This window comes from Mustela erminea, chromosome 8 (genome assembly GCF_009829155.1).
Source record: "Mustela erminea isolate mMusErm1 chromosome 8, mMusErm1.Pri, whole genome shotgun sequence".
In the NCBI taxonomy this organism is placed as follows: Eukaryota; Metazoa; Chordata; class Mammalia; order Carnivora; family Mustelidae; genus Mustela; species Mustela erminea.
The window spans coordinates 62,507,399-62,632,482 of NC_045621.1; the positions used below are offsets into that span (position 1 = coordinate 62,507,399).

At 35.4% G+C, this 125,084-nt stretch overlaps 2 protein-coding genes across 6 annotated transcripts; one reads left to right on the top strand and one right to left on the bottom strand.

Moving 5' to 3' along the window:
• Nucleotides 1–4,637: 4,637 nt before the first annotated feature.
• Nucleotides 4,638–98,396, bottom strand: SCN7A (sodium voltage-gated channel alpha subunit 7). Of its 5 annotated transcripts, none has more exons than XM_032355842.1 (26): nucleotides 97,954–98,395; nucleotides 78,632–78,867; nucleotides 75,095–75,207; nucleotides 74,653–74,742; nucleotides 73,006–73,134; nucleotides 71,293–71,387; nucleotides 63,437–63,643; nucleotides 60,217–60,286; nucleotides 58,663–58,804; nucleotides 53,652–53,858; nucleotides 46,652–46,754; nucleotides 45,711–45,949; nucleotides 44,395–44,568; nucleotides 42,562–42,918; nucleotides 36,644–37,081; nucleotides 33,528–33,633; nucleotides 31,639–31,793; nucleotides 28,255–28,428; nucleotides 25,886–25,993; nucleotides 23,273–23,551; nucleotides 22,493–22,546; nucleotides 21,548–21,685; nucleotides 19,679–19,783; nucleotides 19,129–19,399; nucleotides 16,331–16,440; nucleotides 4,638–4,656 (listed from the first exon to the last, which is right to left on the bottom strand). In XM_032355842.1, exons 2-26 carry the CDS (start codon nucleotides 78,851–78,853, stop codon nucleotides 4,654–4,656), a joined length of 4,089 nt encoding a protein of 1,362 aa, XP_032211733.1. In that variant the 5' UTR covers nucleotides 78,854–78,867; nucleotides 97,954–98,395; the 3' UTR covers nucleotides 4,638–4,653. The 5 variants fall into 5 exon arrangements, with proteins under 5 accessions (XP_032211733.1, XP_032211730.1, XP_032211732.1 ...); XM_032355839.1 differs by lacking the exon at nucleotides 4,638–4,656 and adding an exon at nucleotides 11,621–11,813 and having other exon boundaries at nucleotides 97,954–98,396; XM_032355841.1 differs by lacking the exon at nucleotides 4,638–4,656 and adding an exon at nucleotides 11,959–11,997.
• On the top strand, nucleotides 66,669–67,853 carry LOC116597721 (L-lactate dehydrogenase B chain-like). Its single transcript, XM_032355843.1, has one exon. The coding sequence runs from the start codon at nucleotides 66,725–66,727 to the stop codon at nucleotides 67,727–67,729; it is 1,005 nt and encodes a 334-aa protein (XP_032211734.1). The 5' UTR covers nucleotides 66,669–66,724; the 3' UTR covers nucleotides 67,730–67,853.
• Nucleotides 98,397–125,084: the final 26,688 nt, after the last annotated feature.

A 125,084-nucleotide genomic window follows, 5' to 3' on the forward strand; every position in this document is an offset into this window, starting at 1 on the left:
TAATATTCCACTGTATATCTTGTTGGTGGGAATGTAAATTAGTGCTGCCATGTTGGAAAACCGTATGGAGGTTCCTCAAATAATTAAAAATACAACTACCCTATGGTCCGGGAATTGTACTTCATAGTATTTTCCTGAAGAAAACAAATAGATTATGGGGGCACCTGGGTGCTCAGTGGGTTAAAGCTTCTGCTTTCGGTTCAGGTCATGCTCCCAGGGTCCTGGGATCGAGCCCCGCATGGGGCTCTTTGCTCAGTGGGGAGCCAGCTTCCTCCCCTCTCTCTGCCTGCCTCTCTGCCTGCTTGTGATCTGTCAAATAAATAAATAAAAATCTTTAAAAAAAAAGAAAACAAATAGATCAACAAAAAATGAATTTGGAAAGATACTTGCATCCTTATATTTACTGCATTATTTATAATAGCCAAAACATAGAGGCAACCTATGTGTCCATTGATAAATGTTTTATATTTTTAATGGTTATTCTATAATTTAGAATGTGTTTCTTTAACTTACCAGTCTAACATCAAATACTACACCACTTCACAAGCACTGCTCAGAACTTTATTTCATATACTTCCATTTATTCAATCTTTCCCTTTATGTTATAGTCTTATGAATTTTTCATATAATATATAAATGCATTAAAAACAATATACATTGCTATTATCATTGTGTTATATAGTCAGTTTTTAAGAAGATATTTAAATGAGAAAATGGGTATTTTATATTTATCCACATTTACAATCTCTAGTGTTCTTTATTCCATGGTTTAAATCCACATTTCAATTTGATGCCATTTACCTTTTACTCAAAGAACTTCCTTTGACATTTCTTTTTTCTTATTAAAAGATTTTATTTATTAATTTGACAGAGAGAGAGATCACAAGTAGGCAAAGAGGCAGGCAGAGAAAGAGGGGGAAGCAGTCTCCCTGCCGAGCAGAGAGCCTGATATGGGGCTCAATTCCACGACCCTGAGATCACGACCCTGAGATAATGACCCTGAGATCACGACCCTGAGATCATGACCTGAGCCCAAGGCAGAGGCTTTACCCACTAAGCCTCCCAGGCGCCCCTGACCATTCTTATATATTGTAGCACTACTGTGATACATTTTCTTCTTTTTTTGCTTTTTTTTTTGTTTTGTTTTAAGATTTTATTTATTCATTTGACAGATAGATCACAAGGAGGCAGAGAGGCAGGCAGGAAGAGAGAGGAGGAAGCAGGCTCTCCGCGGAGCAGAGAGCCCGATGTGGGGCTGAATCCCAGGACACTGGGATCATGACCTGAGCTGAAGGCAGAGGCTTTAACCCACTGAGCCACCCAGGTGCCCCAAGTCAAATAAATAAATAAAACCTTTAAAAAAAAAGTATCTTAATTTTGGAAAGATTACACATATATAAAATTGGTAGACATTGACCCACAGGTCACTGAGGCTCTAGTTTTTTTGGTGTGTGTTTTTTCTTTTTCTCTCTTTGATAAATTTGGATAGTTTTTATTCCTACATATTCAAGTTCACAGATCTGTTATGTGGTTTTGTTTTAATTTTTTTAAAGATATTATTTATTTGACAGAGAGAGAGATCACAAGTAGTCAGACAGGCAGAGAGAGAGAGGGGGAGAAGCAGGCTCCCCACTGAGCAGAGAGCCCGATGTGGGGCTCAATCCCAGGACTCTGAGATCATGACCTGGGCCAAAGGCAGAGGCTTAACCCATTGAGCCACCCAGGCACCCCTGTTCTGCAGTTTCTAATCTGCAGTTAAACTCATCCAGTTTTTCTTCATTTCCGATTTTATTTTAATCTCTAGCATTTGACCTCCATTTGAATTCCTTTTGTATTTTCAATTTTTTTCTTTATTAACTCATGTGTTCTTTTACATTTTTGCCCACAGTTATACTATTTAGAACAACTATTTAATATTATAATCTGCTTATTTCATAATTTATATCATAAATGAGTCTGTTTCTTATTTCTGCATAAGAGTCAAATTTTTCTGCCTCTTTCCTTGTCTGACAGTTTTGATTAGATGCTGAAAATTGTGAATTTTACATTAGCGAGTGCAGCATCTTATTCTATTCCTTAAAATATGGCACACGTCCAAATTACTTTCAAACTAGCTTAGAAATTTGAGGCTTGGTATTGAATTGTATTTAAATCAGGTCTGAAGCAGGCTTTAATATAGGGCAGGGATCCTGGAGCTTAATTGTCTCAGGACCCCTTCTGTCAGATTTCATCCTGCGCTGCCTATTGCTTGCTGTCTAAAAATATTTCTTTCACACATTTTGTCAAGTTTTCTTGTGGTTTACAGTGAGATGACAATTCCCACAGCAGTTAATCTTTCATAAATGGAAGCATAAGATCCTGACTTTAAATAACCTTAAGTAAATCCCTCTTCCCCAGTGTTAGCACCTCACACTAATAACAGCGTGAAATGTGATATTTTTTCTCTTCCACATTAACATATTTAATTTTCATGCATTAAACCAACAAAGATAAGCAGGAATAATTAAGATAGGGAGAACATAGCCATAAAAGAGGAATAATGTAAATAAAGCTTCCTATAGACGATCGGCATAGAATCTCCAGAGGACCTAAATAAATGACTCTGCTTTATAATCTCAGAAAGAAGTTACTCAGATCTAGTTAATATTTTAAAGGACTTATGGCTAACATCATAGCCAGTGAGCTAAAACGATATAAAATGAAACAAGTCATACAAAAATCGTTACAATGCTGTCTTACAAACATAAATGCTTATGATCATAATAATTCGTCATCCAGGTAGGAATGTGTACCACATTTCAATCTTCTTGTTAAAGAAGAGTTGTTTAAGTCAAGAGGCTTATATCTGTCATATATAACTTGGCTGTGGGGACCATCTACCCGCTCCCCGCCCATAACAGCAGCAATGAACTTCAGCCTATTGTGTTGATAGTTCTGATGGAGGAAACTATCAGTTTCCTCCAAACTAACAGTTTGGAGGATAGCCCCCCAACTGCTATCCTGTAAGTTTAACACCTAGTCTGTGATTGGGGGTGGGGAAAAGGCCACCACTTTTTTTTTCATCTAAAATAACTAAAAGGTGACATGATCATATTGGAGATTAATGGTGGCTGTTCCAGGAAGGTGCTTGGAGCCTGCTGACATTTCTTGTTGCTGGTGGTAAGAAAATGGAGAGTGGATTCATACTTTATAAGCTGTTCCTTTGGTAGCACATCAACACTTGACACTGCCTCACAAGCACTTAACCTAATTATAGGCGGCCTCCTGTTAAGCTGCTTTTGCCTCTTATCTACTCTGCAGTGGAAGAATGGCCTGGATTTTCATATTTGTGGCTTTAAAATATTTTATATTTCTCTTTAGCATTATGATTCTGGTTATTGTTGCAATTTACGTGGGTTTTCAGTAGAAAATAAATGCAAGCCAATGCAAGCTAATGCACATGCAATCGATGCCTTGCAAAGCTTTTAATCAGTTTCTTCCTGTACAGATCAATTGCTACTGAAGGTATCCAATTACTTTCCTCAGAGTGTGTTTGGAAATAGCATTAAGTGAAGACATCTTGATACGGTCACCTGTTTATAACTGCACATTATTCATGAGAACTTTCCTGTGGGTCTCAAATGCTGTAGCAGCAGAGATCCCCAGCAAACTATGGCTGGTTTGGCTTGGGTTATGGTGCAGTAGAGAATCTTGGTGTCCAACAGAAGAATGTGGTGTCTTCTGCAAAAAGCAATGTGAGGACATAGCAATATATTTAATAATTTAAGGTCCAGGAGAAAGCAGACATTTAGAGATAACTCTTAGTAACTGTCTGTGCTATGAAAGAAAATAAATCAACACGTCTATTTCATCAAACTGGTTACACTATTGCCAAGACTTGCTTGACCTAAATGCACCCAGGCTTCACCTTGATCTTAAGAAGTTTCAGTTGGTTGAGAGAACAGATACTTTCCTTCACCAGAACTAATAAGCATGATTGATGGAGCAATTAAACAAAAATATGTATTTAGCAAGCAAAGATAGCTCTTTCACAAGTTGAAAAAGCATGACATACCCAGTCATCAAAAAGGTGCTCCTACCTCACCATGCACTGTTTTATGAATTTATAATAGTTTCCTTCCAATTCAGCAGTTGTGTAAGATTTGGGAGAAATCTGTACTGAGCAAAAGTGAAAGTCAATGCAGAGTTGGAAACTACTACCCATAAGAGCCATACAGCTAACAGAGTCTATTATAATGGGATTTCGTATTAGATGGCTCCTCTCTTGACTGCACCGCTGTCTAACAATTTTCCTAGGCCTAAATGCAAGAGAATCTGATCTTGCTATAATGACATGAATTTTTTTTTTTTTTTTTTTTTTTTTTTTTTAAGATTTGGACCTTTGCCTAGAAATGCAAGGAAGAAGCTTGGGACATCACTTCAGTGTGATGCACAGGTTCTTTTTTGTTTGTTTGTTTTTTAGTTAAAGGAAACAAAATGTGATCTAATTGCTACTACTTTATGATTATCTGAACCAGGCGCTTCTATCTCGTTGTTTATCATTCATTGATTATTGGCCTTACTTGTTTCATTACTGTTGACCCATCTCTTCACCCAGGTTCCAGTCGGTGGAAAGAAATATAAAAGAAGAGAATTCAGTTACGTGGTCAGCCTTCACTGGAAAAAGAAGTTGTAAAATGTAGTATTTATTCCAGAAGGCTGTGCTTAGCTAATAATTAAGAATGCTATTACCATAGAAGAAAGGGAGAATAAATTTGGAGGGACTAATAGTTATTTTTTACATACTTAGAGTCCTCTTAACAGTGACTTAAGAAACCTTTATCTCGTCTAATGCTTATACTTAGAATAAATTTATTGAACAATTTTCATTGCCATGCCTTGAGCTGTCTGCTCAAGGAGAGCAGAGGAGGTCACTATCTCTGTTTCGGGGAGGTCACTATCTCTGTTTCTGCTGGATAGACTGGAAGCTTTGAGAACAATAAGACTCAGTATCCTTGGTGATGGATTTCCAAGTGCTCAGGCTGGGTTGTGGCAGCAAAAAGTTGATTTTCTGGGCAGGGGATTCAAATAATTGAGACCTGAAGCAAGAAAGGAAGAACTGGGCTGAAACTAGTGAAAGTGTTGTTTGTTTATATCATGGACAGATATTAGTGTGTGGTCAAAGGCTAGACCAAGTCCCATGATCACATCACATTAGCACCTGTTGTACCTTTACCTACTAATAATTTGGGTTGTAGCATATACTACTTTTAATTATTTTATGCCCTTTTTTCATGGTCTGTTGGGCTAGATTATAATTTTTAGAGGCCAGAGAGCCTGTATTTTATTTTGTTTTTGTATTTAAGCACAAAACCTTGTAACTTGGCTTTTGGCAATAGATAAGACAGGTTATGGTATTGTTACGGAACACAGACTGGATCCTAGCCAAAAAAACAAACAAACAAACAAAAAAACCAAAAACAAAAAACCAAGCAGCACTTGTAGGCCTTGGAGGATCGGAGATTTATTTCATGCTAGCAGGCCCAGAAGAGAGTAATCTCTCAAGGTCTGAGACCCGAACACAAAGGTGCTATTTTATGCATTTTCACTTCCGTACCTGTGCCACTCTTGTGGCTGTGGCCGGTAGGGCTAGGGAAAAGTCTGCAATGGCCCTGGGGCAGGGACTGGGATTTCCCCTGCTGGACTGGTCAGCCACCTCAGAACACAGATTTTTCTTATCAGTGTAAGAATTTTAACACAAAAAGATTTTGCATATTTTAAGATATTTGATATTAATTCAACTTTTTTTTACCCTTATTTTACCCTTTTCCTGAAACTAATAAAAAACTATATTAATTATACTTGAACATAAACAAATAATGATAAAACACAAGTATTGTAGCAAGTAATAACATTTCTTTCGTTCGTTCTTCTTTCTTTTTCTTTCTTTCTCCCTCCCTCCCTTCGTCTCTCCATTCTCACTCACTCTCTCTCTTCTCTCGTTTTGCTTTGGCTTCATGAAGAGAAATGAGATGCAAACTTTCTCTGGCTGAAATTATTATAGGAGATAGGATTTGAGTTCTTTTAAAGTCTCAAAATCCACAAAAGGCCAAAGTTTAGTTGGTATATGGATCAAGGATAAGCTCTTATTACGGAAGAAAGTCATAGTACAAGGAAATAATTTGTGGAGACTTCAGCAAATGGGCTTATAGAAGGTGTGGGTAAGGTGTAAGGAGAAATCAAGGAATTCTGCTTCTAGGTGTGAAGGGGATGGGGCAGGCAGCATAGTTACCAGAAATCTCTGAAGAATACATATTAACTGTCAGAAAGGGTCCTTCACAGAAGGTATGGTCACAGGCAAAGAACAGAAATGAAACACAGTAATCGAGGAAGGAGAAAGCACTTTTTTTCTGGTGCTTTTTATTGGCGAAACACAACCGGAAGTCAGAGGGTAAGAGAACTTATTGAAGCAGATGTTGTAAGTGAGTCTCTAAGAGCAGAGCAAGGAGAAGAAAGGAGAGTGGTTTTGGTGGAACACAGGGGAGATATCCAGGACAGCTGATACATCAATTTTTTAAAATATTTTTTAATTTATTTGAGTGGGAGAGGTGGGGGGGGCGGGGTGGGGGGGAGAGAATCTTAGGCAGGTTCCACACCTAGTATGAGCTCCATCTCATGAACTCAAGGTCATGACCTGAACAGAAATGAGGAGTCAGATGCTTAACGGACTGAGCCACACAGACACCTCCGAGGAACACATTTTGAGAACCACTGTTCTATGTTAGGATTTATCCATGCAAAAAAAATTGATCATAATTTTTGATGGCTTAATTAAATTTGTATTACCAATATTCTTTGTGTTAAATAGTAATGCTTGTTAATAATGATAATTCTAAGCACCTCGATAAGTGGCAATATAATTTCGCACTACTTCAAATATTTAGTATCTAGTACTAATTTCATAGTATTTTAGTCATTTTTAGTATTTACACTAATATTATATTTACATAATTGTCCAATTAAAGTGATGTCTCATTTATGTGATATATTGGAAAATGAAATATTCTACATTAACTTACTTTTCCTTTAACAGTTTCAACCAACCTTTAAAAAATATATTATGAGACTTTGGGTTGAGATGAGATGTCATAAACCATATTTTCTCTGCTCTTTTCTGCTAAAAACAACCGGGAATGGCACAAAACACAACCAAAAAGGATCCTAAAGGTGGTAAAAGGAAAGCAAGCTGGCTCAAACACACACAACTGGAGATACAGTGCAGTGAAAAGCATCTTGCATCCCAACATCCAACAGCAGAAGTCCACCCCCGACCTTGATCTAAAAATAGAAGGTAGTCTCAGGTAGGCCTATTCTTCCCCTGAAGCTTAAGAGAGTCTCTCTGGCAACATTAGACAAGCCTGTACTACTGACAAGAATTTCTTGAGGACCCTACGAAAAAGACGGTGACTGAGGAAGAACTTTCTTTTTCTGCTGGGCCTGAGATGCTCTTTTTCTGGTGGAGCAAGTGGATGGAACTGGCAAAGAGAGACCAAGCTGCAGCACATGGCCTAATCCAGAAAGGCTTTTTGATCCAGAAAGTCTCTCTCTGATCCAGAGATCTGCCCAAGACTCTCCTTTCTTGTCCAAAGACACTGTGATGGATGTGTAGACCCAGCAAGGTGGATGTAGCCATAAGCAGCCTGCTTCAGGGATCTTCTTTTTCTCATGAGCTGTAAATAGGAGGATCCACCTCTTTCCCCTACCCCCAACGAGAAAAACCAGGTTGTCTGACCTGTGGAAATTTCCTCCAGTCTCTTAGGCAGCACCAACAGAAACCAGTGGGAGTCCAAGCCACACCAGATAAACCAAGAAGATAAGAAGATCACATCTTTGTAATCAAAAGATCACAAAGCTTCTGAAAAATTAAGCCACCAGGGAATCACAGCTCACAAAAATAAATTAAGACCTAGGAGTTAAACCTAAATAGTGTGACTACCTGCTAAATGAAAGACTTACATAGGATCTAGTATTTCCCACCATAGTAGACAAATTCCCTGAGTATGATGAAAAAAACAAAAATCATTCAACATACTAACAACTAAGAAAATCACACCTTGAAGGAAAAAAGACAATTAGCTGACACAATACTGAGATGAATCAGATGTCAAACTTATCTGAAAAATACTTAAAGGTATCCATTTTAACAATGTTTCAACAATCAATTATAAAGTCTCCTGAAACAAAAAAACAGAAAATCTCTAAAGAAAAAATCAAATGGGTTACTGTATTGGAAAATACAATAATAGAAATAAAAAACTGAAGAGACGGCTCAATAGAATAGAATGAAGATGACAGGAGAAAACCAGTGAACTTGAGTATAGAACAACAGAATTCATCCAATCTGAACAATAGAGACGGAAAAAAAATCAATTGGGAAAACAATGAACAGAGCCTCCTGGACCCATGAGACAATAACAGAAGAGTCATTTATGTCAACACAAGCCCAGAAGGAAAGTAGAAAAGAGGGGGGCTGAAAACTTGTTTGAAGACGTATTGGCTGAAAATGTCCTAAATTTGGTAAAAGACACAAACCTGTAATTCCAAGAAGCTGAGTAAATACTGAGCAGGATAAACACAAAGAAATCCATGCCAAAGATACACCACAGTAAAAATTTTTGAAAAATAAACACAAAAAAATTCTTGAAAGCAACTAGAGGGAAATGAGTATTACCCACAAGGAAATACCAATTCAAATGATAATGGATCTCAAATCTGAAGTCATAGAAACCAGAAGAAAGTGGTACGATATTTTTCAAGTGCTGAAGTAAAAGAACTGTCAGCTACAAATTCTGTATTCTGTGAATCCTTACTTGAGGAATGAAAGAAATAAAAATATGTTCAGAAAAAAAAAGAGCTAAAAGAATTTATTACTAGCACACATATTCTTTTTTAAAGTTTAGTAATTACATTTTATTTAGCCCAATGTATCAAAAATGTTATCATTTCAACACGCAAGTATAAAAATATTAAAGAAAAATAGAATATCTTCTTAAAGATTGGCTAAACAGAATTCTTCAAACAGAAAGGAACTGATAAAAGAAAGAGTATTGGAGCATCAGGAAGGACGAAGGAATAATGCAAAGAGCAGAAACATGGGTGTGTTTGAAAAACCATTCACTTCCTCATGTTTTTTTAAAATTAATTAATTTATTTATTTATTTGACAGAGAGAGAGAGAGATCACAAGTAGGCAGAGAGGCAGGCAGAGAGAGAGGAGGAAGCAGGCTCCCCACTGAGCAGAGAGCCTGATGTGGGGCTCAATCCCAGGACCCTGGGACCATGACCTGAGCTGAAGGCAGAGGCTTTAACCCACTGAGCCACCCAGGCGCCCCACTTCCTCATGAGTTTTAAAACCATATTTGATGATTGGAACAAAAATTATATCACCACAGGTACCTAGGTGGCTCAGTCAGTTAAGCATTTGATTCTTGATTTCAGCTCAGATTGTGATCTAAGTGTCATGAAATCAAGCCCTGTGACAGGCTTCATGCTCAGCATGGAGTCTGCTTGAAATTCTCTCCTTCTCTCTCTGCCTGTCCCCCCAACTCATGCACGTACTCTCTCTCTCTAGATAAATAAATCTTTTAAAAAAAGTATAGCATCATCTGATTCCCATGACAGTGGTTCTTAAAAATGAGGAAGACAAAAAAATATAAATAATGTGGTTTCCACACTTCACTCAAAGTGGTAAAATGTTGATGCTAGTGAATGGTATAATTCATATATAGATTGAGATTAGTAAGACTCAGAATGACTATCAAAGATATACTTAAAAGTACTATACATAAATCAAGATGGAATCCTAAAGCATGCTCCAGTTTTGTGCGGGAAGGCCAGAAAAGAGAAACAGAGAAATCAGAAATAGAGAGATGAGACCAGAAGAAACAAATAGAAAACAAATAATAAATAGAAACCTTAAGAGCTAACATATTAATAATTATCTTGAATGTAAATGGTCAAAATACATCAATAAAAGTGGATTAAAAAGTGTGACCCAGCTATATACTACTTACAAGAAACTTGCTTCAAATCCAATGAAATCTGTCTGTTAAAAGTAAAAGGATGAAAAAAAAGAAGACTGCCCTCACCAATGTGGGCAAGCATCATCCAACTCATTGGGGGCTTGAATGGAACAAAAAGATGGAGGGAAGGGTAAGTTCTCTTTCTTTGTCCTTGAGCTAGGACATTCATCTTCTCTTGCACTGGACATTGGAGTTCCTTTTTCCTGGGTCTTAAGATTACTTCCAAGTCTTACACCAGTGCCTCTCCCCACATTCTTTGACCTCCATCTTGTAAGAGATACACCATGACTCCCCTTGTTCTCAGGCCTTAGGATCTGGATTGAATTATACCACTGACTTTCCTGATTCTCCAGCTTGCACACGGTATATTGTCGCATACCTCAGCCTCTGTAATCCTGGGAAATATTTCCTGTAATAGTAAATTTCCTCTTATAAATCTGGATACAGGTATCCCTTGCTTTTCTAAAGTTTGAGTTGCACCAGTTTGCTTTTACATGAGTATCTGTTCTTGCTAACCAAAAGAAATCCAAAGAGGATTTTCACTTTTATGAAAAGAAGAAAGGAAATAAAAAATTAAAGGAAAAGTGAAAATAGTGTTTGTTTTGCCATAAGCTGTTATCCAGGCAGCAAGAGTAGCTGCACCAAGCTTCTTCTCTAGAGCTATACTCAGCACCTCAACATCAAACTGCCATACCTTTGAATTGTATTTGTGAGCATCCACACTTTGTTTGAAGTATCTTGTGTATCCGTTAGATACGCAAAGATCTAAAAAAGCTCAAAGGTTATTTTTTGGGTTTTGGAATGATAGAGTTTTTTTTTTTTTCCATATAAATTAGTGGTAATTACTTCTCCACTTTACGTCATGTCAGTTTATAAAAGATTTATAGGAACACTCTACTTTTGGATAGTGGGGCAAACATGTGTGTTCTATTAGTTTTGCTTCTCTGTAAAACCCTCACTACTACCTTTTTAAGGATAAAGTTGACCTTATTTATCCCTAAACTGTTGTGTCTAATCCCTAGGTGTTCAGTAGAATCTTACAAAAACAAAAATGGGAAGGAGAAAAGAATGGGAAGAATGATGATGAGATTTTACATGATTGGGAACTCTGAATTTATGCATCATTTTAAGAAGTTACTCTCATGTGATGTAGTGTAACTGTCCCTCAGAACAATGTATTACTTAAAATATAACCCATGGAAATTTTACTAGTTACCAAGCACGTTTAGATATAGCCTCAAGAAAAACACACACTGGCAACAGGTCTCTAGGGGAGAGGACGATATACGGCCTTGAAGCAGAGCAGCTGGGGATGCCCGACTAGCTCAGGGCAGAATGCCGCCTGCTTCAGTTTTCTGTTATCCCCACCCCCCCACCCCCCCACCCCCACCAAGAGCACCTGTGGCTAATTAGATAAGTCCTCTGAATGTGCTTACGTGCTTGCTCGACTATAACTTTATACTGCTTGACCAGACATATTTTGCCCTCCTTCTTGTTTATCTACTAAGCATATGATTAATGTTTGGCCTTCTTTGGCTCTTTTGTTGATTACTGTCTATATCTAACAAAAGCGGGACTGATGAGTTGTTCAGGGGCAACAGTCTTTTTCTACTATTGCCCTCTACTCCCTTTCTCTTGCAGCCGACTTGTTTGTGCCTCATTCTTCTCCCGTGCACCGTCAGGAAGCAGCAATGTAGATTTAGAATCTACATTGGGGGTGTTGTACCATCAGGATGGTTCGTTCATAAACTAGCTGGGATTGAGAGAAAATACTTTGAGCTCATATGTGCTTTTGAAGTCAATGAAGATAAGAGATTCACTTACAGATAAGGAGAGGAGTTAAGTGTCTGACCCTGACAGTGTTAGGTTCTCTAACATAAAAGATGAAAGTCCCCCGGAGAGTGAAGACCCATTCACGGACTGGCGCTCTTCATTAACTATTAGAATTAGAATGTGGACCTAGAATCACTGCAAAGAACAGTTAAGGGAGATTAACCAACGGACTAAATAAAGCATGTCCGGGAAGGGATCAGGGTTCTCAAAGTATTCTGCTCTAATTTTCCATCCAATCTCTGGGGTAGATATTTTATCCCATCTTTAATTCTTCTTTCTCTTTATAGTCTAGTCTGAAGAACCAAAAGCTCGGAACCAAAAGCTCGAGTTCATCTCTGTATGAACTCCTTTTCTTAAAAATGTCTCTGTTGACTATGGGCACCTTCTTCTCTAATTGATAAAATCTTTCTTTATCTTCCAGGGTCCACTTTACTAACTTCACCTATAATTTTCAATGTAGAACCCATCTTCTTTCTGGAATACATACTGCAGTTTACACCAATAGTATACAAATGACCAGATATTATAATTAGCTGTTTTCTCTCAGTAGTCAGCAAGTTCTCTAGTCTCAGCTGTATGTATGTATGTTTTATGTATGTAAGTATGAATGAGTATGTATACCAGTTCTGGGTTTACATCAGTATCTAGCATACAATACCTATTGAATGAAAAACTTCTATTGTTTTATTCCTTGTGTCTTTCTTTTTTCCAAGGGTTGGCTCTACTTTTAAAATTCCCTCCACCAAAAGAGAGATTGAGAAAGAGAGAGGGGAACGGAAAGAGAGAGAGAGAACTTATCTCTCTTCAACAACTTAATTCATCTTAAACTTTTTCTGCCTTTAACTAGGTCATTTATTCCTAAACAGTATTGTGCATAGGAGTCAAATATTAAGGCTCTGAAATTAGACCTGGTTTGAGGTTCTGGTCTCATTGCTTACAAGTTCTGTGCCATATAGAAGCTCTTATAACCATTCTAAGTCTATTTTGCTCAGCTATAAAATGAAAATTATCATTTCTTCATGAGTTGTGAACGCTACGTTCATGCATGATAAATGCTTGGAGCAAGGAGGGGCATAATAGTCTGCTCAATAAATGGTAGCTATTTCCAATATCTTTAAAACCATTTCAAAGTATATTCATTATATTTATTAAAAGGTATAGAAAGAAATTTTTTAAAGAAACACAACAATCAATTTAAATTCAGCATTATCCTCCATATAACAAATTCTAATATATCTAAAAAACTAATGACTTTGATAGGAGGAGTACTTTGTAAATTTTGTCAGTGTGTAAAGGTCTCTGTTAAGCTTACTACAATTATTTTACAAAATTTTTTGAATCCCAAAAAAGCACAGTTTTGAATTTTGAGCCTAAATGAGTAAGCTTTAATGTGATTAGGCTCATTTGAAAAAGTTCCTATCATACAAAATAGACAAGCTGACTTATTAAAAAAACAAACAAACAAACAAAAAACCCAAAGCTTACTGTAGTTAACAGGTTGTATTTATTATTTTCTATAGTTTCTAAAAAGTAGAATATATTGTAAGACTTTGTTAAAAATAATTCATTACACAGTTTTTGGAAGGTTAGTGGCAAACATGGTTTACAAGTAAAAGATATAATTTTCAAACTAGAATCAGTTAATGGTCTTGAATTTACAGAAGCAAGTTAAGGTTAAGTTTAAATATCTGAAGCAGTTTCTACATTAAAGCATTTCTAAGAAATAGAAAACTAAAAAATTTAGATCAAGCACCAGCTGTCACCATGTCACCAAGTTAACACTAGTTCCTCACTGGTCCCCATCACATGATGAAGAACGGGAGGAGAAAGGGAAGGAACACTTATAGAGAGAAACAGAACCCTGAAATTACATTTACTTAAGGGTTCCCCCAAAGGCATCTTGGTCAGGTTAATACATTTCTGAGGGGCAGAAACAGGCTATAGAAGTTAAGGCTCAAGATCATGCATTCATAATAAAATACAATTACTTACATTTAGGTGACATTGAATGTCATACAACATATTTGAAGTTTGCCATTTAAGTCAACAGTATACACATTTTCTTTCCAAATCCTTTAGGATTTTGTAGGCACATTGAAATCAATCTTCATACAAAGGGAACAAATACCAGAATCTCAAACTACATGGATACAAGTAGCTACATTTTTGTGATTATATCAAAAACCAACTACTTGTGTCTACCTTTTAAATACAATTTCAATAGTGAAAATTAATATTTATGATTTTCAAGTTTTTCAAACGCAAAACCTTTAATAGGAGGTGTGTGTGATGGATTAAAAACAACAAAAACAAACTTAGAAAGATAAATGAGGAAGTGAAAACTACTTTGTATATACTCATATTACATAACACCACCAACCACAAACTTACACTTCAATCTCCTATTCAGGTTCCTCACAGTTTCAGTGGTCATTTTCTTTCTCTGAGTTATAGAGAACCACAAAGTACAGTGGAAAGTATTTCAAAGTGGACACAGTTTCCCAAGTAAGCATCAAGACTCTGTAAAAATCCCTAGACATAATGGCAACCCTTGACTCTTCTAAATCATATTATGACTTTCATTTACCAGATCATACTACTCAATGTTACATCACTGATAAATGGTAAATATGATAAGATAATACAGGAGTCTACTAACAGTTTCTATATATATATATCATTTTAGTAGATGTATACTTAGAAAAAGTATAAATGTGAAAAAAATGAGGAAAATGTAGGCAATAATTATAGTTACCTTTATGCTTCTTACTCTCCGAATTCATTCTTTGAAGAGCTAGAGCTTAGGTAGAACTAGCCAAAGAGATGAAAAACCAGGAATCCAGAAACAATCAAAGAATATGAATTTCCAGTACCAAAAATAAAAGAAAATAAAAACAAAAACCAAGGCACCGGTCAACCAAACATGGTTTGGATCAGCCCAAGAATATCTGTGGTTAATCTCAAAGGAACTTTCTAAGAATAGCCTTTTTCTCTTCCCCAGTTGGCATCTGTGTAGGCAAGTTTATGATTTAATGGCCTGTAACACTGTTATTTTTTAACACCATCCCACCTTAAGAAAGTACTTATTGTATTTGCTTATTTGTAACTAAGTCCTACTAATAGTGACTTAAATCCCATAAAGTAGACATAAAATATACAAGGAAGCCCCTTTTGCTACCAATCTCTACTATCACCTCCCAGTCCTCTAGAAGAAGCACACACCATAAAAGCCAGAGAGAGAAAATAAGCATTGGATTATCATAACTCACTGAAGTGATTTTTAAGGGGTTGTCTTGGTTACACTGGATATACAAAGGTAAAAAGCAAACTTGACATGGAGTCTTATGAACATAAGCTTAACTTCCATGGATTGTAAACAGTTGATAAGTAAACTCTACTTCTCTGATCTTGGTTATTATTTCTGATTCAAACTTCTGACATTTTTAGAACATGAAGAAGATTAAAATGTGGTAAGTGGGATTAGATTTGGCTTTGAATAGTTGACTTTTCCTCAGCTTTGTCAAAATAGGCTTTTTCTGTGGTAGCTTGAACTTCCTTGTCATCATCTATCATATGAATATCTGATGTATTTTTGTCATTTTGCCTCAAGCGGTAACTTTTATAAGCACGTTGAATTATGGTTGCTGAGACTGCCTCTTGTTTTCGTTTCAAAGTAGTAGTAATTGGCTCATATGTGATCTTAAAAGGGTTGGCTAACACAAACCCTGATTCCATCTCTGAAATCATTTTCTCCATCCTCACATCTTTACCCATAACTCGCTTTGTTAAAGCAAGTAAGATGTCAAGGCAATGAATTCTGTCCCCAGCAGCCATGGGAAGATCCATGGCAACGAGCTGCCCCTTGTTTGGTTTTGCCATAAAAAGAGGAGGGTCAAGGGCAGCTGCAAAGTCTGAAAGCCTGCTAGAGTCTATATACTGGGTCCTATCAGGATCAAACCGCTTCCATACCTGGAAGAATTTCCTAAAATCATCTTCACTTAATGTCTTGGCTTTTTTTTTAGAAACAATATTTAAAAATTCCATGACAACAACAATGTACATATTTACTATGATCAGCCATGATATGAGGATGTAACTGACAAAATAAATAATTCCAACAAAGGGGTTGCCACAATCTCCCCTAACCTGAGTCCCAGGGTTAATTTTATCAGGATCACAGTCAGACCATTTACTGTTGAAAATTGCATTAAGCATCCCATCCCAGCCAGCAAATATTGTAACTTGGAAAAGACAGAGCATACTGCTGCCAAAAGTTTCAAAGTTGGACACATCATTAATTCCAGCTTCCTTTTTAACATAGGCAAAATTGTACATTCCAAAGATGGCGTAGACAAACATGACCAGGAAGATGAGAAGACTGATGTTCAACAATGCTGGTAGAGACAGCATCAAAGGGAGTAGCAGATCATGGAATACCTTTGGTCCTTTCCCAGGACGCAGGATGTGGATAATCCGTGAGAGTCGTATCAGTTCCATAATGGAAGGAGACACGAGGTAGTATCCTACTGTTATAGGCAGAACTAGTTCTTGGTGTGGGAGAAGATAAAACAGGGAATAAAATTATTTAAATATGATTATATTTAGAGAAATATAAATTGTTTTATTTCATTTATTATTTCAGTTATTTATTTCAACTATTTATTATTTCAATGACTATTATATCATTTTTTTCTAGATGTTAAGATCATTTTATTAATCCTTCCCAAATAACAGAACATATTGAAAGTGGGGATTACCCAAACACTAACTGTGGCAATTTTCAGGGTATTTACCAAAATTTGGAAGAGAACTATTTGCACATCATCTTAAGAGTACTATAGGTCAAGTATTTCTGGAATCACAAATGGCATGATTCCATAATATAGAACATTAGTCATGTTTTTTTCTGGTGGTAGTTGTTAAAGAGTTCAATCCAGGCTTTACTGGATATCTAATAAAGGTGTCATGCAAATATGCAGAGATGAACGACTTGACTTTTGTCCTTAAAGATCTTATAATCTAGAGAATAGAAGTAGATATTTAAAGTTATTATCATGCAAGGTAGAAAGACTTAGGTGATCAATATAATTACAAAAATGTTTGGCATTCCATGATTCACAGATTACAGTTTAATTTATTTATTTCATAAATAGTATTTGGGTCCTTAGCAGTTTTAAATGGAATTAAGTAAATGAGTCCTGGCATAGAACTTTTTTTGTAGCAGTTGTGGTTAGATGAGGGAACTACAGAAGTGAGAGCTACCACTATAAAACAAGGTAAAGTTACAATTACCCTGGAAGTATAGGGCATATGTTCTCTGGAAGTACTGGAGACAATGAGGTTCATTTAGAGTTGAAAAGGTGGGGAGGAGAGAATCCCATGAAGCTTCTAATTGAGATGGTATGTTTGTTGAATCTGGAAGGACCATGTCTCATATTTCCCTTCAATTTGGTCACTGTCGATGACAACATTCTCTCTGACATTCTATCTTACCTATATCTTCATCTCCACTTTGTTAGAGTGAATCTTCTACTCTGACTCAAATTGTCACTTCTCCTCACAATCTTCCAAATTCTTCCATTATGCTAGACATATCCCCATTTAATTGTAGACAATTTTTTCTACATCCTCATCACTACATTTTCTTTACTTCCTTTCTTATCTAAAATCTGACTTTATCTTAAGGATACTATTTCCCTTGTAACATTGTCAACTGCAGACAGCTCTTTCTTCCCACGCCATATTTCTTGGGGTTGAAAAATGGAATTACCAAGCATCTTTCATTCTTTCCAATGTAATTTCTAGATACTTTAAGTCAATTTTATAAAGAAAAAAAATATTTCTCTCCTGACACATTGTGGATCATGCTACTGAACTATATACTATTGCCTACCATTTCTTGGCTCTATGATCTACTTATTCCTTCTCTTTCACACTCATTGGAGACTTATTAGTACTTGGTTCACTGTTGCCCTTTCCACCCCAACATCCACCATCAGCAACTCATCGAAAGGTCAGTTTCTTCTTCTTTGACTTTCTTAACTGCGATAATCTCCATCATTTTACTTTAGTCATATGCAGCTACGGCCACATTCTGGATGCAGGATTCTTCACCTTCTGAGATTTCAAAATCAAACAGCTTTTTCTTTGTGCTTTGCTCTCCTTCGAGATCTCTGATTCAGTAACTCTCACCTTAATCCCAAATGGCTTTTTAATTCCATATTCCCCTATTTTCTTCCTATCAGCCCCTTCCTACTTTTATGTACTTTGCTTTCAAGCTTTTTGTGCTTGTCTATCAATAGGCAGACTGCTTCTACCACCAAATGAATAGGTTGAATTTTCTGGACGCACAAGTGGGCAGATAGTTTGTCCCCATTTTCCCTATTGGTTATACAGAATATGTTTGACACAGTTAACATTTAAATATAGTCTCTTGTGGAGTTTACATTCTAGTATGTGTCTTATAGGGAGGCGGAAAATAAAATTTTCCCTGCCTAAAACATTTTTATCTTAGATTCTTTACTTGGCTACCCCTGTATCCAATAAGTTTCAGTTTAAATTTTGCTTCCTCCATGCAATTTCCTCTGACCTTTACTTACTTACTGTTAGGTTCCCCTCACTCTTTTGTGCCACTGTATCACCCTGTGCTTTTTCCGTTATCATCTTAATAGCACAACATTATATATGTACTATTTAATCATCTCTATCCCTTACTAGGCTGTCAACTATGTGCATACAGGGATTATGCCTACCTTGTTTACTACTGGATTCTTTGCATATAGCATAATGTGTATTCACAAAGGGGATAATCAAATATATTTGTTAAATAAAAGACTGAGGTCCCCAGGGTAAGAGAAAACTGGCGACAAATTCATTAAAGCCTAACACTAGTGCTGTGAAAGTTGTAAACAGTTTTAGAGATTAGAGAAAAAAGAATAGGGACTGTGAAAGGTTCTATCATGCTAAGACATAAATCTCCTTCTAGAGCCATCCTAGAAAATTCTGTATGTGATACACTGAAAAGGTGACCTCTGAAGTAAAGTGTATGTATTAATTCAACAAGTATTTTGAATATCTTATAACTGTCAAGTGTGTATACATGTATGAATGCAAAAATTCCTACTGGAATAAGGATCCCTTCTCTGTTTGCCTTTGTCTGTATCTGAGGACACATTTAGTATAAGAACTTGCCTGAAATAGTATTATTATAAAAGAAAATTGACTAAAAATCTTACCTATAACAGAGAAAATGACCACCATAAAATCAAAAATGTTCCATCCGATGGTGAAATAGTTACAGTGGAAAGCAATGAGCTTCAGTACACATTCTCCAGTGTATAGTATAATAAGAACTAAATTAATCCAGCAGAGAGCAATGTTCATATTTTTACTCTGTTCATCACTTTGTATCATAATAGTTATTGCTTGAAAACAGATAAGAGCCATAATGATGGCATTAAAAACTTCACTTGTTACCAAGTCAAAGACGAATCCTTGGAATTTATTCTATGGATGAAAAAAAGAAAGGCATAGTGGCCTTATTAATAGCTTATATATACACATATATTGTCTGTAGAATTATAATTTCTCTTCTAGCATAAACAGGAAAATAAGTGAGGGCCCAAGTTTTTACCAAACTGTAATTATAGTATATGCAGTCAAAACAAACAAAAGACCATCCAAACTTTGTTAAGGAACATATTTTAAAATTTTTCCAAGAGCATTTGTGAAGAATTTCAAAAACATGTTTTCATTTTTAAAAGAGAATATACAGAAGAAACTTACTCCTGGGTGCCGGATTGTTTTTTGAGACTCCTCACACAACAGCCTTCTCAGTGCATGGGATTGTTTCTTCTGTTTGACTGTTACAAAGATATTTGAGCCTCCCTGGTAAAGAAATGAAAGAAAAAGATATTAAAATCACACTGAATCTAAATTTTACCTTATCATTAATAGGCATTTTGGAAAGGTTGGTAATTACTGATTTGATCTTTTACAAAGGGCATAAGGCAATGATCTAAATCACATTTAACTACGTCTGATTTTTTGCACACAAATCCACACTAAACACAAGTAGAATATTGGGTAATGACACATATCAATTATGTTCTGGTGCTCTTTCTTGTAGGCAGTCAGCTCTTTTTCAACTTTTCATTCTCCTGAGTCCTACCTCATGTTAAACAGAGACGAAGGAGAAACAGAGGGGGAAAAATGGAAAGGTTTGCTAAGAAAAATTGAATTCCAAAGCTAAAGATAAAATTGGTTTGTACCTTCTAATAAGCAGGAAAAAACCAGAATTGGTCATTTATGTGTTTTTATAAGTCCATATATTACTTAATTTTCCAAATAATGCTTATCAGATGATGTTTTTATACTATTATGCCAACAGCACCTTGTGTTTACATCTTCATAGCGCCTTCTAGAGCTTATTTATTTTTGTGTTCCTAGTGCTAATTTTAGTATCTTATACAGAATGTATAGAGTGAATAAGAGGTAAATAGTTAATGTGTTCATCTAAAAATTAGGAATTATTACTGCCCTAAGTCAGGACTCAGTCACTTAAATTAGATGAGAGTCATGAATTTGAAGTCCATAAGCAAATCCTAGGATGTTATCCCATTGGGCTAAAGTCTCAAGAAGCTGAAGCATCCATTAGATGCGTAGTTGAACACTGTTCTCCTAATCCCATTTGATTAGCAGAGACTGAGTGGTTTGTTTACCAGAGTCTGCACGTGGCTGAACTTTGATGGCATGGCCGAAATAGAATTTCAAAACTAGACTATTCTTTTCTTCGACTTTTTGGAAGGTTTCCCTACACCTCTAGAGAGTAGATGTCTGTGGTTAAAATAAGCAGACTTAAAGGACTTTTGAGGCATTTGCATTTGTAGAAGCCCTGAAGGAAATCTTGTTGGAGATGGTGTCAGTTGGATGTTTGCTTCTGTCTCTGAATTGTTTCCTACTCTTTTCAAGCACTCCTATTTGGGTCATATATTTAGAATTCTCTCTATGTCTAACTGGAAAACCTACTGCACTGGCAAAGATGTCTATGTTGGTTATGACTCTGAAGTTGTGAACATATCAGAGAGTAAAAATGTGTAGCTTATTTTTCTTGAACTTCTTTACATTTTTGTGCAGACATACCACAATATTACTTGTTTGTCAGCATGTCATTTTTTACAAACATATATATAGAAACACTTGTAACTTTAAGCCTTTAAACTTGCCCATTTACATTTGAATATAGAAAACAATGTAGGGACGCCTGGGTGGCTCAGTTGGTTAAGCAGCTGCCTTCAGCTCAGGTCATGATCCCAGAGTCCTGGGATCGAGTCCCACATCGGGCTCCTTGCTTGGTAGGGAGCCTGCTTCTCCCTCTGCCTCTGCCTGCCATTCTGTCTGCCTGTGCTCGCTCTCTCCCCCTTTCTCTCTCTGACAAATGAATAAAATCTTTAAAAAAAAAAAAAAGAAAACAATGTAAAGATGAACACTTTAACAAAATTTGTCAATATGCAAAAATATCAACTTATTTTTTTTTAGCTAAGTACCAAATAAAAATGATATCTAGCTGAATCCCAAACTAATTATTTGAAGGACATTTTTATAAATGTGCGTGATTTTCTCAAGCACTAGTGAACAAAAAATGTTTGTACTTATCTTTATTTTATGCGTGTTGAAATTAGCAATAATAACACCAATCAGCATACTCAAAGGAAGAAATAATCCAATAATAATGAAGTTGATAAAGTAACAATACATGTAGATGTTCTCTTCAAAATTAGGTTGCCTATTTACCTAAAAGTTAAGTTAAAAAATAAGCAAAATAAGGTAGGGCATAGCAGATTTCTTAGGGCATAACAGATTTAGGGCATACAGAAAATATTCTCTATGATATTATAATGATAGTTATATGTCATTATACATTTGTTCAAACCCATATAATGTATAAGACCAAGTGAACCCTAAGGTAAACTATGGACTTTGGGTGATTATGACATGTCGATGTAGGTCCATCCTTGGTGAAAATGTGCCCCATTCTGGTGAGTGGCAATGATAATAGGCAATGCATGTGTGGGGACAGTGGGTGTATGGGAAATCTCTATACCTCCCTCCCAATTTTGTTGTAAACCTAAAACAGCTCTAAAAAGCAAAATCTTTAAAAATAAGAATAAATTAAAAAGTAGAAAACATAAGCAGAATATTGGTATACCAAGTTTTTAAAACATATAATTTATAAAGCAGTTTATAACAAGAAAAACCAACAGTTCTACATGAGGTAATGTTTCCACTTTGTTCTTTGGTGAAGTGGCATTATCGCTTTGTTTACTTGGATTTTAAAGTTTGCTGCATTGGTTTACTAATTGTAATGAAGTCAGATAACCCTTCAAATGGGCCTACTGGGCTTCAACCACTGTGCATAGTCCTGGGAGGATTTCATTTTCAGTGACAGAGTCAATCTGAAATGTATTTAATTTCTTTCTAGCATAAGCATTTGATTTTATCATGTTATTTATTCTGTTATTGTTGTTACCCTTTTCTTGAATTGAGAAAATAACTTTGCCTTGAACCTTCACAATGGCTCCAAGATGATATTATACTTACACCAATAGAATCAACTGCTGAATTCATAATAGTGATCCATCCATTAAACGTTGCCTGTAAAAACGGCATGTTTTTAATTCTTATGGCAAATAAAATGTAAAACTCAATTTGTTATTAATATAGTAAAACTTGATTAGTAAGGCTGACCACATTTCAATATACCATGTAATTGAGACCTTTATAATTTTCATTATTGCATTTATATTGTCTATTAACACGAATTTAAAACCACTTAGCTTCATTGTAGTAGCTTAATTGTAGTTGATAACAAACTACTGTAAGATAGTAGAAATAGAAAGAGGTATATAGATAAATTGTAAATAAATACATGCTGCCCAAGTGTCATTTTTACTATACTGCTACACATGTGCTTTTCTATGGGGGAGGTAAGACAAGTAAGAACAATTTATCTCCTCATTTCTGTTAGATGTTGGGTGACTGAGGAGCCATAGCACTAAGTAGAAATAAAACAACAGTACCCTGAGCTGGACCAAAAATTGTGACCCTATTACCTTATCAATGATGACAGAAGTAGAAATAGGTTTCCAGTACCTGCCATCTTCCCTGTCAATCCTACCTTCCTCTGTACTTCCTTCTCCCAGCAGAGCAGCGTCTGTGTTTCCAAACAAGGCTGGTATAGCATGTCCCATATCTACTAATAATTGCTAAAATATGTTATAACCAATTCTAGTACTCAACCACATTTTGTTCTTTATTTCCACCTATAATATGAATGAGCAAATAAAAACATCTATTTTAAAAAATCAGAAGTGAACTTACCACTTGAAGCAGTGAAAGGAAACTGTTTCCAACATTATCAAAGTTCAGTTTTGCATTCTCCCATGGCATGGATTCATTAAACACAAGGCTTTCGCACTGACTCTTATTCATGACTTCAGATATAGGAAATCTTTCTCCACTTGTTGGGTCAATGCATTCATAGAACTTGCCAGCAAATAAGTGTACTCCCATGATGCTAAAAGCCAGCCAGATCAAAAGGCAGACCAGAAACACATTCAAAGCCGGTAAAGTTGTTGTTATCAAAGCTCTCACAACCACCTGGCGTAAAATAAAAAACAAACAGGTAAAATTTAGGTAAGAAATGTGAAATCACTTTAATTGGAAATACTAAATGTAATGTCATATAGAAATAACCCAAAAAAGGCCATCATTAAAAATTCAATAGGCTACAAGCCAGTATTTGAATAACCTAAATAATAAATTTTAATTAAAAAATAGACATTAAAAATTCAGATGGTCTCAAAATTTTTGTACTAAAGGAATCACTAAAAGGCAATAGAATTGATTAGCGAAATAATTATTTCACTGATTCAACACATTTATCACTTTCTTGTATAGACAACCAAACCTGTGTGACGATCTGTGTATGTATTAGCTAGAAAGTGCATAAAACGAAAAAGAAACAGGCCTACATCTAAGTCTTGGTGATTCTAACTTTTGGAAGGATTAGCCTACAAAGCAGATACTGAAGTGTTGGAAGAAGTAAGAGGAAGACCAAGAGATCACTTATCAGTGAAGTCAAGGTAGGAGGCTACGTCAAGAAACACTGAATGGGCACCTGAAGCCTGCAAAATCAAAAACCACCTCACAGCACCACTCTATGTCCCTGGTGAGTCACTCCAGAGTGAGAAATATGGGAAATCAATCTACCCCCCCAACTCGAGTAACAGTAATAGTGTAGAATCACCGTTTCCATTTCTTTAACTCCCTTCTCTCTTGAATATTACAATCGGAATTTTATTCTTATCACTCCACTGTAGTGGTTATGGCAAATGTAAGCCAGTTCCTATAGCCAACAGAAATGTCCACTCTTTGCTATTTCTTCATCTTTTCCTTAGCATTACACTTTTGCCTCCTTTCCTCCCGATCTCATTTCTTTCTCTCTTTTTCATGAGGCACCATCAATTCTCTCTGCTACAGCTCTATCCTTCCTTCTCCCAGCTATTACTAAATCCATATCCTTTTTGCTGTGTTTTCTTGCTGATATTCCTTAGTCTTCTGGCTTTGAATAAATATTTTAACTTTTAACTGTGCTTTCAGTAACACTTTATTTTATTTCTAAAACGAAGCCACAGATCCTTTGTTGGCATTTTAGATATTTTGAGAGGCCCACTGATACCTGTAATGAAAAAAATGCTATGCTTATCAGAAAATACACTTATGTATGAATAAAAGCAGTAGATACAGTTGACACAAATATTTCAGTAATGAGAGGACCCAAGACTGGAGCTTATTAAATATAGCAGACATTAATTTTGTAATCATGTGACTTCAATGATATATTTTCAGAAATCTTTCAGAATCTTTCAGAACCTCCAGAGGTTAAGATGAAGCTTAAGATCTGAATCTGTAACAGAACAGAATGGAGAGCCCAGAAATAAACCCAGGCTTATATGGTCAATTAATCTATGACAAAAGAGGCAAGAATATACAATGTGAAAAGACAGTCTCCTCAATAATGGTGTTAGGAAAAAGGAGCAGTCACAAGCAGAAGAATGAAACTGGACGTTTTCTTATACCATTAAACACAGATAATTTTCTTATTGGATTTTATCTATATTGACAATGTGGCATTCTGTAATATTAAGCAAATAGGCATGTTAATGATAAGTAATCTTTGTAAATGAAAAATGCAAGAAAACACTGATGTATGATTATGAAATGAAAGGTGAAATTAGATTTTTGCTGCTATTTCCACACACAGTTGATCACTGTATATTACATAATTACACTATGTGTGGTGGTCATCAACTCTGTTTTCTTTGTTAGGTCAAGCCATAGCAGGTGGATTTCCATCATAGGCCCAAAAGATTGAACATTAGTTGTTTTTTGTGGCTCAACCTATGAGTTTTACTCACAGTGCTCAGAAGAGATTTTAACATGTTGGTGAGGGAGAGAACGCAAGAGGTCGTAGTTTGTTATGTGTGACTTAAAAAAAACTAATTTATTTTAAAATCACTTTTATTCAGAATAATTATTTAGTGTGTACAATATTCCTATAGCTTTAAACAGGTAGGTGATCAAAGTTTCACTTTCTGTCAGTTATATTTTCAATATTGAGATAATTTTATTAATACTCATAGACATCCGTGTAGGTTAGAATGGTATTACTTTTTGAAACTTAATATTCTCTCCCAACTATTAGGGTTTTTTTAATCTTATTTTTATGATTTTTCATATCTTATGAGCAATAAAGACCTAAAATCTTAATAAATTTCTACTATGCCTTCAATATATTAAAATAGTAGAATGTAAGGTTTTTGCATTAATATTGTTAATGAGGCAAATGAGAAGACTATGAAGATTTAATTTATAGAAGTTCAGTAATCGTAAATAAAAATCTACACATTAGCTTAGAAACTTTTTTCTTACCTTCATTCTTTCAAACTGAGATAGAACTCTGAGTGCCCGAAGGAATTTAATGGAAGTAAGTGGTTTGAATTCCTCCCGAGATTTGCCTATTAAGCTCAGACAAAACACCTATATATATTTAAGGAAAAACAGAGTGAATAGGGGGCTTAATTTTTACTTAATCGAAACAATCTGCAAAATAAGCTTTGCATTTATTATAAAAAAGATAAACAGTTCAAACCTTACCAAGAAGAATGCAAAAGATTTAAAGTATATTTCCATATATCTTAACAATGACTTATAGAAATGTATAAGAAAATAGCTTTGTGGTAAAATTATTTAAAAAAACATAAAACAAATATTTTCTGGTAGTAGGAATATATATTATTGAGATAAATAAAAATTTGTGTATTTGACATACATTATGATTAAGGGTGAATATTTATATAAATTTTGAGTTTGAAATTAGATTAAGAATCAGTTTCATGAATCTTTATCATCTAGTAATAGTATACTAGGCATTCATAAAAGCAAAATTTGGAATGCATTTACATAATAATTTATACATAATTATTTAAGATAATAGAATAAGATTTCAGAGAAGAGGCATCAAGGAAGATATGAATATTTTTAGGTCCAAATACAAATTACAAATATGTATAGAAAAGATACTAAGGTGATATTTTAAAGTAAGCATATGCATGAAAATCATCTGGGGTTGGGGCACCTGGGTGGCTTAGTGGGTAAATGTTTGACTCTTGGTTTCAGCTGATGTCATTATCTCAGGGACATGAGGTTGAACACCATGTCTTGGCCTCCATTCTTGGTGTACAGTCTGCTTGGGATTCTCTCTTTCCCTCTCCCTCTGCTCCTCCCTTTGCTCTCTCTCTCTCTTTCTCTCTCTCAAATAAGTAAGTAAGTTAATAAATAAATCTTTAAAAAAATCAATCAGGATTAATAAATATTAATAGAGATCAAGCAAGATGGTAGCGTTATGATTGACTTTTATAGTATCTTCATATTTTCTGTATTTTCAAGACAGCATAAATGAAAAATTTGTTCTTTCTTATGCTATACTAAGAGATGGTCTGAAAGTGAGCTCTGAAGTAAGCATATGATTTATGTAAGTGTGGAGGGATGTGGAACAATGACTAGGAAAGAGGAAAATGGGTTGAAAGTATATCGTGATTTTGTTGGAGCAGAAGGTGAATTTGGAATAATTTATTTAGAAGCCAGAGACCAGATATTGTAAGTCATCTTCTTTATACAGTGAGAAGCTTCAATCACTGCTTATAGGACAGGAACCATCTGTTCAGTCAACAAAAATTACTGAGTACCTATTATGATACATGAATTGTTCTAGGCATTGAGGATAAGAAGAGAACCATATTGGGAAAACAAATTTTCCCTAAAGGAGCTAACCTTTCAGTGGGGAAAGACAAACAATCATAATGAATAAACAATGACTATCAATTAATATATAACATTAACAGGTGCTGTGGAGATGAAGAAAGAGGGAAGGGACAAGGGAACATTGTAGTGGAAGCAGTTTTAAATACAGTAGTGCAGAAAGACTTAACTTCAGCATTTTTATTTGAGTAAGTGGAAGTGAGGTAAGCCAGCCAAAGTTCCAGGTGGAAGGAAAAATAAGTGAAAAGGTACTAAGATGGCAGTCATTCTGGCATACCTAAAGGCCTTTAGGAACATCAGTGCTGATGCAGCAGTCTATTGAATGGGATGGGGAAATGGAGAGTAGGAGGAGATAAGACTGGACCATGTAGAGACTTGTAGGCTTTGATTGCACAGAGTGTAGCTTTTTACTGGGAGTGAAATGAGGTGCTTATTGGAGGGTTTCAAGAAGAAAAGAGACTTGAGCTGGTTTTGATTCTACAACAGTAGAATGCATGTAGTTGCTGTGTGGAAAACGGAATGAAGGTGTGCGGTGGCGGAAGCCTGGATCTTGGGTTGAAAAGTGTTGCACTGATCCAAATGTGAGCTTTTGGTAGCTTGGATCAGTGTGGTGATGGTGAAGGTTGTGGTAAGTCATCGAATTTTGAATATATGACTTAAAAATTGAACCAATAAAATTTAAATATTTTAGGATACTGATGTGCACTGATGTGCAATAGGCCTATTGTGTTAGTAGTGGGTTCATAGGTGATTGTTAGAATAATCCAGGAATGAAATGTTGAACTTTTAAAATATTAGGATGAGAAGAAAAGGACAAATGTTAAGCACTACAAATGAAGATATAGGGGATTTTGGTAACTTAAAATATACAGAGAGAGAAAAAAAAAGGAAGATACAAGTAAATGCAAGAGTTAAGTGAGGATTCGAGTAAAGATGGAAATCAAATAATGAACGTTTAAATTTTTCTTTAAAATACGTACCAGAACAACCATGAAGTCTAGCTTGTACCAGCCATTAGTGAAATAGGCTTTAAAACCATATGCCATCCACTTTAGAAGCATTTCCAGAATGAAGATGTAAGTGAAGATCATGTCAGCGTATTCTAATAAGATTTTAATAGTCTTTCTCTGGTCAATATAGATATCCTCAAAAGCCTGTGGGTAAAAAAATTTAAGGATTAGTATACATGTAATTTCTTAAAAAATCTTTGGCATAGGGAGGAATGAAATGCCTTCCCTATTAAGCAGATGGTGAGTCAAGTCATAGGTTGTTGTTTTAAGGGCTGGTTCACTTTGTTTGGATTTATTCACATAATCTGTATCATTTTCTGATCCCATGCCCATAGCAGACGTCATTAATTGGTACCAGAACTTCTTCTTATACAGACTGAACTTGGCACCATAGTGATCCAAAAAACTTCTCTTCAGTCAGTTAATCATACTTAATATAAGAGGTGGAACCTTTACTCACATCGGACTGGTTCTTATCTCTAATTCCATGTTGTCAACTCACAGGTGCATGCTAGGTGCTAATAGAGAAGTAGAGATTTTTTTTTTTTAATTTGTCTTCAGATATCCACACTGCTGTTATAAGCAAAGTCATAAAACTTGCACTGCCACAGAAATAATCAGATAAACCAGTGGAAGCACATGAATAGGAAATAAAACAGTAATCATTTCTCCCAAGCTTCTTAGATTTAATAGGTCAACATTAATTTTACTGTGGAGGAATGAAAAGTCTGACAATGTCATTTAAAGCAATTTCATGTTTTTCTTTTAGCACTGAAAAAGGCAAAAAAGTACCAATAATGCCAGGCAGACTTATATCAAAGTGCATTCAAGGTCAAAAAGTAAATAAGGATAAGAATAATCATATACAAATAATGGTGTGATTCTTATAAGTCTAACATTAAATAAAAGTAAATAGGTCAGGGACGCCTGGGTGGCTCGGTTGGTTAAGCAGCTGCCTTTGGCTTGGGTCATGATCCCAGGGTCCGGGGATCAAGTCCTACATCGGGCTCCTTGCTCAGCACGGAGCCTGCTTCTCCCTCTGCCTCTGCCTGCCTCTCTGTCTGCCTCTGCTCGCTCACTCTCTCTCCCTCTGACTCTGACAAATAAATAAATAAAATCTTAAAAAAAAAAAAAAGTAAATAGATCATGATAGTAGAGTTACAGACTTTCCAGTTGAACCAATTATGGAGTGAAAGTGTCTATACAAGCAAATCATAAATATCTAAAATGATTATAAAGGATTTTATTATATGTATTTATTTATTAAATAGTATATAATGCAAAATAATATGAAAATATTAAAAAGTACCCATTAAAAAAACATTAAAAATGGGCAAAACTAAACTATTGGCAGTTGAAGTCCACATACAAGCTACCCGTGTGGAGTGTGGAAGTAATTGTTAGGGGTCAGAGTATGTGGTTCTGGAGTCCTGGTAATGTCTATTCCTCAAGCTAAGCGGCAGTTACACAGGTGCGTTCATTTTGTGAAAATTCTTCAGCCTATACACTTAGAATTTCAACACGGTCCTCAGTATCTGTGCTAAATGTCAATATAAAGTTTACTTAAGAAATGTATTCAGTGTAAAGTCTAGTTCCCAGCTGTGACTCTATCTTCTCTGCTCTGTGATTTCACAATTAACTATTGCTGTGTATCCTTCTCTGATCCTCTTTAATCAAATACAAGCAAATAATATACATTCTATTTTTCTTTATTCCTTATGTAAAACCTAGCATGCCTCATTCAGTATTAACTAAATAAAACAATTTCAAAATAAATGAATGACAGTGGGAAACATGAATGTTAATAAACTAACAGATACATTTTATTCTAAATCTTCCTTTTTTCACTTATTACTGTACCTTGCAATATCAGCATGCTTTTGTATTTTTTTAAAAAATCTGTTTATTTATTTTAGAGAGAGTAAGAGATCAGGGGATGGGGCAGAGGGAGAAAATCCTGAAGCAGGCTCCCTGTTGAGCAGGGAGCCTGACCTCAGGCTGGATCTCAGGGCCCTGAGATCATGACCTGAGCTAAAACTGATTTGGTGGCTTAACCGACTGAGTCACCCAGGCACCCCAGTTTTTATATTTTTAAAATAGCTGCATGGTATCCCACAGGGAGATTGTACTACAGCACATTTAAACAGTCACTTATTATGGACTGTTTTTGCTTTTCAATCTTTTTCTATTACAAAGAATTCTTCAGCGAATAGCCTTGTAAATGCATTTAATACATGCTCAGATATTTATAGGATAATTAAGGTTGTTGGCTCAATAGGTGAATACATTTTTGGTTCAAAGGTCGTTGAAAGTATAGATAGCAATTCTCTTTCCTGATTGAATTGGTACCGAAGTACTAGCACAGTACAACTGTATGTATGTGCATATTACTAAAGTTTATCTCAAAAATAAAGCTTTATGGTTTGTCTCCCTCCCAATCTCATCTTGTTTCATTTATTCTTCTCCTACCCCCTTAACCCCCATGTTGCATTTCCACTTCCTCATATCAGGGAGATCATATGATAGTTGTCTTTCTCCGCTTGACTTATTTCGCTAAGCATGATACCCTCTAGTTCCATCCACGTCATTGCAAATGGCAAGATTTCATTTCTTTTGATGGCTGCATAGTATTCCATTGTGTATATATACCACATCTTCTTTATCCATTTATCTGTTACTCTTAATCTCACAAAACAAACGGAGGGTTGCTGGGGAGAGGGGGGTTGAGAGAAGAGGGGTGGGGTTATGGACATTGGGGAGGGTATGTGCTATGGTGAGTGCTGTGAAAAGTGTAAACCTGGCGATTCACATACCTGTACCCCAGGGGTTAAAAATGTATTATATGTTTTTAAAAAATTAAAAATTAAAAACAAAACCCAAAAAACTTTATTAAAATAAGTATTAGGGGGGTTCCTGGGTGGCTCAGTGGGTTAAGCCGCTGCCTTCAGCTCAGGTCATGATCTCAGGGTCCTGGGATCGAGTCCCGCATCGGGCTCTCTGCTCAGCAGGGAGCCTGCTTCCCTCTTTCTCTCTCTCTGCCTGCCTCTCCTTCTACTTGTGATCTCTCTCTGTCAAATAAATAAAGAAAATCTTTAAAAAAAAATAAGTATTAGGTATCTAACATTCATTTTTGCCACTGTCATTCACATATTTCAAAACTGTTTTATTTATTTAATATTGAAAGAGGCATATACAGATTTTAAGAAACTGCAACATGTCTTCCAAAAGTAAAATCACAGAATATGAACATTGTTGTATAATAAGTGTTCTGTGGAAAACTAATCTGGCATGATGACTTCAAGTAGCAGACTTCAAATACATTTTTTCCCATAAAAGTCTCCCACACTCACTTACCAGAGCACCTGTGCTGAGCAGTGTGACAAGGCCAATGAAACACTTAAAACAACTGTTTTCCACGATCTTGCAGCAGGTTTTCCTTATGTTCTGCCAAATTCTTCCTCTTTTGGATGCTCTACTAAGTTGGCCAGGTGACGATCTTCTTCTATAACCTGTCAAAAATGGAAGTGCTAAGAGGAAAAATCTTGAAAAGTCATGAAAAAGCTCACCATATGCCTTAGCAATTAGGTATTTACAGAATCTAATACAGGTGCTCTCTGACTTAGAAACATTTGATTTTTACCCCTGTTTCTGTGACCACTGAAGTCACTGAGGAAAGAAAAGAAAAACTTGTGAGTAGTTTGTAAACAGTAGGAGGAAGGAAATTGTGAAAGGCAGAGGTGACTTAGAACATTCCCAAGTCTTGTGGGACAAAGTCTGAGAATAGAATTTGTCCCCCATCCTACAAAACAAAACACAACCAAACCATCCCCCAACACACACAACATCTACATATCACATTTTGGTATGATGACTGAAAGTTCACTCTCTGAAGATTTACATGGCATAATAAATACTCTCATTTAAGTACATAGATATTTCTGAAATGTTAATAAGTATAACATTAGTTAAAGTCAGTTAAATTGATGTCAGGTCTTAGGTGGCATGAGAATAGGGATTCTGATTGGATTACAGAGTACTTAGTGGGTAGAGTACATGTGCGTGGGCTGGACTCTGCCTTCTGGTTAAGAGAGTTAGCTAAAAGAAAATCTGAGACTTGAGAAGACAGTGCTTAACAGGTGAGAAAACAAAGAAAGAGAGGTGAGTGAAGTTTAAAGTCAATGCATTTCATTTTAGAATTTTACCTACTGTCAATTTATACATCTTTGGGGGAAAAAACTATCAGAAATGTTTCCTCCTCTGTCTTGAATGATACAAGTCCTAAAAGTTGAGCTACTGAGAGCAAGTTCTTGGTTTGAATACAGAAATTTGAGCACTTAGCAGTTACCATTCTGATGATTTCCAACGTCCAGAACCTGTAATTATCTGTTAATCTTGGTAGGAAACTAATTGGAATTATATGTATGTTACATATCTCATGAGTTAATCAATTGACTGAAGTCATACATTTCTTCATATTCATGTGGGATATAAAAATAGATCACCATTGGGGCGCCTGGGTGGCTCAATGGGTTAAGCCTCTGCCTTCAGCTCAGGCCATGATCTCGGGGTCCTGGGATCGAGCCCTGCATTGGGCTTTCTGCTCGGCAGGGAGCCTGCTTCCCCCTCTCCCTCTGCCTCTCTGCCTATTAGTGATCTCTGTCAAATAAATCAATAAAATCTTTAAAAAAAATCACCATTACATGATTTGTTTTCCTATGAAAGATACAAGATGTTTTCATATAGGTATTTTGAATATTGACAGTATTCCTTGAAGCATAAGTATACACACACATGCACCCATGAATGCACACACATACATGTATAATTATTTATTCTTTTTTACCATCCTGTAAGTTTTATTATTATCCTCAGTTTACATATTAGGAAATGAGCCTGAGAGAGGGCAAGTAAAAGCTTGTCAGTGGTGGTCTGGGATTTGAATTCAGGCTATCTGGTTCCAGAAAGCTCTTAACTACTCTATTAAACTTCCTAGGAACTAAGTTCTCTCCCTCTTTTCCAAATGTTCACTTTTCTATTGAAATTCCCTATAAATTTTATCAGGATTCATACAGGCATGTGTGCGTGTGATGCATACTTGTTTTTGTGTGTGTGTGTGTGTGTGTGTGTGTGTTCCTTAACCAAATTAATAAACTCTAAAATTAAAATATATCCCATAGTATTAGGCTAAGAAAAATTTAGTGTAATTTCAATATAACGATCAAAAGAACTTATTTTTTTCTTACCGTTTTTCAGATGCTTTGGCTTCTCGCGTTCATAAACCATTTCTTCTTCTTCAGAGATGGCAATGTCAACTGTACTGCATTCCGATGAGCTAGATTGCTTTACCTTCTGAAAAGTAAAGTCCCACCAAGAAAGCTGTGATTAAAGCTTCTCACTGGAGTTCAAGTTTATTTCATCTTCATAAATAAGAAAAATTGTGTATAGAAAGACTTTTATCAGCTTTAAAGACTTTTTAGGCTAATTTCAGGACAGACATTAAAATGCATGCATATCTCTGTGAGCTGAAGTTCTAAAAAATTAATTAAGAATTCATTTAAGCTAAAATAATTAACACTCAGTTCACAACACTGTTCTCCTTAAAGATGTCTAGGATTCTATATCTCCAGTATCCAAAAGGCTTTGAGTTTCAAAGCTCTCTTGAAGTTACTCACAAGGTTTGCCTATATGCCATTTCTGCTAGATGAGCAGTATCAGGATAAATTACCCCTTGATGCTGAATATGGGTAGACAAGAATGAACTTAGTTTTGTTTGGTAAAATCTAGTCCAGATATTCTTGTGTTTACCATCATAGGACAGGACTGATGTGAGGTTATGCTGAGGTGAAATTAGTAAATGGCCCAAAGAATAAGGGTCAGAAATAGACCTGGCAAATTTGTACTAGTGCTATGGAGAGAAGGTATTTGAGGGGATTGACATTCTTTTGCACTCTGTTCTTGACTGAAGCTCAACCCTGGATAAGAAAAGATAGCCATGACTTCGTGTATGTGGTAAATGCGTGGCTTTTACTTGAAATCATTTTCTCACAATGCTTTATATTACTTAATTTTAAAATAAATATACAACACCCCATCCTTTAAATGACCCAGATCTTAAATTTAGTAAGGAAGATTATTTTCTAACTAAAAAATAAGATAAATCTAGTAAAACATCTGGAAAAAACACTTATTTGTTAAAAATTAAAGAAAGATCTAAGTAAAGTATACCAAAAGGAAATTTGTAAATATTGTGTCTTACCTATTGGTCTTATCCTCAATAAATGTCAAGGAAATATAATTAGGAAGCTCTGTTTGCCTTAGACTGTACATAGCCAATTGTCAGTAAGACATTTGGTACTCAATTAAAAAAATATACCCATCAGGAAATTACTCCCAAACAAATTGCCTTTATTATATCAATTCTTTATATTTTCTTTATTTCTGATAAAATAAAGGGTATAGCCATGTACTGATTTGAAAGTAAACAATAAATGAACATTATATAATGCTTATGCATTCAATAATTGAAAATTATACACCTTATATTTACGTTATTTTAGAGTTTGTGCATAAACTATTTGATGTGATTTTTCTAAGCATTTTTAGTATGTATTATTCTAATTTAAAAATAAATCAACTGGGATTCAAAATTATAAATAATTTTATTAGAAGATTACTTAATAGCATGGGAGACTGACCATGCTATACCTCTACATTATGAAAAAAGTTATAAAACCCAATGTAAAGTTTTATGTTATTTTTATAACTATATAAATTTCGTTATGTTGCAACTAAAAAATGGCTGAGAGTTTAAATACCAAAGAAAGAGGCTGTATCTCAGAATTATCAGATCACATGTGATTTTATTTTCTTCAGTTTTTAGTAGATCAGAATCCTAAAGTACTCATGAGTTGCATAAGCTTTGAAGTGTCTAAATTAAATATGTAACTAAATGTACGATTAACTGAATAAGTCTATGAGTAGCTAATCAATCAACAGGACCAAATAATTATGCAGCATAAATTGCAACTCCTGAAACCTCACCATTTACAAATATTTTTAGTGTCATCTTTCCTGTATATGTTCATATCCCAGACTTTCTAATGAGATTGGCAAGAAATTTCCTGGAGCAACTCAATATGATGTGTGGAGATAAATAGCAATTTTACCCAGAAATAAATGGTAGTCAAAGTTGTAAGTGAAGACACATAAGTGTAGCTGGAGAAGAGTTTTCCCTGTTTTCTAGAAATGGCATTATTTAAAGGAAAATGAACCTAAAAATATTGGGCATGCTAAGGAGTGAAAGTGTTTCTCTAACACAAAGATAGATGCCTTCACTAGGAGCTGGAAGGATTTTGAATAATTATAACTCAACTCCTTTTAGGCCAATTTGAGAAGTTACTGCAGAACAGGTGCCAAGCTAGAAGAGATCCAGGAGACAAGATGGTGCCAGAGATTTTTGGGATGTGGAAAGAGACATTGTCTTCCCTCCCCAGTGCCTGTGAGTGATCTGAGATGGTACAATGCAAGTACCTCTCTACTGAGGTACAAGCTCAGAGAGAAGACAAGATCTCTGTAGATGTAGCTTTCCATTAAATTACACCTCCTACTAAGATATAGTGCTTGCACATGAAGACACTAAGATTGATTCCAGTAGGGTATACATTTTAGAAGCTAAGTTAACAGCAATATCTATGCTTTTTTGAATGTGTTGGGTTTTTTGTTGTCGTTGCTTTTCTGTTTTGTTTTGTTTGTCCCAGAATTGATAAAGCCACACACTGTTCACAATTCAAGCTGGTGAGTTTTCTTTATTCTTTTATTCTAGCTCAATTATATATGTTATAGTAAATGTTGAAGAAATAAAGTGATAAGAATCCTAGAATTTTAGCAAGTAGGAAAGTATTTTAGCCCTCCTGTAGTCGAGTCTCACATTTCAAAGATGATAATGCCCAGGAGAGTTTGATTTCTCTGATAATATGCATTGATTTTGAAAACTTAACTTTCTTCAATAGCTTTACATCATCCCATGCTGCCTGCTTATTAATTTACTGAATTTTGTAATGATATTATCTTGTTTTACCAAGTGTTCACTATAGACTGGGCATTGTTCTATGGACCGTTGAACTATTTTTCTTAGTCTTATCCTCCCTAAGAAATAGATCCAATTTTATCTGAATTTATAGACAAGGAAACTGAAGTTTAGACAAGTTAATTAACTTAATGAAGAGCATACAATCAGGAGCAAAGAGTGCTGTAGCTAGGATTGACTGGGTTCTTCAACTGTAACTTCAACACTAATCCACTCTCTTCCCAATAATGCCATAAACCAACAATAAGCAATCAGAATATTCAAACAACTTACCTCTTTGCTGTTCCCATCACCTGACTTGCTTTGAACCTCCTTATTATCCAGATTTTCTATATCAGATTCTCCTGAAGCAATTGGTACAGTTTCTGAGGCACTAGGACTGGGGATAAGTGATTGACTCTCGTTTTCAGTCATTGTGTTTTTCTCTGTGCTACTGCTTTTTTCCTTATCCTTGAGGAACTCTTGAGTGTTGCTTAATTCAGAAAGGGTATGGTCAGAAATATTCTCTTTAGCATATACGGCATTTACACGGTCCATTGTCTCCTTTGAAACATTTTGTTTTTTGCATAATATTTTAGAAATCACATAGTTTATTCTTTTCTGAATCTTCGCCACTGCACGCTGGAGATTTTTTGCTTCCTCGTTCTCTTCAGTAGTTGCAGGGTTGTAGGAACTAAATGAGCTCACCAATGCCAGAAACAGGTAAATTATCTAAATGAGGAAGTAAATAAGGTTAAGCTTATCTCACTTTTTGTTTCCTTCTAAACAACAAACATCTTTTTTTTTTCTTTAAGTTTACCCGAGATTTGCAAACCCAATACAAACTCTAATGCTATTTAGGCTATTCAGTTCTTACAGTGGGTCGATGTGCTAAGACTTTGTATGGCCAGAACTCATCTTAGGGTTACAACATTCTATGACATATCATTTGTTTCTCTTTTATAGATGAAAAAGGCAAGGCTTATAGGTGTCAAATATCTCAGGTCACATAGATTGGACTTGAGTCTGTCTCATTCCAAAGCTTGTTTTCCTTCATTGAGCCAGCCTACCTCTTCCAAGATGAAAAAACAGGCTGCCTCTTCAAGTGGCAGACTATTTCAGCTCAATCCCAGCAAGATGTACAATGACATCTCCATGGGTTCTGCAAACCCACAAGGAGTATCATGGGGAAAGAGCTATTCCTGGTTCTGAAGACTACATCTAAATTTTCTTGTGACATGCTAGCACAGGCACTGGGTAGGTTAATTAATTCTTTGTAGTAATAAATTTGATTAAATAAGAAAGAGATGAGTGATGGAAGAATCATACCTAATAGTTGTAAGTTATTTAAACTCAAGGAAGTGTATATTTTGACCTTTATTATCACTGAAAGATATGATCAAGCCACACTTAGTTTATAGAGAATCATATTTTTATCTTCTTTGTAATTGTAGGACATAGATAATATTTTTGGAGTTTAGAGTTGTAGATTTATATTGATAATTCTCTTAGACTTAAAATAATAATTTGAGTATCTTGTTTGTTATGGAAGTTTATCTGCCTCTTTTTAGATATTTGAGCTTTTTATGATTTAATTTCCTTTATGTTTTACATATTGCTTTTTTTACATATTGCTTTTAATGGGCAAGTTCAAATGACATGAATTATATTTAAGAATATATACAGGTATATGTGTATGTGTGTGTATACTAATATATATTTAACTTACAGATATGGGCAGGGGCTCTATGGCCCTTTTATAAATTACATTATTAGGATTCCTATCATTCTTCAGAGACAATGAGTTCAGGATGTTAAGAGGGCAACACTAAATATAATTTAAGGTTGTTGGTTGTTTCTTTTCCTTCCTTTGGTTATTAGGCATGGCGAGAAATAAGGAAAGGATGTTAGGTGAGAATTTCATGACTATAAACTTCATGTGAGCAGGAACCAAGTTTTCTCTTAAGTAGACAATTAGCACAGTGCTAGGCACAAAATAAGTGATAAATTTGTTGAAAAAATTAATCATAGAATAAATGAAAGAATAGATTTTGTGACAGGATTTGGACAAGGAAAAATTTTGCTACAATAGCTGTATTTTTAAAAGCTTACAATCTAAGATTTCTTGTATCTTAAAACACATACCACGCACATAATACCTACAGATTTACACTTACAGTGAAAATGTTAAAAGGCTAACAACAAAATTCAAAATACTCTGAACTATGGTATAAATAAAAATTTTGCAATACTACAAGATGCTACTATATTGTTCAAGTGTGCTCTGAATTAAAAATAAAAAACAGAATGTGTAAATTACCAAACTAGACCGGATTGACTGCTTCTTATTTGAGCATTAATAAAGAAGGAAGGGGGAGACACAAAGATTATATTACATAAGTATAGAGTAACTTTGTTCTAGTCACAGTGTTTCTATAAAGAGATTCAAAATTTTTTTGTTTTTGTTTTTGTACTGGAAAACAAAAGATGACATAATGTATATAAAACAAAACATTTAAATGTCTCTCCTGAAATTTGCCCTTCCTTTTACCTCAAGGATGTCTATCTGTTAGGTAAGAATTGAGCAACTCTTATCAAAATAAAGTAGTATGGAAGAGAAGGAAGATTCAAGATTTATTTATTATTTTTCAAGTACTTCTTAAGTATTTTGCAAGCATTTTTCAAGTATTTTTAAAGTACAAGTAATTATTTCATTAGCAATCAAGGAATTTAACATATATGGATGTTCTATTTTAGTATTGTTGCAATTGTATCTTAACATATATTTAATCTGGGAAGATGTAAACATGTAGAGCAACATACATATTTATCATCAATTTTTTATTTTTAAAAAACAACTGCATTTTATATTGTTTTCTATTTCTTTTCTTTTTATGTTTCTAGTCCTCAACCAGAGACCACAATTCACTTGGTGGCAACTACTTAACTTGCAAGTGAAAACACTTGGAAAGTTTGCATAACTAAAACTTCTAAATAATGTTTAATTAACAAAATTCTATAGATGGGGGAGTTATTATCTAGAGCTTAAAAAAGTAAATATTTATGAATATTTATAGAGTGCTAGCTAATATAATTTAAGTTACAATAACCATTTAAGGATTCTCCAATTAGAGATTGCAGGCTTAAGGAGCCTGAGTAATGTGCACAAAGCCATTTAATTAGTAAATGATACAACTGGAATTTGAACCCATGTTTTCTTGGATCTGAACTGTTTTTTTCTACAACTCAACACTACATGTAACTATTTATCTCTTTATTTATTTACTTTTTTTTTTAATTTGACAGACAGAGATTACAAGTAGGCAGAGAGGCAGGCAGAGAGAGAGAGAGAGAGAGAGGAGGAAGCAGGCTCCCTGCTGAGCAGAGAGCCCGATGTGGGACTCGATCCCAGGACCCTGAGATCATGACCCGAGCCGAAGGCAGCGGCCTAACCCACTGAGCCACCCAGGCACCCCTACATGTAACTATTTAAAAGTCACTTAAATACTGGCTTTTTATATGATAATGTTTTAAGGTTTCCACTTAAGGCTGAGTCACTGTTGGAATTTTGTTGGGCAAATAAGATAAAGTTAAATTTAAAAAATGAGAAACACTTCTTTTTACATGAATTTTGAAGTGAAATTACAATACTATAATGCAACAAGTTGGAAGTACAGGGGGAAAGTTCTGTGGCCTTACAGATTGTTTCCTTGTTTTTTTTTCTCCCTTGTATTTACTGTAGTGTTAATATTATCATGATGTTCCACACATGGATGACTGTTGAGGGGAATAAAGTTTAAAAGATTCAGCAAGCCAAGCAATATCATGACCAATCAATTGGAAGTGGAGGCTCTTATAACTACATTTTACCCTGAAATCCCTCTGCCTATTGACATCAAGTTTCTGATCAGTAGGAATGAGAAAAATAAGAAACATAGTGGAGTTCAAAAACAAAGAAACAGAAGTACAATTATATAATTGCCTCAGCATTTTTTTTTTTCTTTGTGAAGTGTGTGTGTTTGGGTGTGTGTATGTATGTATATGTGTTATTTAAGTCAATAGCCATCAACCATGGCCTTTCCTTTTGGGAACAGAAACTTACATTTCATTTGGGAAATCACCCTTATTATCAGTTGATTTGGCTCTGGAATGATGCCAACTCCAGCTCCAGGACAGGATTCTGAGTAGCTTAACATAATAATATGTTAATATATTCTACACTCTGCACAATAAATAATAAATGTATTCCATACCCTGAGCAATAGAGATGGGTTTACAAATAGACATGTGACTCAGAGCTAATAAGATAAGAGGAGAAATTTGCTGTGATTTCCAGGAATGAAACAGGAATTTCTCTTCTATTAAACTTGACACGATATGAACACATGAAGCTTCAGACTGCAGCAGCCATCTTGATAAAACAGAAGCTACTAGCCAGCAAGACAGATGTACAGAAGACAGATGTGCGATATACAAAGATCTGTCTCTAATGACCTTGTTTGCACATATGTGGTATACCACAACTGAAGTGAAATCTATCTCTGACATTTTTAATTAGGCATGCTGGTATGTACGCTGGTTGTGTGTGTGTGTGTGTGTGTGTGTTTTTTTCCTGCCAGTAAGAATAGGGTTATGTCAGTGGAAATTGAAAGTGTACCAATAGCTATAAAGGCAGAGGTCATTGAAATATTTTTACAGGTTGAGCCCTGTTCTAGGCTTTGATGATATAAGAGAATAGTCTCAATCCTTTCCTTTGTGGAGCTCAGTTTAATAAGGAAGGTTGAGACAAGTAAATCAACAATTAAACATAATGACAGCAGTGATAAGTGGACAGGAGTTATAACCAAGGGGAAATAGAAGCAATGAGGAAGGGCACCAATAGATACAATGGAGTATAACGTGATTTTTTTTTTTCAGTCTTGGAGAATCTATTTGATCTCTATGATTTTATAAATAAAAACCAAATGGTGAATCCTTATTTTTCCTTCCTGTAAGAGCAGTTTTCTTCTATAAACCATTCCGTTTTCTTGGAAGAAGTGAAAGCTACTTATTCAATCTACATAACAACAGTTCAATCACTGGGAATTTAAAAGTGATAGCTTTACTTTTTAGTTAAAGCACAATAGTTTAATAAACCAATGACTTTCAAACTTTGCTGCAATTTAATCAAATGAAACCTTTAAAAAAATCCTGATGACCAGCCTATGTCCACAAAACAATAAAATCAAAATCTCTGTGAATGGATCTAGGGCATTCTATCGTTTTATTAATTCCCCAGCTTATTCCAATGTACAGCCAAGTTTGACAACCAGTGTTACATTTAAGTGCTTCTTAAAATTTAATGTGCATATAAAAATCTGGGGTTATTGTTAAAATGTAGATTCTACTTCCACAGGTCTGGGATGAGGTCTAAAAGTCTGCATTGATAACTACCTCCCACATGATGTCAATGCTACTTGAGTAGCAAGGTTATACAGCAGTGTTATCCAACAGAAATATGATGCATGTCACCTATGCAACTTTCTAGTAGTCACGTTAAGAGCACAAATAAAAACAGGTGAAATTAATTTTACTAACATTTTATTTAACTAAATACATTAAAAATATCATGGAGGACAAGGGGGTGTTAGAGAGAAGGGAGTTGGGGTAAATTGGAAGGGGAGGTGAATCACGAGAGACTATGGACTCTGAAAAACAATCTGAGGGTTTTGAAGTGGCGGGGGGTGGGTGGGAGGTTGGGGTACCAGGTGGTGGGTATTACAGAGGGCACGGATTGCACGGAGCACTGGGTGTGGTGAAAAAATAATGAATGCTGTTTTTCTGAAAATAACTAAATTGAAAAAATTTTAAAAAAATTAGCACAAACACTGTCATGAACCTTAGCTTCAAGTTTAAAGTATGATTTAATTGTTAAAACTTTCATTGTACTAAATAAATCAGTAAATATGAAAAAAGTCATCATTTTAAAATTCATTCAATATAAAAATTACTAATAAAATAATTTACACTCTTTTTTGAGGTTAAGACTTCAAATCCAGTGCATATTTCCACTTGTAGCACATCTCAGATTGAACCACTGTATTTTAAGTGACCAACAATCACATGTGGCTAGAGGTCACCACATCAGACAACACAGTTAACAGACATCATGAAAATACCAGACTACATTACATCAGTTTTTCAAGAAAAATTTAAAAGCATGGATTACTTACCAATAAGTTTCCAATTAAAATGACCATCATGTAAAAAGAAATACAACTGAATTGGCCAGCTATCTTAAAGCAATCCCATAAAGTCTCTATCCACTCTCCACAGAGAATCCGGAACACATTCAGGTAGGAGTGGAAGAAGTCATGCATGTGCCAACGTGGGAGACGACAGTCTTTGTCTATGTTGCAGACGCATGCTTCATAACTCATACCAAACAGCTTCAGGCCAACCACAGCAGAAAAGAATGTGAATGTGAACAACAGCAGGACCAAGTCTTTCAAGGCCACCAAGGAGATATTAAGAATCTGCATCAGAATCTTAAACGTTGGCCAGTATTTTCCCAACTTGAAAATTCTCAACTAATACAGCAATGCCAGAAACAACAAAAATAAGAAACAACGAAAAACCTGGTCACTATTTATTATGATGTACATTTAAGATTTTTATCAGCATTATACACTACATATGTAGTCTTTAATGTAATACTCAGTTTTAAGATTGTTAATACTAACCACTGAAAATTCATTTTATACAATTCTTAATACATCATATATATTCTGTATTTTTTACACTAGATCCATACATATCTTCTTCTGTTGATCTGTCAATTTCCATTCGCTATTATGTGATTATAATTACTCTAGTTTTATGTTTTAATATCTCGTAGGGCAACTATCCATCCTTTGTTTCGCTTTTCACAACACAGGAAATTCTCCCACATTCTGACATATAGATGATATTGAAAAAAGTCTGTTAGGTCCCATTAAATTCCACTGAAGTTTCTATTATGTATTTTCCTTTAAAGTAACATATCAGAAACCAAACACAGCAGTCTGTTCAGTTTAGTCTGGATATTTCTCTTGTTTTCACTAGATTTCTATTGATACAGGATAGGATTACCTTAAAATTTTAGCCACCATATTACAGTGAACTTAGTCATCTAAAACTGAAACATCTCCTTTTATATATGTTATACCTTCCCCAACTTTTTTTAGTATATAGTTGTCTTTCTGGACTCAAAAGTTGGGTTTCACATTTATCCATGTAAAACTGAATCATTTATATTCAATCCACACCAGCCTTTCAGATACCTTGATATTATCTCTTATTATCTTTTTTTGGTATTTACCAGTCTTGTTTCATCCATAAATTTGACAGGTACATCTCACATATGTTTATCTTACTGATGAGAAAAATGTACAGATGAGGACATAAGGCAGTGTTCTGAAGTATTTAGATAAGATCAAATGTACTTAATTGTACTTGATTCCTGCTACATTCCTGCAACTTCTTACGAGAATATATTACTTATCAAGTATGTAACATTCCCATATATATTCTTCTAATAACATTATTTCCTTGGGTAGTTTTCTGATTCTTACTACTATCCTACATTACAGGCATATATACCAATTCTGACTTAAAGACTTTCGTAATAACATTCCCCTGGCCTTTCTAGTCTTTTATAACGTTTTCTAACTCTACATTTAGAAATACTCACCTCATTCAAATTCCTTAGTTATACACTGGCATTCTGCTTCTGGGACTCCACATTATCCTGCTCCTCACAACTGACCAGTAACTCTGGTCCTGCTTCCTAAAACTATACCTCAAATTTGCTACATATGTAGCTTATTTCGTTTGAGGTTTTGGTCAAATGACAGGAAAATGTTTATTCTTCCTGGGGCACCTTCTAAGCTCTTTACATAAAAATTAATTCATTTATTATTTCAAATACCCCAGTGGGATAAGTGTTACTATTCTTCCCGTGTTGTGTCTGAGGAGGCTGAGATAAATTTTCATAAAATAAAATGGAAATCTTGGATCCTACTTACCACCCTGAATGTTCGAAAAAGAGCCACTCCATGAATATTTGCTAGATAAAGTTCTGCTAAACCATGGAATACAATCAGGCTATCAAAAATGTTCCAACCTACTTGAAAATATCCATATGGATGCATTGCAATGATTTTCAAAATCATTTCTGCTGTGAAAATTCCAATAAAAATCTAAACAGAAACAAAACACACAGATGAGAATATGCTTCCAATTACAATATCAAAACCTCATACACAAAAAGTATAACTTTTCATTGCCACATTCTTCACAGTTCCTCTCTCAAGAGCTGATTAGTTTTGGAGTCTATATTATTATAAGGATAGACTCAAACATTTTTAATTTAACAGTCTAACGTCAAACAATGTATACAGAATCTTCAAATATTTAATAAAAACTGTCTTGAAAGACAACAAAAGAATATTTAAAGATGAAAATCTTTTCATTTTGAATGGTTCTTTTGGGGATAAGGAATACATGATAAGATATTTAATTTTTTTAACTGTGAAAGAATTTAAAAAGTGCATATGTGAACCAAGGGGGAATAAAGTAAACCTGTAAACACTGTCTCTTGAAAACTATACTGGTAGAAATGACTAAATTGTTGTATTGGTTCCAAGTAAATGTATAATTCAAAATGGGTAGCATTTTAGCCATTTATACTAATACCAAGAAACAAACAACCACCAACATAAAAGCAAAGAAAATTGAACATTGTATATTTTCCTGGATGTGACTTGTTTTTAAACTCACAGAAATCTGTTTTGCTTTTTGCACTGTATCGATTAAAAAAAGGATAAGTTCCCATCAAGCCAAAGACTAGAGGCTAGAGCAGACAGGGCAGGTGCGGTTGTAGTCAGGATTTAGAGTTCAGGTGTCAGTGAGGAGTTTGCATTTGTTATTTCACCTCTTCTCAGTTCTGTTTTATGAAGCTATGGCCATATATATATATATGTATATATGTATATATGTATATGTATATACCATATATATATGGTATATACCAGGATATGTTTGGGAAGGGAGAAGAAATAAATAATATTTCCATTTAACCTAACTGCCAAGCAACTGACTAGAATCTCAAACTTAAATGGCAGAATTTTAAGCTTCAGCTACAAACTTATTCAATGAGAAGAACACTTACAAAGCAGGGCTGGGGGTGATCAGTTGTGGAAGTATGAACACAATACTTCATCTACTATGCATATAATGCATTTGCAACACACTGGAATTATAAAATAAAATAAAATAATGGGGTAATGATAACTAAAGAAAAGCTGAAGTCATAAATGAAAATAAGGTACAAGAGCCTTACCAGGTTTCCAATGCTAAGAACATTGTTGGTTTCTTCACTCATCGGATAACATTCTAAGGCCAAAAAACATATGTTTAGAATTATGCATATGGTAAGGACAAGATCAGTGAATGGGTCCATTATAATCATATGGATAAACTCTTTCCATTTTAACCAACAGGGAGAACAATTCCAGATCAAGAAAGTTTTAGCAAATCTCTGCCAACACAATGGGCATCTCTTCCTGGATTTTTCAGATTCTGAAACGAAGAAATAAAAAAGTTAAACACTAGCAAATTGTTTAAGTTCTAACTAATAAAATATTTTGACTTTTGCATGCAAAGAGATGTTTAGACTAGACTTCTGATTTGGAATTAGCAAATAAAAATATTCTGTACTAATAAAAAGCAGAGCAAAGCAAATTTCCTTTATTTTGTTCATGCTTGCTGAGTTAGACAAATGAAATGTGATAAACTGTGTATTATAAAGTTTCTAATAGGAGTTTCTTTCAAGAAAACAAGGAGTTTCTATAGGAGTTTCTTTCAAGAAAACAAATATGGAATAAAGTTGAGTATTATGATTTAGAATTTCTAGATTTTTGTGCTTTACAAAATAATATCTTTAAATATTGTCCATGACAATGAATTACTGGTTATATATCGAAAAATATCTTAACATATGATTGTTATATTATCCAACCTCTGTTTTAAGTTATAAGTTAATACTTCTTTGTTGCTTTCAATGTTAAAGAAAATTTCTTAGTACTCTTTGGTGAGTGATAAGAATGTCTAAAATACCAATGTTTAAAATACTATGTGTATGGAATTGCTCATTTTAATATTCTTATGTTATTCCTTAAATTTTTGTTATCATCTGCAATTCTAAAGAAATTACAGGATTACTTTAAAAGTGAGTCTTATCAATAGTACCTTTCAGAGTGTCTAACTATTTTTTTACTTTACCTTCCTCATGTCTGATAGCAGCAGTAGCATCATCCAACATATTCAAAGAAGTGATCACAGAAGTTGGTGATCTTTTCTTCATTTCTATTTGTGTGGTCTTGGTCTAAAAAGAAATGAGATGAGTCCAGTGCTGGCTTCTGCCCTTTGTAGATACAAGACTAAAACTATAAGAAAGTTTATAACCTTCTTTAAAATGCTGATTCTTATTTCCAGAAATCCTTTTGGGTTTCATCATGTGCTAGTCTTTACACTATAGGCAATATTAAACTGATTTAGTACTTTTTGGTAATGAATGTGTATTATCTTGTAACTCAAAAAAATCATTTCACACAATGAGATCAACTATAAAAGTAGGAAATCAGAGAATACTGTTTTTATTACTTGTATTTGCACTTGATCTTAGCCATAAGGCTGAGAAGTGATCCATTACTCATATTTGATAAACCATTCAACGTATACTTTAGGATCACTGCAAAATATCCCGTTGGCAAACATACTACTGAATAGTAGTATTTCTCAAACACCTTACATTTTTCCTTGAAGGTATTTTATAACTTTGAAGACTCTTGATAAAATAAAAATTATTTGGGGCACCTCGGTGGCTCAGTGGGTTAAGCCTCTGCCTTCAGCTCAGGTCATGATCTCATGGTTCTGGGATCGAGTCCCACATCGGGCTCTCTGCTCGGCAGGGAGCCTGCTTCCTCCTCTCTCTCTCTCTGCTTGCCTCTCTGCCTACTTGTGATCTCTCTCTGTCAAGTAAATAAAATCTTTTAAAAAAAATATTTGGCTCTGTGGTAATTAAATAAACTTGAATAGTATCAGGTAAAAGAATGGATTTAAAAGAGTTGTTTTGGCTAGAACATATCTGAAAATTCCACAAGGGAATCACTTCTTTTTGTCTTGTCACTTGAGTAGTGGTTTTAAGATACTCTATTTTACCGGTGTGGTTACACAGAGTTCAAAAGAAGCCTTGCTCTGGAAACATATTCCTAGGGTTTGATGTAGATGTCTCAACTTGTATACCATCATAGTTATCACAAATAGAGATCAGGTGTTTCTAGTGACCAAGAATATAATTTATATTTGAATTTAAACTCTAAGAAACTGACAATGGTGGGACACCTGGGTGGTTCAGTCAGTTAAATGTCCAACTCTTGATTTTGGCTCAGGTCATGATCTCAGGGTTGTGAGATCAAGCCCTTCACTGGGCTCTGCACTGGGTGTGAAGCTTACTTAAGATTCCCTCTCTGCCTCTAGATTCCCTCTGCCCCACCCCCAGAAGGACCCCACACTCATTTCTAGAGACAGAAATCTACGTGTGTGTGTGCATGTACACGGGCACACACAAAAGAAAAAAAACCTGACAATGGGTAGATTATATTACCCCACAGAGTTCCCAACAGTGTTTATATTTGACACAAAGGAGAATGAAATTGATATGTTGGTAAATAGGTGTAGCTAAATAGGTGAAATAAAGAGTAAATAAATTTGAATAGGCCAGGCTGCTCTAGAATGGAGGTAAGTGGGATGGGGGTGCTGCTTCACTAACACTGAAAGAATCAGTGGTCAGATATCAATGATAACTGATACCCAGCACAACGTAGTTGACAGGTTCTGCTCTAGCCTTCCTGAAGTAGCATAACAGAGATCAAGAAATCATCATATTTATCTCATTCAGTATCAGTCAAGTTTCCTCTAATTTCATAAATACTAGAGTCAGAGGAGGTAAAAACCAACTCTACCATATACTGATTCCACCATGAAAATGACAGATTCTTCAGGTCTACTGATCTCTGTTTCCTCATTACTATTTTTTTTTTCTGAAAAAGTAAGCTAAAAACTCAGGATGTGAGGTTAATTTATTTACCTTAGCTAAACTTACTCCAGAAACAATTTTTTAACTGACTTAAAAGGTTTCATAAAATGTAAGTTATAGAATGGTGACTAACATAATAAAAAATAAGTTATAATTTATACAGTTTCAAATTTCCATGAGTCAAAAACCAAGAGAAGCAAAATTGTTCTGTTATTAAAGTCTAACAGGGATTTCCCAGGTTTAACTTCATGAAGATGATACTTTGTGGTATACTGAATACCTTCCACTAGTCCTTCCATTAGTATAAAGGAATTACTTCTCCTAGAGATGTTTCTGATAGTGACAATGTCTGATGGAATCACCCCAAGAAGGAATTTAGTCAAGATAATCATCTGTGTGAAGTGGGTACAGTGAGGAGAGTAACTATGTTATTGCTGATGTGGTCATATTTAATCTCTACTTGTTTGGCTTGAACTGTGGATAAATTTTAGAATCTAAAGTGAATAAACTACATATTGGTTTAGTAATATAGTTACCTAAATGGAGCTCTTAAAAATATTGAATAAACGCCCACAAGTTGGCCAGCTACTAAGGACAGAACCATTATATAATGCAAATTAAGTAGATCCTGACTCAGTAATCTGTTTGGAAGTTTAAGAGCTAATAAGGGCATATCTAAAGTTAAAATTAGACTGGAAAAAGCACCTAAAATTCCTGTTTTCACAACTGGTTTAAATTTTCTCTAGAGAGGAGGCATGAATAAGAAAGAATCCAGCCATATTTCTAGCATTTAGCAGTGAACACCTGATATATTCATCTTAGACTCACATTTGCTCTCTCTACTGCAGCTACACTGGCCTTTTTTTAAATCCTGACTCACTCTGTTCCTTCCCCTTACATGGCATGCTCTCATTCTTTAGAACTTGGTTCAAGCATCAGTTCCTCAGAAAACCCTGTTATTACTCAGGGAAATCCTTTATATAGTCTCCTAAAACATCATGTTTCTCACTTTTATAGCACTTGCTATGGTTTCATTTATTTATTTTTAGAAGAGAATAATACAGTGAATCAACAGGTACCTAATATCTAGCCTTAAAATTTAATAATAGTATACTCTTCACTTCTCATGTATTACTCACCCCACTTTATTCAAAATATTTCAGGAAAAATATGTTGGACATCATATAATTCTTAGAATAAACTTTGTAAGACACAATCACAATATTAAGATCACGATCAGAAAATTAGTAATTCCTTAATATTATCCAATACTTAGACCATGCTCTGTTTCCTTTCATTGCTCAGAAACTTTCTATTATAGTTTATTTGTTCCAATCAAATACAAAAAAGATCCCCATATTGCATTTTTTTTCATAGGCCTACTGATTATCTTGTGGCTTTATTTTTTCTATTGTGATTTACTTGTTGATGATAATGGATCACTTACAACTGTAGAATTTTCCACATTCCTGATTTGATATATTATGTCCTTTTAGTATAATTTAATGTGTTCTTTTCTCTTCTTTTTTTTTTTTAAAGATTTCATTTATTCATTTGACAGACAGAGATCACAAGTAGGCAGAGAAGCAGGCAGAGAGAGAGGAAGGGAAGCAGGCTCCCCGCTGAGCAGAGAGCCCGACGTGGGGCTCTATCCCAGGACCCTGAGATCATGACCTGAGCCAAAGGCTGAGGCTTTAACCCACTGAGCCACCTAGGCACCCCTGTGTTCTTTTATTATAGTCTCTAGAAAAAGACAGATCTAGAGGCTTACTAGGCTTAGCTCAGATTATGGCAAGAATATATTGTATGTGGTGTTTTATGTCTCCCATCCCATAACTTCAGGAAACACATAATGTGTGGTAGTCAGAGAGGTACAATTTTATGTGTATGATAATTTTATGGTCTATCTCCCCATTAGACCATTACCTATAGATAGATGCTATATTTGTATTTATTAACCTTTTAAAATCTCCAAAGCTTAGTATAATGCCTAGCATATAGTAGATTGTCAATAATGTTTTATTTGATTAGATAGATGAGCTATAAGGATATCATTTTAGATGGGAAAATGTTTTTAAAAATATTTATATTCTTACAGTTGTGTATATCTGATTCTCTTCTTGAGGTTTGGACAGCGACTGGCAATTTTTTTTTTTTTAAGATTTTATTTATTTGACAGAGAGAGAGGGAAATCACAAGTAGGCAGAGAGGCAGGCAGACAGAGGAGGAACCAGGCTCCCCACTGAGCAGAGAGCCAGGATGCAGGGTTCAATCCCAGGACCCAGAAATCATCACCTGAGCCGAAGGCAGAGGCTTAACCCATAAGCCACCCAGGTGCCCCATGACTGGCAATTCTTAAGAAAGTTTCATCTGCCAACTGTGCAATTGATGGAATAATATAGTTTCAGCATTGAGCCTCCAGGAAAATAAAGTGGCAAAAAATGAAGTAAAGTGTTGAGAAATCAGACACCAATAAATACAGGTCAAACTTTCCAACAGAACTCTTCAATGAAGATAAAATTTGAAGATCATGAAGATGCTTATCATATGTGTGGAACATAGTTGACACTCAATAAACATTATATACTATTATTACTATTATTGTTATTATTATTTTAATTGCCCCGAAAAGGGGGATAGTGTCAAAGACTTAAGAGTTTTATGTTGATGGAGTATAATCCATTAGGTACTGCTGTGCCTTCTTGTGTTTCCTATAATTAGCAATTAACATTTTTTTTCAGTTGCTCAGTATACTCTAAGCACTGCCAACTGCTTTACAAGAATTTATTTCATTTGAATCTCGCATCAACATGAGACAGATACTACAATTATATACATCTTGCAGACAAAGAAGTTGAAGTTCAGAAAAGTTAACAGACTTGGCAAATATCATACATCTATTAAGTGGCTAAAACAGACTGAAATCTATATTTATCTGACTGCAAACTGTGCTTTTAGCCAATGTGATCTACTGCTTTCCTACAAGGTGAGAATATGAAGCATCTAAGTAATCTCCCAGTAATTCCAACATGAGAATTAGAATCTGATTAGTCTTAAATCAGATCAGTCACCTATAGGGTCCTCAAGTATGTTCCATTTTAAATTCTCTTTCCAGCATTTTCTTATGTATACATAAAAAAGGAAAAGAAAGTAAATCTTGTGAAAATGACCTTCGCTTTTACTTCCTAAAAAAGTTTTTCATGACAAAATGTTCTAGTGTTCTTCCAGGAAAAGAAATCCTTTACAATTGAAAGATTTTAATTAAAACCAGAAAGGCTTCATGTGACCCAAACCAGCCAAATGAATGGAGATATTAAGAAATTGGGAAGTAATACAAGTTCTTCCTAAGCAGAGTTAATAGGGCATCTCATCTTGGCATAAGAGAAGTATTGTGCTCTTGGATACATTTGTGTGTAGTCCTTGACATTTGAAAAACCACTTCAAAACAAATTACACATTTGAATACCATTCAGACCATAATCATTCAATCAGAAGGACCCCACATTCATTTCTAGAGACAGAAATCTTTTGTAATCTTTTCTGTGACTTCCTCATGGATGATATAATGGCTACACTCAATAGCTTCTTTTTATACATGTTTTCTTCATACTGTCTATAATTGCTTCTTGTTTCAGTGGTATGCATGTTATGAACCATGTAGACACAGTATCTATCAATAACTTGAATCTGGTATGATCTTACATTCTGTTCTTCAGTTCCCACATTTTTAGTAGAACTACTTTTCTAGAGCGTCTTTATTGATGATGACTTAATAGTTTTATATAGAGAGAAGTTAACATTTTACCCCCTTTTGACCCAGAAGTTACCTTTGATATTAATAAATCTCTTAGCCAGCCTTATTACGCATTCTACTTAGTGCCAGAGTGTATCTTAGCTCTTAACTTTTCCCCATCTCTTTTTACCCTCTTCATATGACAGGGTGTTAGTATAGCTCTTTTCTATCCTTTGTCTGCTCCCTGAATCTGCCCTTTTGCCATCAAGTTGTTTCTTTTTTTTCCAGTGTAGACAACCTTTATAAGCAGGTGTTGAGAGTGCAAAATCGTAACAAATCTAAAAGAATGGAAAAGGAGGCAGGGTATGACACCTCCTCCCAAGTGAAGTCCTGTAACTAAGCCACTCCAGTCAAGGAGAATTCAACTTGACCATGGCCACTTTGGGCCCAGAGCTCTCCAAAGACCAAGCTCCCAGGCAAAAGGGTCCTTACAATGCAGGGGAAGGGAGCAACACCTGGAAGAGGCAAGGAATGTATCCTACCCCAGGCCACTTGACTCCTGCCCACCATATACCTCAACAGCTCCAGCTAGGGGTGTTAGGAAACTAAGCTAAACCTCTTCCTCCCCAGTGGAGAAAGAAGTCTGAGATTGAATATAAGAAAGCTACTTGTGGTTGCTTTCCTGGGTCCTCTTCCCTTAGTACACTTACGGCACAATTTTGATTTTTTAAAGATAATTTCTACAACTTCTTTAATGTTACTTCTGTCAATACTTTTAGATTCATAGACTGAATCTTTTGCTATAGAGCTAAAAATCTGAAAATAAACTCAAAAGCCACATTAAATAATTGAAAATTAGAGTTAAACTTATTAAGTTTTACTATCGTGGATTTGGTTATTCCATGGATAAAATAATTCTTTATATCAAGATGTATAGTGCATTTCCTCCTGAAAGAGCTAGAAAGCCAGTGAGTACATTTGTTTGCTCTTTTTACAATTTCAGTACTGTAATTTTTATCTATGATTTTAGTACTTCATGATTTCTAAATTATGGAAGACAGTATCACTTTTGAGTTGAATACTGAAATTTTCCAGTTAATTCTGATGAACTATCAGACGCAAGTTTGGATTAATAAACTAAACCTGCATTCAGAGAAGTCAAATTTGAAAAATAATATATCCATCATTTATCAGCAGTAGTAATATACATTTTGGAACAAAAATTTATCTGTCTTAAAGAAATATTTAAAGCTCTTGGTCACTCTTGCCATGGTGCACTGAAGAAACAATGTTTTGTAGCAAAAGTGAGCCCACTTATCAAGATCATGGGGTAATATTTTTACCATGTACAACACACAGTACTGAGCACCATTAGAAAGCAATATACTCCAAGATCTTGAGGAAATAGCTCAAATTCTTTGATTCTATGAAGCATTAAGAAAAATTCATACCTCAACTGCTTTGTCTCCTTCTTGAAGTTCTTTTGAAGTCTGCTGAAATTTTGGCTCAATCTTCTTAGTTTTTTCAGCAGCTTTCCGCTTTTCTTCTTCATAGGACATAGCAAGTATGCCCAAGAACAAACTTGCTATGTAAAAAGCAAACCAAAAGCTTATCACAACAAAAAATATCATGTAGACCTTCCCAGAAGCATAAAGGATCTAAGAAGAGTTGGAAAACAAGACAAAAGAGGAAAATGTTATTTGTCTTCCTATAATTTCCTATTTTAAAATGAAAAAATCACATTTTGTTAATGAAAATAATTTAGTTGTATGTGGAATGTAATCACAGGACAGTTTTACTGGCTCTACTTGGAGAAATAAGAGAAAAGCCCTTCAATTTTAGATATATATAAGGTACAAAATGCATGGTACAAAAATCAAAGAATTTAGTAATTGAATTAAATTAGAGTGAGCATCTGGCTTTTAGGTCTTCACTAACAAAGAAACATATTGGAAGGAAAGAATTGTCATTTCTCAATTAAGAAAGCTGGACAGTCTAAAGTAAAGACTATTTCCTTTACAGTAGAATCTTTAAATATATGAAGCTTAATAAAAGTCAGAGAACGAAGGTTTAGAGATTAGTTTCATCTTCTCATTACTCTATGAAAAACATCATAACAAGGGACAAGCTTAGATCTATTCAAAGAGGTGGGAAACAAAAATTTTCTATATCAGAGTATCTGCTTTGGTGAAGAACATTCAGACAAATCACATGAGAAGGTCATATAATTCACTTATTAAAGTCATTTATGGATAGAAAAAAACAAAGATTTTAGATTCAAAACTAAGCATTGACTAGCTTTTATTTCATAATAATTACCTAAGATAGATGAGAGAATTTAAAATTTTAAAAATTATAAGTAATTGGTACAGTCCACTATGTAAGTAATACAGACCACTGATTTATTATTGTTGACTATAAGTATATAAACAAAATCCAAAAAAACCCAGATGAGGTTAGTGTTAATTTTTATGCATCCACTTGAATCAATAGATAAGTATTATTTACAGAAAATATTATATTGATACAACAAAGTTAAAAATGTTTTACAGGTTAATAAGTTCTAACATTTAATCAAAAATAATTTATTAACCTATATTTATCATTATAAGCATTTTTAATAAACCTTATTTCTTAAAGAGTCACCTATTTAGGATTTGGTTAAATAGTTTTCCCACAGAACTAGCTATCATCTACAGTAGTAGATTCAAGAATGAACACCATGGGATACACTGCAGGCCTTGCACATTAATAAATACTTTGCTTAGGGTGCCTGGGTGGCTCAGTGGGTTAAGCCTCTGCCTTCAGCTCAGGTCATGATCTCAGTGTCCTGGGATTGAGCCCCGCATTGGGCTCTCTGCTCAGCGGGGAGCCTGCTTCCCCCTCTCTCTCTGCCTGCCTCTCTGCCTATTTGTGATCTCTCTGTCAAGTGAATAAATAAAATCTTATGGACTCTGAAAAACAATCTGAGGGTTTTGAAGGGACGGGGGGTGGGTGGTTGGGGTACCAGGTGGTGGGTATTATAGAGGGCACGGATTGCATGGAGCACGGGGTGTGGTGCAAAAATAATGAATACTGTTATGCTGGAAATTAAAAAAAAAAAAAAAGAAAAAAAAGAAAAATAAATAAATAAATACTTTGCTTATTGTATCATTAATTCTGTGTAGCACATTTATGTGGTATTTACTATTTCCAATATACAGAAGAAAGATGAAAATTGGGCAAAATGACATGTCAAAACTCTCACAGCATTGGAGAAAGGCCTGAATCCAAAACTTTTGCTCTTTCTAGTATATGAAACTGGCTGGAGGATAAAAGTATACACTTTTATTATGATGGAAAAGTATACACATTCTAGTTCTAGTATATTTTAGTTTCAAATTGGGATAATTATGGCACCCAAAGCCTAGGAGTGTTACGAAAAGTAAATGAAATAGTGCACGTGAAGATGCATTTAGCCTCTGGCAAATATGCAGTGAAGGTTATCTATTGTTAGAAATAACATTTTGTTTATGTCCATTAGGACTGATATTTTGTTTTGTTCATTTCTGTACCCTGGGTGTATCAAAGAGTGCTTGGATCAAATAAATATTTGTTGAATGAATAGAGAATTGTATTCTCTAAAACATAGACTACACTCTTTGGGAATAATTGCTGAATTTCCCTAGCCGTGGTCAGTTCAGTGTGGGGCAATGCTGAGAGCACAAATCCAGTCCAAATCAAAGAAAACCATCTCTACACACTAGTCAATAACAAGAGTGCAATACTGATGAAAGTCCCATGTGGACTCCACCAGGGCACTCCCACACTGATGTTTCATTTCACTAGCAGTGGGAAAGGATTTCCTTTAAACCAATCCTAACAAGAAAATTAGCTAACGTACTTTGAGGGCTGTAACCCCAAAAACAGAAAACATTATATAAAGTGATACGATCTATAAATACTCATATTTTTGCTTATTAAAATTTCATTAAGCATTTCTATGTGTTTGATACTGAGGATAGAACAATTAAATTGAGATAAAAAGAACCCTTCTCAGGTAGCGTATCTACTAGTGGGAGAAACTACTGAACAAGCAATTAAAGTAACCACAATCAGGGAGGCCTGGGGGCTCAGTCCATTAGGCATCTGACTCTTGATTTCAGCTCAGGTAATGATCTCAGGCTTGAGCCCTCAAGGTTCAAGCCCCATGTGGACCTCCATGCTGGGTACGGAGACTGCTTAGGATTCTCTCTCTCTCTGTCCCTCCCCTTGTCCTCTCAGGTACATGTGTGCATCCACTCACTCTCTCTCTCTCTCTCTCTCAAAAATAAACAAACAAATAAAATAACCACAATTAGAGGCAGTTGTACAGTTACATGGTATTTTGGTGTAGGACTTGCCTAGCTATGAAAGGAGAGTTGGGGGAAAAGCTCAAGATTTCTTCTGGGTTTAAGGTATGAATTTGAGGTATGAGACTGAAGGTAGAATGAAACTTGAATTTAGGCTTAGGGTACAACATACATTGAAACAAGAAATTATGGGAAAAGCTCACTTAGGAAACAGAAAGCCTCTTCTATACTCAAATAAAGCAGAATATATATTGGAATATTATTAGAAAATACATCTGGAGAAGTATGCAGAAACTAGATCTTTTTTTTTTAATATTTTATTTATTTATTTTACAGAGATCACAAGTAGGCAGAGAGACGCAGGCAGAGAGAGAGGGGTAAGCAGGCTCTCCGCAGAGCAGAGAGCCCGATTCAGGGCTCGATCCCAGGATCCTAGGATCATGACCTGAGCCAAAGGCAGAGGCTTTAACCCACTGAGCCACCCAGGTGCCCCCAGAAACTAGATTTTAAAGAGCACTATAGACCATCCATTTGGACTTTGAACTTCATCCTATGGGAATGCAGAACTTCTGAAGGATTTTAGAAGTAGGATAATGTGATAAGATGATTTTAGAAATAAGAAGTCCCTAGTGTTGTGGAAGAGGTACTGATACTTGTCAAAGTTTGGAAAATAACAATATAAATAAATATTCATGTTACAAAATCAGAAAAATATACTTTGCAATTTAAAAAGTCATTTTAATATTTTCATGTATTTCTTTTATAGAAGTATAATTGTACTGACTATTTACTTTACTTGACTTTTATTTAATAACATAACATGAACATTTGTGCTAAAAGTCCAATCATTATTAATGGCCTATAGAGGTTATTACACACACACACACACACCCCTCATAATTTATCTATCCAATCATAAAAAGTATGGAATGTATGTATATGTTTTAAAAAAAGAGAGTGTTCTCCTTCAACTATACATACTTTGAAAATTTAAAGTAATTTATTTTATCTAATATACTTTGATATTAACTATGTTGTTAAACTAACTTTGCATATTTCACTGTGATGAAAATTCTCTTAGAAAAACGAAGTCACCATTCTAATGTGTATTTTAACTTTCTAAGAAAATATGGCACATAAATCATCAGTTACAAAGAGAGACTCTCAGAATTTGGATTTCAAGTCTCAGAACAGCAAGCCTTCTGTTATAATCAGAGCAGGATTAAATATTAAAGGGGAATGAGAAGCAATAGAAGAATTGAAGTGAAATACACATTGTAGACATTAAATAAAAAATTTCTTGGGGTGCCTGGGTGGCTCAGTGGGTTAAAGTCTCTGCCTTCGGCTCAGGTCATGGTCTCAGAGTCCTCGGGTCGAGCCCCGCATCAGGCTCTCTGCTCAGCAGGGAGCCTGCTTCCTCCTCTCTCTCTCCCTGCTTCTCTGCGTACTTGTCATCTCTGTCTCTCAAACAAATAAAATCCTTAAAAAAAAAATTTAAAAAGTAAAAAAAATTTCTTAATACATGTTAATCTCATAGGTTAAAATTTTTTTTTTAAAGATTTTATTTATTTATTTGTCAGAGAGCGAGCGAGCGAGCTCAGGCAGACATAGTGGGGCAGAGGCAGAGGGAAAAGCAGGCTCCCTGCTGAGCAAGGAGTTCCATGTGGGACTCCATCTCAGGACGCTGGGATCATGACCTGAGCTGAAGGCAGCCGCTTAACCAACTGAGCCACCGAGGCGTCCCAGGTGCAAATTTTTTGACTGAAGAGGCAGTACTTACCAATGTTCTTTACTCAGTTAATATCAAATGTGTGATATCATACAGCAGAGCAGTGATCTCTAGAAGATACATGTGTTGTAACTTTGGAGAGGTTACCCAACCACTCTGATCTTAGCAGATACCGATAGGTCTTGCAGGATTGTTTCAAAGATTAAATATGATATACATAAAGGCACAGACTTGGGCACAGAGTTAGCATACAGTTTGACTTTCAGTAATTCTGACTCTCTTTTCTTCTGTCCTCAAATTCTTCTCCCCATAGAAATTTAATAAATTTTGGTACATCTTACCATTATTTTAGAAGGTAGGGACATGATATCATTTTTTGTGCCATGTAGATTCTGTTCTTACCTGATGATAAAGTGCTTCAGGGTAATCCTGCGTCATTAACCGAAACAGGGCAAGTAAGGCCCAGCCAAAAGTGTCAAAATTTGTGAAGCCATAATCAGGATTTGTGCCAGCTTTCACACACACATAGCCTTCAGGACATTGACTAAAGAAGACAAAGAGAAGAGAAATTGCTTACTCTTAAGTGACTTTTAGATTACAGGCCAAATCATAAATACAGAATATCCGCCTATGAATAATGAAGAGTTCTTTCTTCCACAGGGAACAGTCTAAACAAAGCCCAGTGAAAAAGCTGCAAATGAGGTAGATTTTAAGTTAATACAAGTGAACAGTGTTAATTAATCTAAAAGGAAAAGGGGTCTCACCAATGGTTTTTTGCCAAGCCTTGTTGAAGTTTTCTTTGCTATCAGCATCAAGATGAAAGCATACATAATGGGAATAACCGTCAGAAAACAAAGCTTCAGTCATTGAGGGTTTAATTTTCAAATGTCTCACCTTAAGGCTTAAGCCCTTGGGTCCCATTATTTAAGGGTGAGAAAACACTTCCACATTGATAAGTTATAATCAGCATTTGCACAATGGTAGAAAGATCAGATTAAAGATTTATCTTACTTCCTTTGATGGAGTCTTCGTACTTTATCTTCTGGGGGCTTGAATATTATGATTCGTTATTATAGTTGTGGCCACATAAATCATGCTTCCCTCCATCCATACCCTGTGTAGTTTCCTCCAATGTTATTCTGGCTTTGGCCATGTGACTTGTTTTGGACTTTTAATAGTTAACAAATGTGATGCAAAGAGAGGTTTAAAATGTATTTGTGCTGGGCAGCGTTGAGCAAGCGACAAAATGTCTAAATCAAGTGAATATATAAACTACATAATTCATGCTCCTTTACCCCCATATGACTTTTGTTAATCTGAGCCCTAAAGCCTAAGAAATGATATGGGTACCATATCATTTCCAGCTGATGGAAGTGACATAAGGAATTACAGGAAAGTGCTAGTACTGCTGAGAAGCACTGTATTTCTCTATATTTCTACTTTCTTTTCTCTTCATTGGAAATTATATGACAGTAAAACTTATCATATCATTGAATAGTTATTTATAAATACTATTTATAAGAGCAATAAACTTTTTATTAATGTAAATTTTGTCATAAAATATATACAAGCCATAAAATAAATGAAATAACAGCATATATTTCCTATTTCTTCTCTTCAAAGGCTTTTGGACCAAGAAAAGATTATATCATCTCTCTTGATAATTCCCACTAGCTCTGGGGTACACAGAAAACAAAAAATCAGATCCTTATTTAAGTCCCAGCCTTGCCATTTATTCACTTCATGACCTTGAATAAATCATTGAAGTAGTCTGTTTATTGCTTTTTCCTGTAAAATCAGGGTAATAGTATTCCGTGTTGTATATTTCTCAGCATGGTTTTAATGACAAAATGAGATAATGTAATCAAATGATAAACATCAGCCAAAGCATTAATCATTCAATAAATACTATGGATCTATGAAACTGACTGATACAAGAACATTAACACCACTTACCCAGCATCTGTTCTGTTGCCACAAAGGAGAGCATATCTTTCTCCTTCCAAATAATAAAAGTTTTCTGTTTCTGCAAAATAGGAAATTATATTCTGCTATCTAATTTTGAGTGAAGAGCATATCTGATATCCATTTAGATCTGCATAGAATATGAACATCTCTCTCTATACTGAAAAGGTAGGAATATATAGCCCACCCTTTCTTATCTACAAGATTGTCCTAACATGTGATGCACAGACCAAAAGATGTCTGGCAATCTACCTACTACACTGCCCCAAAAGAAACAAAACCCAGCATAAAAAGAGGAGAATCACTTTCAAAACTAGAGTTCTGGGAAGCAAATATTAACCAGTCACTTATGACCAGAACCCTGAAGGAAAATTCCCAAGACCAAAGTGAAAGCTGAGACCTTTTCTTCCAGGCTTTATTCCTAATGATCTTCCTTAACATGAGACCATATTTCTGTCTCTGCATTTAAAATCCATTCTCTTCCCATGTTGAAGCTTATTTTTCTATATTGAGCATCCAGTGCCAGTTACTCACCCTGGTGTCATTTAATCTAACCATAATCCCAACTAATCTGAATCATAGCCCATAGGATTTATTCAGGTATCCTTATCTGCTGTCATTCAATATGTAAATTGTGTATTTACAGATATGAACTACCAGGGTTGGGAACATACATGCTTAGAAGTATTGATTTTAGGTTCTGAACTCAAATCACAGCTCCAACACATGAGATCAGTCCTGAATGTATGTGTGTATATATAAAATTATATATATATACATATGTACACACACAAAACTGAATTACTACAATGCCAAATGATGTCACTTTAACTTTACCTAAAATAATGTTAGAAGTTTTTTTTTAAGATTTTATTTATTTATTTGACAGACAGAGATTACAAATAGGCAGAGAGGCAGGCAGAGAGAGAGGGAGAAGCAGGCTCCCCTTGGAGCAGAGAGCCCGATGTGAGGCTCGATCCCAGGACTCTGGGATCATGACCTGAGTGGAAGGCAGAGGCTTTAACCCACTGAGCCACCCAGGTGCCCCTAGAAGAAGTTTTAAATCATAGTTAGGAACCACTGGTCAAGCCTTTTAAATGGCAGTCAAAATCCAAATGAAATTCAACATTAGTAGTTGAGGACTGTCCCAAATATTGTTCTAAAATAAAAGGACTTTGACATGGCAATTAGGTTAAATAAAATTTTATAAATATAATATTTTCAGCAAGTTTTAACATGTTTTTAGAGGAAATGGAATGACTAAAATTGGACAAACTTAAAAAAGTGATTTCTTTATAATATAACTTACTCTTTAAGATGAAAAGAACCTGGATTTTTTTCCAGCAATAACTATTGGTATTCACTATATTGAACTATTTCATTATTGTGAAGTAGTAAAAATTGTTTATTTTTTATATAATTTGTATATTTTTTGTTGTAACTAAAGAAACCAAAGAGTATTTCAAGAGTATTTCAATTGGAATCTAAGATTTAACATCCATTTTCTGTTGCCCTCACCACTAGAATGAAGACCATGAGATAGACACACATAATAAGGAAATATTTCACATACTCATATACCAATAATTTTGTATTACTTGCAGCATAATGATATTATGGGGTAAAATAAGGAGTAAAATTCATTAAGATTTGTTTTGGAACTTATTATATCCAAATACAAATAAAATTAATGTAGGGGATTACATAAGATTTAACAACAATTTACTTTTATTGGTTTAAAAATATGCTTTTATATTTTTCTAAACCCTTTCAGAAAGACCTGATAATTTTAATATGAGTGAAAAATCCAGTAAGAGAGTATAACCCGGTGGAGAAGGAATGGATTTCAAAGCCAGATTGGGATGGTTAGAATCCTAGTTTTATCACTGAGTTGTTGTTGTTCCACTGGAACATTCACTGAATTTCTCTGAACTTCCATTTTTTCTGTTTGTAAGCAGGCTCATTCACTTCTCTGCAGGGTTACGGTGAAGATATGTGATCAGACATATGTGTTACTTATATATATATAGGAGCAAAGCAATATTTATTCTGGCATTATTACTATTTGCCTGAAGTATGTTTATTATTTACCAAAAGATAACTCAAAACATTTAAAATAGGCAGCAGTAACTGAAATCCAACAATAGTGAGAATTTCTATAATGTAGTCTATTTTTTATTTACAGGGTCATTTTAAAATTTCTGATGAGTAGACTTAAATTTATATTTTAAATAAACAACTTTATTGAAGAAAGGTAGTATTATGAGGATTTTATTTTGATAAAACTGCAAATAAGACTCTGGTTAGGGGCGCCTGGGTGGCTCAGTGGTTAAAGCCTTGCCTTCGGCTCACGTCATGATCCCAGCGTCCTGGGATCAAGCCTCACATTGGGCTCTCTGTTCAGCAGGGAGCCTGCCTCCTCCTCTCTCTCTGTCTGCCTCTCTGCCTACTTGTGATCTGTCAAAAAAAAAAAAAAAAAGACTCTGGTTATATTTATTTTTTAAAGGATAAAATTTGCAAAACTTAACAATTTCAAACTTGGGTCTTCCTCACTGAACTATCTGAAGATTGGAACTTTGAATTGCAATTCTGATAAATGAAACTGACCCAAATCAGCACAGGTTTCCTCCGCCATCCAAAAGTAGAACATTCCTAATGAAACCTTTTGTGAAGGGAAAGGCATAAGGCAAAGAAGTAATTATCATTAGTTTATAGGGAAAAAATTTGTGGGCATTCCCAGGCCCCAAATATAACCTCTCTTCAGCTTTTCTGATACATTAGGACACATCTTGCTAATAGACAAAGCACAGGTTTGTCTCAATTTAAAGCTATGTTGGCTTGATGCTGGGAGGCTGCGCGTGATTCCAGGAGAAGGCGCTCTGGTGGTGCTGTTCTCCCTGTGGGGATGCAGGCTACCTTTATAATGGCTTGCTGCAAAGCAAACCCTGAATGCTATTTTTACTCTTAGTCTTTTTCGTAAAAGCAAAAATCATCTTCAGATTTCCTTTGGTTACTGAAAACAAGTACTCATGCAGGTCTTTGGTAAAAGCTAAGTGGCAACATGTGAACTTTCAAAAAGCATGTAAACTTGAGCATAGTTAGAGCATTTGCAAGTTCGTTCCGAAGTTGAGTGTTCAACACTGCTGTGAAGTCTGCTCTGTTGCAGAGAAAAATTTTAACTTTTTTGACATAGATGGCAAGTGATTCTTACCTCGCATATAATATGGATTTTCAGTTCTGTTGTGCAGGGTTGAAGTTTCGTTTTCTTGGGGCCATCGCAAACACTTATGCTTCAGGTTGCCCATGAAGAGCCCCATCCCAATTAAAGAAAATACAGTCAGAAAAAACAGAGTTAGGGAAATGACCCCAGTAAGTTTCTTCAAGCAGTGGATGAGGATCCCTGTGAAAGACTTCAGACCTAAAAAGAAAAAAGTTTGTTTTTGATAAAGTAAAATATCTTAGTAAAGCAGCTGTTAGCACAATTCCTCCATGGTAAATGCATACTCGGCTGAAATCAACAGCTTGTGTTTCCTAATCTAAATCATCCATTATCTACATCTAATAAGTAAAATGAATAAAAAATAAATAAAAATATGAACTTTAAGGTTTCTATATTATTGCTAGCTTATTACACTTGTTAAAATAATCCAGGCACAAATTTTAAAATTAATTATTTGTTTTTCTTTGCTATAAAGAACAAGACTTTTCTCTTGGTTACTGCTTTTCATACCAACCACCACCGTATATAAGCATAAGTATAGAGTTATAAATCAAAATAGGTTGCAAATGTTGTTGAAACAAGAAATAGTTTGAAATAGCAGTATTTTATACTATTCTTTCACTAACTTTTTAAGAATTCAATTTTTGGAGCTGATTAAACAAAACATGTACAAATTTGAATTAAGAATGAGAATAACACACAACTGTGGTATCTGCAGACTGTATTTACATTAGAACATTTACTAATTGAGAATTCAGCCTTAAAGCTGTCTTTTTACTTCAGGAACTAATTTTTTTATTTATTAAATAAAACCTGCTCAAGAAATCCTCATGCACTGCTCGTGAAAATGTAAATTGGTGCAGCTACTGTAGAACACAGGATGGAGGTTCCTCAAAAAATTAAAAATAGAATTACCATAAAATGCAGTAATTACACTCTTGGGTATTTATCCAAAGAAAAGATTTATCCAAAAAGATATATGCACCCCTATGTTAGTTGCAGCATTTTTTACAACAGCCAATATATGGAAGCAACCTAAGTGTCCACTCACAGATGAATGAATAAAGAAATGTCATTTACATATGTAATAGGATATAATTCATACATAAAAAAGAACAAAGTTTTACCATTTGCGACAACATGGATCTAGAGTATATTGTGCTAAGTGAAGTAAGTCAGACAGACATAGACAAATGCCATATGATTTCATTTATATGTAGGATCTAAAAAGTAAACCAATGAACAAACAAAAAGATCATAAACAGCATCATAAATAAAGAACAAATTGGTGGTTGCCAGAGCAGAGTCATGGACAAAACGAGTGAAGGGCAGTGAGAGGTACAGACTTCCAGTACTGGAAAGAATAAGTCATGGGATGAAAGGTACAGCATGGGGGATAGTCAGTGGTATTGTAAGAGCATTGCATGTTGATAGTGTTAGTTACACTTGTGAGCATGGCAAAACAGACAGACGGGTAGAATCACCTAAAATTAATGTAACATTGGGTGTCAATGGCAATTCAATGTTTTTTAAAAGCTCAATTCTGGAAACATAAAAAAAAGAAACAAACAACAAAAATAATGTAAATAATGTAACTTCATCAGTAAAACTAGTATTAACCTTTCCTCCTTCCTTCTCTTTCTTCCCTTGCTCTTCTTATTTGTTGGTCTGTTTATATTTAGGATCCTAATAACTGTTCAGCTTAACAGTGGATAAGAATGTACTAATGCTGTGATTCTGTCAATATTACTATGCTTCTGTTTTAGTATCTTTAAAATGTGGCTAATAATACCCGCTTCATATATTATTGTGAGAACTGAAAATCTTTTTTTTTTTTTTAAGTTTTTAAGTGTGTGGGGTCCAAACTCACAATTCTGAGATCAAGACCTGAGGTGAGTCAAGAGGCAGATGCTTGACTGACTGAGCCACCTAGGTGCCCTGAGAATCTATTTTTCAGTGACCTCCTCCGATGATTGGCTTTTTTGAGTACATTAAAATAAGGTTGAAATAAAGCTATTCCTGTAGTTAAAGAAATGTGATATCTAGATAAATATATAAATTTAATTGCTATCATATGGAAATACTTGTTTATAGCTTATTTTGCCACTTGGAGTTATACTATTTATTTTATTTTGTTATATCCAAGTCTTTTTTTAAAATATTACATTAAAAATAGAATTTCTGTATCATATTATATGTATTGATACATTTATGTTCAATTTGTTTTTAAGAGATGTTGAACCAATATATAAACTAAAGATATAAATACACAGTCAAGCCTTCATTAAAACTGGGATATTTAAAAAACTTTGTTGCCAATTTATTAGAAGAAAAATGGGATCACTTTACTTTGTAGTTTCTATGATTATTATAATGAACTTCAAAACATGTATATTTTATATGTACTTGTCATTTGGCAACTGTCATGAGTTCTTCTATATTTTTTTAATTGAAGTATAATTAACACACAGTGTTATATTAGTTTTAGTTCTCTGTAAATTTTTGTCTATTGAAAAGTTTTTTCACAATGTTTTGCTAGAATTATTATTTTTAAATATTTATTTATTTATGTGAGAGAAGGAGAGAGAGTGTGTGTGTAAACTGCTGGGGAGGAGCAGGGGACAGGGAGAGAATCTCAAGCAGACTCCCCACTGAGCTTGGAGCCAGATGCATGTGGGGCTCTATCTCACGTTCATGAGATCATGACCTGGGCTGAAATCAAGAGTTGGATGCTTAAAAGACTGAGCCACCCAGCTACCCCTATTGGAATTGTTTTAGAACAATTCTTAAATAAAAATATATGCATGTGAAAATGTGATATACATACACACACCTATATATAGACATACATACACACATAATCAAGCTCCCATTCTTTTTATTTTTAAGCTTTCATTTTGCTTTAGTTTAGGTATATCTTTTGTGGAGTTTGATTTACTTAAGATTTAATATTAAAGTTATACATCTTGACAGAAAAATTTAATCCAATTGTATTTATTTTCATAAACTGCCTTTATTTTTGGATATGACTTTACCATTTTGTTTTTTGATTTATATATTTCCCTTATGTGTCTTATCTTTTAAAAATAAACTTTACTTTTTCTCCTTTTTCCTCTAGTATTTAAGGTAAAATATATTTTGAGAAATGTATCAAACTTAAGTTCTTATTGGAACAAACTTGTAACCTCTATAGCAAAAATAAAACTTTATGTACTATAGGCGCAGCAGCGAACATTGTCTTCTGCGCCGGCTCCTCCAAGCGGGTTCTCTCGGGGCACAATGGCAACTCTTAAGGAAAAACTGATTGCACCAGTTGCAGAAGAAGATGCAGCCGTCCCAAACAATAAGATTACTGTAGTGGGTGTTGGACAAGTTGGTATGGCCTGTGCCATCAGCATTCTGGGAAAGTCCCTGGCTGATGAACTTGCCCTTGTGGATGTTTTGGAAGATAAACTCAAAGGAGAAATGATGGATCTGCAGCATGGGAGCTTATTTCTTCAGACACCTAAAATAGTGGCAGATAAAGATTACTCTGTGACTACCAATTCTAAGATTGTGGTGGTGACTGCGGGAGTCCGCCAGCAGGAGGGAGAGAGCCGGCTCAATCTGGTGCAGAGGAATGTTAATGTCTTCAAATTCATTATTCCGCAGATAGTCAAGTACAGTCCTGATTGTATCATAATTGTGGTTTCCAACCCAGTGGATATTCTCACATACGTTACCTGGAAACTAAGTGGACTACCCAAGCACCGTGTGATCAGAAGTGGGTGTAATCTGGATTCTGCAAGATTTCGCTATCTTATGGCTGAAAAACTTGGCATTCATCCCAGCAGCTGCCATGGATGGATTTTGGGAGAACATGGTGATTCAAGTGTGGCTGTGTGGAGTGGAGTGAATGTGGCAGGCATTTCTCTTCAGGAACTGAATCCAGATATGGGAACAGACAACGACAGTGAAAATTGGAAGGAAGTGCATAAAATGGTGGTGGAAAGTGCCTATGAAGTCATCAAGCTAAAAGGATATACCAACTGGGCTATTGGATTAAGTGTGGCTGATCTCATTGAATCCATGTTGAAAAATCTATCCAGGATTCATCCAGTGTCAACAATGGTGAAGGGGATGTATGGCATTGAGAACGAAGTCTTCCTGAGCCTTCCTTGTATCCTGAACGCTCGGGGCTTAACCAGTGTGATCAACCAGAAGCTGAAAGATGATGAAGTTGCTCAGCTCAAGAAAAGTGCAGATACCTTGTGGGACATCCAGAAGGACCTAAAAGATCTGTGACTCCTGGCTTCTAGGCTGTAGAAATTTAAAACTGCAATGTGATTAACTGTGAGCCGTTAGTTTTCATCCATATACATGGATCGCAGTTTGCTTTTATCTTCCTAAATATGTGAATCTGGGCTCACAGAATCAAGCCCGTGCTTGGTTCAATGCTTGCAATATGAGCCCTTGAACAAATAAAATTAACTATTGTAGTTAAAAAAACAACAACAACAAAAAAAAAACTTTATGTACTATAGTTCCACAATGTAAGATAAAGAAATAACCACATTTACTTTCTCACATCTCTCTATTCCCCCTTCTCAGTTTTTGTTAATATAATTTAGTACTTCTGACCAAGTAAAGGGCTCAATTTGTGTATTTTCCATTACATATTATTTTTCATAATTTACAGGAAAGGTTAACATTCAAATCCTTACAATGGCTTGTCAGGAAACACAAATTCATGCAAAAGGGGAGCAGAGGGGACCTGGATGAATATGCCTGACTTAAAGGAGTAGCTGTTCCTCAACTACAGCTGGTAGTTATCATGCAAGAATGCTGGGTGGCTCAGTGGGTTAAAGCCTCTGCCTTTGGCTCTGGTCATGATCTCAGGGTCCTGGGATCAAGCCCCGCATCAGGCTCTCTGCTCAGCAGGGAGCCTGCTTCCTCCTCTCTCTCTCTGCCTGCCTCTCTGCCTACTTGTAATCGCTGTCTGTCAAATAAATAAATAAAATCTTAATAAATAAATAAATAAATAAACAAACAAAATCTAAAAAAAAAAAAAGAATGCTGGTGGGTAGATGTGAGAATTCATCCAAATTAATTTAGATTTTAATGTTAAAAATCACTAGTTTTCTAAAACAATTTTGTTATCTATTTCAAAGTTTTCTGAAACACAAAACATGCTTCTAGTTTAGGAATGTCTGTTATTAATTTGGGTTGTAATATTTGCATTCTGTTTTGCATACTATCAGTAATTTGGAATTCATTCTGTGTTGAAATGATTTCAGAGTTCACTATGATTAGTTCTGATATTAAATCTTCCCATTGTTGAGTATTTTTTTTCATACCAGTTGTTCAGGAGAGATACATACATAAAACTTCAGAACTCTTGCTTGGCTGTGAATATCTTCCTATCAGCTTCACATCTAGATGACAGACAGGTATAGAACACTAGTGTCATAATCTTCCTGCCTACACCTTGCCCAAGCTCAAATTCCACTGCCTATTCATTTTCAGTATTATCAAAAGGTCTAAAAATAACCTTTTCATAGGTAATTTTTCATTGTCTTTTCATAGGATTTTTATAATATACTTATTTTTTAAAGCTTCAATTTAAAAAAATGTTATAATATATCTAAGTGTATCTTTTAGTTTTTTTGTCTACTATAAAATGAACCTTCTCCATTTGTGACAAAAATCTCAAGTTAAAATTTTTTTTTAAATGTTCTAGTGTATTTTTGAATGATTTATCTTTTACATTTATTCTGGTCTCTTTTTTGGGGTCACCAACTATCCATAAGGTGGAACTTAGTTTTCTCTTTTTCTATAACCCATCCATTTTTGTTCTATTGTATTAATATAGAATTTCTCTAGTTTCTCCTTACACAACTGTTTTTTTTTTTTACTATGCCAAATACTAAAGAGATAGTACCATATTTTAATGCATCTATTACCATAAAATACTCAACAAGGTTAATATAAATTTTTAAAATATTTATTTATTTATTTTTGTTTTAGAAAGAGAAAGAGAGAGAGCAGCAGGGGGAGGGGCAGAGGGAGAGGGAGAAGCTCAAATAGACTCCCCGCAGAGCACGGAGCTCATGATCCTTAGATCCTTAGATCATCCTGAGCTAAAACCAAGAGTCAGATGCTTAACTGACCACATCACACAGTTGTCCTGGGTATTAACACTTTTTTTGCCTAATAAGTACTTTTGTCTATTTTATTATATCATTTTCACCTTTTGCTTAGGTCCAGGTTTTCTTCACAAAAGGAGCACCTGGGTAGCTCAATCAGTTAAGCATGGACTCTTGGCTTCTGCTCAGGTCAAGATCTCACGGTTATGATCTCAGTGTCGTGGGATGAAGCCCCATGTGGAGATCAGTGCAGTCTGCATGAGATTCTTTCCCACTTTGATTCTCCCCCAACTTGTGCCTTCTCATAAATAAAGAAGTAAATAAATAAATAAATAAATAAATAAATAAATAAATAAAATCTTGAAGGCACTACAAAAAGGATGACTTCTTATGCTTGCTCCTATTCCTTAGGACATATTTTTTTAAAGAAAAAAGAGGATTATTTTTATTTTCTTAAATAGCATGTGTCTCTTTTGGTATTGCAAAATACTTTCATATGCTCTATACTGCTGGTATTTCTGTTGATTATTTTCTCCCTTGGAAAAAGAGAAATTTCTATCAGCCTGTGTGTTTCTAAGTGTGCTAAGATATGTTGTTCTTGTATTAATTTAGATTCACCTGATTTCTTCTATAATCTTTACCTCTGAGCCTAAGATGAAGACACAGTTGATGCAATTTTATGTTCTAGTAATTTGTGGAGAGTAGTAAGGGAGGTAGAACTGTGGGAATTCCTATCACTGCCACCTTCTTCACTGGGTTTGGTGAAGCTGCCAATCCATTTTTGTTAAACAGCTCTATCGAGCTATAATTCATAAATCATACAATTCACACATTTAATGTGTACAGTTCAGTGTTTTAATATATCCACGGGGCTATGTATCATCCATCAACACACTCTCTAATTTTTTTACTGTTTTGCCCAATCTAGACTCCAAGTGTATAGCATGCATATATCTGGCCGTCTTCATGGTATTCCAATGGACAAAAATCATCTGTAGATCTCATTTTTGGTATTAGCACACTTGCCTCTGGGTTTATTGGCCCACCTATTTCATACTGCTGACTCAGCAGCCAAAACACTAATGGAGTTGTTTCATACTGGATTGTTTTCATTCATTCTTAACACAAATTAAAAGCTGTTGATGGGCTTCTCTAGGATATCTTCAGGAACGGGAGCTGTAAATTAGCATCTTCCATCAATGTGTTCACAGCTCTACCTTATTTAGCAGAACCTCCTTTAACTCTGTGGCATGTGAATGCAAACTATCCAAGCACTCAGAGCAAAATGGAATTTATCTTATTTTATATTACTTTGTTCATTTCAACTGGTTTTTAGATACAGTGAAGAAAAAAAGGCATATTAGCTACCTGTCTAGATTGCTATCTCTCTCAGAAGTCTAAGGACAATTTTGTAAGTTCATATTTAAGAGGCAAGGATAAATAAGAAAAAATAGAAAATAATATAATTTGGTTAATTTCTTTATTTTATCATTAAGAATTGAATCCATCTCAAATAAATAACAGTCAAATGTGATTTTTTTTTTTTTTTTTTTGCTTTCCTGGAGTGACTGACATAAACTTACAGATCAGATAATTCATTGACTTCAAAGATGAAACACTGTTCAATTTAGTATTTCTCCAAGCAGTTAACAGGCGAGTTCAAAAGAATACAGGGTAGAACATAAATAAAAATGAAGACAAGAACTAAATGCCATTTCTTACCTTGGTTTAGGGGAATAATTTTCAAAATTCTCAAATTTCTTGAAATACTAAATATTATAGTATTTGAGCCAAGAAGTAAATATCTTGTTATGTGCCTGTGGGATTAAATTAGAATTATTAGAAGTCATACTAAGTCTAGGCTGCTTATCACTGACTTTTTATACTATTTAAAACCATAAGTGACTCTTAATCTCACAAAACAATCTGAGGGTTGCTGGGGGGAGGGGGTTTGGGAGAAGGGGGTGGGATTATGGACACTGGGGAGGGTATGTGCTTTGGTGAGTGCTGTGAAGTGTGTAAACCTGGTGATTCACAGACCTGTACCCCTGGGGATAAAAACATATGTTTATAAAAAATAAAAAATTAAAAAAAAAAAACATTTTTAAAACCATATATCCAAACGTTTCCCTTGCTCTCATTGTTCCATTTCACAAATAGTTGCTTTATTGATTGGAAGACAAAGATTGCTACAGTGTAAGGTAGCTAGGTAAATATTAACCCACAAACAAATTATGACTGTTTATAAAAGCTTGACACTGTGATTAGTCATCATTCTATACCAAATACCCTATATTATGTTCATAAATATTTTGTTATCTAATCAGTAAAGAGGTAGTTAAAAATTGGAAAAATCCATAGTTTTTTAAGCAATGAGATTAAGTACTTAAGTTTCTTCTGATGATCATGATGAAGATGATCATGATGGGGTTGACGATGGTGAAGATAGCAGAAGGCAGGGAGTAGAGTGGTTAAGGGCACAGACTGTAGCCAGAATGCTCATCTACAAATCCATGCTCCCAAGTTACTAGCTGTGTGACATGGAAAAATTACTGATTCCTTCTTGCCTCAGTTTCTTCAAATTAAAGTGGGGATAATGATTCCTAATGCTGAGGCTTTTTGTGGTGATTAAACAACTCATAGATGTAAAGAGCATGGCTTAGCACCTGACACATGGGGTTACGTAATAACTGTGTTAGCTAAGTATTAGCTACCAGCAAAGGCAACAGCATGATAATAGTAGTAATCAGTAGTAGTGATAATAATTTCAATGATATTAGCTACTATTTTTTATTGCTTACCACAGGGCAGACACTGATTATGTGCTTTATGAAGATTATTTGTTGTTTTAAATCAGCCCCAAACCTAAAAATGGAATATCATTTTAAATTCTATTTAACAGGAGTTTGGAGCCAGTGATCATTTCCTTAGCCATAGAACAGAGTACACCAAATAGAAACACTGAAAAAATACTCACGTAAATCATTAGAATTTAATGAAACATTCTTGAAAACATGTGTCTGTATGTGCATGAGTGTGTGTGTAAGATATTCTGTTATCTAGTGTTTACTGGTCTTAAATAATGTAGCTAAACAAAATGTAGGTTGGAGATAAAATCAAACATATTCAGATCTTCTTGTAAGTCTCCAAGAGACTTTCTTAGCACTGAAAATCATCACTTAAAATTCTAAAATTTAACCTCTGTTGTTTCGCCTCAGATAGAAAACAGATAATATCCAATTCCTTTCATTTTTATTGCACATTCTGAGGGCTAGTTCAGTTGGAGCTGCCTGAGAGTCATTATGGCTACAATTATGAAATATTCTTTGTTTGCAGAATTTTTACAAGGAGAAAACTTTGTAAATGCTGATGTTTCTTTCTGAAAAGCTTACTTAACAAGGTATTAAGATGTTTGCAATTTGAAGAAATACTCACTCAAACAAAGTTACACTGAAATCAAGCCAGTTCCATGGATCACCAAAGAAATAAAAAGGTTCTGCCCAGATGCCTCTTGCAATGAGTTTTACAAGTATTTCAAATGTGTAAATTCCAAGCAAAATATTCCTGCAGAAAGTTTTTCATATAAACGTTAAAAGTGAGAATAATGCATTGCCAACTCTGAAATAATATGTCTATGGTTATTATTTGGCAACCAACCAGTCAACCAACCAATCTACCAACCAATTAGAAAAAACAAACAAACAAACAAACAAACAAAAAAACTATGCTCCTTGAACCACAAGGTAGGGCTTTTAGGGTGGGCTATGTCTTACAGCATTAACCATAAAATTTAACTATCAATTTTTTTTTCAACAAGCCCTAGCTAGAGTCATTGTCTTTACATATATTTTGGTAAATAATGAAAATATAAAGTATCAAATTTATTCTGCATTGGAAATCACACAATAATTTACTGAATTATAAAAGTATGAAAGAACTAATTTTATTATGTATATACGTAAGAATTTTTGTAATGAATCAGTTTTATATTCACCTTCCAAAATTAACTAGTTTTAAGAATGAATTAAAGCCTAAGAGGTAGCATCAAGAAAGGCTTCTTCTTGGGGAGGCTGGGTGGTGGCTCAACTGGTTAAGCCTCTGCCTTTGGCTCAGGTCATTTTCCCAGGATCCTGGGATGGAGCCCCACCTCTGGCTGCTCAGTGGAAGAGTCTACTCCCCTTTCCTCTGCCCCTAACCACCGCTCATGCTCACCTCTCTCTCAAATACATAAATAAAATAAAATAAAATAAAGAAAAAAAGAAAGGCTTCTTCTCTAGAAATTTTAATGGGCTTTTCCACTATTTTGGTCTAATATCCGAACTATTCACATCCCTCTAGAAAGAGAGAAGAAATAGAACAGAAAGAAAGCAATAGAAATAACTTTCTTAGAATGGAAAAGAATAAATGTTACTTGAGTTTAAAGCAAATCCAGTGTGGAACTGCAATAGTAAAGAAAAGCTGAGGCACTGAAATAATATATTAATCATTACTAATTAACTTTATACTAAAACCTCATATAGACACAAACATTTAGCTAAATAATCAAACTTTTATATTAGTTGACGTAATATGTTGGGAAATAGCAGATTTTTTTTTTTTAAGATTTTATTTACTTATTTGACAGAGAGAAAGAGATCACAAGTAGGCAGAGAGGCAGGTGGGGTGGGGGGGGAAGCAGGCTCCCTGCTGAGCAGACAGCCCCATGCAGGGCTCAATCCCCAGGACTCTGGGATCATGACCTGAGCCAAAGGCAGAGGCTTTAACCCACTGAGCCACCCAGGCGCCCCGGGAAATAGCAGCATTTAAAGTCCAACTAAGAATAAATGAAAGGGCAGAAAAACATTAAAATTTATTAACTGATATATATGTGATTTATTTTTACTTGGAAAATCCATAAACTGTGTTATATGTATAAATATATTATGAAGAATGAGTTTTTATTACAAGGAATATTACATATTAAATATAAATAATAAGTTATAAAATGTTAAATATGTAGTATGTAAAGTATTATAATGCAACATGTTAAATATAATATAAAATCATACGTGAAATAATGGATAATATAATTATATGACTTACTGTATTGCTGGGCCCCATTTTGGCATCTCAGTCATGGACATAAATATGCAGTCAATCAGGACACTAATTAAAATGAATAGTCGGAAAAAGGTAAGTTACAGTCAAGGAATAATGGATAAAATAATATTGGAAATATACGTTTCTTTAACATGTTTATATGTATATACATGAGATAAAAGAGCTCTTTAAATATCAAAAAGAATACTATTCATATTGAAAAACAAGGAGGATTAAGATTTGTTAATATTTATTACTGCTGAATGTACTAGAAAATAAATTATAAATATATTTGCAAATATGGAACACTTGGTGCAGTTGTAATCCAGATTCCAATATGACCTAAAATGAGATATAATTCAAAAGAGAAAAACACTGCAGCAATATTTGAATAGAATAGTCACATTTGATACTGCTACAGTCTAAAGACAACAGAAAAGGATATGGATGCACCAAAATCTTAATAGTTGTTCTTCTAGCTGAATTGAAAGGAGAAAGTGTACACCACGTGGCACTGAATCTGAAGATTGTCCTACTTTTATTTAATACCATGAAAGTCTATAAAATGAAGAAAAATCAAGTAAAATTACAACCAGGAACTATAAACTTATCCATTATGCAAATTATTGCCAATGATCATTTCAACTGAATTTTAGCTGTTACACTTTTCTTATATTTTGATATTGTTTTACAGACTAAATAAAGTGGAAAGATTTCTTCTTTTAAACATTTTCATTGATATTTAGGATTACATAACTTTTTTTTCCCCAATGTTCTGCCTAACAAAGCCATTTGCCACACTCCAATCCTCAAGTCTTCCTGCAGAACAAATGTAATAGGAAGAAATCTATATCCTAATGGTTCATGAAGATGCATTTAAAGAGACCCAAATTTAGTGAATATAAAAAAAGTTACTTTTATTTCAAAGCAAAAAATGTGTGTGATTACAACAGTAAAAATGACCCCATTCACTAAGATATTTTACTAATCACTAGTAATTATCTAAGGTATAAAACCACATTTATATGTTATCATTGACATAAACATCCCTAAAAGAGAAAGTTACATCATGTAAAACTAATATATTGGGATACAGAAGCATTAAATCCAAAACTAATGAAAGATCAGAAATATCCTAAAAATGAATTATACATGTACATGTGTACATATGTATATGTGTGTATCTATAATATAATATAGAAATTTAAAAGTGTCAGGGCACCTGGGTGGCTCAGTGGGTTAAGCCTCTACCTTCAGCTCAGGTCATGATCTCAGTGTATTGGGATCGAGCCCTGCATCGGGGCTTCCCCCCCACTCTGTGCCTGCCTCTCTGCATACTTGTGATCCCTCTATCTCTCTCAAGTAAATAAATAAAATCTTTAAAAAAAAAAGAAATTAAAATATATCTACCTATGTATGTATGTGTGTATACATCATATATACACTTTTACCATATATACATATCCATTTGGAAAATTCATTTATGATGGTGTGAGTAAAAATACATTATACATGATATTATGCCCATTATAATAAACACTGTATAATATATAGTATACAATGTAATATGATACAATACAGTATACTAAATGATATATGTATAAGTATAATCTATTATATACTTAAGTATTATATTATATGTGAAATATAATTATATATTAGAGGTATCTATGGTGACTGTATATTGGCATTTATATTTTTGTCTATATATATAAATATATTAGTGGAAACAATTATATATCCATTGATAATTTTTGAAAACATGTTTAAATGGAAACCAACTGTGTTATAATTCTCACTAAAACACTTTTCCAATATACAGTCTGTGGACATTTTGGCATGTATTTTAGTTATTTTCCCTCTTTCCATTTCAAATGCAAAAATAAAATAAAAGTGTTCCCCAAATCTGATTATTTAAAATGTGCTTTCTGTTATTTCCCTGAAGAATATCAGTATTCTTACAAGAGGTAATATATGTGTGGGGCACCAGTGTGGTGCAGTTGGTTAAGCATCTGACTCTTGATTTTGGTTCAGGTCCCGATCTCAGGGTTGGGAGACTGAGCCCAAGGTCAGGCTCTGCACTCAGCATAGAGTCTGCTTAAGACTCTCTCTGCTCCTCCCCTCCCCCACGCTCTTTCACTCTCCCTCACTCTCTGAAATAAAAAAATAAATCTTAAAAAAAAAGAGGTAATTATGTGCAATCAACTAGCCTATGTTTTTGTGAAGAAATGAATGATTCCAGACATAACAATTTTCCAGTTAATGTTTAAGTGCTGAATTATTTAATTTTAGGATTATTTGTTGGTATATCACCCTTAACAGAATAAACTGAATATAATTCACATTTTTAATACTTTGTATCATCATTAATATTAATACTTCTTATACAAACTAACCTTACAATTTTTGGCATGTTTCATTTTTCAGAATCCTTGGTTTTGTCTTCAATAACAAACTTAGATTTGCCTACCATATCTGTAAACACTACAAAGAACTCAGAACTCTGCTAGATTAGAGTTACTTCTAAGGTTATTATGCTAAGTCAACTATTAGGACTTAAGCACAGCAAAAGTGAAAGCAGAGATAATTGAGATGACAACTTACGTTTTCACTAAAATATTCTGAAGATTTTACAAGTGTTTTACAGCTAATGTTACATAATGCCCATGGAAGCTACAAGAGATACTGGAGTCTTTGTTAATAAATACATTTACAATGCCAATACTTTTCCATGATGCAAAATATTTAAAAGGGTTGTGTTTATGCAAAATCATCACTTTGTCTTCCGTCCAGAGACTTTGGTTCAATTCCATTTTGCCCATTTGGTAATATTACGAATATCAAATTACATTTGTCCACAACAGAGCTAATCTTCATATTCTTTTTTAGAATTATTCTTTTTTAGAATTATTTCAATTTTATAAGTAGCAAGCTTATTCTTTTTTTAGAATTATTTCAATTTTATAAGTAGCACCACCATTATTCCAGGTTAGAAATTTTTGGATTATTAGTCTGTCTTCAAATCCTGTTGTTTCTTCTCAGGTTTGTTACATTTTTCCCTCCTCCAAGACCCTCCTATAATCAGGTCTCTTGACTTCAGGTCTAGATTACTCTCTCTCTTATACCATCTTTCTGACCCTAGATTTTCTATGCAATAGTAATTTAGAAGTCTTAGATTAAACTTACTTAAACATTGCATTCATCACATCAATCCTTTGGCCATCACGTTAAATCCCTGTTGGCATCTTCACTTCCTCATTCTTTCATTTCTCACACTTGCAATAGTGGTCGAGTTCTATCACACCCTGTCTCTTCTCTGTTCCAGCTAATATCAAGATCTTCCCTTTGCACTGTTAAAATGTGAAGTGTTCTCCAAGCTGTAATTCAAATTCTATTTTCTCAAGGAAGACTCTTCCAGCTTTGTCAACCCACACAGATCTCTGGTTTTACTAAGCATAAATATTCTTATTTTCATCATTTTTGTGCTTGTTTTGGAATTGTTCAAATATTTAGTTTGCTCCTCAAGTCATTCTCAGGATAAGATAGGATGTGAATGTATGAATTAATAAAAATGGTAAATAAAATATAGGAATATAGGTTGGCTTATTTTCTCAACTACTGAATAAGCTCTTTCAGTTGAACATTTAAAATTGTTGTACATATTATAAAAATTTTATATTATAGTTCTTTTAAAATCAGTAACCTTAAGTAGCCAGTCAACATACTCCCACAAAACAAGTCATTTATGTTAAGGCATCACAGTATAGCCTATTAAAAGTAGAGTAACTTCCAACAAACTAACCTAACAGGAAAGCCATCAGATTTGATAAAAATCCCAAATATTTGTGAAATTTCTTATCCATTTTTTTACTACTTAAAATCACTTTGATTTACTTTTCATTCTTTTTTAATCATATCTCAATTATACTTTTCGTACTTCTGAAATAAATAATGAAAATGTAGTCGGTCAATAAAGCCTTACATTTTTATTCTTATAGTATGGATCCACATCTTCCAAGGGCTCCAACACCATTCCTGGAGAGAGATTCCCATAAACAAATGGAAGCTCTTTTCCAACTTCCAAGTCAGTGTTTGGCTTTAAATCTCTTTGGTCCTCACTGTGCTTTTTAGCAATATGCTGTTTCATAAGTTCAAGAGATTCTCTGGTGAAGGGGACAAGGCCCTTTTGTTCTGGGGAAGTCATTTTCAATTTTGTACCTGCAAGAAATGTATTTTCTTTAGTTCTATATAAAATTTGGGTATATAAAGAAAAATTTTAAATTGCAAATGGTTAGGATATGATTGAAAGACAGCAGCAAACTGAATATACACATTCAAAGAAAATTCCTGAATTTTGTAGATATGAGTTGTTAAACTAGATTTTATTATACTTGATATTATACTTATTTGTAAGTTCATTGAAATCTTCTTTTTCAGTTTCTTCCTCATAATAAAAGAGTTCTAAACTTCTAGAGATTTTTGGGGAACAAAATCCAATTATTTCTTTCTCAGCTGTATTTAACCGTTAACTAAACTTTTGTTCCTTAAACTCATTTTTCATTGGCTTTGGGCCCCATTCTTCTGTAGCTCCTCTTATAGTTCTGATTATTTCCCTCACTCAGTACTTTCTCCCAAATTTTAACCGGATATCCTTTAAAATCTGCCTTTCTTTTTTGTTATATTCATGTTTTTCATGAATACTTAGGCAAACACTGAATTTCAATTACCGTACATGGATATCTACCAAGTACATTTCCCGAAACACTCTCTTCTCTCAATTATTCGTGTGGCAATCATACCAATAATGCAATTTTTAACAAATAAAAACAAAATTCATTGTTTTCCTGAATGACCAAAATTACTCTTTAACCTTTTAACCATAGTAAAAACAAACACACACAAATACACAAATTTAATACCTTGAAAATTATTTGTGAAATTTGTGTAATCAATTCCTCAGAACAAAATAATTTTCTTACAATTATTTTCAACTATGTATTTAAATACTATCCATTGTTTATATATCTATGTGAAGGTAGACATCTTTTAAAATTTTATTTATTTATTTGACAGACAGAGATCACAAGTAGACGGAGAGGCAGGCAAAGAGAGAGAGGAGGAAGCAGGCTCCCCGCTGAGCAGAGAGGCCGATGTGGGGCTTGATCCCAGGACCCTAAAAACATGACCTGAGCTGAAGGCAGAGGCTTTAACCCACTGAGCCACCCAGGTGCCCCAAGTTAGACATCTTTATAATTCTATATCTGGATTGTGTTAGTAGTCCCTACAGGTTTCTCTCAGTTCTAAATCTTTGCCTATTTCAAGTCATCCTAAAAGCCACTGAAGTTAGTTTTCATTAAATATAATTTCATGCATCAATTTCCCATTCCCATTCCCATTTCCCATTCATGAACTTTGTTTTATTCTCTCACATAAAGATACTTTTTTTGCTGATTTTCTCCATCCTATTTCCTGTTGAACACATCTCACATATCATACTTTATTGAGGGGAGTCAAAATAGTACAATTTATAAATACAAGCTACAGATAACTGATGTTTGCTCTTACATATGAAATCTTCCTTTAAAATATTTAATGAGGTTTCAAAATTGTATTCCTTAGATGGAATTCCTTGAATACATATTAAATAGTTTCTTAACAACTCATGGTTATAGACTAGTATAAACAAAAATAGTCATGAACCTTGGAATTAAATAGACCTACATTCAAATCCTAAATTCTATTTTAATGTTCTTAATGGTCTCAGTAAAATTACTTAATGTTCTTGAACCTGTTAGTCATAAAATTAGGATTCCTTCTCATGTTAAAGAAGAATAAAGTATAAAATATAGTGAAAATGCCTAGTACAGTGATTGGCACACAATAGGTGGGAAGTAAATATGAATTTTCAATTATGCAAGATTTTATATCTTAGGATAACGGGCCAAATCTAATAGAATAATATGAGATAGGAATACATGTAAGGTTTTGAAATTTGAACCAAAACCACCCATCTATACAATGCAATAGGTATGTTTTTGCAGCAGAGAAAACTGCCAAGGGGTTTTACTTAATAATAATTGTAATATAAATCAATACTGCTTTTTTTCTGCCAAAAAACCCTAATAGAACTTCTGTCTGTTTAGAAGGAAGACAGAGGAGGCAGCCTTTATTTTGCTGCATTCCATGACCATACCTGAGAAGCCTGTGTGTAAACTGAAGGGTCTTCATATGGGATCAGAATTTTGATTAACCTCAAATCATACCATCTATAAACCAGTTAAAAGAATGGAGGGAGTATATGTTAGCTGAAAGCAGAAAACATTTATGTGGAACACTGTTGATTCCTAATATCTCAATGATTCTCACAATAGAATAGAAATTAAATTTAAGTATTTTTAATAAAAAGAAAAGATGAACTAGGAACACTGAGCTGCAGCAGAATACATTTGGCTTAAAATAATAAAGTACTTTTTAATAGCTGTCAAGACATGGAACAGGTTGATTTGGACCTTAATCCTTCCTTGTAAGTAGCAATATGAAAGCACACCCTCCTTGACAGTTGGGTATAATAATTTAAATGGGTCCAAATATTGATTGGTTGCAACCTTATAATTTTAGAACTTTCCAATCTTAAAATCTTTGAATTGAATTTTCACAGAGTACCACATGACCTAAAAGTCTGGGCTAACCATTAGCTAAACTGAACCTATGCAACACTGAATTAACAAAATCAAAAGCGTCTTTTTTCTTTTCAAATTACAATAAAGGTACATCTTACATCTTATATTTTTAGGATCCACTATAACAGCTAAAAAAATATTATTAAGTTTATATATGTAAAGAATATTGTCCTTAAAAGTAGATACAAAGGGAGGTTCAAACTTACTGCAAAGATGCTCCATCTCCATTTTTGAACACCTTCCATAGAAACCTCAAAATTAAATTTGCAAGCCAGTCTTTTTTTTTAAGCTTATTTATTAAAATAATCTCTACACCCAATGTGGGGCTCGAACTCACGACCCCAAGATCAAGAGCCACATGCTCCACTAACTGAGCCAGCCAGGTGCCCCTGCAAGCCAGCCTTCTTATTACATTGTCCAAATATAATATTCTTTTCCTGTTACCACCTCCTACTTAGCAAAATAATCTTTGATTTCTTAATATGTCACCTACTGGCTACAAGACCTTGATAATGCGGATTGTCCTACTTCCCTCATATGTAAACTTTGGAATCCCTTATGTATCTCACAAGGTCATAAATATGAAACCAGACCATATACCGAAATCCTGGGCCATACTACTGACTTTGCCAGTTCTAATTCTCTCTCCCAATCCAGTCAGTTAACCCAGAAGTCATCTCTAGTAATGATTTTGATGCTGAATGAAACCACTCTGGGTTGTTGACTAGGTGAATGAATGGAGAGTGGGCATTCTCTTCTATGGTATGACAAAGAAAAGCAAGCATTATCAAATGGAACTGGCTTGCATCCAACTTTTAGATGGCTGAGTGCAGACTTTAAATTATTTATCATTACCTCATAGTTCAGTGAAAGCATTTCTGTGGGGAATTTATAAAATATGGTCAGGCACTATGTTTTCCAGTGAATGAACTTAATATAATATGAAAGCCTGAAAAATATAGAAAGATTAATAGTTAATCTGTCTATTAGAATGCCTTTCTAAAAATCTAAAGAGCTAAAGTAAGCTTTTGGCAAAAATTGTATCAAAGTCACCTCAGACTCAGCTTCTAACAAGTTCCAGTTGTACTGATAGTTTATATTGTTGATTCGAGTGCAAGCCCCAGTTCTCTTGGACATGAGTTGAAAGGAGCAGCCAGCAGCATCAGTGTGGGGAAAAGAGATGCATTCTTTTGAAAAATATTCTCCTTAAAACAAATTTCAAGCATTCAAACATTTGAACCTAGGCCAGTATTTATCATAACAATAATGACAATTTTAATTATAGTTACAATTACTGAGTGACTATCATTTGAGAGGCACTGAACTAGAGGTATCTAATTCTATGATCTCATATTCTCACATATTATCCCTGTGAGGGAACAGGGATTGATGAGTTTCATGATATCTCCATCACTGTATAGCTAGTTAGGTGGTAAAGGGAGATGCTAACTCAGGTGTTTCTAAATCTTAATTTGGGTATCTTTAAACTATACCACAAAAGTGTTTATAAACTATAAATTTTCAGACAAGTGTAAACAATTGCTACCTTAGTATAGCTACCTTAGAGATATCCAAAAACTCTAGGTTTCAGTTTCACTGAATAACTGACAGGTTGATGTCATGTGGAATTGTCTGGAAATTTTCTTTGTTGTAAATGTTGTCAAACTCAAATATTTTGGAAGTTTTTGTAAAATTGAAGGTGAGCTAGCATAGTAGACATTAATTTGCGGGGAGGAGGTGCTGCTGCCTAACATGGTGATCTTCTACACTGATTTAGAAAATTTGTCATTGTATGAATCATGGTGGGAGTCCTCCTGCAAAAGAAGTGAAAAGGAAAGCTAATGTAGATAACGATTTTCCAGGGTCTCATGAGTCTAAGGAGTGACAACATGACCTTTCCAAGCAAACCAACTGCATCAGCTCAAGATTTCTAATTTTGATTTAATGACACAAAGTAAGAGAGGTAGTGGAGAATCCCTTTTTTTTTTTTGCAAGAGAGAAAGAAGCTTCAGCAGAAACTTTCAGCAGTTTTGGGAGCGACAGTAGCAACAGAGGCAGTAGCAGTGGCCAGTGCTATACTTTTGGTGATCTGAGCAGAGCTATTATGATGCTCACTGGACTGCTTCTGCCAGTTGTTGGCTGTGATCTTGGCTATGACTTAGGACACTGCCTATGCTCCCTCCCACTATTTTCTTTTGCAGTTACCCAGATGGAAAATGCTCCCCCCGCCATTATTTTCACAATTAGGGTGAGCATTTTCTCTGTTAGTCATTTTAAATAAATTTAGAACTTATTTTCCCTAAAGTTTTTGGATCATGAAAGAGTGTGCAAATGAATCTGTTTTTTTTTTTTAACAAGCATTTTGAAGTTCAATCATTCTCTGCTTTCTAGTTAATGATGATTGTGTGGGTTTTATATAGTTATGTTTTTCTTTTTGTCCTGTATTATTTATGGAGTATATTTGTGGAGGTTCAGAATTGGGCAGTGTCCATTATCCTTGTTCCATATACTCCTTTTTCAAAATGTTTTAAAATTATTTTTAACACCTTAATTTTGTTTTTTCAGTGTTCCAAGATTCATAATAACCAAAAAAAAAAAAACTTAGATGTCTGGTGATTTAAATGAAAAATAAATTTAAAAAAATGAAACATCTAAGTTATAAAAAGAAAACTTAAATGAACACATTTATAATAATTTAAAAAGGAAGTCCTAATTTAATGAAGCAAACTACTGGCTAGCATTTGAGGAAATAAGCACTCCAATAAACTTTTTTTTTTTTTTTGGTAGTGTTAATAATACAACTTTTCTAGAAGGAGATCTAGAACTAATTATCTAAATTAAAATGTATATACTTTATCCCAGCAATTTGAGTAACAGAAATTGAGTAATAGAAATTTACTTCATTGGGTGATATCTGGGTGGCTCAGCCAGTTAAGCACCTGCCTTTAGCTCAGGCCATGATCCCCGGGTCCTGGGATCAGTCCTGCATCAGCCTCCTTTCTCAGCAGGGAGCCTGCTTCTCCCTTTGCCTGGTGCTCCCCCCTTCTTGTGCTCTCCCTCTAATAAATAAATAAATAAATAAAGCAGTTCTCTAGAGAGAACTCTAGAGAATGTATTTTTAAAAAGAAGAGAATGTATTTTAAAAAAGAATGTATTTAAAAAAAGAAAATTACCTCATTGGTATACCTCAAACGAATTTCTATTCATGAGACTGCTCAGAGTAGTATTTTGATAGCTAAGAATAAAGCAGTCATGATATCATGATATCAGGTGCGTCTACTAAAATATGTTCATACACACACACACACACACACACACACACACACACACATCTGGATCATATGATTGACTGCTATACCATATAAAGTGTATGGAATATGGAAGAAGTATCAGTTTAGATTAGGGAAAGATGAGGTAATGTTTTGTATTTTGGGGGTTTGAGGTGTATCTGAACTATCCAAAATCAAAACGCCTGGGTGGCTCAGTTGGTTAAGCTGCTGCCTTCGGCTCAGGTCATGATCCCTGCGTCCTGGGATCAAGTCCCACATCGGGCTCCTTGCTTGGCGGGAAGCCTGCTTCTCCCTCTGCCTCTGCCTGCCACTCTGTCTGCCTGTGCTTGCTCTCGCTTTTCTCTCTATGACAAATAAATAAATAAAATCTTTAAAAAAAAATTCAGATATTAATAGGAGTTTGGATCTGGAGCTTAATAAAGATAAATAGACCATATATGTATGTGTATATTATTAGACTATATATGTATGTGTATACTATTTTATATACATACATAAATATATGTGTATATATTAATATACATATATATACCAAATATGGTTATATAGTTTTATAGATATATAGAGTTGAAATTTATATATCAAAAAATTATGTATCCTTGCAAATGTAAAATTCTTAATAGAATTTCTTTATATCTTTATAGAATGATATTAAGGACAGTCCATTGAAAAGCACCTACCTATCATTTAACATTTATGATTTTAAAAAGTTTATAAAGCAAGTGATTTTATGTATCACTACTAATAAGTGTTTTAGTGTTTTAAATCACATGGATAAAAAATAAATCACAAAACAATTACATGGATAAAAAATAAGAGATATCATTCAAAATACTGAAAGCACTTAAAGAAAAGTGGCATATGTTAGGAAACAATAATAAGATGATTACTGGCTTCTTATCACAAAAATATAGAAACCAGAAGACTGTGTAATAATGTCTTTAAAGTGTTGGAAGAAAAAAAAGGTAAATCTAGAATTCCACATAAAGCAAAAGTATCTTCCAAGAAAAAACACAAAGATATTTTTAGATGTTTTAGCTGGAAATTTAGATTTTCAAGAAGAAATGAAGAGTAAGAGATTTGGTAAATATGTGGAAAAATATAAAAAATATAAAGTATAATTACCCAAAAAAGGAGACAGCTCAGTTGTCCATGAAGAAAACAGACAGAAGAATAAAAACTGTGGACTCTTATATAATAGAACACAATCCCAGCAATAAAAACAAATGAAGTAATGATAGACAAACATTACACTGAGTGAAAGAAGACTTCCAGCAAGTATTACAAACTATACGGTCCACTTTATATGAAGTGTTAGAACAGACAAACTAATCTCTAGGTGTGGAACAGGAATTGAGAAGGAGGGATGATATAACTTTCTAGGGTGAAAATGATGTTCAACAGCCTATTAGGACTTCAGAGCACAAGGCTATACATGTTGGTGAACACTGGCCAAATGATACCCTTCAAGTTTGTACATTTTACTTTTTTTTACCTTTAAAAAGCCCATAAACAGAGTGTCTGGATGGCTCAGTCAGTTAAGCGTCCGACTTTTGATTTCAGCTCAGGTTGTGGTTTCAGCCCTGTATTGGGCTCTGCGCTGAACATGAAGCCTGCTTAAAATTCTTAGTCGCCCCCTGATCCCCCCAAATAAATAAATAAAAATGAGAAAATTAAAAAGTCTATAAACAAATACTGAATTCTACTTAAATATATGAATTATATTTAGTGTTTATTGTGAGGTCTGATGGTGTTTGCAACTTATTTTGAAAAGCAATATGGAAATATAAAGAATGGACAGATGGTTTGAGGAGTGCATAGATAGATAAATGATAAGTTAAATATTATAAAATGATAATTGAAGACTCTAGGTTCTGAGTGTATGGGTGTTCATTACACAGGTCCAAAAATTTTTCTGTAAGTTTAAAATATTAATAAAAATTTAATAAAAATTTGGAAAAATGTTTGGTTCTAGAGCTAGATTATCTGGATTCAAACCTGGGCTTTAACACTTTCTAACTATGACCTTAAGCAAAATACTTAACCTCTCCATTCCTCAGTTTCCTCAACCATAAACATGAATAGGAAGTGGGAATAAGAAAGAGAATGTGAGCATTGAAAGAGTTAATATAAAGAACCTAGAACAGTGTCTGCTGGTTACTACACAATAAATACTAGCTATTACTATTTTTAATCCTTTAAAGCATGGTATTTTTATGGTTAACCACCTTTTTAATTGAAATTATTATATTATTTCATGGAATTTATAAAAAGAATAGGCAGAATGTTATTTAATTTCTTTTTTTTTTTAAAGATTTAATTATTTTAGCAGGTGTGGCAGAATCTCAAGTAGACTCTGCACTGAGCACGGAGCTTGATGCAGACACATCCATGACGCATCCAGATGCATCTCATGACTCTGAGATCATGACCTGAGCTAAAACCAAGAGTCAGCTGCTTAACTGACTGCTACCCAGGTGTCCCTTATTTAATTTCTTACTGATAAATCAAAGTAATAATATTCAATTATAGTAACTGCAATACTATGACATCCTTTTTTTCTTTAAGATTTTTATTTGTTTGACATAGAGACAGGGAGAGAGGGAACACAAGCAGGGGGAGCAGCAGAGGGAGAGGGAGAAGCAGGCACCTCACCGAGCAGGGAGTCCGATGACCCAAGGCTGGATCCCAGCACCTTGGGATCATGACCTGAGCCAAAGGTAGATAGACAGTTAATAACTAAGCCACCCAGGCACCCTGAGGAATACTGAGCAATACTGTGACATCCTTAAATAATTTTTAAAACTCAGAGTTCTGCTTTTTACATTTTCTTCTGCTTTACTTATTTATATCTCTTTTATCATCAGGCTTCTAGATTTTATTCCTTCTGCTACAAGTTACTTGCTTCTATCTGCTTCTTCTTCTAATAATTGCCTCCAGCAATTGTGGCAGTCCAAGTTTTCCAATGGGGGGGAAAAATCAACCAAACTTTAAAGTTCTTGTTCTTCTAAAACTTCTCCCTCTTCCCTATCCTAAGTGTTGTTTTCTTATCCTGAGATATAGCTAGAAGGATTGAGATTGATGAAGGTTGACTCTTGGATAAATAAGGCAGAACACATGTCCCTTAAGATTCCTAGATTCCACTAAGCTTTAGAAGAAGCTGATGGTGTTTCTTTTTATTATAAGAATAATCTAAAGTATGTCACAATTATTACCCAGTGACTTAATGTCTCAATGGTATAACTATTTCTATGTAGGTAGACTGACTGGAAGGCACCTAGCAGGAGAAACTTAACATAACATAAATAGCCATCTAGTCCAGTAAGCATACAAGCTCCAGTCTCCAAAACTGGTTCAAGCTTCATTCCATTTACTGTATAATTCATATTTCTGGATTCTTTGTGTATTTCCATCTTTTCACTCCAGTTAGTGACCACTTTGTTTAATGCCAACTATTTTTCTTGGCCCTGGAATTGTTTACTCTTTCTTGACTTAAATGACTTTTGATTTTATGGCTCTGATCTTTACATTCTCTGTAATTATGTTCTGCCCAGAGTTCAAGGCTCCTCAATATGTGTGTCTGATCCTTTTTAGCCAAGGCTCCTCAATATGTGTGTTTGATCTAGTACTGACCCACTTTGGATCTTAGTTCTGGGCTTTTGGTGGCTTCAGATTTCGTTACCTTTTATCCTTCCTTAGTTCCCTTGTCCTAACCCGTCTCAGACCCCTTGGAGCAGATTATTGGAATAGGTTACATTGCAGAAAGAACTATGATTTTTAAATTTTTAAAGTTTTTTAATTTTTTATTGTATTTTTAAATTTTATTATGATCTTATAATATATAAAATATATAATATAATGTACATGATATATAGTTATAATTTTATAATTTTATTATGAATTTTTAAATTATTTTTATTTTTTATTATAAAAATCACATTTTTATTATAGTTCTATAGTTTAACATTTTAATTATAGATATATTTGAAAATTGAGCTTCAATTTTTCTTTAAAAAACTGTTCTCACTGTAAGGGCCTACCTAGCCAGAGTGGGCCATTTTGTTGTTTATGCAGTAAACTTAGATTGACCCTGCCCCGCCCCCCCCAGAGGAATTTACTTAGAAACAAGTCTGGGAAACCAGTAAAATATGACTGACCAGCCAGCCCCTGATAACAGAGCCCATATACCAGGACGTGTCAAGTCAGGGGGAGGTAACAGAGCCCCGAATACAAGGATGAGTCAAGTCAGGTGGAGACATCCAATCAGGAAAGCACCTCCCTAACCATCCAAGAATGTGGACTCTGCCTTTTAGGCGCCAATTCCGACCAGAGTGATAGGCTAGTTCAAATAGCTACTATAGGGTGAATTGTAATTCAGTTGGCCACCTGTGTGTGGCCAGGCTCAACCACATGGCCTTTACTCTATAAAAGTTAGTCTGTGAGGCTGGGAGGGGTGGCCTCTTTGCAAGAGACGGGCCTGGCAGGTCAGTCTGATTCTCGATGCTTGGTGTGAAATAAAGCTTTGCTTGACCTTCACTTTGTATCAGTCTCGCTCCTTTGACCATGGACCCAACACTCACATTTTGATATGTCATTTATTTATTTATTTATTATTATTATTATTTTAGATTTTATTTATTTATTTAACAGACACATATCACAAGTAGGCAGAGAGGCAGGCAGAGAGAGAGGAAGGAAAGCAGGCTCCCTGCTGAGCAGAGAGCCCAACGTGGGGCTCAATCCCAGGACCCCAGGATCATGACCTGAGCCGGAGGCAGAGACTTTAACCCACTGAGCCACCCAGGTGCCCCTTGATATGTCATTTATGACAGTAAATTTAACCACGGTGTTTGCTTTTGATATAATTTATTTAGCAATCATTGTGGAATATATACTTACTAGGTGCCAAGCACTGTGCCAGACAGAAGTGCTGGAAATATTAATAAAATACAGTCACTGAATTTAAGGACAATGGGAGACAGACTTGTAAGCAAATAAGAACCATGTCATCTTGGTCATCTCTGAAAACTAAGCTTCAAGAGCAACAAAGACTGGAATTAAAATCATCTCCAAAATGTCAAATTTCCAATAATCAGAACAATTAATGTCTCTCTTCTTGGGAGAGGAGCAGTCTAAGACATTAAGCTTCAGAATGACATAGTCAATATACCCAATAGAATTAGAAGTCCATAAACAGGGTCAGATAGCAAAGTCTCTCTTTTTGTATCAGATTGCAAATTTAGGAAGAAAGGTGAACAGAAGGAAAACTTTGTGGCAGTTGAAACACCACTGTGTTGCAGTTGCATCCACTACTGTGGATGCAGCTGACTGGGAACAGGATCTCAGTGAGGGTCTCCTGCCTCACTAAGGAATTTCACTATACATAAAAGTGATGAAGACAATAGGAAGTGAGGTTGCCAGGAACACAAAAGTAAAGTTGATTCTGTCTTAAATATTCCTACTCGAATCTCCCAAGACAATGAAGGTTTTGATCCCTACCAATAAGTTTGTGAAGGGAGTCTAACCCAACATTCCAAATCACTTGATGTCCCAAATTTCTCCAGATGTTCTCAAAATTTCTATTGCTTTGTGAAATTGACCTCTGGAATTTCTGAATTATCCCTTGTTACCCCCCCAAAATGAGCAAGTTGTAAAGGAGCCAGGATCTTCCTAGAATTATATTCATAGTGAACTCAATCTGTCAGATCCTTGACCAAAAATTTTTGACCAGAGGCCATGTTAGGGTTCAACAATTGAGAGAAAAGTACCCTTTGTTTCTTCTCAGAGGAATGCAAAGGGCCTCTGTCAGGCAACCAGAGTCTACAATTTGCCTTCAATCCTGAAGTACTTGATGCAACTGGCTCCTCTGATTTGTAAGACCTGACCCCAGTTTCTGTTTGAAAAAACCCAAACTGGCACTCTCCCTGGAGCTTTTGGGGACATTCACAACAAGCTGACCTCCCTAAGCATCCTCTTAATCTGCACTGACACTGTTAGAGTTCCTTGAACCTTCATTTTTGCCCACCTTTGAGTAGTAGAACTAAACTCAGAGATCCACAGACTGCCTGAAATCTGTGACCAGATAGAAGTGTTCAGAGCCAGTTGTCACATAAAGACAACCATAGACCTCTAGCACCTAGTTTGGCTCTGGCTTAATTTGAGATGGGCACAAGACTTGAACAATGTAGCATAATGTGGGCAGCTGACTAGATGTGAATCCTGGGGCCTCTGAGAGTACAGAGAAGGTGAGAGGATGGTGGTACTGATAGCTGTATGGAAAGAAAAGCCTCTTCACAGTGGATTTGAATTATACCAGCTCTTGACTGCATATTAGAAGTCTCCTGGTGCTAATATTGAAAATCTAGAAAGCAGCAGCCCAAGCCACACAGATAATTTCAGAATATCTTGAGCTTGGGCCTCTTGAGATAAATCTAATGCAGCTTGCTAGACAGATTCTTTTGGCTAATAGCCAGGCTTCATCCATCCTCATTTATAAAGAAAGCAGAGACATCATTACATTTTGGGGAATTGTTTTTTTTTTTTTTTTTCTTGTCTGAGCTCCTAACTATAAGAGATAAAGCTATACCAGAATTGCTAAGGCAAATACCTGCTTAGGAACATAACTCCTCCAGATGATTCATGTGTTTTTCACCTCTTTAGGTACTATTTATTTATTTATTCATTTATTTACTCCTCAGCTCTAAAACAGTCCTCATTCTCTGCGTGTTTAGTTGGCAATGATCTTACCAGATGTAGCCATTTTGCTACAGAGGTCCTGCTGCAAAATACCTCTAATGTTTAAAAACAAAGAAATGCAACTGGGACATCTACCTTATCCTATTGCTTCCAGTTCCTTCCAAGATAATGAATCTTTTTCCTTCTACTCTTCCTCTTGTTTCCAGTACATCTAATCTCATATTTAAGTAGCATGGCCAAAAGTCACAGTTTTGGAGGACAGTTTGGATTTATGTCTATTGTTGAGAACTAATTTTTTTTAAAGATTTTATTTATTTATTTGACAGAGAGAGAGATCACAAGTACGCGGAGAGGCAGGTAGAGAGATGGGGGGAAGCAGGCTCCCCACTGAGCAGAGAGCCTGATGCGGGGCTCAATCCCAGAACCCTGAGATCATGACCTAAGGTGAAGGCAGAGACTTAACCCACTGAGCCACCCTGGTGCCTCAAGAACTAATTATTAATAGAATTCTTTTTCCTTTTCAAAATCATCTTTAGTGGGATGACGAATGACACAGCCATCCAAGCAGAGAACCAATGTTCCATCTCTTTACCTGAGTTCCAAGGGAAGAGACTACGTGGATAGAATTCTGTATCTGCAACTACAGCTGCATCTTCTTAGAGATAATGAAGGACAGGTAAAAAAGATGATTCCAGAAGTCAGTGTTTTTCCTCTCACTCTCCTCCCCTATCCCTTAGTTTGATTCCCAAAGTAGAGCCTGCCAATAATGAAGTCAGGCTGGGAAGACAGAGTCCACACATGTAGGAAATGACTTCCCCAGGGCATGCTCAACTCCTTTACTTTCTTCCCACTTCAGGGAATGGGAACCACACCATCTAATAGCTGTATGGAAAACTCTCTGCTTTCTGGGAAGTTGGAGTTGATCCTAGGATGAGCTAGAGTAGCTTTGTCAAAGAGAATTATGAGATGTTCCACTGTAGACCAGATAATATATATTTATTCTCTTAATGTATTTACTAAAAAGATTCATGGTAGCTCACAAGGGTGTAGATCAGATAGCAAGATAATATAAATTAAGAAAAATAAAACAAAAATAAAAATAAGACAGTGGATCCACAGAGTCAGGATAATACCCCAAATGTCAATTTCACTTGGATATGGAATAGGAGATGAGGGCAAAAAGACTTCTCACTTAGTTTCGACATGGACAATGCATCAAGCTTATTGTACCAATGACATTCAGATAACTTAAAAAAAAAGTAATGACAGTAATGACTAGGCTGATAAACAAATTAACTTGAGACTGGAAGGTATTACATGCATAAGTGAAGGAGACAGAGTTAATGTGATCATTAAACTGAATCTATAGTGTTGAGAATGTAGGAAGCATACCAGCTTTAGTGAAGTGACCAATTTAGATTGACATTTTTGTTCATTGAGACCACTTAAATGCACTTCTTATATATATTATGGCTTACATTTCATCCTTCCCACATTCTGTGATGACTCACAGCTAAATTCCCTGGTGTAGAGCCTTGTCCTTTAGAGCCCTCTCTCCCCGTTTTTTTCTCCAGAATTTAGGACTCAAATCATATGAGAGGCATTGATTTTTTTTTCTTATGGAGGATACAAAAATAATATCACTGTCTTTTAGGAAGTAGAAAGCTATGAAGAAAGATGACTGAAGCTCATGAAATTTTGACATATATGGATAAGATTAAAATAGTCAATCATTTTTACCGTAAAGTTCAAGAACACATCACTGAAACTCTTCTCAATGGATGCAACCTTGATATGGAAGCAATGGGCACCCTCACACAGTTCAGCTAGAAAGGTAAATAATATCTGGGTTTTTTTTTAATTATTTTTTCTGTTTGGCAATAGTTTCTAAATTAAAGTTGCATGGTACTCATTGGCCCTCAATTAAGTTGTCCTATAAATATTCTTGTTGAAGTTCGAGAAAGTATGTTTGCCAAGATGTTAGTCACACCACACTTTCAGTTCCAAAGACTAGAAATAATCAAATAGTCTACCCTAAGGAACTGATACCATAAATTTCAAAATCTTGCTATCATGGAATGCTATTTAATAATACTGAAAAATGAGACATATATGTCTGTGCTCATATGGAAAGATTCCCAAAGTAAATTAGTGAAAACCTAATGTTGAAATTGGGTTGCATTGTTCACCTTTGACTAACGTATTTTATAAGAACTGCATACATAGTGTTAAATATGCTAGTTCATGCATGATGATGCCCCTCTGGAAGGAAGGAAGTTGCTACATCTATGGAGAGGGATGGAAAAACTGTCAGGGAATTTTGTCACCTTCTGGCTAATATTTCTATACTATTTGAACATAATCTACCATATATTTATATATGACATTTTCATATATTTCATATATTCTGACTTTAGTCAAGTATTCCTAGAATACATCATCCTGCAGAGGAAAATTGTAAGTAAGTAACTTTCTCAAAAACATATGTAGGCATTGCCATTTTGTTTTGATTATATTCTCTAAGAATTATAATCCAGGAATTCTTCTGAATTAAAAAACTAGTAAAACACCCTTGTAAATAAATGAGTACCACCAAAAATCCCAACAGACAAGCCCCAACTGTCCCTTAAATAAAAAGATCTCTTCTGAAAACTGAATTCCCCTGCCAACTTAGCAAACTTAGATTCTAGTAATGGTTCATTAAAATAACCAGGAGCTGAGATCTTTACAAGTATCTTCTTGCCAGGGAGGAGGAGTGCAGGTCATACACATTCAGAGTGGTACAACTTATACTGAAGAGAAGAAATCTGGACAAAAGTGTCATGTGACAAAATCTTAGCATCTGGTCTCAAATACACTTACCAGAATTAGCCCATGGAAAGCTCAGTGGATATTTGAAAGCCTCTGAGTGGATGCAAGACAGTAAGTCACTGTGTAGGATGGAGTCTCAGAAGTGAGCCATTATGACCACCAATGCAGGCAGGGAATGCTTCCAGGAACATGAAGGAAAGCTGCCTTAGTTTTAACTAAGCCCACTTGAACTTCTCTGTAGCAACCTCATGGGTCACTAGCATGGTTCCCTTATTTCTATGGATACAATAACAACTTCCAAGCTGTGCCTGTCCAGCCCACCAAAACAAGCATATTGGAGAAAAGCCAGAATCTTTACAGAACTAACTGTTCTTGTGACCCTAGTCAGTCAGACCCTTGACCAGAAGAACCTGGCCAGAGTCCATTTAAGAACTCAGGAAGGAGGAATGAATTTTTGCCTCTGCTAGAATAATACAAAGGAGAGATTGTTATACATGTAACTTCTATACCCACCAGCAATCCTGAGGCCTTTTTGCATATCGTTTTAGATAAAATCAGATCTATGGAATACAAAATTCTTTTAAAAATTCCAAAACTGGCACATTTACTGGAATCCTGGAGGCCTCTTAGAACTGGCTACTTGCCTCTGCTTCTGATCACTCTGAAAGAGTTGGTCTGCATTTCCAGGATCTACTCTCACCCCAAAACTACTCTAGTTTTTCAAACGTAGAACCAAACACATAGATATTCAACTCCTTCTCAAATTGGAGAATGACTTTGAAACACGTTAGGGTGAGACTAGATATGGACCAGAGCCAAAGATATAGCCTGTAATCAGGTGCTTGGACCCTGCAAACTCTGGGAGAACTCAGAGAATTAAAGACTGGTGGATCAGTTGCCTCACTCTAGCATCTGAAGTAGAAGGGAAGAAATATTCTACTCAGCCCCATATGTTCAACCAGGTACTGTGGCTCCCAAATCAGAATCCTTTGGTTCTAGTTTAAAACCAAACACTCTGTCCTAATCTCAGACTTTTAAAATCATAATTTCTCTGGCCAGGGTTGTGGGCGTGGTGTCAGTGAGGGTGCTAGCTTCAGCATTTTGGTTAACCTTTTGTTTGATGTTCATATAGTCAGTCTGGCACCTGCCTGCCACCACAATGATTGTGGTGTCCACAATTGTACACAGAGTAGTTATCCTCAGCTAGCAATAAGCTGAGTCACTTCAGTCCAGAATACTATGTATATACGAGGGATAACTATTTGCCAGAAGAAAGAGGGATCTCCCACTGGCATGGAGTACAACTAGAGTAAGTCTGATTTATAAATAACAATGAATGAACAAATCTACGGAAATCATAATCACGGCTGGGCCAAGAGATACAGACCAGCCGAAAAACATCCCTAGAAGCCCTCAAATGAAAATTTTCTCCTCAGCCTTAAAGGTTTCCTCCTTCAGCATTGCGGAGGTGACGACTTACTTGCCTGGTCTTGTTCAGCTCACACTAACAGAAGAGAAAGGGGCCAACTCAGGGAAAATGAGATCTGTACAAGTTCATATGATAGTGGGTGATTACATTGCCAAAGGCTAGTCAACATGGGTGGCACTTGCAGATATCCTCCAATGGCTGACCAAATTGATACTGGTTACTGAAAATAGTAGAACCAGAGTCCCCCAAATGAAGTTTTTATACTAATGCCCCCACCATAAGCTTTCAAGAGAGGGTCGATGATGCTAGGTATAAGGTTTTCAGTCAGTCTCTGAGTAGCCCCATTGTGGTACAGAGATCTAGGACTGAGAAGTATTAGGATACTTCTTCCCTAAGTAAGGTATTGAGCAAAACACTGCTGTTTCATTCCCAGAGTGCTTTAAAGCTATATTCATCTTGCCTGGGCAAAATTAGTGGGAGTGTATATCAGCTACCCTACCAGAGCCTCTCCCACAGGAGGCTATGAGACAGAATGCCCAGTTCCTAGGTGTTTGGCTCTACCTTCTGCTCCTTAGTGGAGACTTATAAGTAACAGCAGGTCTTGGGGCCTATGTCATCAGTGGTCTATAAGTCCCTTTTGTTGAGCCTACATCCAATTTCAGGTTTTTCTCCTACTGTTTTCAAACACATCATTGGAAAGAAGGGGTTCACAGTACCTCTTTCTTGAGGCCAGGATTATAATGAATCCCAGCAGTTAAGAGTAGAATATTGTATACATAAACTTTCACTTCTCCTACATAAATTAATGGGCCAAATAAATTTAGCAATATCTAATATACTTAAGGTCCCAAGAAAGTAAGACCATAACTCTAAAATAAAACTTAAAGCTAAAAAGAGGAAGAAGGTAGAGCTTATTTTGAGAATATTCAAAAGTATTTAAATATGAATTGTTAATCATGGCACACAATTTTGTGAAGATGGAGTCTCACAGGTTAGAATATACTTTGTACAGATGCCAAGAGATCGGAACCTAGATTTGAATTTATTTTCCTTTAGTGCATTGTACTGAGGCTGTCAAAGCCCCTTTCGTTTTTATAGAGATGTAAAATGAGAACTAGAATAGTGAAGTGGATAAAAACATGAAATAATTCCTTATATAAGCAACAGTTACACATGATATTACATTCACAAAACCCTTCATGTAATCTGTGTTATTCAGTTCTTAACAGGATATGTAAGCTTTTGATGTCTTTTACAAATAAGAAGAATAAAGCTTAATCAAAAGTTAAATGACTCATTTCATTTTTAAAAAATGAAAAAAAATATCATTCTAAATCTCAAGTCTTCATTGGACTTTTAGCTCATCATTGATTAGCTAAGTAACCTTAAAAATTACTTATGAGATTTATCTTCTTGATTTGTAAAATTAGTGGCTGGATTTTAGAAACTTTAATTAGAGCTGGAAAATAGCAAGTATGGTGGTGCACAAGGCTCTGTTTATTATAGAGCCCAGATTCCTTCTATTTTGCCATAAACCACTCTACTGAACAATAGCTAGGAAGTAAAGTATCTACAAAATACCACCCAAACTTCTCATTTCAAGAGAATTTTCTGACCAATACCCAAATTTGACTCCATCGTTTCCACTAATAAAGGGAGCATATCAGTGTGTCATTCTACATATTTTTATCATTTGTCTTGCTTTGACCAATATCCTAAGTAATAGAGGCAACATATAACCAGAGTCACAATGAATACCTCATCACTGCTAGAAGAAAACTTCCAGAAGGTATGCAGTTTACAGGCTAAACAAGACAAAAACAAAAACAAACCTGTTGATCCAAACAGTACCAAAATGCCCAGCCTTTTAAACTGGGCACACCATTTTCCATCATATTTATGCCTCTTTTTTTAAAAATTTTTTAATCTATGTTCCTAATTTTATATCGTTGATTCACATATGAAAAGCACCAATCTTAAAATCACTAAGTTATTTAAAATAAGACACAGGATTCCTTTAAAGTATACTCCATTCTGCGTAAGCTTTTATCCCCTATATTCTATCATTGTGTCATGTAACCTTAAAGTCATTGCCATGCAGGGTTTCCAGAAATTAGAAACTCTACGTTCTGCTCTTAGTGTAAAGCGTCGTGACTTCAGAAGCTTACCTGGTGGGATGAGAAAACTGACCACAGGCACAGTGCAGAGTAAACATCCGCAGACCAATGCTGCTTTTGCAGTAGCTCTCTTAATTCAGGTCCAGAATCTTGAATCTACTGCTAAAGACCTTAAGGGTGTGTATGGGGTGGGGCAGGCTGGGGGTGGGTGGGAAAGGCGGGCAGCAGGCGGTGGCTCTCACCATTCTGGGGCTGGGCACACAGCAAGAAAAGACACTTACTTGCAACCACGTGACGGGTCTCCAACAGTACCTGAGGGAACCCTGAGAAGCAGAACTCCCTGGAGCCCTTTTCTCCTCCTGGGCTTCTTTTTCTTCCCAGATCCCTCCGGCCTTCTGAGGAGTTCTGGTTGCTTAGGCGGTGTTGCTAGGCTGGCGTCTGCCCTCACCAGCTGATGCTACAGGCCACGATGGCTCGGCGGTGAATGGGCCCCACTGAATTCCCAGCTAGAAACGCGTCTCTGGGGTGGCTGCCCAGCCACTGACCCAGAGACCACTCCTGGCCAGATGCGCAGTGGAGCCCCGCCTGCCGCCTAGATGCTGCTTCTTGCGTCCTTCCCACTTCACCCTGCCATCTCCCAGCCACTCCACCCTCTCCCCCGCCCTCATCCCAAGGCCCGGGCGCGACTTCGCCCTCCAGACCCAGCGGGCGTGGGCGGGTTGATGCAGAGGAGACCCGCAGCCGCCAGTGCTTAGCTCACAACCGCAGCTGCTGCGTGCGTCTTACCCACAGCTGTGGGAGTAAGGAGGGGGCTAGACGAGGGGATCCGTGAGGAGGGGGATCCGATGCGAGAGCAAGAAAAGAGGGAGAGAAGAGGAAGGGGGGATTGCAGCTAAGGATTTTAGAGGGGTAGGGAGAGGAGGGGAGAGGAAGAGAAGAAGGCAGCAAACTCAGGTTTTCACCTCCAGTTGCTTTCTCTCTCCCCTTGCCTAACTGCCCCAGTAGAGCTTGTCAGGGGCAATTAACAGTCTGCAGCCGTCAGATCTGAACATTGCTTAGGGACATGGGGCATGGCTCTTTAGAAAAGAATGGGTTGGAGCTATTACAACCTCACTCTGGATTTCTCTCCCACTCTGGTGACTTGAGATACAAAGGCCAAAGGAAAAATCATGCACATTTGGAAATACTGTGTGCAACAATCAAGCTTGGGGATGAATCAAGAGGTGCGGGACCTTCTTTCTCAAAGGGGGTTTGGAAACTTTTGCTACACCATAGAATGTTTATTTTATAACCCTATCTTGTTTGGAAATGGTGAACTAATGAATTGTTGAACACTATATCAAAAAACTAATGATGTACTAAATGTTGGCTAAATGAACATAACAATTAAAAGAAAAAAGAAAAAAAAAGATGTCCACAACACACCAAGAAAAAATAATTTAAAAATGAGGAAAAGGGAAAAGAAATCATGTATATTTATTAAGATACTCTAAGTGTATATTCCAAGGCATGAGACACAGAAGGGTAAAATGGAACTAAACTAATACTAGTTCTATGCAAACCATGTCAGGGGCTGCATGTTTCATCCATGATTCACAGAAAAGGCCTTGTTACATGTATTTTGTTTGTTTAAATTATACACTTGTTATGAAAGATTTCAAACATATACAAAAATAAAAAGAAAGTATAACAAACTCCTCTGTACTCATCACTCTGCCTCAGTCATACTGCCTCAGCTATTGCTAATCTTGTTTTATCTATGCTTGCCTTCTCACTTTGGATTAGCTTAAAAGTCCAGGCATCATAATATTTTATCCATAATTTTATCAACATAAGTCTCTGAATAAGTTCTCCAAAAATACAACCCCTTCAATACAACCCAATACCATTAGCTTACCTAAAAATTAACAAGGACTTCATAGTGTCAAAGATCCACTTGATTTCTTTTTAATAAACTATATAGTGGCTAACTGAATGTAATAATAATAAATAAAAAAACAATGTGTAGATTATTATCTTCTCTTTCCCACACTTTTTGACAGTATTACAAGTGAATGTTCTAACGCATAGAACTTTCTTTTGGGGCAATCCAACTTATACATCCCTTTTCGCCCAGGAAAATCTATGCATCTTTCAGTATATTAAAACATAAGAGGGGCACCTGGATGGCTCAGTGTGTTAAGCCTCTGCCTTTGGCTCAGGTCATGATCTTAGGGTCTTGGGATCGAGCCGCACATCGGGCTCTCTGCTCAGCTGGAAGCCTGCTTCCCATTCTCTCTCTCTGCCTGCCTCTCTGCCTACTTGTGATCTCTGTCAAGTGAATAAATAAAATCTTTAAAGAAAAAACATAAGAATCACTTCTCGGTCTTTTGGCAAAGAGCAAGTGTAAAAAAAAAACATTTAACAAATTTAATATTAAATATTTTAAAGTTTAAATAATATACTTGACATATACTGCTTTGTTTTTTTTTAATTTTTATTTTTTTGACATACACTGCTTTGTATAATGTGTAATGAACACAAGATGCTGTGCAAACCAATAATAGAAACAAGAGACAAATAGAAGGGAAACCAATGATGTTGGATTTATCTTCTGAGCTGGGCAATCATTTGTTGTTGCTCTGGAGCAAATATATTGCTAATATGGGAAACAAAGGCAGAAGAAAATTATTAAATTTCTTTACTACTTGTAGCCCATTAATGAGTCCTTAAGACAGGCAGAGTCACATTCCTCTAGAAACACAACTGCCTCAATATTAATACTTTGCTAAGGACAAAAGACAACCCTAGCCTGACCCCCAGAATCCTGTAACTTTAAAATATAAAAATTCCCTTGGAGACTTCCTTTATCTCTGCCTTGCAAGATATATGTTGGCAATCATGCCCCAAGCATATGACACTCCAGTATATATCTGACGGCTCTCATGACTCAGGTTTTATTAGACAGTGATAAATGACATTTTCCCAACAATAGTTAGCCCCCTTAAGGTCCTGAAAACCTTGCTTCCAAAATTCCTTAGAGACTTACGCTATCCCTAACCCCATCCCAACTTGAAAGTATATAATGCAACACTCCTTATGACTCCAGTACAGTTCTTTCTGCCCAAGGGTCCTGTCCCTGTGCTTTAATAAAACCATTTTTTGTACCAAAGATGTCTCAGGAATTCTTTCTTGGCCATCAACTTTGAACACTAACATTTTTCCTACATCATTGCCACCATTATTTGATATTATTACTAAGTTAATTTGACAAATTTTGACAATCATTATGCTCCTAATAATGAGTTGATGAGATTATTTTGGATTGCTCAGTAGGGGTAAGCTGTTTGTTTTCCACACTTCTGCCTTAAGAATTTTATAATCATGTTTTCTAAGCTGTGTTTCCCAAGTACATATTTAGAAGGTAGAAGCTCTAGACTTGCAAGTCCTACCTTATCAAGAAAAAACTGCTTTTGATGGGGATGTGGAGAAAGGGGAACTGTTTTACACTTCTGGTGGGAATGCAAGCTAGTGCAGCCACTCTGGAAAACAGTTTGAAGTTTCCTCAAAAAGTTAAAAACAGAGCCACCCTGCTGGGCAGAGCTACTGCCCAGCAATTGCACTACTAGGCATTTACTCTAAAGATACAAATGTAGTGATCCAAAGGGGCAATTGTACCCCAATATTTATAGCAGCAATGTCCACAATGGCAAAACTATGGAAAGAGCCCAGATGTCCAGTGACAGATGAATGGATAAAGAAGATGAGATATGTGTGTATGTATGTGTGTGTGTGTGTGTGTGTATATATAAGTATATAGGTATATAAGAGGGAATATTACTCAGCCATCAATATATGAAATCTTGCCATTTGCAATGACGTGGATGGAAACAGAGGGTGTTATGCCAAGTGAAACAAGTCAGTCAGAGAAAGACAATTATACAATCTCACTCATATGTGGAATTTAAGAAACAAAACAGAGATCTTACGGGATGGGAGAGAAAAATAAAATAAGACAAAATCAGAGAGGGAGACAAACCATAAGAAACTGGGTTGATGGAGGGAATGGGGGGGTGGGGTAATGGGGTGATGGGCGTTAAGGGGAGGGAATGTGATGTAATGAGCATTGGGTATTATATGCAACTGATGAATCACTGAACACTACTCTGAGACTAATAATATACTATATATTAATTAATCGAACTATATAAAATAAAATGCTTAAAAAAGAAAAGAAAAACCTACTTCATCACACTTTCACTTGAACTTGATAGGCCCCTAGGGGAATTATTTTCCTTGCAGCCTGCTTAAGTGGGGGCTGTTTAATCTAACCTCAAAGGTGTCAGCATCAGGAGTATAGCTGGGACTCTTGTTTTAATTCTCACTCTATTTCATGACGTCCAGGTTTGATAAAACCTTAAACAATTCTCCCCAAATGCAAACAAATCAAAACTCCTTTTTTTTTTTTTTTTTTTGAGATCTGTGTGTCTAGCTGTGTCATCTTTTTTTTCTTCTAGTCTAGCAGTCATCTTTTAACTTTATGGACATTCTTATTTATTAAGGATTTACTTTCAGGTTGACAGTCTTCTCCTCCATCCAGATTCTTTCTATTATTAATCACTTTCCCATCCATTTGGATATCAACAACATTTGGATGAAACATCTAATAGCCTAGCTTCTGATTTCCTCTCTAATAGAGGATCTCTTTCTCCATTCCACCTCAGCTATAATCCCCATACTTTGAAACTGGCCATAGCTAGCAACTGCTGTTTGTTTGTTTGTTTTAAAGATTTTATTTATTTATTTGACATAGAGAGAGAGACACACACACACACAGCGAGAGAGGGAACACAAGCAGGAGGAGTGGGAGAAGAAGAAGCAGGCTTTCCTCTGAGCAGAGAGCCCAGTGCAGGGCTAGATCCCAGGACCCCGGGATCACAACCTGAGCCAAAGGCAGTCCCTTAATGACTGAGCCACCCAGAGGCCCCTGCTTTGTTTTTCTCCATAATGATTATCTAGCATGCTAAATATCAATTGCTTATTTATTTTATGTTTTGTTCTACCAGAATGAATACTGCATGACAGTTCTTGTTTATCCACCGTTATGAGGTAGCACTTAGAACACAAGTTGTAATAGAGTCAGTATCCAGTAAATTTGCCAAAGGAATGAGCACCAAGCATCCCCCCAAGGCACTATGGGCTTGCCAGAAAATTGTAGTGATTCACCACAGAAATAGATCATAGAGTACACGTAATATGAAGAACATGAGAATTGTTGATCTGCTTTCATTCTGCCTAGCCTCTGGAATGTATATACTTCAATGCTTTTGTGATACATAGGAATGAAAATTTCCCCTGGCTGCAGAATCTTGACATAAAGCACAGGCCTCTCTGAAAAGAAAGGGTAAAAACAAGAAAGTTCAATTACATCTATGGGGATTGCCAAGGCACACAAGGAACTAAAGCACTCAGCATCAAAGAGGAAATTCTCTTACCCTTATTCTAGTATAATAAGGAATAGACATGGGCTTGGGTTTGTTGTCAAAATCCAGGCTTAGATATCATTCAGGGTGAATATAATATAAATCATATTGTAGAAAATCATTTGCATGATTGCAATCATTTGAATTTTAATTCTTAAGACTTCATATTTTTTTTTCTTTTTAGCTAATGCTAGTTAGCTTTCCATGTCATGTGCAATATCCTAGGCAAATACTTAGAATCCATTTTGTCTTAGGTAGGGATGTTAAAACAAAATACTACAAACTTGGTGGTTTCTAAACAATAGAAATGGATTTCTCACAGCTTTGAAGGTTAGAAGTCTAAGATGCGAGGTCCACCATAGTCAGGGTCCAGTGAGAGTCATGTTCTAGGTTTCAGACTATAGGTGTCTGCTTGTATCTTCACATGGTGAAGAGCTGAAGAAGCAAGCCCTCTCATGATTCTTATAAGACCACTAAGCCCATTTATGAGGGATCCCCTCTGTAATCTGGTCTAATCCTAATCACTTCCCAAAGGCACCATCTCCTATTACCTTCACACTGAGAAACAGGGTGTCAACATATTAATTTGGGTGCAGGTGGGGGAGAGGGTTACAAACAGTCCATCCATAATACGTAATACTTGTTTGTCTTAAGATTTTATTTTTTAAAATAATCTCTACATCCAACATGGGGACTCTAACCCAAACTTACAACACTTAACAAGATTCACATGCTCTACTGACTGCACCAGCCAGGCACCCTTATTATTTCACTTTTTGTCATCCTTACATACCTACATAAAGACAGTACTGCAAAGCCAGAATCAGTTCCTTTACCACTATTTTTAAGTGTATAGTATTCTACTTATGATGCTATTTATGTTTGAGTTCTTTAGAATTGTTCTAAGAAAACTTTGCCATGGTCTTCCACTCTATCCCAGGTTCCAGAACTGTAAGAATCTGGACAACAAATAAAGCTATAGAAAGTTGTTTAACAGTGTCAGAGGAACACAATAAATGGCTTGCTTATTAGGAATTCTCAGAAATAAAAGAATAGACCATAGATAGTTAAAGCTGTTTGGGCTCCTCTACTCCCCTTTGTCACTTGACAAATTTCTAAACTAATTTCAATTTCTTAACTCCTTAGATGTAAATACATACATACCTGGATTACATGTTTTGCATTCATAATATATATATACACATATGTAATATACATACATATATATACACATATATATTTATACATATACACATATAAACTCATAGCCCTAATTTGACTTTTTCCAAAAATCTTCCAAAGATAGGCACAGTCAATAAAGAATATCAGCAAAAAGCTGTATTAATATTGGCAATCAGAGGTGCCTGGGTGGCTCAGTAGGTTAAGCCTCTGCCTTCGGCTCAGGTCATGATCTCAGGGTACTGGAATTGAGTCCCATCTCCAGTGAGACTGTTTCTCTCTCTCCCTCTGCCCCTCCCCCCCATTCGTTCTCTCTTTCTCTGTGTCAAATAAATAAATAAATAAATAAATCTTTAAAAATAAACAAATAAATAAATATTGGAAATCAGCAGAGAAAATGGTAAATATCTCATATGGAAAATACATACTCATATAGTATATGGTAGGTCATTTTGTACCTATACTTTATAGTTTGTCTTGATCCTAAGAATCAAATTACAAAGATCACAGATAGATCTGAAGTTCCTGTTCAAAATGTTCCTGATCACAGTGCATTCCATTTTGCAATTTTGAATCCAATAGTCATGTATCAAGTAATTCTTAACCCAGTTTAGCAGAAACCCAGAATATTTTCAAGTGAAAAAATAAAATAGAAAGCAAAGATAATTACAAATTTGCAATTTGTGGTCATTTTCTAGAAATCCCATTATAATTTATGTGCATATATGTGAAATAGTTGAGTATATACACATCATAAGTAAAAAAGTCAGATTTGACTGCTGTAACAGAAACTTAAAATAACTGTGGCTTAAACATGGCAGAAGTTTCTTTCTCTCAAACCCACTAATCCAGGTATAAGCAGTCCAAAATATCCCCCAATGAGGTTCTTTCAATTTTGTTGCTTTCTTATCTCTAGTGTATTAAACACTCACTCACATAATTCATGATGGCTCACCAATACACTTGTATTCCAGGCAGTAGAAAAAGGGAATAGAAGAAATGGAATTCATGCCCATTCCACTAAATATTATAATCTAGAAGTTTTATTTTACACCTTCTTGGATTGATAGCCTATTAGCCAGAACTTAACTAGACACAATTGGTTACAAGGAAAGTTAAGGAATGTGATATTCATTCTGGTTTCTATTCAGTGAGTCAAAAGTTGAGGTTTCTACTAATACAGAGAAAGGTAAGAATAAATATTGTGGGCTGACCAGCAACTTCTGCCATGCCCTGTCTCTATCTGCAATTGGCATACTATTTAGACTTCATGTCCCTGCCAAACAGCAAATTAGAAAAAATGGCTGTGACTTCTAATGATTTAAGAACTTACAAAAACATAGCCTAATTTATCAATAAACATTTCTCCCAACCTAAATTACAATTGTCAAGCAAGAAATTCAGGTTGAAAGACTAACTGAATAGCTATACTAAGAGTCTAGTTTGTTTCCTCAAATGCATTGTTTCATAGTTACATTACATTATTTGTTTCTACCACTTTATTTTGGTTTGATAAAATGCCAAGTTTAAAACTCTTCTTACAACTTTTCCTTGCCCAAATTTTTTTAAGACAAGGAGTACAAAAACCAGAAATTGCTAACAGGATCTTCAGTGAAACTATGAGACATTTATAACAGCAAAATGCAATATATGAAATGAAATGTAGATGGAAAAATGAAAATAAATGATTTAGTAAAGTCAAACAAAGGAAGTCCAACCTACTTGCCTATAAAGAGTGATACTGGTGAGAGAAACTAATCCTTTCTGCCGACAGCGACAAAATCTCAGGTATTGAGGAGACCTGGCTATCATACAACTGGGCAAATTTGGGTGCTGTAAACAGGAAGCTATTTGAAAATCTTCAGGCCATGAGAGATCCAACTCTAGCCATTCTGTTAATTGCCCTCTTCCTCAACTCATGGTAGCAGTTATGTTCTCAAGGAAATTTGGATTGCAGAGGCTTGAAATCGGGGATACTAAACACAGTGGAGAATGAAGAGAGGTGCTGGACCGGGAAGAGGAACATTAATAAAAGTTTATATTCTCAGTGATAAGATTCTCCTTTTTGCTCCAGGTTCTTTCCCTTAACCAACACCTAGAATTCAAGTAGTTACATCTTATATTTCAGAAAAGAGATTCTAGGATCTTTTTTTTTTTTAAAGAATTTATTTATTTGACAGAGAAAGATCACAAGTAGGCAGAGAGGCAGGCAGAGAGAGAGAGAGAGAGGAGGAAGCAGGCTTTCTGCAGAGCAGAGAGCCCGATGTGGGACTCGATCCCAGGACTCTGAGATCATGACCTGAGCTGAAGGCAGTGGCTTAACCCACTGAGCCACCCAGGTGCCCTGAGATTCTAGGATCTTAACTAGAAAATCTGATCTATCCCACAGGATAGGCCCATTGATTCTGGCATTTTGGTGTCTTCAAGAAAAAAGTTGGCTGATTACTGAATCATCCTAGAATAAAGTCTTCTATTCCACAGGATTTATTCCCTTAACCCTCAAACACATGCATAAATGTAGAGTATCCAATTGGTAACTTAGGGATCACTAAACAAGAATCACTAAACATTTGAGGAATGTCTTTAGCATGGCAGAGAGGAACTGAAACAAATCTATTGAAAGAAGTTCTGTGGACTTAGAGACAGAGCAAAGTATAGAAGAAAATTCAAAGACAATATAATTAGCATGAGAAATAAGAGCAATAAATCCATGGAACAAGGATAGGATGCCCTATCTTACCTTATTTTTTTTTTTAAGATCTCATTTATTTATTTGACAGACAGAGAGAGATCACAAGTTGGAACAGAGGCAGGCAGAGGGAGGTGGGGGAAGCAGGCTCTCTGCTGAGCAGAGATCCCTATGTGGGGCTCGATCCCAGGATCCTGAGACCATGACCTAGAGCCGAAGGCAGAGGCCCAACCCACTGAGCCCAGGATGCCCTATTTTAAAGGAATAATATATGAAAGACCTCCTGTAGTCTATATCTATGGCAGATAATGATGATGATGGTGGTGGTGGTGGTGGTAATATAGAAAGAGCCTGAATAATAAAATTGTGGAAACCATTAAAAATGTGCGAAGATATTAAAGATTAAAATCAGAGAATAAATTCCAAAGGTTCAACCTTCAGCTGAAAGGAATTCCAGAAGAGAGCAGAGAGAACAAGTGAGAGCAAATTGTTAAGTAAATAATGCAAGCCAATTTCTTAGAATGGAAAAGTCTCGCAAGTGAATGCACCAACAAAAGCCAATCAGTTTAAATGAAAATTGTTCCTTACAAAAGAAAGTTATCATGAAATATTATAATCTTTGATAAAGATATGATTTTAAAACTCCTAGAAAGAAACAAAAAAAAATGAGTTAAGAGCAAGGGATGGTTAGTGTATCTACTGCCCATATCTTTGTCCAATAAAATTAACCAGGACTCTTTTGAAAAATGGCTGTTTCTAGGACTGGGATAGGAAATAAACAGGATGAATGTGGCACATCTTATAGTGCCAGAAAATAAATAAATGCTCAAAAAAAACCCAACAACAACCCACCTCCCATTAATGGGGCTGTGTCAAAGCAAAGGACTTGGAAGCCAACTGAAAAAGCTACTAATGACCAAAGCTAGAACAATTTGAGCAACAAAATAAAAAAGTAGTGTTGAATTATAACTCAAAGTATAAAATATCCATGAGTCCATACTGATATAAATAAATGATTGAATAAATTAATAAATGTGGGAGAAGAAACAAATCTCCCATGCAGAAGAATTCTAAATAATTTATGTAGATACACCACATTAAAGGAGAGAGAGAATAACTCCTCATCCCTTAAGTGTGGGCTGGGCATAGTGACTTCCTTCCAATGTGTCAAGTATGAAAATGGGGGAAAAGAATAACTTCAAAGTGTAGAAATCTAACAAACATTACCTCAGCCAGAGGATCAAGGTCAACATCAACAGTCATCATCATGACTGACATCATGTTGACAGTGGACAGTCTTGATATGACCTGATGAAAATGGCACTTTATGTCTCTCCTCTTTTTCCCAAAAAACATATGCCCAGACTAAGAGAAAAACATCAGGTAAAGTTCAACAGAAGAACAACGTATATTATACCTGACCAGTACTACTTAAAACTGTTAAGAATATCAAAAGAAAGGGGCACCTGGGTGGCTCAGTGGGTTAAGCCTCTGCCTTCAGCTCAGGTCATGATCCCAGGGTCCTGGGATTGAGCCCCACATCAGGCTCTCTGCTCAGCAGGGAGCTTGCTTCCCTCTTTCTCTGCCTACTTGTGATCTCTCTCTCTGTCAAATAAATAAATAAAATCTTAAAAAAAAAAACGAATATCAAAAGAAGGAAGTCTCAGAAATTGCTACATCCAAAAGATTAGGATATGACAACTCCATGTAAATATGGTATGCTAGATGGGATACTGAAACAGAAAAAAAGAACATTATGTTTAAAAAAAAACAAACAAAAGAAATCTGAATTATGGGCCTTAGTTAATAATTATGTATCAATATTGGTTCTTTAATCATAACAAATATATCATACTAATTTAAGATGCAAATAAGAAGGGAAACTGTGTGGAGAGTAGGGGCAGTAGTATATGGGATCTCTGTTGTCTTCTCAGAAATCTTCCTTGGTAAATCTAAAACTGCTGTAAAGATGGAAGTATTATTTAGGAAGAAAGTATGGTGAGAAACAGTCTTCCAATAATTGCAAAGAATCTAGTCAGAAAATAGGTATTACTTACAAAAGGGAAAAATAGGAACTTTACAGTGGAGTATCCTGGCAGAGGCCAACATAATTAAATGATCAAAATTAACACCACCATTTGTAAGACATGTTAACATCATGTTCCTTCTGAGAAGACATCAATACTATTTCTGTGGTATTTTGTCAAATATGCATAAACTCAGGGCACCTGTGTGGCTCAGTGGGTTAAGTCTCTGCCTTCAGCTCAGGTCATGATCTCAGGGTCCTGGGATCAAGCCCTGGGAAAGCCCCCCCCCCCCCCCCCCCCCGACGTTGGGTTCTCTGGTTCTCTTCTCAGCAGGGAGCCTGCTTCCCTCCTCTGTCCCTGCCTGCCTTTCTGACTACTTGTGATCTGTCTTTTTCTGTCAAATAAATAAATAAAATCTTTTTTTAAAGTATGCATAAACTCAATTTTATCAGGAGAGCATGTAAGACACCCAAATTGAGGGACAGTCTACAAAATAACCGGTCAGTACTCTTCAAAGGTGTCAAAGTCACTAAAGGCAAAGAAAAGCACAATATATGCATTACTGGGCATCTCCTTTTGGCTTAGGTCATGATCTCAGGGACTTGGGATCAAGCCCTTCATCAGGTTCCCTGCTTGTGGGGAGCCTGCTTCTCCCTCAACCTCAGGCCCTCCCACTCTCTCAAATAAGTAACAAAATCTTTTAAAAAGCCATAAAAAGGTAGTGTAAGTATCATAGGCAATGGCAAATAATTTTAATACATTTAGTACATTCGGGAATCTTTTCTTTCTTCCCACTAATCATGCACAATTTATTTTCTGCCAGCATGTCCAAATCCTCATGGCACTTTGCATTAAGTAGTCGCAATTACTAGGAATGCCTTTTCATGCCTTGAAGCAGCTTAAATACTGAAGAAGAGAATTATCACTCAGTTAGTTATTGGCATTTATTCAGAGAGCATTTGCACAAAGAGGAAAGCCACAAATTATAGTTTAGTTGCTAAGAGCGATTTTAAAAGTTCTCATCAAGAAATCAAATTGTAACTGTGTGTGGTGATGGGTGTTAACTAGATTACTATAATTATTTTTCAATGTATACATATAATGAATAATTATGTTATACTCCTAAAACAAGACATGTTATATGTCAATTATATCTCAATTAAAAGAAGAAATTATTACAGTTTGCTTTTATAAAAGGCATATACATTAGCCATCTGTTTTAATTGAACTAGTAAGCACTGACTTAAGGTAACATAGGTATGATGATTAATTTAATAATTTTTTCATTTTAAATACTTATGAACTAGTACATTATTTCTCAAGGAATTTTCCTCAATATATTTTTCAAAAGTCTGCATATAGTGAGCATTTTGAGCAAATGTGACTGATTGAAAAAGTTTCAAAGTTAAGTTTTTCCTTTAGATGCGTTATATTTTAAATAAGAAAATGCCCTAGTGCCCCCTGCTGTTCAAATTAAGCCTTATAGCTACATAGTCCATGTCCCTTCACCATATATCCCCATGTTTTTATTTAGTTTTTTCTTATTGGGAGGTACGGTGTTGTGCAAAATTTTGATTCAGATAGATCTATTTTTATTGCAGCTGTGACTTTAGTGAAATTAATAATTATACATGATATGTTTGACTTGATTCAACTGGTATATTTGAAATTATTCCTGTCTAAAATAAAATTTCAGAGTCTGTGTTGGCTCTCCTTATCTCGCTATTTTTCTCCTTCTTTTCCTTACTCCTTTTCTACTCTCTCCTTCTTATTACTCAGTTTATATAGACATTTCCACGCATTTGCAGTGATGCATCTTCACGTAGCTTTCCTTTTTTCCTTCTTGTTCAGATTAATTGGAAGGAACAGCATAGATCATTTGTTATTAGACATTCAGAGCTGACAATGTTCTCTAGATAGCATCTAGTTCAACTCTCTCATTGTAGAATTTAAGATATATTTCATAAGGGACTTTGAAGATAACAGATGTCAATGATGGAGTGCTAGACATCCTGCCCACTTAGGCCTTTTCATTCTTAATTCCTCAAAGGGAGGCAGAGGGAGTTTTCATTGTTAATTTTACACACAGATATTTGTAGGTTACCTACTATGTGTCAGATATTGTGTTAGCCACAAGGCAGACCCCCTTTTTACGTCCCTCATGAAAAATATAGTTTCATAGGGTATACAGATAAATAAATAGAACTTACAGTACAATGGGATAAGTACATTAAAAGAACAAATAGAAGGTATTGTATAGGGGAATTAAAAAAAAAACTGTTCTAGATCTAGATGACAATGATCAAAAACACTTCTTGTCAGAAATGATGGCTAGGGACACCTGGGTGGCTCAGTGGGTTAAGCCTCTGCCATCAGCCCAGATCATGATCTCAGGGTCCTGGGATCAAGCCCCGATCTCGAGCTCTCTGCTCAGCAAGAAGCCTGCTTCCCCCTCTCTCTCTGCCTGCTGCTCTGCCTACTTGTGATCTCTCTCCCTCTGTCAAATGAATAAATAAAATCTTAAAAAAAAAAAAAAAGAAATGATGGCTAAACTTTGACCAATGCAGCAATTTTGACAACCTCTTAAAAGTCAGTTTGGTTTTAACTACAAGAAATTTGGCCATGAGGTATAAGAGCAAGGAATTTATATTTCTACAGACCATATTTGTTCAGGAATAGGGATTGATATGTAAAGAGAAAAGAAAAACAAAGAACTCACTGATTAAATGACTGAGCCTCCCCTAACCCAAGCACAGGGAAATGCAAGGAAAGAAGAGAAACAGGTGAGTGGCAGGAAGGACATTAGAAGGTTTTTAAAATACTTCAGTTAAAAAAAATAGTAACACTGAAGTGTGTCAGAGAAAGAATCACATTTGAAGTTCCAGGTAGAGAATAGGGAATTTATATAAAATCAGTGCTCAAACTTTATTTTAATAAAATAATTAAAGAATGCAAGGAAATTTTTAACATATTTTGGGAGAGGGAAATTGCAAAAGTGACAATTTATATTGGGATCTAGAAAAAGAATGGGGTAGGGAAGAATTAGTTACAAGATCCAGATCTTGTTTAGGAGAAAAACACTTGTTTTAGAAAATTATATTTTGTATTTTAATGATAATTGAGAATTTGTCTTCTGAGACATCTACAATTGCAGATTTGAAAATTTATACAAATGTTGTAATTGTGACTAAAAGAACCTTCTGTATGTAATCAATTGCAATTGCTTTTTGGCTTCCCCCCTTATAGTCATTAGGAATAAATGTCAGTATTTGTAATGGCACAAAAAGTAGTCTTGCTGCACTTGCAATGATTTTCAATAGTCCAAGAGCAAGGAAGAAAAACTAAAATTGCATTTAGACAGTGAAGAAAATGTAAGAAATATATTACTGCTTAAGCAATTCTGTGAGTTTTGGGGAATTTGAGACTAAGAAGACTATGATCATCTGAGAACTCACAATTGCATCTGAAACATAATGTCTTCATTTTTCTTAAAATTAGTTGTTTAAAAAACATTTATAGTTGAAAATTTTATTGGTAATATTATATATAATACATTCTTAGCTCAATCTCAAACTTACAGTATTCATTTCATGGGGGGTTAATTATTTATCGAAGTCAGAAACGTAATGGAATATGTGAATAATGCATTATTGTACTCTCCAACAATCTGTTTGTTTGAAAATAGCCCAGATTCTCTTTTTAGTAGGGCTCCTCCCTCCTCACCCATTTCCTTCATTCCCCGTCCAACTAAGATCTGGCTTTGAAACTCCAAAGAATCCTAGATTGCTTACTTGGGTCTCAGTTATTTGGGGGGCAATTCAGCCTATGTTCCTCTGACATTTAACATGGTTAAACAATAATGCTTGTACTTAGGTAACTCTAAGGTTTCCCAGGGTATAGGGAAGGAACTAGATCATAAATAAATGGACTCCTGACTCCAGAAGAAGGTAGAATACCATTTTTTAAAATTAAAAACATTCCCAATTTGGCAGGTTTGAAATCTAGTTAAAATGATCATTTAGAGTATTCTTAAAGGTGAAATAGATTTATTAAAAGGCAGCACACAGGGGCACCTGGGTGACTCAGTGGGTTAAATCCTCTGCCTTCGGCTCAGGTCATGATCCCAGGGTCCTGGGATTGAGCCCTGCATCTGGCTCTCTGCTCAGCGGGGAGCCTGCTTCCCCCCCCCCCCCTCTCTGCCTGTCTCTCTGCCTACTTGTGATCTCTGTCTGTCAAATAAATAAAATCTTAAAAAAAGAAAAGGCAGCACACAAGGAACGAAGGCACTGGAGATTTGCCTTGACAATTGTTAGTACAGCCAAGATTCACGGAGCCCAAATTGTATGCTGAGCTAAAGGCTCTTAAGGGAAGAGCCTCACTGCTTATGTAGTGAGTCCAGGTAGACTTGTACCAGGGTCCATGTTCTTAATCCCTAGCGTATAACCTATTAACTGTTAGACTCTAAGCCAAACATAGTTCCCAAACGTTGGTTTGCATAAAGGTAGCTTAAAGGACTTACTGCAACACTAGCAGATATGGACTGAGTCCCTGGATTTACATTATAACTTCAGCCCAGATCCCAAGTTTAGAGACCCTAAAGTACTGTGCTATATGGGTTTGGTAGTGATCATGAATATAATAATGGAGTTATTTTCTACACACATGTATTGGTTATTTGTCTTCCAGCAGGTGGAGGAGCCAAGTTCTCCACTCAGTACCCTGCATCTATCCCCTAAGAGTTGCTGCCACACATTACTGGCCAGCACCAGCCAAACTCTTTCCTAGGGATGCTCTGTTTTCTCCCACATACTCACTTCTCCTAATGCAACTGTTTTGGCTAAGCATTGGCATCTTCTTAGAGTATTATGGCAAGAGTTAGAAGAACATAATACTCCTCACAGGCCCACTGGGACTGCTGAGGAGAAAGTGTCGAAAAGCAACTCTTTCCAAGCTTTTTACTAAAAGCCATAAGTGACAAGTTAAATTCTAATCCATCTTCTAAACACAATTAAATGGAAATGCTAAAAGGAATGGAAAGATGGGAGCAGTCATCTCTTATGGTAATAACATAATTTCCAGTTTCATCATAACTTGGATATAAAACAGAAATGTTAAAAACCTATAAAACCCATTAGTATATTGGTCATTCTTATGCCTTACTTCTAAGCACCCATTCTCTACTTTTATTCTTTTCTAAATGTATATATAAATTTGTTTTACAGTGAATATTATTTATAACCATATAACTATTTTTAGTCATCACACCAAGTTTTATAATGTCTGAGAAATACAGAGTAGATGCAAGAGATGTTAACACATCTGATGGAATGCTCTAAGAAGCGTTATAAAAATATGGGACAAAAATATATCTGGGTAAAATTACTGGTATTGATAAAACTTGCTATTAGCACTTGTCCTATTAAAATATTCTGAATTTCAATGTATGGTTTATTTTTCTAATGATACATTACTTGGGGATATTAACCTGGTATGCTCTGGTAGGATGTGTGTTCCACATCTCAAAAATGTGATAGCTCGGAAATTGCAAAAACTCAGGGATTTAATCTAACAGTGTTCTTGAGTATCGAACTGAAAACTAGCAAATATATAATTTTATTCATTAAACATGCAACACTAGAAGTATGGAATATATTTCTAGAGTTTAACAGGCAGACTGAGGTTAAATGAGTGTGTCTGGCACCACTTATTGCTACCAGAGCATCTCAAACTCATTTATGTTTCCTAGACCAATTCTTTGGTCCCAGTTGCTGGGGATCTAATAACTCTATGTGGACCTTGTCCCAATGGTTGCACTACAACCTCATGCTAAATTTTGTGGTATTTGCCTCACTTCTGAGGCAAAGAAAGTTCCATGCAGCGGCTAGGGGGATTTACATTCCTGATGGGAGCTGATACAGTCAGGTGAAACACCTGGAAGTGAAGGCAAAGTAAACTCCATGAGGAAAACTTTGATGAGGGATACAGGTCCAAAGAGAACCAGAATAAATTTCCTCTCAACTTCCACCTGGCTTGGACTCTTTGAGATGAGGTAATTCCATCTTGCTTCTCTGAAAACATCCAGTGAGACACAGCAAGAACTCATCCTTGTTACAAAGCTGTGCCTGTCCCAGTAATTCTCCTGTATGTCTATTCTCCCTTCTATAGAAATTAGAACCTAAAGCAAAAGCTGTTTTCTTATGCTCCATTGGGGACTGTGTTACCTCAGACCTCAGATCCCATGGTACTTCAATCACCAACAAAAATCAGCTAAATAAGATTTTACTTCACATTCTATTTTTAGGTGATCCTTTCTAAGAAGATGTGGCTGGCTGAGCAGTAAGAGCAGTAAGAGCTGGCTGGCTGTGTTTAATAACACAGTTTTAGTCCTAATGCAAGTTTCAATGGGTACGGGAGTTTATTCTGCTCCCACTGGAGGAAGGTATGGAAAGCCATATGAAGTACATTTCACCAGGGAAGCCTGAGTTAGGGAAACCAGAAATTCTCCAATAAGGAGAGTTTTATGCCCCAAACTGTCTGACCAACTTAAGGATGCCTGAGTATTTCTAGAAGGAGATTTGGAATTGTGGTTGATAAGTTTAAGACTACGAAGACTTCTGATAGGCAAAGGAAAGGAAAACATAATATAAAAACAAATGAAGTTGGGAAAATAAAGAAGCAAAAAGGCAATTGATTCAGAATTCAGCTAAGAGAAGGAACCCTGGCTTGGAAAAGAGAGTTTGGAATAAACTGCTCTCCTAATGTCATACCACCTTTACATCCTTGCAGATATAATTTGATAATGACATATTATCCTTTTTATATGTTGTATTTGATTTGTTAATATTTTGTTTAGAGATTTTGCATCTACAACTTTGAGAGACATTGGCATATAATTTATCTTTCTAACAGTAACCTCATCAGGTATTAGATCAGTTGGTTATGCTGACCTCATAAAATGATTCAAGTAGTTTTTCTATTTTATGAAGGAGATTATGTATATGGCTAAAAAAGTTCACATGTGAAACCATGGTTTTAATGCCATATCCAAGTTCTCAAATAGGTACCAAACTATTCACATTTTCCATTTCTTCCCATGCCAAATTTGGAAAATTACATTTTTAAGAAATTAGTCTATTTCATTTAAATGTTTAAATTACTGGAATAGAGTTGTCCATTATACTCCCTATTACTTTTGCATACCTGCAAGATACATAACAATATCTCATTTTTAAATTCTTAATATACATAATTTCCTTTGTTCTTAATTAGTCTTTTTATTTATTTTTTCAAATTTTTAAGTCTTTTAAAAAACTAAATTTGGTTTTATTGACTTCTCTCATTCATTTATTTTCTATTGTTTGCACACATTATTATTTATTTTCTTCTCTTTTAATTTGGTTTGATTTGTTGATGTTTTCCTAGCTTCTTTAGACTGATTCTTCAATGATTAATGTTTAAGGTTTCTTCATTTCCACAATATGCATTTAAGTCTATACATTTTACTTAGCACTGCTTTAGCTACACTCTATAAGTTTCTGTTTGCTTTTCTTATTTTCATTTAGCTCAAAATATTATCTTATTTGACAATTTGTTCAAAGGGTTATTTAGAAGTATGTTATTTAATTGCTAAAGGGTTAGAGATTTCCTTTTTGTTTGTTTTGTTATTTGCCACTAGCTTAATTCCATTGTGTTCAGATAAATATCCTGTATGATTTTTAAACCTTAAACTTTAAGGTCCAAAACCATAAAGAGCTTTATGGTCCAAGAGCATATAGAGCTATTTTCTTAAATATTCCATGTGGTCTTGGGGGGGAAGTATACTCTGTTGTTAATAGGTAGTATGCCAGTTACTTTTGTTAATAATGCTGTTCAAATATTTTATATGCATCCTGATTTTTTGTTGCCTTCTTTTATGAGTTACTGAAAGAAGTTTGGAAAAAATATAATGAGTGTGGGTGTGTGTATTTTTCATATACTTTTGTCAGTATTTGATAATTTTTAAGATTTTATTTATTTGAGAGAGAGAGAAAATGCACATGCACAAGTGGGGGTGGGGGGCAGAGGCCAGGGAGAATCAGGCTCCCCACTAAGCAGGGAGCCCAATGTGATGTGGGAATCCTTCAATCCCAGGACCCCGGGATCATGACCTAGGCTGGAGGCAGATGGCTCAACTGACTGAGCCACCCAGGTGCCCCTGCTCTCTAATTTTAAAGCTAGATTTTGGATATACAAACATATAATATTGTGATAACTTCCCAGTAAGTTCAACCTTTTCTCATTACAATAATGCCATCTTATTTCTACTGATGCTTCTTGGTTTAAAGAATTAAGATTTTAGTAAAGTTATACATTCTTTCTTTTGATGAATATTGCATGGCATATCCTTTTGTACCATTTATTTTCCTTCTTTCTCTTTTTTTTTTCTAAAGATTTATTTATTTTAGAGGAAGAACATGGTGGGGGGAGCAGAAGGAGGAGCAGAGGGAGAGGGACAGCAGACTCCATGCTGAGTGAGGAGCCCCACATGAGGCCTAATTGCAGGACCCTGAGATCATGACCTGAGTCAAAATCAGGATGCAGACACTTAACTGACTGAGTCACCCAGGAGCCCCTTTCATTTTTTCTTATATTTAAGGTATGTTTATTTTAATTAGAAAATAGCCAGGTTATTTTTAACCAGAGTGAAAAATCTTCATCTCTTAAAGTTATCAGTGGTATATTTGAATCCCCATATATTAGCTTATGCTTTTTTCACAGTTTTCCCTTCTGTTTTTATTTCCTTTTTCTTCTTTCTTGACTTAACAAGAATTAATAAAATATATTTTTTGCTCTCTATATGTTCCCTTATATTAACTTCCCTATAGATTGTGTTGCTATTTTGGGAAGAGGAAGGATTAGTTTTCTAGAGATTACACAATGGGTCCTTGATTTATTGAGTGTATCTTTTAGGTTAGTACAAATGGATATATAAATTATGGTACTGCTACATACAATAATCTGGATGAACCTCAAAATCATAATATTCAGCCAGAGAAGATATATAGAAAAAAGCACATGCTTTAGAATTCTCTACTACTCCAGTCAGAAAAAGTAATTTATGGTGATAAAAATCAGGATAGTGGCACACAATGGGGCAACGGCTTTCAGAGTAGGAGCCCAGAAAGCAACATGGCTAGACACCCCTCCCCTGGGAGGATTGATGCAGGTGTGCACCACAGCAGTCTGCAGAGTCTGGCACACACCTTAAAGGTGCCTGACTGCTGTTCCATGAGGTTGCACTGAAGACTGGGGGCCCTGATCTTTCAGGGCTGGAGATTGGGGCACTGCCACTTTTGCTTTTGTTTTCTTTTTTTTTTTTTCATCCTCTACAGTGGGGCAAAAAGCCTTCAGGGAACAAAAGCCACATAGAGCAACCTGAAGCAGCTTACATTTGAGTCCATCTCCCTGACAAGGGGCAGTGAGGAGCAACACTGCAAAAACACCTGAGAGTCAGTGCAACAGGCCCCTCCCGAAGAAGACCAGCAGGAACATCAGTCAAATACCAAGTTTATGGATCACTCAGAAATGAAAAGCTCCTGTACTAGGGGAAAATACTAGATAGAATTTGACTTAACAAGAATTTCCCATGAGTACTTAGTCTTTTATTTTAAAATTTTCTTTTTCTTTTTTCTTTTTTCCATTTTTCAACTAGTTTCTCATTTTAAAACTCCTTGTTCTTAAGTCTTTTTTAAATTTTCACTTTTACATTTTATAGATATACAACATGGATGCCAAAATTCTCACCAAGAATACGAGCTAATAGGATCTAGCAGTACATTAAAAGGATAATTCACCATGACCAGTGGGATTTATTCCTGGGCTGCAAGGGTGGCTGAACATTCACAAATGAATCAATATGATACAACACATTGATAACAGAAAGGACAAGAACCATATTATCCTCAACTGATGCAGAAAAAGCATTTGACAAAATACAGCATCCTTTTTTTGATTAAAACTCTTTGAAGTGTAGAAATAAAGGGAACATACCTCAGTATCAGAAAAGCCATATATGAAAATCCTGCAGTGAATATCATTCTCAATGGGGAAAAAGAGAGCTTTTCCATTAAGGTTAGGAACGAGACAGGGATGCCTACTCTCCCCACTGTTGTTCAACACAGTACTAGACGTCCTAGCCTCAGCAATCAGACAACAAAAAGAAATAAAAGACATTCAAATTGGCAAAGAAGAAGTAAAATTCCCGCTCTTCACAGATGACATGATACCTCATGTAGAAAACCCAAAAGACCACCCCAAAATTGCTAGAACTCATACCGGACTTCAGCAACATATACATGTAGGATATAAAATCAATGCCCAGAAATCACTTGCACTTCTATACACTAACAATGAGAAGAAAGAGAAATTAAGGAATAGATCCCATGTACAATTGCACCCAAAAATATAAAATACCTAGGAATAAACCTAAGCAAAGAGGTAAACGATCTGAGGCGCCTGGGTGGCTCAGTGGGTTAAAGCCTCTGCCTTCGGCTCAGGACATGATCCCAGGGTCCTGAGACCGAGGCCCTCATCGGGCTCTCTGCTCGGTGGGGAGCCTGCCTGCTTCCCCCTTCTCTCTGCCTGCTTCTCTGTCTATTTGTGATCTCTCTCTCTGTCAAATAAATAATAAAATAAATAAAATCTTAAAAAAAAAAAGAGGTAAGCGATCTGCACTCTAAAAACTACAGAACACTTATGAAAGAAATTGAGGAAGACACAAAGAAATGGAAAAACATTACATGCTCATGGATTAGAAAGATAAATATTGTTAAAATGTCTATACTTCCCAGAGCAATCTACACATTCAAAGCAGTCCCTATCAAAATACCATCAACATTTTTCACAGAGCGGGAACAGATAATCCTAAAACTTATATGGAACCAGAAAAGACCCTGAATAGCCAGAAGAATGTTAAAAAGAAATCCAAAGTTGGTGGCATCACAATGCTGGATTTCAAGCTCTATTACAAAGCTGTAATCATCAAGACAGTATGGCACTGGCACAAAAACAGACACATAGACCAATGGAACAGAATAGAGAACTCAGAAATGGACCCTCAACTTTATGGTCAACTAATCTTTGACAAAGCAGGAAAGAATATCCAGTGGAAAAATGACAGTCTCTTCAACAAATGGTATTGGAAAAATTGGACAGCCATGAGGAAGAATGAAACTGAACCATTTTCTTACACAATACACAAAGATAAACTCAAAATGGATGAAAGACCTAAGTGTGAGACAGGAATCCATCAACATCCTAGAGAAGAAAATAGGCAGCAACTTCTTTGACCTTGGCTGCAGCAACTTCTTGCTAGACATATTTCCAAAAGCAAGAAAACAAAACCAAAAAGAACTATTGAGACCTCATTAAGATAAAAAGCCTTTGCAAAGCAAAAGAAATGGTCAACAAAACTAAAAGGCAACCTATGGAATGGGAGAAGATATTCTCAAATGACATAAAAGATATAGGGCTAGTATCCAAGATGTCTAAAGAACTTATCAAAATCAACACCCAAAAAACAAATGATTCATTTAAGAAATGGGCAGAAGACATGTACAGATATTTCTCCAAAGAAGATATCCAAATGGCCAACAAACAAGAAAAAAATGCTCCATATCACTTGGCATTGGGAAACAGAAGTCAAAACCACAATGAATATCACCTCACACGGTCAGAATGGCTAAAATTAATGTCAGGAAACAACAAATGTTGGCGAGGATGCAGAGAAAGGGGAACCTTCTTACACTGTTAGTGGGAATGCAACCTGGTACTCCCACTCTGGAAAACAGTATGGAGGTTCCTCAAGAAGTTAAAAATAAAGCTACCCTATCACCCAGCAATTTTACTAAGTATTTACCCAAAGATAAAAATGTAGTTATCCAAAGGGAAACGTGCACCCCAGTTTTTATAGCAGCAATGTCTACAATAGCCAAACTGTGAAAGAGCTGTAATATCCATCAATAGATGAGTACACAAAGAAGAGGTGGTGTACATATATACAATGGAATACTAAGCAACCATCAAAGATGATGAATACTTGCCATTTATATCAAGATGAATGGAACTGGAGGGTATTACGCTGAGCAAAATAAGTCCGTCAGAAAGACAATTATCATATGGTTTCACTCATGTGGAATATAAGAAACAGTATACAGGATCATAGGGGAAAGGAGGGAAAACTGAATGGGAATAAATCGAGAGGGAAACAAACCACAGAGACTCTTAACTAAAGGAAACAGAGGGTTGCTAGAGGAGAGGGGGTAGAGGGATGGGGTAATTGGGTGATGGGCATTAAGGAGGTCACTTGATGTGATGAGCTTTGGGTGTTATCACAACTGATGAATTATTGGACTTTACATCTGAAAGTAATGATATACCGTAGGTTGACTAATTGAATTTAAATTAAAAAAATCAAGATAGTGTTTTCTTTTGGGTAAGGTGGTAGAGAGACGGATAGAGGGGGTTGGCTATTTTCTTTATTTTCATCTGTGCATTGGTTGCATGGTCGGTTGCATGTGCTATATCCACGTTATGAAAATTAATTGAGGTGTACACTTATATATGTACTCTTCTATACCTTAAATAAAAATCTAGTTTCAATAATTCTCCTCTGGGCTAACTTCTGTAAGTTGCTCAGACAGGGTGAATCTCTCCTTCTGTGCTCACAACACATCGCTCATTTGTCCTTTTGAATATTCATATAGGTATATTGAAATGTGCCTGTTTACTCAGCAGATTTGTAACCAAATCATTCATTTTTCAAGGAGGGCTCTGTGGAACACAAGGGCATGTGTCCCTAAATGATCATAATAATCCATCTTATAACCAACTTTGATTTCAGGAAAAAAAAAATTGTTTAAGTACTGTTCTCTTAAGCTCTGCCCTAGGCTTGCTGAAGTGATTCTGGGGATAAGGATCACCAACGAGGGACTTGGGTCTCTTTCCTCAAGAAGCTGAAGCTTACCTGCGTGGCATCTACATTCTTCAGATCTTTCTGTCTCTTTTTTGTTATTCCTAGAATCCTGCCACAATTCTCCTCCTCTCTTTCTTCATTCTTCACTGACTTTACCAAGTAATCAAGATGCGTGCTAGGGTGGAGTCAAAACAGGTTTATTTATTTATTTTTTGTTTTGCCTTTTTTTTTTTTATTAATTTTTTATTTTTTATAACATATATTTTTATCCCCAGGGGTACAGGTCTGTGAATCACCAGGTTTACACACTTCACAGCACTCACCAAAGCACATACCCTCCCCAATGTCCATAATCCCACCCCCTTCTCCCAAACCCCCTCCCCCCAGCAACCCTCAGTTTGTTTTGTGAGATTAAGAGTCACTTATGGTTTGTCTCCCTCCCAATCCCATCTTGTTTCATTTATTCTTCTCCTACCCACTTAAGCCCCCATGTTGCATCACCACTTCCTCATATCAGGAAGATCATATGATAGTTGTCTTTCTCTGCTTGACTTATTTCGCTAAGCATGATACGCTCTAGTTCCATCCATGTTGTCGCAAATGGCAAGATTTCATTTCTTTTGATGGCTGCATAGTATTCCATTTGTTTTGCTTTTTTGTTTTAAAGATTTTATTTATTTGTTATAGAGAGAAAGAGAGAGCGCGCACAAGCAGAGGCAGACAGGGTGGCAGGCTAGAGGCAGAGGGAGAAGCAGGCTCCCTGCCGAGCAAGGAGCCTGATGTGGGACTTGATGCCAGGATGCTGGGATCATGACCTGAGCCGAAGGCAGGCGCTTAACCAACTGAGCCACCCAGGCGTCCCAAAACAGGTTTATTTTTGAAGAAAGATTCCTCCATGGATTTGTTCAACTTCTTTGATCTTCAACAATACTGGCTCCTTGATTTATTACTCAAAGTAGAAGTTTCTTCTCTTTAAATTCACAGGCAGATTATTTTGTACCTTTCTTATTTAAATAACTGTTATGAATTCTGCATATGATTCCAAGTAACTATGCTACCTCTAGTATAATAAGAGCATCTTCTGCTGGAACACTGTCTAACAATACTTGGTCCGACAGACTTTTAACAACTGGCAGCATTTTTGTGCTTCTTTAATGGTTTCTCTCTCTCTTCTATAATAAGAGCTTATTATTCTTTTAAACCAAATTCCTTTTCTCCTCTTCTTTGCACAGAATTACCTATAAATTTCTTCAGTCTCTGGTCAAAAACAATGCTTACTATCTTAAAATTGTATATAAGCAGCCAAGTCTCAAGCCCATTAGCAGGGCAGTACAAAGACTTTAAATTCATCCAGGCATGCCTAATATTGACATCTTTTTCAGCCAAGAAAAGCTCCTAATGTTTTAGAATTGGGTTTCCACGCAGGTTGGGTGAAAAATATTGTTTAATTTGAAATTTTACAAAGAAGTCTCCTTGGTTTTCTCTATTTAATAAGAAAAAAAATTAACAAAATAAATTAAAAAGAACATTGCACATTGGAAGAACTAATATTGTTAAAATATCCATATTACCCAAAGCAATCTCTAGATTTAATGTGGTCTCTATCAAAATACCAACTATATTTTTCACAGAACCAGAGAAAATGATCACAAAACTTGTGTGGAACCACAAAAACAATCTTGAATAGACAAAGCAATCTTGAGAAAAAAAAAAAAAAAAGCTGGAGGGATTACAATCCCAGATTTCAAGATATACTACAAAGCTGTAGTAATCACAACAGTATAGCTCTGGCACAAAAACAGACACACAGATCAATAGAACAGAATAAAGAGCCCCAAATAAACCCATGCTTGGAACTAGAGGGTATACACTAAGCAAAATAAGTCAATCAGAGAAAGACAATTATCATATGATCTCACTGAAGACAGAGAACCGTAGGGGAAGGGAGGGAAAAATGAAAAAAGATGAAACCAGAGAGGGAAACAAACTATAAGAGACTCTTACCTCAGAAAACAAACTGAGGGATGGTGGAGTGGAGGAAGGGATGGGGTGGCTGGGTGATGGACTTTGGGGAGGGTGTGTGTTGTAGAAAGCACTGTGAATTTTGTAAGACTGACAAATCACAGACATATACCCCTGAATCAAATAATAATTATATATTAATTTAAAAGTAAAATAAAATAATAAAATAAAAAGCAAAATAAACCCATGCTTTTATGGTCAATTAATCAATGACAAGGCAAGAGTAAATGATGGGAAAAAGACAGTCTTTTCAACAAATGGTGCTGGGAAAACTGGACAGCTAAATGCAAAAGGATGAAACTGGACCACTGTCTTAAGGCACAAAAATAAATGCAAAATGGATTAAAGACCTAAATGCAAAACCTGGAACCACAAAATTCCTAGAAGAAGACATAAGGAGTAATCTGTTTGAAATAAAAACATTTTTCTAGATATGTCTCCTGAGGCAAAGGAAACAAAAACCAAACAAAACTACTAGGACTACACCAAAATAAAAAGCTTTGCCTGGCAAAGAAAACCATAAGCAAAACAAAAAGACAACCTTTGGAATGGGAGAAGTGTTGACAAGGATGTGGAGAAAAAAGAACCCTCATGCACTGTTGGTGGGAATGGAAATTAGTGCAACCACTATGGAAAACAGTATGATGTTTCCTCAAACAGTTAAAAATAGAATTGCTATAAAATCCAATAATTCCACTAGTGGGTACTTGTTCAAAGAAAACAAAATGCTAATTCAAAAAGATATATGCAGTCCTATGTTTATTGCAGCGTTAGTTAAAAGAACCCAGATATGAAAGCAACCCAAGTGTCCATTCGTTGATGAATGCATAAAGAAAATGTGAGATATGAATACACACACACACACACACACACACACACACACACACACTGAAATATTACTCAGCCATAAAAAAGAATGAAATCTTACCATTTGCCAAAACACGGCTGTATCTAAATGTACACTGCTGAGTGAAATAAATCAGTAAGAGAAAGACAAATACCATATCATTTCATTCAAATGTAGAATTCAAGAAAAAAAACAAGTGAATAAAGAAAAAAAGAAACAAACAAAATACCAGAC

Excerpts from the sequence above, each read along its gene's own strand:
- SCN7A (XM_032355837.1), bottom strand. The coding sequence starts at position 78,853 with ATGACTTCCCCAGAACAAAAGGGCCTTGTCCCCTTCACCAGAGAATCT. Across the intron at positions 73,135-74,652 it reads AAATGGGGCCCAGCAATACA|GAATATTTTGCTTGGAATTT; the intron begins GTAAGTCATATA and ends AACTTTCTGCAG. Across the intron at positions 58,805-60,216 it reads GGCAACAGAACAGATGCTGG|TCAATGTCCTGAAGGCTATG; the intron begins GTAAGTGGTGTT and ends TGTCTTCTTTAG.
- LOC116597721 (XM_032355843.1), top strand. The coding sequence starts at position 66,725 with ATGGCAACTCTTAAGGAAAAACTGATTGCACCAGTTGCAGAAGAAGAT.